Below are 144,179 nucleotides of genomic sequence, written 5' to 3'. Positions count from 1 at the left end.
CATACTACATATATACTACATGCATGCTACATATATACTACATACATACTACATATATACTACATACATGCTACATATATACTACATACATACTACATATATACTACATACATGCTACATACATACTACATACATACTACATATATACTACATGCATGCTACATATATACTACATGCTACATACATACCACATACATACTACATACATGCTACATATATACTACATGCATGCTACATACATACTACATATATACTACATGCATGCTACATACATACTACATGCTACATGCATGCTACATACATACTACATACATACTACATGCTACATACATACCACATATATACTACATACATACAATACATTCATACAATACATACATAGACATACAGTACATATAACATAGAGTAACATACTTACCAATACTTGTCACATTGTTCCCCGAAGCCATTGTCTTTCCGGAATAAATATTAACATAACAAACCACAAAAATACTCACCCACGATCCGAAGCAGTCCACGAGTGTGTCCCACGACGATCTTGGGTAGAGAACTGCAGCATCAGATGATGCTGCCGTTCTCTACGGGCTGCAGGAATCCAATGACGGAAGGTAGGTATCCTTCCGCACTGTATTCCTCCGCCACTTAAAAAAAAAAAAGTCCCTAGTCTCACTTTATGCCATTGCTGTGTGGGAAATTCCCACACAGCAATGGCATAAAGTGAGACTAGGGACTTTTTTTTTTTTTAAGTGGCGGAGGAATACAGTGCGGAAGGATACCTACCTTCCGTCATTGGATTCCTGCAGCCCGTAGAGAACGGCAGCATCAGCTGATGCTGCAGTTCTCTACCCAAGATCGTCGTGGGACACACTCGTGGACTGCTTCGGATCGTGGGTGAGTATTTTTGTGGTTTGTTATGTTAATATTTATTCCGTAGACGACAATGGCTTCGGGGAACAATGTGACAAGTATTGGTAAGTATGTTACTCTATGTTATATGTACTGTATGTCTATGTATGTATTGTATGAATGTATTGTATGTATGTAGTATATATGTGGTATGTATGTAGCATGTAGTATGTATGTAGCATGCATGTAGCATGTAGTATGTATGTAGCATGCATGTAGTATATATGTAGTATGTATGTAGCATGCATGTAGTATATATGTAGCATGCATGTAGTATGTATGTGGTATGTATGTAGTATATATGTAGTATGTATGTAGTATATATGTAGCATGTATGTAGTATGTATGTAGCATGCATGTAGCATGTAGTATGTATGTAGCATGCATGTAGTATATATGTAGTATGTATGTAGCATGCATGTAGTATATATGTAGTATGTATGTAGTATATATGTAGCATGTATGTAGTATATATGTAGCATGCATGTAGCATGTAGTATGTATGTAGCATGCATGTAGTATATATGTAGTATGTATGTAGCATGCATGTAGTATATATGTAGCATGCATGTAGTATATATGTAGTATGTATGTAGTATATATGTAGCATGTATGTAGTATGTATGTAGCATGCATGTAGCATGTAGTATGTATGTAGCATGCATGTAGTATATATGTAGTATGTATGTAGCATGCATGTAGTATATATGTAGTATGTATCATGTAGTATGTATGTAGCATGCATGTAGTATATATGTAGCATGCATGTAGTATATATGTAGTATGTATGTTGCATGTAGTATGAATGTAGCATGTATGTAGTATGTAGTATGAATGTAGCATGTATGTAGTATGTAGTATGAATGTAGCATGTAATTTTTTTTTTTTTTTTTTTTACATTTAACACATTAGCCGGATGATGGGACTACTACTGTCCCATCATTGGCTAATGTGTCAATCACTGTCATGGTAGCAGGCATCGCCAGATGGGACTTGTAGTCCCATCGGACGATGCCTGCACAGACCCCCGGAGCCTGCACAGACCACCGGCAGGCCGGCACAGCCCCCCGGCAGGCCGGCACAGCCCCCCGGCAGGCCGGCACAGCCCCCCGGAGCCTGCACAGACCACCGGCAGGCCGGCACAGACCACCGGAGCCTGCACAGACCCCCTGGCAGGCCGGCACAGCCCCCCGGCAGGCCGGCACAGCCCCCCGGCAGGCCGGCACAGCCCCCCGGAGCCTGCACAGACCACCGGCAGGCCGGCACAGACCACCGGAGCCTGCACAGACCCCCTGGCAGGCCGGCACAGCCCCCCGAAAGGCCCGTACAGACCCCAGAGAGGCTGTACAAGGGCAGGAAAGGGTTTTTCTTATTCCGATACCGGAAGTCCCATAGACTTGAATGGGACTTCCGGTATCGGAATCGGCGATACCGATACTTTTTTTAAAGATCGGCCGATACCATCCGATACGATACTTTGAAGTATCGGATGGTATCGCTCAACTCTAGTTCTGAATAATCACTAAAACTAATAGCATTTTTTTCTTTGTAAATCACCATTAAAAAAAATTGTGAGATCAGATAACAAATGTAGATACCTTTTGCATTCAGTCATCACTATGCAACACATGCCATATTTTGGCCACTTGGCCTTTTGGCGATCAGGACAGTGACACGGGGGTAACAAGCGACGCACGTCGCTTAGTTACCCACTGTGTACTTTACTTACCAGCGCACTGGTGCAGGGAGCTGGTAACCAAGGTACACATCGGGTTTCTCAGTGCCACGGGGCACTTAGAAACCCAATGTGTACCTTGGTTACCAGCTCCCTGCACCAGCGCGCTGGTAACTAAGGTACACATCGGGTTTCTAAGCGCCACGCGGCGCTTAGAAACCCAATGTTTACCTTGGTTACCAGCTCCAGCTCGCTGATCGCTGGTCTCCTGTCTGCCACACGCAGCGATGCGTGCTGGCCAGCGGGAGACCAGCGATCAAAAAATGTTCTGGCCATTCCAGGACGATCAGCGATACCCGGCGGGGGGGCCGGTTGCTGATAAGTGTCACACACAGCGATCTCGCTGGTGAGATCGCTGTTGCATCACAAAACTTGTGACTCAGCAGCGATCTTGCTAGCGAGATCGCTGTGTGTGACAGGGGCTTAACTCTAAAAGCTCTAATTGTGTCAGATCGGTTGCATCCAGTAATCTAAGTGATACATTGCTGGATTCAGCTTCTCTTTGCCTGCATCAGGCTGCTCTCATATGAGGTAGCAAAAACCTGCTGACAGATTCACTTTATGATGCTACAGTACATTAATTGGTTTATTGTTAAATACTAAAAGTTCCTGGTCAGAGACCCTGTCTTTGTTTACCAGGAGGATGAGAGGTTTTTTTGAGTATGGGTAAGTTTCATAAGTTGCACATTTCTATTAATTACAAGTATGTAAGGGTATATACAGTGTTGATGGTGCTAAATACAGTGTTGTTGTTGCTTTTATCTCCTTACAGAAGTATAACCCTGAGAAGACAAAGGGCCCGATACATCACACTGGTCTTGATGAAAAGATAGACTGGATCCAGACGCTCCTGATTTTTGAAGAGGCATACACCTCTTCATGAATCAGGAACATCGGATGAGTGGCATACACCTCTGTGTACGTCTTGCCAAAAATCCTACTTTAGTCTCTAGTGAAGTAGCTTGACATGATTTTCACCAGTGATGGTTGACACACCTCCATCTTGACCCAGGTCTGCCCACATAGTCAAAGCAGGGCAAAAATTATGTGAAAGTGCCAAAAGTCACATACGTTTAGCACATGCACAAATTGCATCAAAATTATACGACATTTCTTGTCTTTTTGCACCAGAATATTGGCATAAAATCTTTAATGAATCAAATCCTGAGTCTTCTAATCAAGTGGAACTGTTGCCGAGACAATTTTAGAATCTCCCAAAGGCCTTCTTTGAAAAATATTTTGCAGGAGAGCATTTGGGAGTCGATGGAAGCCTTGTGCAACCACACCACCGATTCGGATGGCTATATCTCTAACCTTTAAACTTAAGCTTTTAGCTGTAGACCGGTAGACCATCTTAACACTACATCGTCAGTATCGCGCTCTTTATCACCTGAAAAATATACTCAGGCAGATTTGTCAACATAAAAAATACCATGCAATCAATGTTTTCCCATGAATTTCTCATTACAGTATGTGTCTATTTAGAGTTTGGTCATAATAAAAAAACAAAAATGCTTAATTAGTCGTGGGGTATAGCATAGTTTTAACTGTTGAATTTTAGTGTATGATCTATAAAGTAGAATGCAAAAATACACAACTACTCAACAAATTTTTTCAAGGCGGGACAGCTTTGCCAACTTTGCCTCAATTTACACACATTAGAGTTGACTGTTGCCGGTATGTACTTATGTTTCAAATACTATAGATCCAAGAGGTTATGAATGCATACATATTATTGCATTCACTGATTCTACTAAGGTTCTAAATGTATTCATTTTTTTTTTCTTCGAGGTGGAGTTAGAGGAGCAGTACAAAAACAAGGTTTGTGGATTGTGTGGCAATTATGATGGCAATAGCATGAATGATGTCCAGTGGAAAGGTTGGTAAACAATAAATCATTTTTCTATATAATCTGTGGTCTAATATGTGAAAAAATGATTTAACTACTAGTGTTTCTTCAGCGAATATTCCATCTTGGATAATCTGATCGATCTTGTGTCCCGTGATGCAATTATGTCCAGCATTCCTCATAATTCTTCATTTCTACAATTCTTCATGTTACATAGTGGAACTAAGTTTGTGCATCATTTCTTTTCCTCTTAGTTTACGTGATATGACTTTTTTCAAAGGACAGGTGGTCATTAGAACTATCCTGATGATCTATTCTACAAGATTACATCTATAATCTTCAACAATTCTTGCTAGTACACAGGGTGAGCCATTTATATGGCTACACCTATATAAAATGGGAATGGTTGGTGACCCCAGATCGGCATGCTGAATTTGCAGAATGCAAAACAAAATTTGGAACAGGACCCTCAGTTTACACAGAACATTATGTTCAGTGATGAGGAAAACTTTTTTGGGTGGGCCATTTATATGGATACACCTAAAAAAAATGGGAATGGTGACAGTTTTTTTTGTGTTTAGGGTGTCTTGCATTGAAATCTGCTGCAATGACCCGGGTACTGCGTTCACCAGACAACAACACAATTTCTATCCGCTCCTCACGTGTTAACCTCTGCGACATGTTAAAGGCTGTAAACAAGGAGAAACTTGTTAATAACTCTTAAAATAATAAAGTTACGTTAAAACCAAGCACACCATTGTTTTTTTGTGAAATTCTCAATAAGTTTGATGTGTCACATAACCCTCTTCCCAATGAAAAATATAAAGTTGGATCCAAAATGGCTGACTTCAAAATGGCCGCCATGGTCACCACCCATCTTGAAAAGTTTTCCCCTCATATACTAATGTGCCACAAACAGGAAGTTGATATCACCAACCATTCCCATTTTATTTAGGTGTATCCATAAAGTGGCCCACCCTGTATTATTATCCCCCAAAATTTACATCTTTTGTTGTTCATTTCTACAAGACTGACTTTCTTTAGGATCATGTAGAACATGATACAAACTAAGAAATGGAAAAAGCAACTATATGACTTAATTAATTTTAAGAGTCGATAAACTTTTTTCTAATTTTTAAGCTGAAAATGTAACTTGTATAAAACCATAAAAGGGCCAGTCGTCCTATTATGATGGCTTCATGCAGGTAATAGATGCTGGCTGAAGTGTTTTACCACAACACCTTAGATCCTTACACCATATCTTGTGTATGAACCTATCAACTATGAGTAAGGGAGCCTGGGCATGGAGAGAGGTAGCAGCTAGAAGTGGGCAAATTTATTTGAGTGGAATTGAATTCTCCTTGAATTTTACAAAATTATGCATTCTGAAGAATATAGAGTTTTTGTAATTCACTCAGTGTAAATTAAGCAAAATGGCAGCCAGTGACGGACGCCTTCTTGCTGATAAATAAAGGGCTGGCAGGAGGTTAAAAGTAAAATAGAAAAGCATTCACCTAATTGCCTACCTTACCAGCTACCCCACTGGTCCCTACTCACTTTCCAGTCCTCCATGCTTTTGTTGTTGTCATGCTTCTGGATTCAAACCCTTGATTCTGTGTTCTGTGGTCTGCGTTTCTTTCCACTGACACATAATGGATAAACCTCTTCTTTGGGTGTTTTAGTTCTGTTACCTTTGTTTCTGTGGGTTTTGAGCAACAGGTGTTTTTCATTTACTCTGTTTGAATGTCCTATCACTTTTCGGGTGCAGCTTTAAATACCTTCCCCCAGTAGTGTTTCCTACTGGTGATGTATTTTGTTGCATTAATTCACTTTGCTGTTGTTTGTGTTGGTTGCAGTAGTTGTGTGTGATTCCTTTATTCCTTAGGGAACTGTTACTCTAGCGATCCTAAGAGCTGCTAAGGATGTTCAGGGTAAGGCAGTCTGTGGCCCCAGGGGAGGAAATACATTTTTCTTGTTTGATTAAGGTCTTTTGATAGCTTGCAATCGGACCAAGAGAACTCTGAACCACAAACTTAGTAGTGCCCCTATCTTTAAGGTGGGAGAGTTTGTTTAGCTATCGTCAAAAATCTTCACCTTAAAGTTCCATCACAGAAATTTGCTCCTAAATTTGTGGGTCCATCTAAGCTAACTAAGATCATTAATCCAGTGACTGTAATGCAGCAACTATTGTGTGTAGGATTAACAATTCCTTCCATTCCTCTTTCCTTAAAAAGTTTGAGGAGATGCTGAGTCCTCAGGACATGATTGAAGATGACTTAGAAGAAGACAAAGAGAATGAGGTGGAATGTGTTTTGGGTTCCAGACAGATCAGATATCGACTGCAATATCTTGTTAAATGGAATGGTTTCTGTCCAGAGAATAATTCTTGGATTGATGTGGAAGATTTATAAGTAGATCACCTAATGAGGGAGATCTGTCAGTGGCGTTAGTTGTTGGGGATCTCAGTGGATCCGGTTCCCCCTTGTAGAAGGGGGTAATATAATGCATTTGGATTTGAACCCTTGAGCCTGTGCTTTGTGGTTGGATTATCTCTCTGCCACTCCACAGAAGATGCACTTTTTCTCCAGGTGCTTTTTAAGCTTTTTAGGGTAACAATGTTTTAATTTACTCATGCCCTACCATCTTTAGGGTGCAGCTTTATATACTTTTTTCCTGCTGGTATTTCCTGCTGGTGATAGTCTCATTTGGATTTCCATCCATACTGCTGTAGTTTAAGCCAGTCAGTGAAGGACCAGCTTGAGTATATCTCTCTGCTGTTTATATTCTTTACCCTGTACCCATTTTCTATTTTTTTAGGAAGTAGGCATCACATTCTCTAACAGTACATACATAATCTTTTATTTTGTGGTTTGTTTTACTCACTCTGGGATCTCTTTCTTTTCAGCACACTTTCCCTCCTGTAGATAGTTTGCATTCTGCTCTCCCCTCCAGTTCTTTAGGAGGATTGTGAGCACTCGATGACCCTTCAGGCAGCATAGGTCCGAGCTGCCATTGTCTAGTCTATGGTTAGGGATATTTCAGCTCATGCAGGAACCACTAGGGTCAGAATCTCTAGTGTGTAACCTATTTGCCTGAGTGAGTTGATACGCTATCATAACACATACAATCCTTAAGCTTGGCATCCAGATTGATGCTCTCTAAATGAAGTGGTGACAGCGCTATGAAAGTTTAGTTTGGTAGTTGAGCAGACTAGACAACTATAACATTCAGAGGCAAATCGTGAAACCTCTATGTTAGGAAGAGACTTTTATACAGTTGATTTTTTTTTGTACTGATATATTTGTTATGCTGATGTGGTTTTACAATGTCACATAAATCTCACTTGCTTTTATTTAGGACTTAATGTTTCAGAAGTGCTTTATGGCAATCTTAACAAGGCAAATGATCCTTCAGGGGACTGCCCAGATGTTGTTGATTACACTCCAGAGCAAGGCTCTCACGAAATTGAGAATGAATGTTTGAATAAGGTACGTGGCATGAATTAAATAATAGTCAAATCTCTTGGAATTTTAAAAGGGAATTTATCAGCAAGTTAAATACCCCATCCTCTTAACAGTTTATTTGATCTTATACATAATTAAAAAATAATAACATTGACACCTTTCTTTTTCTGATATTCTAGAGAAATCCATGATTAAATAAATATGTAAATAAAACATTAGGTCTTTTGTCCCATCAAGAGAACCTAATGAAAGTTTGTCTCCCCAGGTGATTTACATCCTTAGAGACTGTCTCTCCCTTTTGATTAATAGCTGGCTGTCTCACATCAGTGACAGTGTAGGACATTTTTCACCTGCTTAAATCATCGTGGTCCTCACGCCTGTGCTGTAAGGTGTAATTCTGAAAGCACTAGCATCAGTGTGCTACTACGCATGCGTCTGTAAGGTTTGGCCAGGGTGGTAGTGGTGGCTGAGGACTTTTGCTCCATCACACCCTGGCCTCCCCTCACATAAACATAGTGTCCATTAGTCAGCATACCTGTAACTTCAGGTCCAACATAATCAGGATCTTTTTTGCGCCAATGAAGGCTGTTTGCAAACGGTTTCACATGAATTGAGACACAGTCCATTTCACCTTAAAACTGAACAACTTAAGGCTGTGTGCACACGTTGCGGATTTATTGCGGATCTGCAGCGGATTTTTCGCTGTGGATCCGCTAAATATCCACAAGTGTGTATCAAAACAATGTTAACCATTGGAAAAAAAATTTGCTGCGCACATGCTGCAGAAAAAAAAGCGCGCATTCACAGCGCTTTATTTTCCGCAGCATGTCAATTCTTTTTGCGGATCCGCCTCATTTCTGCACCCATTGACTTCCATTGAGTCAGGCAAATCAACAGCAAACTTCAGATGTAAAAAAGATCTGCGGTTTTGCTGCGAATGAAATGCTGCAGATCGGGAGGAGGGAAGTGTGTGGACGGAGTGTGGGTGGAGTGTGGGCGGTGACTGAGTGCATGCGTATGTGTGTGCCAGTGTCTGTGCGGGGGTCTGTGCCAGTGTCTGTGTGGTAGTAGTCCCATCATCCAGCTAATATGTTGAATGTTAAAAAAAACCAAATACACACTGTAGGGATTCTACGCGCTTAGGTGCGATGGGAGACAGTCAGGAGGCAGGTTCCCTTGAAGTTCATGCAGTTTATTACGTCATAAACCAAACAGCATGTCACCAAAATAAACAGCCTTCAGTTCAGGCGACAAAATAACATCAAAATGTCCTTTCCTTCATGCTCAGTCCACGAGCCTCAGCGCACACAGGAGGTGTATACCCCCTCACATACAGCTGCCTTGTTCATGAGCAGGCAACATTATAAGGGTGTAGCCACACCCACGAACCCTGCAGCTGACTGGTCACATGACTGTGACCTCACCACAGGTCCTTCAAAATAATAATAATACAGCAATATTTGTTATGCCTTACAATATGGAGACAAGCCATTTATGAGACACATATCTCCCATCGATTACACGACCCTTAGCCCTGCCACATACCTCCCCCCTCTGCCTAAAGCCATGGGGCTTGGCACTTTCACCTACCAGGCAAGGGATTCTGGAGAGGGCATTGGCATTTCTATGTAGCTCCTCGGCCCTATGCTCTACATGGAAGCTGAAGTCTTGTAGGGCTAAGAACCATCGGGTGACCCTAGCATTCTTACCCTTCGTTTCCCTCATCCACCTGAGTGAGGCATGGTCGGATATTAATCTAAACTTCCGTCCCACCAGTAGTACAGTAATGTATCCACTGCCCATTTTATGGCCAAACACTCCTTGTTGTGAGTTCATTTTCCCCTTCACCATTGAGGTCTGATGAACTCCCTCTTCTGGTGAAGGAAGGTAGTAAGGCTGATTACAAAGCACCTGCGCTGAATGATGATGACTGGGTGACTGGGATTGCTGACTGGATATAAGGCAGCCGACGCCCTTCTGCCTTGCGGGTGATTACTCTGAGGGATTCTTGGAGACCAGTCTGATTCCTGCGCCTCAAAAGCTACGTTTTCTGCTCTACTTTTTGCATTTCTGGTTTGGTTTTGTTTTGCCTTGTTTTTCTGGATTTCTGCCTTTCCCTGCTGGGTGAGCTGAATTCCTTTTTTCTCTGTCTTCAGATAATACCTGAGTACTGATACAGTCTTTTTGAAGCCTAGCGTCTTCAGGGCTTTTTTCCCTATCAGTCTGTTGGCTCTTGTTTTTGAGAGGGTTTTGGCGGATTGCAGACAGCAGCTTTTCTATTCTGTCTTATTTAGTTAGCTTGGGCCCCATCATTTGCTCAGCCTATCTTTCTATCTGTGTGAGTGTTTTTTCATCTTGCTTCACCGTCATTATATGTTGGGGGCTGCCTATTGCTTTGGGATCTGCTCTGGGGCAGTTTAGATTTCCCTTTCTGTCTTTAGGCTATGTAGTTCTCCGGCTGTGAGCGAGGGGTCTAGGGCACCGTAGGAACCCCCCACGGCTACTGCTAGTTGTTGTTGTTAGGTTCAGGGGTCTGCAATCCGATATCTGCCAACTTCTCTGGTTTTCTGGACTTAGCTAGTATTTCTGTTTTTGCCTCCTACGGTGACTGATTCATAACACTCCTTCTCTACAACTGAGTAATTTCTCTCATAAGAAGTCAACTTCCTACTCGAGTAGAGAACAGGATGCTCCTCCCCACATATCTCTTGGGAAAGGACTGCTCCTACCCCGACATCTGAGGCATCTGTCTGGAGGACAAATTCACGTTTAAAGTCTTTTTAGGCCACCAAAATGGGTTGCTTACAAAGAGCTCGCTTCATTTCTTGGAAGGCTGACTCGGCTTCTTTGGACCAGCTGACCATCACTGACTTTGTCCCCTTAAGCAGATCAGTTAGAGGTGCAGCCACTGTGGCGAAGTAATATCCCACGATCCCCAGGAAGGCTTTAACTTGCTTCTTTGACAGAGGCCTCGGCCATGTTTGAATTGCCTCCACTTTATTAATTTGAGGTTTGATCTCGTCACGCCCCACTACATATCCGAGGTGCTTGGCTTCTTCTTTACCCAAGGAACACTTCTTTGGGTTTATTGTAAACCCCGCCTCTCTTAACGCATCAAACACTGCTTAAACCTTTTCCAGGTGAGTCTCACAGTCCGGGGTAAAGATGACGATATCATCCAGGTACGAGGCAGCGTATAGCTTATGAGGCGCAAGGATTTTATCCATAGCCCTCTGGAATGTTGCCGGAGCTCCCTGGAGGCCAAATGGCATCCGGACATACTGGAAGCACCCGTCTGGTGTGGAAAATGCCGTCTTCTCCTTGGCTTCCTGTGACATAGGGATTTGCCAGTATCCCTTTGTCAGATCCAAGGTGGTTATGTACCTGGCAGGTCCAAGTCTCTCGATGAGCTCATCAACGTGTGGCATGGGATAAGCGTCGAACTTAGAGACCTCATTCAGCTTCCAGTAATCGTTGCAGAACCTCCATTCACCATCAGGTTTTGGGACCAGGACAATCGGGCACGACCAGCCGCTCTTGGATTCCTCAATGACCCCGAGCTTCAACATACGCTGCACCTCCTTGGAGATTACATCTCGCCGGGCCTCAGGAATACGATACGGTTTCACGTTCACCCGCACATGTGGCTTGGTCAGAACTTCGTGCTCCACCACTTTCGTGCACCCCGGCAACTCTGAAAACAGGTCCCTGTTTTTCTGGAGTAACTCCCGGCACTGCTCTTTCTGGGCCTTCGATAGTGTCTCCACTATGGTAACCGCTCCAACCTCCCCTTCTAGGTTGCCTAGCAAGCACGGAGTTACCGCTGGCTCTCTATCTTGCAACGGTTTGATGAGGTTGACATGGTAAACCAGGTATGGCTTCCGTCATCCGGGTTGGTGGATCTTGTAGTTTACGTCTCCCAGCTTCTCCACCACCTCATATGGCCCTTGCCACTTGGCCAAGAACTTACTCTCCACCGTCAGGATTATCACGAGTACTCGGTCTCCCGGATTGAACTGCCTCACTCTGGCTGACCGGTTGTAGACCCTGGCCTGAGCCTCTTGTGCCTGGCGGAGATGTTCTTTAACAATGGGCATCACCTTCGCAACCCTCTGCTGCATCAGTGCCACATGCTCAATGACGCTTCTGTGGGGCGTGACTTTGGCTTCCCAGGTTTCCTTGGCTATATCTAGGAGACCTCGCGGATGTTGGCCATACAGAAGCTCGAATGGCGAAAACCCCGTGGAGGCCTGGGAGACTTCACGGATAGAAAACAGCAAATACGGTAAGAGACAATCCCAGTCTCTACCATCTTTCTCTATGACTTTTCTCAGCATGCTCTTCAGTGTCTTGTTAAACCTCTCAACAAGGCCATCTGACTGTGGATGGTACACTGAAGTCCTCAACTGGGAGATTTGCAAGACTCTGCACAATTCCCTCATCACCTTGCTCATAAAAGGTGTCCCCTGGTCGTCAGGATCTCCTTCGGCAAACCTGTCCAGGAAAACACATGGACCAGCTCGCGGGCTATACTCTTCGCGGAGGAGTTTCTCAGGGGAATGGCCTCAGGATAGCGTGTGGCATAGTCCAGGATGACTAATATATACTGATGGCCCCGAGCTGATTTAATTAAGGGACCGACCAAGTCCATGGCAATTCTCTCAAATGGCACCTCAATAATGGGCAGTGGTACAAGAGGGTTCCAAAAATGAGATGTGGGGGCAGTTAACTGACATGTCGGGCAGGACCTGCAATAGTTTGCTATTTCACGGTGACACCCAGGCCAATAGAATCTCTGTACAATCCGTTCCTGCATTTTTTCCACCCCCAGGTGTCCCCCCAAGATGTGTGAATGGGCCATGTCCAACACTTTCCGTCTATAGGGGCCTGGTACTATTAACTGCTCTACCACCTCCTCTCTTATTTTCGTGACCCGGTACAACAATTCCCCACTCAACATAAAATAGGGAAACCTTGTGTCTGCTCCCACCTCTTGTGCAACCCCATTAATGATGGTGACATTGTTAAAGACTTCCCTCAGCGTGGGGTCCCTATGTTGAGCAGTCCCAAAATTCTCCCCGGCCACCCCTATCTCCAGGATGTCAGAGACAGGGGACCCTTCCTCTTCATCCCCAACAAGGACACATAAAGGAAACTCGTCTGCCTCTGGTGGTGACGATACCTGATTGGGGTGGATTGGTTCCCTGCTCTTGCTAGCACACTCAGAACCCTTCCCCAACAAATCCCAAAACAGACAGAAATCCCGGCCAATAATTATAGGATGCAACAAGTCTCGACCAACGCCAACTTCATGGAACTCGGTGCCATGCGCCATTTCAATATTCACCCTAGCTATAGGGTAATCCTTTGCATCGCCATGTATGCACCGAACGCCAATCTTTTTACCCGGGAGTATGTTGAGAGGAAAACTGGCCCTCACAAGAGTCACCAAGCTCCCGGAGTCTAGAAGTGTCATTGCTGCTTGCCCATTCACCTTCACGGGACACGCTTGTGGCCCCTCATTAGGTGGTGAATTCACACTGCAAGCTGGATATGCGTAGTATGAACTACGGCGTCCCATGCTGCAGTCCATCTGCTCGGTGGTCTGGGAACAACAGGCAGCTATATGTCCTGGCCTGTGACACTTCCAGCAAATAATATCACCCGAGGGGACCTTGGGCACCGCCTCCCCTGCCCCTTTTGACATTGGACGCACCACCCCTTTTTGGGACTCTGCCCCCTGCTGGGTCCCCCAATACAGAATGGGCTGCTTCCCCAAGGAACCTTCCATCCCCTGGTATCTCTCGACCAGCCCAACCAGTTCATCGGCATTTTGGGGATCACCCTGGGCCACCCAAGTCTGTAGGGGTCTCGGCAGAGAATGCACAAACAGATCCATGAACACTCGCTCTACCATCTGTGCCGGGGAAGACAACTCTGCCTGCAGCCATTTCTGGACCAGGTGCAACAGGTCGAACATTTGGGAGCGCGGCGGTTTGTCCCGGTGATAGGCCCAGCGATGAACTCGCTGTGCCCTGGTAGTCATTGTTACCCCCAAGCGTACGAGAATTTCCGCTTTTAATTTGGGATACTCTCTGGCGTCTTGTACAGTCAGGTCAAAGTACGCCTTCTGGGGCTCCCCCATTAGGTATGGGGCCAGTACCTCTGCCCACCGCTCTGGCTGAAGTTTTTCCCTCTCAGCCACAGTCTCAAACACTGTCAGGAAGGCCTCCACATCATCCTCAGGGGTTATTTTTTGCAATGCGCGTCTTACCGCCTTGGTGACGTGGGTGGCATCAGCCAGACCTGGGGTTGGGGCGCTCGTCCTGCCCTCCTGGATGGCGGTTGCCAGAAGCTGCATCAGCTGCCGTTGCTCCTGCTGGCTCTGCTGGAGCTGCTGTAAGAACAGCGTGTTGGCCTCTTGTTGCTGTGTCTGGGCCTGGACCAGGTGTTTCAGCAGGTCCTCCATTATACTGGGTAGAGCTTGCTGCCTCGCTGAAAACTTTACCCAGGACATGCAGCAACGGTCTCACGTCTCTGCTGGGAACTCTGCCCGCACATCTAGCACCAATTTTAGGGATTCTACTAGCTTAGGTGCGACGGGAGACAGTCAGGAGGCAGGTTCCCTTGAAGTTCATGCGGTTTATTACATCATAAACCAAACAGCATGTCACCAAAATGAACAGCCTTCAGTTCAGGCGACAAAATAACATCAAAATGTCCTTTCCTTCATGCTCAGTCCGCAAGCCTCAGCACACACAGGAGATGTATACCCCCCTCACATACAGCTGCCTTGTTCATGAGCAGGCCACATTATAAGGGTGTAGCCACACCCACGAACCCAGCAGCTGACTGGTCACATGACTGTGACCTCACCACAGGTCCTTCAAAATAATAATAATACAGCAATATTTGTTATGCCTTACATTATGGAGACAAGCCATTTATGAGACACATATCTCCCATCGATTACACGACCCTTAGCCCTGCCACAACACACATATTCATACTCACCATCTACACCTAATCCCCGAAGCCCTTGCTCACCTGCAAAAAAAAATTAAAAAAAATAAACACTATACTCCCTGTGCCCGCTGTAATCCAATTAATAATGATTGTCCCACTACAATCTCCCATGAAAAGCTGTCACATCAGCAGATGTGAACGCTCTCCAGGGGCACAGGTGATCTAATGATGGAGATAATCCTCCGCATTGTATCACTCTGCCTCCGACAGGTCACTTGAGTTCATCTGTCACTTTGCGGCACTACAACGTGAGAATTTTCTCACACAGTAGTGCTGTAAAGCGAGAGGCTTAACTCCGATGACACACTGCGGGAGGGTTATCTCTGGTCAGTGTGTCATCAGAGGCCTATAGAGTGGTCACATCTGCTGATGTGACAGCTCTATAGAGGAGATTATCGTGTGAAAATCATTATTAAAGAGGGACTGCGTCGGACAGGGAGTATACTGTTGGTTTGTTTTTTTATTTTTTTTACAGGAGGCGACGGCATCACTTGGATTTAGGAATGTAATAAAAATAATGAAAAAATGTGTCATGTTTTATTTCATTGAAATACTTTTTAATGGCTGTGTCTATTTTTAACCCTTTGATACTATAAGATTAATAATGGATAGGCGTCTTATTGATGCCTTTCCATTATTAACTTGGCTTAATGTCAGCTTACAATAGCAAGGTGATAATAACCCCTTATTACCCCATATGCCACCACTACATAGCAGTGGGATAGGAGAGGCTAAATGCCAGAATCGGTGCATTGTACAGGTGCGCCATTTCTGGGGTGGCTGTGGGCTGGTATTTTTAGCTGGTGGGGGCAATATCCATGGACCCATCCTAGGCTATGAATATCAGCCTGCAGCTGTCTGCGTAGCCTTTCTGGCTATTAATTATAGGGGGTCCCCACGTCATTTTTTTGGGCGGTCCCCCTATTTTAATAGCAAGTAAAGGCTATACAGACAGCTGCGAGCTGCTGTTCATAGCCTGGGAAGGGGTCATGGGTATTATCCCCTTCTCAGGCTACAAATATTGGCACCCGGCCGTCGGCTTTCCCTCTCTGGAACAGAAAATTGCGCGGAAGCCCACGTCATTTTTTTCCCGTTTTTTTTTCAAAATTAAACATTGTTCATTAATAAACATCAGCCTTGCTATTATATACTGTATCTATCTATACCTATCCATAGATATATCAAAAGATAGATATATCTATGGATACCTGTCTGAACACTATGAGGAAATTCACCCTCTCTTAGCTGCAGCTGACCCTTCTTAACTACCGTATATACTCGAATATAAGCCGAGATTTTCAGCCCAATTTTTTGGGCTGAAAGTCTCCCTCTCGGCTTATATTCGAGTCATATACACCGGGGGGTCGGAGGGGGAGGGTGAGCGGGGGTGTCAGGTCATACTTACCCATCCTGACGCTGTCTCTTGAGCCCCCAGCTTCTCCCCGTGCTCTCTCTTCCTGCCTTCAGCGGTCACGTGGTGCCGCTCATTAAACTCATGAATATGCGCATATTCATGAGTTTTAATGAGCGGTATCACGTGACCGCTGAACGCAGGAAGAGAGAGCACGGAGAAGCTGGGGGCTCAAGAGACAGCGGCAGGACGGGTAAGTATGACCTGACACCCCCGCTCACCCTCCCCCTCCGACCCCCCGGTGTATATGACTCGAATATAAGCCGAGAGGGAGACTTTCAGCCCAAAAAATTGGGCTGAAAATCTCGGCTGAGTATCACCTGTCCTGCGTCCATGGCTGCTTGCTGCTGTCTGCCATAAGTCAGTGACTTCAGACAGCAGAGGGCGCGGTAACGTGGTTAGTGTGCGCCGCGCCCCCTGCAGTTTAAACGTCACTGACCGATGACGTGGCAGATAGCGGTGAGCAGCCATGGACGCAGGACAGGTGAGAATCTGACACCCAGCGACGGAGAGGTGAGTATGTCTTTTTTTTATTTTTACATGCAGCAGCGGCAGCACATGGGGGAATCATCTATGGAGCTTCTTATGGGGGCAGCATATGGGGGCATAATCTAAGGAGCTTCTTATGGGGCAGCATATGGGGGAATAATCTAAGGAGCTTCTTATGGGGGCAGCATAAGGGGGAATAATCTATGGAGCGTCTTATGGTGTCAGCATATGGGGAAACAATCTATGGAGCTTCTTATGGGGGCAGCATATGGGGGAATTATCTATGGAGAATTTCCCACCCTAGGCTTATACTCGAGACAATAAGTTTTCCCAGTTTTTTGTGGCAAAATTAGGGGGGTCGGCTTATACTCGGGTCAGCTTATACTCGAGTATATACGGTATTTACTCTGAAGCTTCTATGCTAATTTCCTACCATACTATGTACAATGCTAAACCTGGAATTACAATGTACCCCATCTTGTGGCCATAAACGGGTACTACACTGTCCCTACTTACTAAACACTAAGACTATATGCACATGTATGCAGAAAATTTCTGCATAAAAACCGGACTCCTTCCCAGAAAACGCACGTTTTTTTCTGCGCGTTTTTACCGCAATTTTTTCCGGAGCGTCCCCAGACACATAGAAAATAGCAGGAAATGTGGAATTTAATTTAATGGACATGCTGCGTTTTTTACCACGATGCGTTTTTTTGCGGTAAAAAACGCATCAATATGCACAAAAAGTGCAAAATGCATTAAAATGAATGGGAAGCTTCTTTTAGGCGTTTTTGAGTGGATTTTTTGGTAAATCCGCGGGAAAAACGCGAAAAAAACATAACGTGTGAACACAGCCAATATGTACATAGCAGTAAATACATATAACATGGGACATTTTGAGGCTACGTTCATGCGTAGCGGAACTCTCGTGGAAATTACCGTGAGAATTCCGGATTCCATTCTGCGGGAAAATCACATTTTAAATTCCAGCGATTTTCCCACGGAAAAACTAGCGTTTTGCAAGTGTTTGACGAGTGTGACCAACTTTTTACTACTGATGCTGCCTATGCAGCATCAGTAGTAAAAGATAGGATGTAAAAAATAATAAAAAAGCTAAAAAATATTGTTATTTTTACCTTCCGGCATCCCTCGCAGCCTTCCCGGCGTTCTCCACGCTCCCGGTCCCAGTAATCCTTTGTGAGAATGACCGCGATGGCGTCCGTTCTCGCGGTCATTCGCGATGACGTCGCGCTCCGACGTCATCTCGAATGACCGCGAGATGTTGCAATCCCACGAGAAAGGACGCCATTGCAGTCATTCTCGCAAAGGATTACTGGGACCGGGAGTGTGGAGAACGGCGGGAAGGCTGCGAGGGACGCTGGAAGGTAAGAATAACAATATTTTTTATTTTAAATTCTATTTTTTACAGGGATATGGTGCCCAGAGCCCGGAGGACAGTCTCCTCTCCTCCGGACCGTGGATACCATCCGTAAATGTTCTGCTTACTTTTCGCATGGTGTGCACAGCCACATGTGGAAAGTAAGCAGAACAATGCATTTCTATGGATGCGGGATCGCCGCGATTCCGCTAAATTAATGAGCATGCTGCGTTTTTTACCGCAAAGCGATTCTGCCACGGAAAAAAACGCAGCATTAGCACAGCATTGCGGAATCCCATAGGAATGGATGGAATGCTTATTTTTCACGCTTTCGCGGCAAAATCACGTGTTTAAAACCACCGCGGAAACGCGAAAAAAACGCTACGTGTGAACTCAGCCTGACAGTAGCACAAATCAGCAATAAATCATTATGTCAAACAGATCATATGGTCCCGCATCGAGTAAGAAAGCAAGGACATAATAATACCCCTTACACGTCACCCATTGATGCTGTAGGGCGAGTGCACACGTTGCAGATTGTGCCGCGGATTTTTCCATGAGGATTTTGCAAAATTCGCAGGTCAAAAGAACTGTGTTTTATCTGCGGATTAGTCTGCGGTTTTCCCCTGAGGTTTGACACCTGGTAATGGAGCAGGTGTAAAACTGCTGCGGATTTCGCACAAAGAAGTGACATGCTGCGGATTTGAAACTGCAGCAAATCCGCGCGGAAAAATTCACAGCATGTGCACTGCGTTTTTCATTTTCTATAGAAAATAAAGGTACTGTACCATGCAGCAGAAACTACTGCGGATCCTCAGGGCCAAATCCGCTGCGGATCTGCAGCAAAATCCACAATGTGTGCACACACCTGTACACTTGAAAGACCAGCTTCATGGTAAAGTGCCAATTACACTGTTATCACGTCTCCAGACCTCTGCTTCTGTAACCCCTGTGTTAGGGTTTGTGGATCGCACAAAATATAAATTATGAAAAGGTGCGATCACAACCCGGGGTCCACCGTGCAGAGATGGTATACTCCTGCTATACAACAACGGACAGCGAGTAGTAAAATGCTCGCTTGACCCTGGCGGGTAACCACTGACCCGGTGTGATAGGAAACGGGCTCTGTTACTACACAGAGTCCGCAGGAATCAATGCTGAAGCCTGTTAAACCTCAAAGGCTACGGCTAGAGGAGCGCTAGCGTGAGGTCACAGAACACTGCTTCTGAGACACGAGAAGCGTGTCCCTCTAGAACCACTAACACCTAGAACCTCTACTGAGGAGCCAGGGAAAGTTCCCCCTGGAACGCTTTGCCCTGTTAAATGTCACAGGGTGCAGCAAGCATTAGCCTACTGCTCTGAGCGTGTACTGCGTCTGCACTTGCGGTCACCACTAACCTGCCTGAGCTTAGTGCTGGAAAGCACACTATCTGTACAGACAGATGCTGCAACATATGCGGTACTGTGATGCATGTGCTGACTGGCACAACCTGGCGCTAATGGATGAGTGAGCTGAATGCACTGCGGCGCTAGGCAGTACCAGTACTAAGTGCTGACTCTAACCTATAAACCCTACTAACATGCGTATCAAAGGTAAGGGGTTTCATAATGAGTCATTCACCTGTCTTATACATCCATTATCACACACATCACTATAAACATAAGAACTAATGTCTATCATAGCGCATGGCGGGGCGACCATGCAAGGCTTTTATAGCCACGACCTTCCGCGACCTTCCTGCTGATCCAATCAGAGGAGAAGCAGGACCTGAGCATGTGACCTCCAATTTCCAATGAGAGATCGTCCCACGGGCATGCTCAGTGGACCGAAAAAAGGACTTAGTCCCTGGAGTTGTTTGCTGCTGACCAGCATGCGTTGCTATAGCTGGACCAGAGGTGACAGCAGCAACCAAACCCACAATGCTAGACTGAGCAGAGCGCCGGGATCGACCAGTCTGCTCAGCAGCCTCCTCTGCAGCCGGAGAGGAATGGGAGACTGCCAAAGGCAAGGCTTGGAATTCCTGCTGTGCAGTGACAGGAACCTGATGCCTAACATTACCCCCTCTCCTAAGGACCCCTCCTCCCTTAGCCTCCCTACGCTCAAATGCTGCAATGAGAAGCGAAGCATGGATGTTCTCCTCTGGGTCCAAGCCTCTGGACCATGACCCTTCCAGTCCACCAAATAAAACTTTTTTCCACATACCACCCTGCATCCCAAGATGGCATTAACCTCAAACTCATCCAAGGACAAGTCTGATGCCCCGGCAGATGACTCAGAGAACCGGGACATGTGAACAGGCTTAAGGAGGGACACGTGGAAGGTGTCAGTGATAGCCAAGGGTGACGGAAGGGCCAGACAGTAGACCACAGGGTTGATCTGCTCAAGGACCTTGAAGGACTCGACCCGCAGCCTGATGTTACAGGCGGAAAGCCACACTATGTCGCCAGGAGCAAAGGTCGGAGCGGGGCTCCGGTGGTGTCGGCGGAGACCCTCATTCCTCTCCTTGGAGGCCCGGATGGCATCCTGAGTGCGATCTCAAATGTCACGTGCCTCCACCGCCCTGTCTGCCACCCTGGAATCAGTGGACGACATGGGCACAGGGACAGGGACGCGCGGATGCTGGCCGTAATTAAGGAGGAATGGGGTCTGACCGGTGGAATCGGCCACAGCGTTGTTCAAAGCAAACTCCGCCCACGGTAGCAAGGATACCCAGTCATCCTGCCTGGCCGAGACAAAATGTCGTAGGTTTGTGACCAGGGTCTGGTTGGCTCTCTGTACCAACCTGTTCATCTCGGCATGATAGGCCGTGGAGAGATTTAGCTCAATGCTGAGCAGATTACAAAGCTCTCTCCTGAACCGAGATGCAAACTGGGGACCCGGGTCACTGACTATCTTGTCTGACATGCCATGCAAGCGAAAGACATGCCTAATGAACAACGCTGCCATGCCCCGTGCAGAAGGTAGCCACGAGAGTGTCACCAGGTGCACCATCTTGGAGAAATGGTCGGTGACAACCCAGATAACCGTGCTGCCACTAGACTTGGGCAGGCCCACCACAAAGTCCATGCCGACCATTTCCCAGGGCCTGTCTGCCACCGGCAGGGTGTAAAGAAGCCCAGCAGGCCTTTGCCAAGAAGATCTCTTCTGGGCGCAGGAGACGCCCGCCCGAATGTAGTCTCCAACGTCCTGGGCCATATGCGGCTACCAATATGTTCTCGCCAGGAGTTCAGTTGTTCGCTTCTTACCAAAGGGACCGCCCACCCGTTCGCAGACGGGCGGGGACAAAACTCTTGACCGTGGGCACCGACTCAAGAGTGACAGGAGCCACGGTCCTCAGACTCTCGGATGGGACTATCAGCCAAGGCTCAGTCTCCTCCTCTGACGACGACACCACGGAGCGAGAGAGAGCATCGGCCCGGATGTTCCTCTCACCAGACAGATAATGAAGGGTGAAATGCAATCGGGAGGAATATAGCGACCATCTGGCCTGGCGTGAATTTAGTCGCTGGGCCGTTTGCAGGTATATCAGGTTTTTGTGGTCGGTGAACACCTGGAAGGGAAACCGGGCCCCCTCCAGGAGATGTCTCCACTCCGAGAATGCCAACTTCATTGCCAGCAACTCCCTGTCTCCGATGGAATAGTTCCTCTCCGCCGGTGAAAAGGTGTTAGAGAAGAAAAAACATACGTGATTCCGACCTTGAGTGTCCTTCTGAAAAAGGACCGCTCCGGCACCGACGGAAGAGACATCCACCTCCAGGATAATGGGTTTATCCACATCAGGACGGTGGAGGATGAGAGCATCAGAGAAATGAGTCTTGATGGAGGAGAAGGCCTTGGAGACTTGTTCCGACCACACCCTGGGGTTGGCTCCCTTCTTGGTGAGGGCAACCAAGGGAGCTACCAAGGTGGAGAAGTGGGGAATGAACTGGCAATAGTAGTTAACGAAACCCAAAAAGCGCTGCACCGCTTCAATGGAGTGGGGTTCCTACCACTCCATTACCACCTGCAATTTGGCAGGATCCATAGCCAAACCCTGGGCTGAGGTGATATAGCCCAGGAAAGGCAAGGACTCCTGCTCGAACAGGCACTTCTCTAACTTGGCATAGAGGGAGTTCGCCCGCAAGTGGTCGAAGACCTTGCAAAACTCTCTCCGGTGGGAGTCCAGATAGACCACCACTGAGGTGGAGAGCATATCTCGAAAGACATCATTTACAAAGTCTTGGAAGATGGCTGGGGCATTACGAAGGCCGAAGGGCATGACCAGGTACTCATAGTGGCCATCCCTGGTGTTGAAAGCAGTTTTCCGTTCGTCTCCCTCACGGTGACGTATCAGGTTGTAGGCCCCCCGCAGATCTGGCCTGGAAAAAATCCTCGCTCCACGCAGCCTATCGAACAGTTCTGATATCAGGGGCAGAGGGTATTTGTTCTTAACGGTTATGGCTTTAAGACCCCTGTAATCGATACAAGGACGTAGCTCTCCACTCTTCTTCTGAACGAAGAAGAATCCCGCCACCGCTGGTGACACAGATTTCCTAATGAACCCTCTTGCCAGATATCTCCCTGATATATTGTGACATGGCCTCTGTCTCTGGGAGAGACAGGGGGTAGACTCGACCCCGGGGAGGCTCATCACCAGGCAAGAGGTCAATAGGACAGTCATAGGAGCGATGCGGCGGAAGAGTCTCTGCCGCTTTCTTGGATAACACGTCCGCATACTGCTGATAGTGCTTAGGGAGTGAGGAAAGGTCTGTGGGGACCTCAGTGGAGGCAACCTGTACGCATTCCCTCAGACATCTACCCTCACAGGACTTACTCCATCCAAGAATTCTACCCGAGGACCACTCTATATGAGGAGAGTGGCAATGTAACCAGGGAACCCCTAAGTGAACCTGATCGATACCCTCGGGCATAATAAGGAGAGATAATGTCTCGTGGTGGGACGGAGACAACAAGAGCCTTAGTGGAGCAGTTTGATGGGTGATCTGTGAAGGTAGTGTCGAGCCGTTCACCACTCTGATAGTAACAGCATGAGGTAACAAAACCAAGGGGATTGCGTGATGTTGAGCGAAGGCTGAGGACATAAAATTACCCTCCACTCCGGAGTCCACACAAACCTCTACCACCAGAGTGGAGGGACCGAACTCTAGTGTCCCCTTGAAGGAAAGCTTGGAGGAGAAAGTTCTGGTGTCTAGCAGACCTCCTCTGATTACCACTAGACGCGGGCGTTTCCTGACTGCTGTGGGCACCTGTTAGCCAGGTGACCAGGCTGTCGACATTGGAAACAGACTAGGGGGGTGCACACTGAGCAGGACTTGGAGCCCGTGCGAGACACCTCCATGGCCTCAGAAGGCTCGAACGCCCGATTGGAGGGTTCCAGAGATTTAGAGAAGGATGGGTCCAACCTAAACCTCGGTCTGGACTGTGAGCACTCCAACCCTCGCTCCGTGAAATAGAGGTCAATGCGGGTGGAGATGGTGATAAGCTCCTCCAGAGTAACAGGAAACTCCCTGTTGGCTAGAGAGTCCTTGACATATTCTGCCAAACCTCTTGAGAACACTGGTATATGCGCCTTGTCCGGCCATTCCAGCTCGGAGGCCAGTGACCGGAACCAGACTGCATAATGGCTGACTGTGGAGGGTCCCTGCGCCAATATGAACAACTGGAGAGCGGTATCGTGTGTGACCTGTGGCCCCAGAAAGACCTGTTTCAGGGAGACCAGGAAATGGGAGGCACTCCGAACCACGGGGTCACCACGCTCCCACAGTTGAGTGACCCACTCCAGAGCCCTGCCCGACAGGAGGGAGATAATAAATCCCACCTTAGCCCGCTCTGAGGGGAATCGCGTAGTCAGCAGCTCAAGCTGAATAGAGCACTGGCTCACGAAACTCCTACAGGAGGCGCTATCTCCCGAGAATTTTTCGGGCAGCGGGAGATGGAACAACATCGGGGCAGGGATGGACGTGGAGGCGCGGGAGACTTCCTCTGCAGCTGCCTGAACAGCGACTGCAGTAACATCTGCAGCTGAGGTTACACAGAACACTGCTTCTGAGACGCAAGAAGCGTGCCCCTCTAGACCCACTAGCGCCTGCGGAGCCAGGGAAAGTTCCCCCTGGAACGCTGTGCCCTGTTAAACATCACAGGGTGCAGCAAGCAATAGCCTACCGCTCTTAGCCACTAACCAGCCTGAGCTTAGTGCTGGAAAGCACACTATCTGTGCATGGCGCTGTACAGACAGACGCTGCAACATATGCAGTACTGTGATGCCTATGCTGACTGGCGCCACCTGGCGCTAACGGATTAGTGAGTTGAATGCACTGCGGCGCTAGGCAGTACCAGTACTAAGTGCTGACTCTAACCTCTAAACCCTACTAACACACGTATCAAAGGGAAGGGGTTTCATAATGAGTCATTCACCTGTCTCATACATCTATCATCGCACACATCACTATAAACATAAGAACTAATGTCTATCATAGTGCATGGCGGGGCGGCTATGCAAGGCTTTTATAGCCACAACCTTCTGGGACCTTCCTGATGATCCAATCAGAGCAGAAGCAGGACATGAGCATGTGACCTCTGATCTCCAATGAGAGATCGTCCCAGGGGCATGCTCAGTGGACCGAAATGAGGACTTAGTCCCTGGAGTTGTTCGCTGCTGACCAACATGCGTTGCTATAGCTGGACCAGAGGTGGCTGCAGCAACCAAACCCACAATGCTAGTCTGAGCAGAGCGCTGGGATCGACCAGTCTGCTCAGCAGCCACCTCTGCAGCTGGAGAAGAATGGGAGACTGCCGAATTCCTGCTGTGCAGTGACAGGAACCCGATGCCTAACACCCTGCTTCAAATTCACTTTGTGGGTGGCACTAATGAAAGAGGAGATGTCTGAATCAGAAGTTCTGGATGGTGCAGGTCCTGTCAAGCCACTAAAGTTAGAGTGTTTAGGACCTTAGTGCTGTCCAGTATAGGTGTGCTGTCCAGCTGAAGCTATTATCTCCTTACTCTTGTCAATTGGAGAGCCCCACACACTACTGAAGCTTCTATCTTGCTGATGGAAGCTGCCAGATATAGCTTTTTGCTACCTTGGTTTAGTTCTATGTTTTCAACTTCAGTTTAGTTATGTTTTCCTGTTTTGACCTCGGCTTGTTTCTGACGTTCCACTTGCCTGACTGTTTTGCACCTTTGTGGTCCTCTTGGTTTTGACCAGGCTGCCTGACTATCCTTCTGGCCTGCTTGTCACCAAACAGCAGCTGACTCTGTGGACCTTGCCTAGGGACCCCTGTGTAAGTTCAGAAAGGGGTTAAAGTTTGAAGCTCAGGGCAATCCTAGGACTTTTGGAAACGGAATAGCTTGTGCACAGTCTGTTCATGGTAGCAAAACAAACACTGACAGAGCCGCATTGCAACTTTATACTGTATTAATGTAGTATTAATTAAAAATGCATTAAAAAGTCATCAAAATTTCATATGTACCCCAAAAAGGAATCACTAAAAACTACTGCTCAATGGTCAAAAAGCAAGCCCTCACACAACTATTTTGAGAGAGAAGTAAAAATGTTTTGGCATCAATTCTTCTTAGCAATTTTGCTAGAATTCTGGAGTACATTGGTTTGAAAAGGTGCAAAATTTTGGTATAACTCGGAGGGGAGTCAGACTCTTATGAATCAGGAAGACTGGCAAGAAAATCTCCAGTCTTGATGATCATGTGTCTCAGAAACTGGCAACACAAAGAAAAAATTTTTTTATACAAGAAACTGAAATTTTTGTAACGATGCTCATCTCATTACCAAAACCTAAAAAGCAAGTCAGAGGTGAATTTTTTTTTTACCATTTCATCTCACTTGTAATTTTTTTCTCAATACATTACTTGGTAAAAAACAGAAATACTACTTACTCTACATAAAACAAGCCCCCCTGACGATATGTTGATGGAAAAATACAAAAAAATTATGCATCTTGAATGAAGGGGAGAAAAAAAATGATAAGGGCTGAAGAGGTTGTCCTAACTCAACAAGTTATCACCTACCCATTCATTAGATAACAACTTGCTAACAGCTCTAGGTCTAATGTCTGGTCCCGCACCCATCCCAAATACAAAACGCTGTAAGGGTCCCGTTTCACATAGCGACGCACCAGTGATCCCGACAACGATAAAACCTGGTAAGGATCGCTGGTGCATCGCTACATGGTCGCTAGTAAGCTGCCAAACAGGCAGATCTACTCGGTCGTTGGGACCTTGTCACACAGCATCTATTGTGACAACTCAGACCTCGATAGACGTGCTTCAGCGCTATCTTTTCCACGCCCCTCTGCTCCGATTGGTGGCCACTGCTGCGCTTTCATTCTTTGATTGGGCAAGCTCATTATAAAAGACAAAGTAGAATGCAGCAGTGTGAGGCATATGTGATAACAGGTGGACAGATTATAACTTGCCAACTTAGGGCAAGGCCTTTAATTCTGCCGTGGCATGATTGTAAAGATTAAGACTATATTCAACACTATAAATGCATATTCTAGATACAATATCAATATAAATATTTGAGTGGTCAAGGACATTGTGAAATTAAAACTTAAAATAAACATTACCAGTCAAATATTTCTGTACACAAGCAAGAAGCTATCTGTTAACTACATGATAGCTATAACATCTTTGAATGTCCAGCTTAATAGTGTGTGGGACTTTGAATTAAATGGAATATAATGGATCATGCCATTCATCTCTTACATAATGAGAATAAAAATAAAACAATAACAAAGGATATTGATGCCAACCATAACTGTAATATTGGCCTAAAATTATCCAGAATGGAAAAGATTCAAAAGGAGATGCCAGAATTGGATCTTGATTATTTGCCCGAGTACATTCAGCACAGCAGAATGTTCCTCAGACAACCATTAATAACATGATTGATAGCAGCCAGGACAAGTAAGTGCGGGGCTTTCTACACGTGACCCTCATACTTGATACTAAATAAATTGAGATGTTATGAAAATTGTATTTCTATTTTTCATCATTTGCATAACATTAACACATTTATCTTGTGATTTCCATATCTCCATGACTTTTCCTTCTTAACGTTGTAAATTCAATGATTAGGAGTGTAGTTCTACTAAATGTTTCACTTTTTTTTACTCCCTAAGCATGTAATAAAGTCCCCTGTCCTGCAATAATGTCCCTCACCCTGTAATAATGTCCCTTACCCTGTAATAATGTCCCTCACACTATAGTAATATCCTGTAATAATGCCCCTCACCCTATCTGTCACTCTGTAAAGAATGTCCCCAATCCTATAATAATGTCCCCAATCCTGTAATAATATCCCCTGTTCTGTTGTAATCTCCCTGATCCTGTAATAATGTCCTTCACCCTGTAATAAAGTCTCCAATCTTGGAACAATGTCCTTCAGCCTGTAATAATGACCACTGTCCTGTAATAATGTCCCAAATCCTGTAATAATGTTTCCTATTCTGTATTAATCACACTAAGCCTGTAATAATTTCCCCTGTCCTGTAATAATGTCCCTCACCCTGTAATAATGTCCCTTTTCCTGTAATAATGTCCCTTACCCTGTTATAATGTCCCTCGCACTGTAATAATGCCCTGTAATAATGTCTCTCACCCTACCTGTGACCCTGTAAATATGTCCCCTGTCCTGTAATATTGTGCCTTGTTCTGTAATAATCTACCTTAGTATATAATGCTGTACTCAGTCCTGTGAAAGTGCCCCCTGTTCTATAATAATGTCCCTCACCCTGTACTAAAATCTCCAATTCTGGAATAATGTCCAACATCCTGTAATACTGGTCACCGTCCTGTAATAATGTCCCTCAATCTGTAATAATGGTCCTCTATCCTGTAATAATGTCCCTCTTCCTGTAATAGTGTCCACTGTCCTTTAATAATATCCCAAACCTTTAATAGTGTTCCTGTCCTGTAATAATGTCCCCTGTACTGTAGTAATTTCCCCATCCTGGCCCCATCTTATAGTAATGTTCCCATCCTGGTTTCTTCTTATAGTAATTTCTATAATAATATCCCCATCCTAGTCTCATCTTTTAGAAATGTTCCCAATCTTATCTCCTTCAAGTGACAATGTCCACCATTCTGCGTTCTTCACATAGCCCAAAAAAATAATTCTCAGCTGACTTCGCTCCCTTGGTGAACAGAGGCTCAACAGCAGGGGCAATGACATCATGTGTCACTTGAAAAGGAGCGATGACGTCGGCGGGCCCTTGGCTAGCTTGATGAAAATGTCTCAGGGGCCCGAAGGCCGCACAACAGAGCCCCAGGAAATGCATGTGGCCCACGGGTATCGTTATTGAGACCCCGGGTGTAAAGTATAGTATTAGTGAACAGTATGGTAATGTGATGCTTCTATAATAATTAGTATTTGCATATCACTGATCTGTGCCAAGTAACATCTGATATAACTTTTGATACAGAGAGATGAATGTGAGAGCATCATGTCACACTTGGGAGACTGCAAATATAAAATGAAAAGCTATAGCATCTATCTGGAAACATGCACAGACGACTTGTGTAAATGCTCTGAAAAAAATGAAACATCGTGCTTGTGTAGTAACCTGAACCAATTCTCTAAAGCATGTGTGGAGGCAAAAGGACACCCTGGAATCTGGAGACGCCCCGATTTCTGCTGTAAGAATTTTATCATTTTCTTGTTTAAATCTACAAAAATAACTAAAATCTATATAAGCTAAACACTAGGCAAATACAAGTTATATCCTATAGTTATGGAACTGGAAAAGACACCTTGTCACAAAGTAAACTTTTTTTTCATAGAACAGAGATCAATAAATCAATCCCCAATAATTTACAACCCCTTCATGACAATCCTATTCTTTGCTTTTAAGTGTTGATGCTTTTATAGGCTGAACTGGATGGACAAATGTCTTTTTTCTGCCTTGCTAACTATGTTACTGTGTTACTGTGCATTCAAAAAGTGTTATACTTTTTATAGACATATGAGCAGTGTGATCTTGATGATTGAAAGTGAGACAACCCCTTAGATGAATGGTTTACAAGTGCTTCTCACAAAATTAGAATATCATCAAAAAGTTCATTTATTTCAGTTATTCAATACAAAAATGAAATCTATTTCACATGTTTATTTCTGATAATGTTGATGATTATGGCTTACAGCCAATGATAACCCAAAAGTCATTATCTCAGTAAATTAGAATAAATAACAAAAAACACCCGCAAAGGCTTCCTAAGCATTTAAAAAGGTCCCTTAGTCTGTTTCAGTAGCTCCGCAATCATGGGGAAGACTGCTGACTTGGCAGATGTCCAGAAGGCAGTCATTGACACACTCCACAAGGAGGGTAAGCCACAAAAGGTCATTGCTAAAGAAGCCGGCTGATCACAGAGTGCTGTATCCAAGAATATTAATGGAAAGTTGAGTGAAAGGAAAAAGTGTGGTAGAAAAAGGTGCACAAGCAACCGGGATAACCGCAGTCTTGAAAGGATTGTTAAGAAAAGGCCATTCAAAAATTTAGGGGAGATTCACAAGGAGTGGAATAATAATGGAGTCATTGCTTCAAGAGCCACCACACACAGACGAATCCAGGACGTGGGCTACAAGTGTCGCATTCCTTGTGTCAAGCCACTCATGACCAATAGACAAAGCCAGAAGCATCTTACCTGGGCCATGGAGAAAAAGAACTGGACTGTTGTCAGTGGTCCAAGGTGTTGTTTTCATATGAAACTAAATGTTGCATTTCATTTGGAAATCAAGGTCCAGAGTCTGGAGGAAGAGTGGAGAGGCCACAATCCATGCTGCTTGAGGTCTAGTGTGAAGTATGCATAATCAGTGATGGTTTGGGAAGCTATGTCGCCTGCTGGTGTAGGTCCACTGTGTTGTATTAAGACCAAAGTCAGCACAGCCATCTACCAGGAAATTTTAGAGTAGTTCATGCTTCCCTCTGCCGACAAGCTTTTTGGAGATGGAAATTTCATTCTCCAGCAGAACTTGGCACCTGTCCACACTGCCAAAAGTACCAATACCTGGTTTACAGACAGTATCACTGTGCTTGATTGGCCAGCAAACTCGCCTGACCTTAACCCCATAGAGAATCTATGTAGTATTGTCAAGAGGAAGATGAGAGGCACCAGACCCAACAATGCAGACGAGCTGAAGGCTGCTATCAAAGCAACCTGGGCTTCCATAACACCTCAGCAGTGCCACAGGCTGATTGCCTCCATGCCACATTGCATTGATGCAGTCATTGCTGCAAAAGGAGTCCGACCAAGTGTTGAGTGCATTTACTGAACATACATCTCAGTAGGCCAAGATTTCGGATATTAAAATCATTTTTCAAGCTGGTGTTATAAAGTATTCTAATTTACTGAGATAATGACTTTTGGGTTTTCATTGGCTGTAAGCCATAATCATCAACATTAATAGAAATAAACACTTGAAATAGATCACTCTGTGTAATGACTCTATATAATATGAGTTTCACTTTTTGTATTGAAGAACTGAAAAAAATTAACGTTTTGATGATATTCTAATTTTGTGAGAAGCACTTGTATCAAGCTACTTCTCTTTCTCCTACATCTGGTCTTTCCTGTTTTTGGTTGAACCTTTTCCCACGCCCTGTTTTTATCATATTCTCTTACAAACCTTTTATATTATTATTTTAAAACTGTATTCGGAGATGGAACAGTTTTTTCTACATACACATTTATATTTAGAATGTCTGAAAATGTTGATGCATTTTTGCTAATTATTTTATATAAGGAATTAAAAAAATAAGTTTTCCTTTGTTAGTTAGATATAAAGATACTAGATGGAGGCCCAATGCTATCGCATCAGGATGGTGGTAGTGTCAGGATGGGGGCAGGCTTTGCAGCCTTGAGAATCCCCCCATGTGCTCACCCACCTATCCACTCTCTCTTTTCCCATGTGCTGACTTCTCCCATCTGTGCTCTCTTCTTTGACCTGTCTACCCCTTGTGCTATCCCCCTTGTCTGCTGTCTCTCTCCTTCCGTGCTGTGTTCTCCCCTCATGTGCTGTCTCACTTGAGCTGTCTCCCCCCTGTGCTCTGTCTATCTCACCACTGTGTCTGACCGTGTATAGAACATACCACAGCTCCTGGGTAGGGGAGGCAGCAAAAGATAATACTGACATTACAGCAGGAGATCGCAGAGGATATATTTTGTGAGGTAAAATATTGTTTAAAAACAGTCAGTGAAATATTTTACCTCACAAAATGAATCCTCTGTGATCTCCTGCTGTAATGTCAATATTGTCTTTTGCTTCCTCCCCTGCCCAGGAGATGTGGTATGCTCCGTACACGGTCAGATACAGACAATTTTTAAAATGAACTTTCGTTCGTGGGAAAACCCCTTTAATGTGACCGGCTTCCTCTGCCTGTAGACACATTGTGCATCTGCTGCTGGGATCAGCCGAATGATTCACTGCACCTGCGCAGAATTCACGCAGGCGCAGTCCGACGGTGTTCCACTGGTGGTACCATGCAAGAGGCTGCGTGAGTGTTTGAGTGAGTGTGAATGTGAGTGTGTTTGTGAATGTGAGTGTGTGTGAGTGTGACTGTGAGTGTGACTGTGTGAGTGAGACTGAGTGTGAGCGTGTGTGAGAGTGTGAGCATGTGCGTGAGCGTGTGTGTGAGAGTGTTTGTGTGAGTGTGTGAGAGTGTGTGTGTGAGTGAATATGTGAGAGTGTGTGAGAGTGTGTGAGAGTGTGTGTGTGATGCGTACAGCGTATAGAGTGTGTGTGGTGTGATGGTGTTCCGCTGGTGGTACCGCGCAATAGGTTGGTACCAGCAGCAGTTTCCATATTGAGACACCCATCACTTGGGTGTCCCAATATGGCGGTTGGTGAACTTCCTCCTCTTGGAATTCTGGGATATGGTGACATCTGGACAGACCAGGAAATGAAAACATTACAAGGCAATTATGTAAATAGATGCAGATACTACTTTATATTCTTCTCAACATTTAAAAGGCGTAGACTGCATCTATTAGGTCATATAGATTTAATAAAGATCCTAAGCGTGGGTCTCCCTATATGTACCCAACTGGCTGGAAGGCCATGTGTCTATCCATGTCTTAGATGGCTAGTTGTGAGAATGCCTGATGTTACATTTCCCATACAGCTGACCAACAAAGGTAAGAACTTTTTTGAAAGGGTTGTCTTTGAGTCAAACCCTTTAAGAAGTCTTTATATTATTATGAATAAACATAATAAAAGGATAAAGCTGTAACTATTATGCTCTTTTACCATTTTTGTCTAGATAAAAGCTGCCCTGAAAGCATGGCTTTTTTTGAGTGTGCTTCACCATGTCCTAACACGTGTTCCAATCCCATGGCTAGTATACTATGTACTGAGCAATGCAGAGAGGGATGTTCTTGTCCCCCAGGTAAAATGCGCCTGTCATTTCTAATACACAAATCTAGTCAGAGAAGAGGGAGACACAAAAGCGCAAATAGGGTCTTATCAAACGTTACACAGAGTTGCCCACCAAGAGAACTACTCACCTGGTGAGAGAAGGAAAGACATATATTAATGGCGGCTGCTGCAGATCCACAGGTCAGTGCAGGAACTGGTTGAAGTATACACTTAGGTAGAAAGGAAGGATCATCCCCGCGCTGCCGCAAGAAGAATTCCAAAAATTGTAGAAGTTTCAATGTGGTTTAATCTACGCGTTTCAGGGTTCAGGTGACCTCTTCATCAGGACATACCACAAATATTGTACAATATTGTATAATACACAAATCTGTTATTTCAGATTTCCATCTCAAGAGTAATGTAGTGCATGTTCGCAGGTGATTTCACCATTACATATACAGTAGGTGCTTGAGTTGTCAACTGGTTTAAAGTATTGATCATCCAGTTGACGGTGAACAGAAAGGTACTAAGAAGTGATCCTCATTTTGGAGGACCCAGCACATTGTTTCATTACATGGACAACCTGATCATTTCACTGGAAACTGTCTAGTGCTTTATTTCCCATGCAGGCACACTGTTAGGGATTTCATTACTTGGTGATGCGTTTTCCCCAATGATTTCTTTGTCCAGCTTCTCTTCTATAGACCTGCCACAGGGTATGCAGTGTGAGTCAGCTGCCTAATCAAAGTTATGCTTCATTATTAAAAAGTAACTAAACTTTTTTTGTAATTCAAATATTGGTCAGCCTTTATAAAATTATGCATCTTTGCAATAAACTTCATTATCATATTTTGTTTCCTTCTATCAATAGCACAATGCTGAAAGTGCTGGCTTGCCTACCTAGTTCATTATGTCTTTGTAGCTGATTTGAACTGCAGGTTTAGGTAAAATCCATTGTCACGCTGTGACTTTTCGAAATTACGGAAAGGAGCCCTGAACCGTCACTAGGACTGGGGCCCTAACTGTCCCTGCTCCCAAAGGTACCTCTAAAGGTGAGGAGGTTTGGGCCACCAGCCTTACTGTTCTCCTGTTATTCCCTAAGCTGTACCCTCCCCAGCAGGTCTGGGACAGAAATGCTAGTGTATAAATACGTAAGACAGACAGGGATAACAGAAAGCAACAAACATGCAAACACTCATCAAAAGTAGAGAGGTATATAGGGAAGGATAGTTCCACAAAGAAGCTGAAAGTCCTCACTCAGCAGGCTGTAACGTGAATCACTGGTTTATTGTTACATGTAGTTCATGTTGGCAGGGGGAGCGACATACAGAGTGGAAATTGAGCTGAGAACGTCCGTTTCGCGCTGTCACAGCGCTTCAACGGGTTATCCGGGATTGTACTATTGTATTGTGCCCCAAATTATGGCTCAGAAAAGAGTGATGAATATGGATAATCTGTGACTGAATAAAACAAAGATCTAAGGGATAACGTTTCTAATTCTGAAGAGTGACAAGCCAGTCCTGGCATGTTGGAGTGAGGAGACTTATACGCCATGCATGCTCCTCTGAGAATTTAATATGCAAATTGCCTTTTCAGAGAGGCAATTTGGTTCTCTGAAGAGACAATTTGCATATTGAATATAGCAAGACATATAGGGTTAATATGTGCAGTTGCTGATAATCTCATTTGTATATTGATGATTTTCTTTGGGCAAATAAATACAATTTTCGTACGGGGTCAAGACGTATTCCACACTGTCTTCATAATAGAAGTTTTACTATATCCCATTTCTGTCTTTAACTTACAGGAACTTTTTTGGATGATGTGAATAATCAGAAGAAATGTCTGAAACAAAATCACTGCCCTTGTGCTCATAATGGTAAAATATACAAGCCTGGAGAGTCTTACTCAGCTGCTTGTCACCAATGGTATAAATTCATCTTAATGAATATTCTTCATACATTTATTTATAATGGTGACATAAATCATAGACCTCAGGAACATGACAGAATTGAGTGGTTCCATTCAATATAATTCTGTTCACATCAGCCAATTGCCGGGTGCCAGAAGACAGGCCATCATTTTTGAGGCCTCAGAAATCCCATTTAAAGAAGCACTCTCAACATTTTTATCCATTTATTATATTGCAATCATCATATTACAGTCATGGCCTAAAGTGTTGGCACCCTCGAAATTGCTCCACAAAATTAAGTATTTCTCCCTGATAATGATTGCAATTGCACATATTTTGTTTTCCACAGTTTATATCCTTTGTGTGCATTGGAGCAACACAAAAAAACATAAGGAAAAAATACAAATAGAATATAATATAATTTCACACAAAACCCCCAAAAAGGGTCAGACAAAATTGTTGATAATAGGAATCGACTGATTGCACTTATTTATTCCATAGGGTGTGCAAATATTAAGTTGAGGATACTTACTATTTTGTCAGGCCCATTTTTATGGTTTTGTATGAAATTATGTTCAATGTGCCTTTCTTTATTTTTTCATCTTTTTTGTGTTGTTCCAATACACACAAAGGACATAAACATGTGTATAACAATGTGTAACTTCAATTATTTTTTTTTTTGAGAAATACTTCATTTTGTGGATGAATTTCAAGGGTGCCAACACTTTTGACAATGACTGTATATAGCACTGTGTACTTACAATTGCTCATTTTGCCTTTCTACCCAGTTAATTTATCTCTTTTCCATTAGGTCTGTGACATCACGTGATTAAAGACTGACTAGCTGAATCATAAGCTCTATGTAGAAACAGGAGGTCAATTTTCCATGCGTGAGTCATTACTGCAAAGTCCCTGGCAGAGGGGAGGAGCAGAGCAACTGGGTCAAGAGTTGAAGAGGGGAATGATCAATGCAGGGACAAGAGACTTGCTGTTTCTACATTGAGAAGAGAAAAGAGAAGAATTAGCTGGGTAGAAAGGCAAAATGAGCAATTTATAATGATGTCTGCAATATATTAAGAGGATTAAAACTTTGATGGAAGTGTGTCACAGTCCAATTCTTGGATCTGTGTCAGATTCGGGATTCCCTCATTTAAACCTTTTTTTTTTCCTTTTTGGCCTGGGAGCTTAATATGGGTTTTAGCCCCCAGTGGCCATAGGTGTTATTGCATGTCTGTTGGTTTCCCTGCTGATGTGACCACTCCCTAGGCTATATAAGGTCATATGGTGTATCAGCAGGTGTTGGTTATAGCAGGTCCTTTTTAGATTCCAACCATGGTGAAGTGAGCAGCTGGCTCTGAGGTGTTGAGCCACTGCTGAAACCTGGTGAAGTTAGCAGTGGGCCTTGAGGTGTCGAGCCACTTCTGAAACTGGTGCTGAACTCTGCTGCCTGGTGTTCGCAGCAGAGAAAGATGGTGAAGGTGGCAGCTGGCTCTGAGGTGTCGAGCCACTGATGAAAGCTGATCTGGTGCTGCACTCTGCTGCCTGGTGACTGCAGCAGAGAAAGATAAGTGTTTTGGTGTTTTCCCCCTTTTCCTTCGTGTGTATTAGTGCAGCCGTGGGACCAGTGTCCGCACTATCCAGTTCCCTAGCAAGGGATAGGTGCAGGGATTGTGAGGGATTCAGGTATCCTGCTCAGCGACAGGTGAAGAGCCTGTATAGGGAACGCTAGGAGTGTTCAGGGACACTGCCTCAGGGGAGTGCAGGAGGTCTCAATGTCCCCGTTCCCTATTACAGGGCCCACCATTGTAACTGTTTCGCTGGTGTTCCCCTTTTGTCTTGTTGATTCAGTTACCAACCTGCGGGTCATGTCTCACAGGACAGGTATACGTGACATTGTCTTGTTTCGGTTACCGACCTGCGGGTCGTGTCACACAGGACAGGTACACGTGACAGAGTGCTTCTATACACTTACATGTTATCTAAATCTGTTGTACTAAATATATTTTATAGCCTATTATATTTTTTAATTGGATCTTATTTTATAATACAGGAATTTTTCCAAGGACACAAAATTGATGACCTATCAGCAGAATAGGCAGTCTATATTAGATTTTGGGAGTCCTAGCGAGAAGCTTATTTATTGGTTTCTCAGTGCTACAGCAAATTAAGTGTCCCCATCATAGTTTTCAAGGCACAGCTCTGTATTTTTGATGATGGCTGCGCCTAGTAATACGTCTTGCCTCCATTTCCATGCATATATCTGTTACCGTGATTTGCACAGACACTGTGAAAAATATGAAGCTACACCTAGTACACAATGAAGGGAGTCAAAGCTTTTAATCAATTGATCAGTTGAATTGGAAATTTTTATTTCTTGAAAAAAAAAAACAACTGATTCACTTTTTAGTTAATATTATCCACTAGAAACCATACAGGCAGGATAAGATAAGCATAAGTTACTCATTTTGCAGCCTTGGGAAATCCCCTTAAAGCTTCCATTTCATCCACATTTGTGTATGTGTTATAGATTGCACCAAATATACTTGACCGCATATGGCGACTTCAGTTTTACCTTCTCCTCGTTACCTCACCGCCTCCTATCATCCCCCTCTTTCCTTTCTCCTGAGAATAAGACACGGTACAATTTAAATTCTTTTGGATAATTTTGGCCACAGCGGCCAATTTTATTAACAAACATTAACAATAAACATTAAATAATTCCAAAATTATGAGGGGAGGGTTCTTGGAGCTAGAAAGATCTGGCTATAAACTTATTTCCACCATGTTACCCCCAGCCGTCCAGCCCAGCTCGAGGGCACCGTAACTCCCCTTCTGGGAGACCAACCACCATAGCTCCCGAGGTAAAACCCCGTCCAGAGCCCATACCCAAAAGCCAGATCCCCCATACCATTTTAAACTGTCGGGAATGTTACTTCCGAATCCTTCCCCGACCAATCACCGTCAACTCCAAGAACCCCACCCCCCGCCCCACAGCCACTGTGACAACAGCAACAACGACGCCTCGTATAGACCCTGACAAGAATCTATATACCAATCACCTTTTTTTTTTTTTTTTTAAAACGAACATCCCCTAGCAGCCCCCCAACATGCTACCCAAAACAGGGAGGGTGGGTGGGACTTCTCTCCTCTGCTCCTGGCTGGTGAGTGCGGTTTTTCCCGCACTTTTTCCCTAATACAGGCTGCCCCCACCTTAAACCCCTCCCCCGGCCCCCTTCCCGGCCAACCATTTCAAACTGGCACAACACTAGTTCAAACTTCCCGCCCATAGCAGTCATGGGGGGCTTCCCCTAGGCTGTGCCCTTCCCCAGCCCCCTTCTTGACCGCATATGGCGACTTCAGTTTTACCTTCTCCTCGTTACCTCACCGCCTCCTATCATCCCCCTCTTTCCTTTCTCCTGAGAATAAGACACGGTACAATTTAAATTCTTTTGGATAATTTTGGCCACAGCGGCCAATTTTATTAACAAACATTAACAATAAACATTAAATAATTCCAAAATTATGAGGGGAGGGTTCTTGGAGCTAGAAAGATCTGGCTATAAACTTATTTCCACCATGTTACCCCCAGCCGTCCAGCCCAGCTCGAGGGCACCGTAACTCCCCTTCTGGGAGACCAACCACCATAGCTCCCGAGGTAAAACCCCGTCCAGAGCCCATACCCAAAAGCCAGATCCCCCATACCATTTTAAACTGTCGGGAATGTTACTTCCGAATCCTTCCCCGACCAATCACCGTCAACTCCAAGAACCCCACCCCCCGCCAACCACGAACAGCCCTGACCACCTCAGGCTCGTGAGTGCCCCAAAACCACCAAGGCCCTCTCGATCCCCTCCTGTATTGACAGTGCCCATAAATCAATACCAATAGAATTTAAATGAACCCCATCTGCCAACCAAAAATTACCGGCACCTGTCTCCAATTCAAAGTGACGAACACTAATGTCCCCATTCCTGGACACAAACGCCGACACCGCGCGATTCAATTTCACCCTTGCCCTGTTAATCCCTTTCAACGATCTCGCTTGCCTCCACCTCTGTCTGGGTACCACATCTGACCATACCGTCACCACGTTCGGGAACGATGTCCACAACCTCAAAAAATCGGAACGTATGTCCCTAATTAATTCTCTCACCGGCCTGACCCCTAAATCATTGCCCCCCACATGGAAAACAATAATGTCGGGGGTTCTATCCAAGCGAGCGGACTTGGTTAACTCCAGGAGCACCCTGCTCCATACCATTCCTCGGAAACCCAACCAACGGACCAGCACCTGCTCCCTCCCAAAGCCCAATTGCCTACCATCTGGCCTCGCGTCGGCTCGTAGCGCACCCCAATAAACGTAAGAGTGTCCGAATATCCATGCAAGAAAGGGGCCGCCACCTGGAAAAAACACAACAGAATATAGGAAAACACATCGAGGACATGCAAACCACGCAGCTAACGCCGAACATACAGTAAATACCGATCCGACTGCCACCTGCCAATTCTCCTAATCGCATCAGCCCCCAACCCAAGGCTGTCCGCTTCGGTCGCAGCACCAATTCTAAATGAATGAGACCCATACATGTCCTGGGGAAGGCCCAACTCTACCAATCCCTTCTTCAAAACCGCAATGAACTGGAACAGAGACAAATAGGTGCCGTCCGCATGGCACAAGAGAGGACCCGTCCTACCCGCCCATACGCCCCAATATGCTTCCAAACAGCCACTAGGGCACATTAATGCCCCATCAACTCGCCCCAAAACTACCCGTCTGCCCCTACCCTGTTGATCAGTTTTTGAACGCCGAATCCAAAAAACAATGCCCCCCGCCCAAAATTCCACATCTTCTGCCAACACCCCTCCCGCCGAAACCCTGCTGCCTGACACCACCTCGCCAATGCGCATTGCCCCAAAAAAGGCCAAAGAAAAAGCCAGCCGAAACAGGGCCAACTCAAAAACTGACGTGCAAATACCCCCAAGGACTCTGCCTAAGCCTTCCAACGTACTAAACGAAATAGGCCTTCGTTTGTCCCCGGCTTTTTTACCCCTCCGAAACCCTTTTAACGCCTGACTCACTAAGAAGCTCTTCGTAACGTCCCCCACCCCTTGCAACTTGAAACCGAAAGCTAAACCCGCTACAAACTTGTTTACCTTAGCAGCAGACCAACCGCTGTCAGCTGCCTTCCCAATTAAAAACAATACCGCCAACATCCTATCCTCATCACTTTCGACCCCACCCCACTCTGCCAACCAACTCTGCCATACTCGCCACGAAGAATCGTAGGCCGACCATGTCTGCTGCGATAAGGATTCCCGAATCAGTCTTCCTGCTCTTCCGTAATCACCTTCCACAGAAAGGAAGGGCATTCCACGCCCGTGGCATCCGCTCCTGGCGCCAAGTCTCGAAAACGGCCCCACTGAAAACGAGACAAAGAGTCTGCTATTGAATTCGTAACCCCGGGCACATGCACTGCAGAAATCCCTGCGTTCAAATCCAGACAGCGAAGAACCAAAACCCTAACCAATCTAACTACGGGGGGAGAGGAGGCCGACAAACTGTTAATGACTGCTACAACACTCGCGTTGTCGCAATGAAAGCGCACTCTCCTATTTTCGAACATGGGACCCCACACCAAAACAGCTACCACGATAGGAAACAGCTCCAATAGTGCCAAGTTTTTGGTAAGGCCCAACAACTTCCACGCCTGAGGCCACCGCCCCACACTCCACCTACCCTTACAGTAGGCGCCGTAACCAAAGCCGCCTGCTGCATCCGTAAATATTTCAAAATCAAAATTGCTCAATGTCTCCTCCTGCATCAGCGACCGCCCATTGTAATTCCGCAAAAACCGCTGCCAAACCATCAAATCGTCCCTATGCTCCTTCGTCAAGCGAACGTAATGGTGCGGAGCCTTCACTCCCGCCGTCGCGCTAGCCAAACGACGAGAAAAAATTCGACCCATAGGCATGATCCTGCAGGCAAAGTTCAATCTCCCCAATAGGGATTGTAATTCCTTGAGGGTCACTTTGCGCAACTTCGAAATCCTGTCTACCTCCTGTTTCAACAATGCCAACTTGTCCTCTGGTAACCGACACTCCATCCTCTCCGAATCGACAACTATGCACAAAAAACTTATAACAGCCTTAGGGCCTTCCGTCTTCTCAGATGCCAGCGGCACCCCAAAATGCTCCGCCTCCCAAACCATGCCTGCCAACGCGTTCCTACACAACGGCGAATCCGGGGGGCCAATAAAAAGAAAATCATCCAGATAATGAATGATCGACTGCATTCCTGTAACATCCCTTACCACCCACTCCAGAAAAGTGCTAAACGTCTCAAACAAGGAACAAGAAATTGCGCAACCCATCGGCAAACACCTATCGAGGTAGAAATTCCCCCTCCAAAAACATCCCAGCAGCGGGATACTATCTGCATGAACCGGTAGTAACCGAAAAGCGGACTCAATGTCTGTCTTTGCCAACAAAGCCCCTGACCCATAACGTCGCACCCACTTAACCGCCGTATCAAAAGAGGTATACTCCACAGAACACAACTCCCTATCGATACCGTCATTAACTGACAAGCCTTTTGGATAAGACAAATGCTGAATCAAACGAAACTTATTCGGCTCCCTCTTAGGCACAACCCCCAACGGGGAAACAATCACGCCCGCAACAGGAGCCGTGGGGAACGGACCGGCCATCCTGCCCAAATCCACTTCCTTTTTTAACTTCTCATCTACTACCTCCGCATGCATTATTGCCGACCGCAAATTTTTAACAGAAAAAGGAACCACATGGCCAGGAGGTGGAATCCTGAAACCGTCAACAAAACCATTCAAAAGCACGCTGGCCTCTGCCCGAGCCGGGTACCTACTTAGAAAGGGGGCCATCTCTTGAACCCTCACCGGGCTCTCCCCCTTGACCGGCACCCACATTTGGCTTTCCTTTCCCTTTCTTAAAACATTTGGAAGCGCCGTGTGAGCTACCGTTGCAGTGGGAGCACACGTGCTTGAACTTGCAGCTCGCCCCGTACTTGCACTGCCCGTCATTAAATTGCCAGCACGCTCCCGACTTCTCTCTTCCTCCCTGGGTTGCCTGAGCACTGCTACCCTGACCAGCTTGCTGACTGCTGCTGCCCCCGCTCCCGTGAAAGGACTGCCCATACCTCACTGGGGCCATCACCTTCAGCCACAGCCCGATATCCTTTTGATCCCACTTTATCTCCGGCCGTACCGCCTTCCTCTGCCTAAACTGCTCGTCGTATCGCAGCCACGCCTGGCCCCCATAAATACGATGCGCCTCCCCGATAGCATCTAAATAACAAAAAAGGCCAGAACAATTATCCGGAGACTTCTCCCCTATGACACTAGCCAAAATAGCGAATGCCTGCATCCAATTCACAAAAGTCTGCGGGATTAGACGCCACCTCCTCTTTTCTTCCTCCTCTTTTTTACTATCGTCCTTCTTCCCCTTATCCAGGTTAAACTTTTCCAACGGCAGCAATGAAAATATCTCCACATACTCGTCCCGCCAAATCTTCTCCTTCACTTCTTTCTTTAAATGGGCCCCCAGCGGCCCCTCAAAGCACACATAAACCTCTCCCTTAGCCCTATCGTCCAGTTTTATCCTATCCCCCTTATCCGTTTCCGTCTGCACTGAAACAGATACTCCTGCCGCAGCTCCTTCATCGCATTCTACCGCGCGTAACACGTCACCACCCGACTCTGTGCCCGAACCGCGACTCAATATCCATGCCCCCGCTGGGGACGGAGCTGCCTCCCCAATTACCCCCCCTCCAGTCTCCTCAATATTTGCGACATGTTCGCCAAAATGTCCCTTAGCCCCAGCACCTCAGCCCCGCTAGGCCCACTACGCCCCATCCGCTCCCTACCATCTCCCTGCCTGCCCCCATCATCCTGCAATACAGCCCCTGCGGGCGACAAACACGACATGGAGCCATACTCACATAGCTGCGCGGGTGCTGTGTCCCTGCCAGCTGGAAATCCGGAATCCTGACGTCCTCGAAGATCCTGATGCAGGCACCGCTGCTCCAGGCCCGCGCCCCTGGCCTCCTCGTCACCAGGGGGGACCCGAGCATGCGATACCCGCCGCTCCCGAGAACTCCCCCTTGAGCGGGACCCGTGACAGTCCCTGGACCCATGCCCGACTGGCTGGTCCGCAGCACCCTCCGGGCGACTCCCGGATAAATGCCCCCAGGTGCCTGATGCCTCGTCTGCTGGATAGGGGCCAGGCAGGGCGACCACGCTAAGTCGCCTCCCGCCCGTCGACCGGTCCGGGCTCCACGTGCTGCTGGGACCAGGCAGGGCGTCCCCGCTGAGCCCCCTCCTGTCCGCCGATCGGTCGGGGCTCCACATGCTGCTGGGGCCGGGCAGGGCGTCCTCGTGCTGCCCCCTACCGACCGCCGCTCTCACGCTATGTACTGCAATGGGGGAAGGCAGGGCGGCAGCATCCGGCACCCTCCCGCCCGCCTCACCTCCGGTCCTTCTGCTGACGGTGGGGCCAGGCAGGGCGCTGCCGCAACGCCCCCTCCTGCCCGCCGCGCCACGTCTGGCGCCCTGGCTGGCAGACGCCCCTGAGCGGTCCTCATCCCCGGGGGCGCCCTCGATCCTGCCTCCCGCCGCCGTGTTGCCCGGCGCCGGCCTCGCCGCTGTGAGGGCCTGCCGCGGCCTTCACTCTCCTCCCTGCTGCGCGACTCTACGGCTCCTGCCCGCGACGTCACTTCCGGTCCGGCCTGCTGTTCCTGTCCTGCTCCCCCACGCTTGCCGCCCGCTCTGACCGGCCGGCTGGGCGGATTCCTGCCGCGACGGGCGCAGGGAGGGGATGCAGCCCCGTCAGTTGCGCCGCCCGCAGGGTCCCTGGAGGGGCTCCGCAGCCGCCGCCTGCTGCGGGCTGACACCTCCGGTGACAGCCTTTCGGGGGGACGGGTCCTCCTTCCACGCCGGCTGGTTCCCTGCTCCGCAGCGCTGAGGAGGGAGGAAAGCTGGGTCTGTAGCCATCCTCCCCTCCTGGACCTGGCCACATCCTGCAGCCTGGCGAAAAGTTGCTGCTCTTCGTCCATCGATTCAGGTAGGACTTCTCTCCTCTGCTCCTGGCTGGTGAGTGCGGTTTTTCCCGCACTTTTTCCCTAATACAGGCTGCCCCCACCTTAAACCCCTCCCCCGGCCCCCTTCCCGGCCAACCATTTCAAACTGGCACAACACTAGTTCAAACTTCCCGCCCATAGCAGTCATGGGGGGCTTCCCCTAGGCTGTGCCCTTCCCCAGCCCCCTTCTTTATATTCTCTGACTTTTTTTTAAATTAGATACATAGAAAACCTTCGGCACTAGAAAAATGATTTGCCAGGATGAGTTGAATCCAAATGTAATTTATTGACAAGCTTAAGCCAACCAGTGATGAACAGATAATAAATCCAATCCAACGTAGCCTCCCACATATGCGTTCTCACGTCATTATAGGTTCAGGTTGTATCCCACTGTAGAGCGCCATTATGAGTAACCTCTGAATGCCAACAGATATTTATCAGAAAAAGGCTGTATAGCTGAAATGTTGGATTGGATGCATTATCTGTTCATCGCTGGTTGGCTTAAGCATGTAATTGGTCCTGTAAAGGTGCGGTGTGTAGCACGAAACGGCTGTGGTCCAGTTCTCCACACTCTCGCACACCCCCTACCTACCGCTTCTTTTGATGTCATTGTTGAAATAAAGGACTATTTTAATCAGAGCTTATGGTGAGTGCCACTATTCTTTTCCTTTTCACAAAATTCTAGTATGATTTCCAAGGTGGACCAATGAATATAGCTTCAGGTGGCAACTGTTTCCGTAAAAGGGGTTGCCGCTACTAATGTAATAGAGGACTGCTGCCTACTAGCTTTACTTTCACAGTTATTAAGCTTGTACATAAATTACATTTGGATTCCCCCATCCTACCAAATCATTTTTCTAGTGCCAAAGGTTTTCTATGACCTTTTTTGTCCTTCAGGGCAACAGTATTTGACTTAAGCCCCCATCACACATAGCGACGCACCAGCAATCCCGACAACGATATGACCTGGTCAGGATCGCTGGTGAGCTGTCAAACAGGCAGATCTCACCAGCGATCAGGACCAGCGACTACGCGGGTAACAAGCGCTCGCGTCTCTTAGTTACCCGCTGGGTACCTTGGATACCAGCGTGCTCCCAGTGGGAGCTGGTATCCAAGGTAAACAGCAGGTAACTAAGCGACGCGTGCGCTTAGCTATCCGCTGCTTTCCTTGGATACCAGCTCCCAGCATCTGCTTACAGCGCTGGGAGCTCGCTGATCGATGGTCTCCCACTGCCACACGCAGCGATGCATGCTGGCCAGCAGGAGACCAACGATCAAAAAAATGTCCAGGACATTAGAGGACGATCAGCGATACTCGGTGGGGGCGGTCGCTGATACGTGTCACACACAGCGATATCGCTGGCGAGATCGCTGTTGCATCACAAAACTTGTGACTCAGCAGTGATCTCGCTAGTGATCTCGCTGTGATTGATGGGGGCTTAAGTTGTGAAAGCATTTACACCTATACCTACACCTAGTATGTTTACTTAACCATGATGCAATTTGAATCTCTTTAAAACATTGTATTGTAGCACTTGCATTTTTGGTCAGTGGACGTGCAATCAAGTTGAATGTTCTGGAAATTGTACCCTGAAAGGAGGATCCCATGTACAGACCTTTGATGAAAAGGAATATAATTTTCATGGCAAATGTCAGTACTTAATGTCCAAGGTATGAGCCATCTTGGCGAGCACATTAATGTTACATTACGCCTCCTGTAATATTCAGTCCTTGTCAATAACACATCTGCATCAAGTTTTTTTTTCTTCAAGAAGAGTTTATACTGTAAAAAAAACCACTCCCATTAAAGTTTTTAATCATACTATGTAGCACATTGTACTTACAATTGCTCATTTTGCCCTTCTGCCTAGCTAATTCTTCTCTTTTCCATTAGGTCTTTGACATCACTGAAAACTGACTAAATGAATCCTTCTAACCTCTATGTAGAAACAGGAAGTCTTTTTTCACTGTGTGAGTCATCAACAGAACTACAATTCAACATCACTGCAAAGTCCCTGGCGGGTGGCTGTAGCATAGCAGCTGGGTTAGTAGTTGAAGAGAGGGATGACTCCTGCAAGGAAAAGTGATTTCTAGTTTCTACATAGCGCATAGTAGGATTTATCTAGCTTGTTTTTAATCACATGATGTGATAGACCTAATGGAATGGAGAAGAATTAGCTGGGTAGAAAGGCAAAAAGAGTAGTGATGAGCAAGTATACTCGTTACTCGAGATTTCCCGAGCATGCTTAGGTGTCATCCGAGTATTTTGGCGTGCTCGGAGATTTAGTTTTTGTCAACGCAGCTGCATGATTTGCGGCTGCTAGACAGCCTGAATACATGTGGGAATTCCCGAACAAATAGGCATTCCTCACATGTATTCAGGCTGTCCAACAGCCGCAAATCATGCAGCTACGGAGACAGAAACTAAATCTCCGAGCACGCCAAAATACTCGGAGGACACCCGAGCAACGAGTATACACACTCATCACTAAAAATGAGCAATTGTAAGTACACTGTGCTGTATAATATGATGATTGCAATATATTAAGAGGATACAAACTTTGATGGGAGTGCTTGTTTAACAGCGCTCCAGAATTAGACAGATCAATAGAAGAGAGATGTAAATTATATACAAAGTATAAGTAATTCATTCTTACATAGAAGAAGAAAAAAGCACGTTATAAATTAGGACTCTTGTCTGAATTAGGGAAGTTGTCTCATGTATCAATCCCTATGTCTGTTGAGGGAATGTAGGCATGGTGACAGATCCTTAATTAGCGACTTTCCTATCTCTAAATCAACAAGTTGAGTCATCTTAGACTAAATGAATGGCCATTCATCCAATTATAATGCTCTATTTTGTCAGGTGCAATGCCTGCCTGAAGGCAGCTTTCCCAGTAAAATCTGTTCTCAGGGGTTTTCAGTAGTCTGAAGCTTAAACTAAGGACCTTCACCCAATGCATTGAGTTGTTTCTGCCATTTTTATGAGTTCCTTGCTTATATAGTAAATTATTATTTTTAGTTGCATTATTATGATTTGTAAACACTGTACTTTGCATTACCTACTTTAGGATATAGATAATACATTTTCAATAATAGCCAGAATTCAACAATGTGGAATGACTGAGACTGTGACATGTCTAAAAGCTGTTCACATTCATTTAGGAAAGAAGGTAAGTGTTACGTTATTACTATTCTATATTATGTATCTAAAATATTTAGTACATTCTAACTAGAAAAATATCAGTATCACATTAGGTATTAGAATTGTGATAAATAGTATCCATGGTTACGGCCCTCGTATAGTGACAGCAAGTTAGTTGTTGTAAATATGGGTACCTAAGCTATGGCAATGCCCTTCACATGGGGTAAGCGCCATAGAAAATATTGAAAGCTTTACTACATTTCTGATTGTAGCTATTGTCTAATGTTATTATTAATATTACACCTACTACATAATGGGATAGGATCTTGGAGATGGCAATACCCCTTTAAGAGCTCATATACATAGCTATATTACAACTCCATTTAGAAAAACCACCAGAGTATGCCATGCTTCATTTGATGATTTATGAACATAGCTTTTTTTCCCCTAAATGGGTACAAAGGTGAATACAGTCTGCTTAGCTGTGCAGCTCCATGTTAAAAGGAGTTTGTCACCCCCTGGGACATTTTTAACCTATTAATATGGGCATACAGGTGATACAATGGTAAAAACAGTCATACCTGAGTGCCTCATATCAGCAGTATTCTTGTTGAGAAATCCTCTCATAATGTGTTAGGGTGATGAGTTCTTCCAGGCTCTGGGGCGTGCAGTGCCTGGAAGAAAACTCAGCCACCAGTCTTCATTATCATACCAGCCCTCTCCCATCAGAAGTCATACTGCCCTGTGACATGTAGTGGTGGCACCAGAATCTCACACCTGAACCCTGCAATAGTGTAATTACGCATCACTTTTCTGCCCTTGTATGGGCTTTGGCCTCCTCTGCGCAGGCGCTGGTGAGTCACAATGAGTGGGAGTGGTGAAAGCACCTTATTACCGCGCAAGTCGTTGGTCACTGGAACGGAAGTAATTAGAGTAAAGCATGAATGAGCAAAAAGGTGTTCAAAAAGTATTGTAGCATCGAAGAAAGAAAGCTTATTAAAATCTATAATGTTTATTAGATAATATTAAAAGTATATGACACAAGACAAAGCATAATGTATATATACCTCAACAAGCCCTAGGTAGCACTGTCAGCTGTATCTGCCTAACAGCAGAGGTTGACAATGAGACAATTGGTGCCCCCACTCTTTTAGGTGAGCCTATTGCTCCCTGTCTTCTATTATATAGGAACAAATGTTAGCAATCTGGCTTGTCCTGGGTAATTTCATAAGATTCCTTGTATATTGCACCTCAACTATGCGACTTCATTGTGCATGAATTAATGTTCCCTTAATAACTAGAGTCTATAACAAATATACAGCTAGCCCAGGTATTATCATTCAGTTCGGTTCTGGATATATAACTATGACAGACAAACAGATAAATATAAAGTGTCTGTATTTTATCTAACAGATGTTAAATGTTGTATACATTCATAATTTGACATATAACCAACCATGGGTAGCAAAAAAAAACTGTTAGAAAAATAGAAAACAAAGTGCTAGTGCTGTGTATATATGCTCTATAAGATAGAGAAAGGTTACTTATCCAAACTGATGTCCTAGATAAGCCCTCCCTGCCTCAACATGTTATACCAAGGATGGTTCATCACGAGGCCTGATAGCACGATATCCTACTTCAGATGTTCAAGGAATACTCACTGGAGCGGAAGTAGCAGTGACTCGCCGGTGCCTGCACAAAAGAACAAAAGACGCCAATGCTCATAGAAAGGCCGAAAAAGTGATGTGTAATCGCGCTATACAGGACTCAGGCGTGGGATTCCAGGGCCATCAAACATGTCACAGGTTACTGTGACGCTCATGGGAGGTGGTTGGTATGATAAAGAAGACTATTTTTACCATTGTAGTACCTGCATGCCCATATTAAGAGGTTAAAACGTCCTAGGGGGTGACAGATTCCATTTAAAGGAACAATGAAGCCTTCTCATATGTACTCTGCCATATGTAGGACCAATAAAGTAAGACATCTTACCACTGATGGAAAATTTCATGAATAAGCATGGTGTCAAGTTTTAATTTGCCAGAATTTAATTTATGGTTTTATTCACAGATAATAAAAATATGTTTTTGTGGAAACGTATTTATCAACAATGTATTGACTGTGCTGCCAAAAATTAACGGTAGGTATGTTTCTCAAAGAAGGGTTACCAAGAAAACTTGTTATGAGCATATTATACTATATATTTATATATATATATCAACATTTTTCTCTCCAGATGATGTCGCTATATATAAACGCTCGGCTTTCTATATCTATGTTGTGACAGAGTTTGGTCTTAGTGTGAAAGTCCAGTTGAAGCCGCAATTTCAGCTTTTCATCTCGTTGAAATCCACATTTCAGAATCAAACAATCGGTAACTTCGGTCTCACAGAATTTTTATATCACATATTAAAGGTTGTGCTCAAGGTACAGAAATTGTTTGCCAAAAAAGCTTTTTGGAACAGTAAGAGTATGTGCACACAACATCTCTAAGACACAGACGAACCTGTCAAACTTTTCAAGCAGAAGATGCATCATTAAAAAAAACGGTGTTTTTTCTTGAAGAATCTTTTGTATCTTTTTTTTTTGGTTGTATACAAGAGTTTTTTTCAATGCTTTTGGTTGCCGGCTTTTTTTTTAGAAGGTTTTTCAACGGTTTTTGTCCTATCTTTTTTACTGTTGTTGCTTTTTTCACTCTTTTGAATAATGAAGAAACCACAAGCATTTTTTTTAAATTAAAAACTATGGCAAAATGCTCCAAAATGAATCAGGTGTCCTCCTGGTGTCTTTCAGTGTTCCCATTGGCTTGTTTTGTAAAGTACTGATTGTCTTCTGAGCAGAAAATGTAAGAAGAATGGATGTGTCACCTCTGTTAACCATGGCGTGTTTGGAATCTTAAAAATATTATTATTTTTTTTTAAAAGCCTGAACATACGCACAGCAAGTTTCTATGGAAATGCATATGTTAAATGTTTTAGACATTTTATGATAGGTTTTTCAGGCGGTTTCTGCATTGGAATCATCATTAAAAAGGAGTTGTGTGCACATAGCATAAAGCACATTGCAATGATAGATGTGATGCCCCACTTTGGTAGATAGATATTTTCCGAGAGTATACCCTTCTAGTCACAATTGATTGGCTCTAGATGAAGCTGCAAGACATTTACGGTAGGTTGTTACTCTGTTTCCAGGTCTGTGTGGGAACTTTAATTGGATTGAAGGTGATGACCTGATGACCATCAGTGGGGTGGTGGAAGATGCAGTATCATCCTTCTGCAATTCCCATAAAATTCAAGCTAGCTGTGATGATGTGGTTGACTACTATGATAACCCATGTTCCAGAAGCATCATTAAAGGTAATCTTATACAACCCCTTTACAGCTCATTAATATTATGTCTCACAAATAGACCAGAATTTGCATAATATTTTTTTCTCCATTTTAGAGGAATATGCAAATCACTGGTGCGCTCGTGTGTTGAACCCCTATGATGTCTTTGGTCCTTGCCATAGAGAACTTGATCCTAAACCATACTACAAGGTAAAAAAAACCTTCATGTAGCACCATTGAATGAGGTAATAGACAAAAACTGAAGATTAAATACTGTATATCTGTATAAAAACTTCTTTATTAAAGCTACGCGTTTCGGAGCAAGTCCAGCACCTTCCCCAGGCTTATACAAAACAGGTAATGAAAGCTAACCTTTATATCATCCACAGTGACGTCAGAAATCGAGTTAATTGGTTAACATAATAAAGCAAACATTTCAAAAATGGAGAGAAATACAAAATATAAAATTATAACACATACTGTTTTCTGATTTTGGTAAATATAAGTAAACAGGATGTGTTTTAATTTTTGATATTGTATTTCACTCCATTTTTAATTCATTATGGCATGTTTGTTTTTTGTGTATGTTAATTAATCATCTCAATTTCTGACATCACTGTGAACGGTATAAAGGTTAACTTTCATTACCTGTTTTGCATAAGCCCGAGGAAGGGGCTGGACCAGCTCCGAAACGCGTAGCTTTAATAAAGAAGTTTTTATACAGATGGATTTCATCTCTGTTTTTTAGCAGCACTGTGTTGCAGCTCAAAGAAAATATTTTTTTCTTTTTTATTCATCTGTCACGCTGATGGAATTCTATCAGCTGTCTTGTCCTCGTTAACACTTACTTCTGAGCTAAAGAGAAAACTAAAAATTATATAATCGGATCATTTTGTGGAAGGGCTGAAGTTTTTGTGATTACCGTAAGTTAATTGTTATGGAAAGGAAAGGCAGTGCAATATTTTGCAATTTATTGGCTCACGCTTCATAACAATCTAGAGTTACTAAAAATTGTCACTAGAACAACTTAAGCAGCAAACTATGCAAAAAATCAAAATTTGTGTTAGTCTCAAAACTTAGTTTTACAGTAACTGCACATTATAAATAACTCAGCTGCCCCTTCTTTTTATTTCTTATAGCACTGTGTTTATGATGTATGTAACTTAGAGAACAGTGAGGAAGCTATGTGTGCCTGGCTTCAAGAGTATGTAAATGAATGTAGAAATTGCAACGTGATTCTAGAACACTGGAGAGACAATACTTGCGGTAAGCATAATTTTAAAGACGCAAACTTAAATCTTAATCTATTTGACAGTATCTTTCTTACTTAAGAGAGAAAAAAATATCACATTGCCAAAATTGTGGATTTTTTGGTCACCACACGTTTGTAATGAAATCTAATAAAAAGCTAACAAATTGATGGATGTACGCTAAAATGTTATCAATAAAATCATCAGCTAGCCACACAAAAAACAAGCCCTCACACAACAAAATTTTTATTGCAGAAATCTTATATTAGGGAAAGTTCATGACAAATGTATGTACCGCATACAAATATATATTTCCAAATTAATTTCTTTCCTTTGTCCAATAGATCCTGGCTGTCCTGAAACCATGGTGTTTACAACTAGACCTAGGCAATGCAACTTTACCTGCAGCTCCTTAGCGGAACTAGACATTCTCTGTAATTTCAGAGCTGATCCAAGAGAAGGTTGCACATGTCCAGAAGGGACTTATATGACACCAAATGAAAAGTGTGTGCCACCGGAGGATTGTCCTTGCAACTACAAAGGGCTAGCTGTTCTGCCCCATGAAACATTTAAAATAGATGAGATCTTGTGGTAAGGATTTTTAAAATCATTCATGTCAACTCTACACTGATGCATTTCTTTTTAAATATTGTAAATCGATAAATTTGTTCTTCCCATAGTGTGTTCACAATGGTGTTATATTACTTTCTGAGAAAATCCCCTGAAAATCAATTCAGGATGATCTTCTTGAGTTGGCCACCAGATTCACTTTGGTCCATATCAAAGCTTTAGCGCTTAGTTATAACTTCTTTTTTCAGGTCTTTTAAACATTTGATAAAATGCTAGATGAAGAAATTGAGGGTAAACTGATTAAATTTGCTGATGACACAAAGCTGGGAGGGATAGCTAATACTAGAGAAGAGAGAGAGAGGATTCAAAAAGATATAAATAAACTGGAGCAGTGGGCAGCAACTAACAGAATGGTTTTTAACAGGGAAAAATGCAATGTACTACATCTGGGCAATAAAAATGAAAAAAGCATATGCAGAATGGGAGGAATAGGGCTAAGCAACAGCACATGTGAAAAAGACTTGGGTATACTAAAAGATCACAGACTGAATATGAGTCAACAGTGTGATGCAGCAGCAAAAAAGGCAAATGCAATTCTAGGATGTATTAACAGAAGCATACAGTCTAGATCACTTGAAGTCATTTTTTCCCTCTACTCCTCTTTGGTCAGACCTCATCTAGAATATTGTGTCCAGTTTTGGGCCCCACATTTTAAAAAAGACATCAACAAACTGGAGCAAGTTCAGAAAAGAGCGACCAGAATGGTGACCGGTAGGCAAACCCTGTCTTATGAGGAAAGGTTGCAGGATTTGGGAATGTTTAGCTTGCAAAAGAGAAGACTGAGAGGAGACTTAATAGCTGTTTACAAATATCTCAAGGGCTGTCACATTGTAGAAGGATCATCTTTATTCTCATTTGCACAAGGCAAGACTAAAAGCAATGGGATGAAACTGAATGGGAGGAGACACAGATTAGATATTAGAAAAAAGTTTTTGACAGTTAGAGTGATCAATGAGTGGAACAGGCTGCCACGAGAGATGGTGAGTTCTCCTTCAATAGAAGTCTTCAAACAGAGGCTGGACAGACATCTGTCTGGGATGATTTAGAGAATCCTGCTTTGAGCAGGGGGTTGGACCAGATGATCCAGGAAGTCCCTTCCAATGCTATGATTCTATGGAAAATGGTTAAAGTGGAATCCCACCCCGATTGCTGTGAAAACAAATTTATGCTCTAAGGTCTCTCCAGATTCCAAATAGTGACAGAGGGGATAAAAAATAATAAAGTATAATATATTCACCTTTCATATCTGACCTATTTTTTTGCTTTCTCTACAGGTCCTCTGTCCTCCACACTAGTCTTTAGTGCTTCTGCTGCTGAAGCAGTGACGGACCGCTCGTCACTGGCACTGGCCTCAGTGCCTTAAGTACTAAAGACCATCGTGGAGAAGAGGGGACCTCTGATATCATAGTAAAGCAGAGGAGATCCAAGGAAAGGGGAGCATATTATATCTTTATTACCGTACTTTCTAATACCTGCAAAACAATTCAGCTCAATTGTAATCGACTGGCTGCTGTTTTGCAAGATCCATCAAAATTGAAACCCTCAAAATTTCGCATTTGTCAGAATACAAAAATTTGGAGAGACTTGAGAAATATGTAACAAATTCTATTTGATTCACTCATCTCTAATTATAGCTCTTTTTTGTGCAGAGCCATTATAGGGCTTCAATAGAAGTTCAGGAAGTCTATAGAGTATGTCTGTGTGCCTTCAATTTCGAATGTAGGGCTAGAGAAGGATTTTTTTTGTGGGATGCTGTGTGAATTCAATATTAAAAAAAAAGACATTCCAAAGAGATTGTGCACAGTCTTAGGGGCTACATGACTATGTACTCATGGACCTGTACATATAGACTCAGTTACAGAGTGCATGTGTCCTGAGCCTGTAAGTGGACCCAATCAACAAATATGGTTTTTCTACTGTGCTTGTGTTTATGAGAGAAGGGACAAAGAATGCTTTCATTAGATTCAGTCTAGGGTTGCCTGGCGTCGTGTGGTGCAACTTTGAAATCGGAGTGCCCCATCCCAATATTGCATTCAATGATTTCCTATGGTGTGGCGACACGCATCATACCGTGATGGCAAATCACAAATGTTTCAAATATGTTGAATTTTTTATCACTTGTCACAAGTTGCACGAGATTCACTTGCCATAGACTTCAAGTTGTCAGCAAGTTGGCTACTTTTTTTAGAGCAAAATTACAGCTGAGAAAGAGTTGTGTTGCAGCACGCTGCAGACAAGTTACACAGATGTTTTTGGTTGCATGACTTGTTTTGGGATAACTGTCAAGCAACACATGTCACCATGAAGCTGCAGTCTTATATGACTTTGCACTGTATGTGATATCCCCTTTTCACATCCAAATACCTAATGGAGGTGGGAGTAGACGTGTGACATTTACTCTTTCTTTTTTGCAGTAAATGTATACGTGGAATTCTGGAATGTCCAAAGGCCGAAGCGATCAGTAACGGTATGCTAAAAGCTCACTCACACCACTGTAATTTCCATCCGAGTGCGAGCTGACAAAACATGGGATCGTACTCGGACAAATGTTAGTCTATGGGGTGGAGCACATGTCTGAAAAATTGCTGCATTCTCAAGTTTGATCTGATATTCAGACGGCACTCGGCCATGCAAGTCAATGAGTGCATGGAAATCATCGGACTGCACTCGGATGACATGTCTGATTTTGTGCCCTCACAAAATATGCAAGATGAAAGAACATTTTTTTCTCTGCCTTCTCCTCACAGTGTGCTCCAATTCTCTCATCCAAGAGAATAAGGTCACACTATGCCGACACTCTGATCAGAGTAAGGCCGGGGTCACACTGGCGAGGAATACGGCCGAGTGAGAGGCGCTAAAAGCACGCATTAGACACGGACCAATGATTCTCTATGGGGTACCTTGCACCAGCCGTATATTTCTCATCCGTATTCTACGCTCCATGCCAATCGCAGCATGCTGCGATAGTAAGCGTGCTGCGCCCGTAGTACGCCAATGCAAGACTATGGGTGCGCAAAAAATACGGATTACACACGGACCACACATGTGACCTGTGAGAAATACGCACCCGGTGTCTTTTAGCAAAGCCGGCAATTCAGTGCGCTATACAGTAAACTCACACTGACAGGTTTAATAAAGAAATGAAAGAATAGATATATACACATAGAATACATATATATATATGTATTCTATGTGTCTATATCTATTCTTTGGTTTGTGTTATAAACCCTGTCATAGGGCTCCATTATATGTCCATTTTGCAAGCCTGCGAGAAAATCTCGCCATACGGATGCCATACGGATTACATACGGATGCTGACATGCGTAAAATACGCGACCGCACCTTGATTACGGATGACATACGGAGCACTATTTAGGGGTCTGTCATCAGTATTACGCATGTAAAATACTGACCGTATTTTGCGTCGGTTAGTGTGACCCCGGCCTTAATCTCAGTGTCCTTCGCATAATTGGCCCTACGCTTAGATGAGAGAATATACTGTCATGTGATTTCAGCCTTGTAAGACTACGGCCACACTATCAGTATTTGGTCAGTATTTTACCTCAGAATTTGTAAGCCAAAGTCAAGAGAGGAACAATCAGAGGAAAAGTATAAGGCCATATGCATACGCTCAGTATTTGGTCAGTATTTTACCTCAGTATTTGAAAGCCAAAACCAGGAGAGGATCAATCAGAGGAAAAGTGTAATAGAAACCCGTCACCACTTCTGTATTTATCACCCACTCCTGGTTTTGGCTTACAAATACTGAGGTAAAATACTGACCAAATACTGAATGTGTGACTGTGGTATAATAGAAACACGTCACCACTTCTGGATTTATCACCCACTCCTGGTTTTGGCTCACAAATACTGAGGTAAAATACTGACCAAATACTGAATGTGTGACTGTGGTATAATAGAAACCCGTCACCGCTTTTGTATTTTTGACCCACTACTGGTTTTGGCTTACAAATACTGAGGTAAAATACTGACCAAATACTGAATGTGTGACTGTGGTATAATAGAAACACGTCACCACTTCTGTATTTATCACCCACTCCTGGTTTTGGCTTACAAATTCAGAGAGAAAATACTGACCAAATACTGAACATGTGACTGTAGCCTTAGGCTGGAGTCACACTAACCTGCGCAAAATACGGTCCGTAGTTTACATGCGTAATACAGATGAATGACCCCTAAATAGTGCTCCGTAGGCAATCCATAAGCAAGGTGAGGTTGCGTATTTTGCGCATGTCAGCATCCGTATGTAATCCGTGTGGCATCCGTATGCAATCCGTATGGCGAGATTTTCTCGCAGCCTTGCAAAATGGACATTTAATGGTTTTGAGGCCTGCAAACAATTTAAATCATTAGCCTGCACCCTATTTAGACACTCAGAAACAGGTGGCTGCCTCCATTCTGTCCATTTGTCACCTTGATTTCACGAGGTGTGTTGGTGTTCTTTGTGCAGCATGGCAGAGGGTCTGCGATTCAATACAACTGAGCAGGTTCTCTTTACCTGGCTTTTGTCATGGTGCTTTGGGCAACCATATCCTGTGATAGTGGATCCGCGAAGGAGGAGACGCATGTGGGTACATCCACTTTTGAGGCAACGACTCACAAGAGGTCATTTTCACCGCCTCTATTCTTCTCTGCGGGAGCATCCGGAGAAATTTTACCAGTACTGTCGTATGAGCATTTCCACATTTGATCGACTCTTGGAGACAGTGCGCCCTGGGATAACCTTTCAGGACACAAGGATGCGCAAAGCCATATCTGCAGAGGAGCGACTTCTACTCACAATACGGTATGTACTCCACAACCACACTCTCTATGTTCATAATGTGTGTGTTAAACTATGTTTTTTGGCCTTCTTGGACAAAGTTTAATGCCCTCATCTTACTCCAAATATGTTTCACCGGACACAGCAGAATGTTAGATCTAATATGTCCTGCATATCACTTAGTCATTGTGCCACCAAATATGTGTGTGTTATTCTCTCTCAATTCCTACCAAGTTTGGTCGGCATGTAACTGATTTTTTTTTACTTTAGCCATTCTAAACTGTACTATTTCTGTTGTTCTACAGCTTCCTGTCCACTGGCCTGTCTTATGCCGCCCTCCACCATGAGTTTCTCATTTGAAAGTCAACCATTTCAGGCATAGTGAGGTCTACATATACAGAAATCTGGACAAGACTCCATCAAGTGGTCATGCCCGAGCCCAGGATGGAAGACTGGTTAAAGATATCAAGGGACTTTGAGGAGGACTGCCAGTTTCCAAATTGTATTGGGGCCCTGGATGGCAAACATATCAGGGTGCGTAAGCCGCCGAACTCTGGCTCCCAATTCTTCAATTATAAACAATACTTTTCTGTTGTATTGTTGGCTCTGGTAGACCCTCAATACAAGTTTATAATTGTTGACATTGGGGCCTATGGAAGGACGGGAGACTCTAGAGTCTTCAATACTTCCATAATGGCTCGGGGGCTACGCACCAACCAGTTGGATCTACCACCACCACGCCAGCTACCAGGCTCCCCCGAACAATCAGTCCCTTATGTCCTTGTGGCAGATGAGGCCTTTCAGTTATCGCGCAATGTCATGAGGCCATATCCCCGGCGCAACCTTGACTACAGGCACAGAATTTTTAACTTGCGCCTATCACGTGCTAGGCGACTGGTGGAGTGTTCCTTTGGGATTCTTTGTGCCAAATGGCGGGTACTCCAGTCTGCCATTCAGTTGAGTGAGCAAAATGTGAATGAAGTTGTGAAAGCCTGTTGTTCTGCATAACTTCATCAGGATACATGATTGTTCCTCCTCTGATGGTGTTGTGCGTAGGCCGGACAATGTGCGCAGGGTGAGACCACCTATGAACCCTCAACGTAGACCGCTCTCTGGCCTAAAAGTGCGTGATATTTTCACTAATTACTTTATCTCACCTGAGAGGGCAACTTCTTGGCAAGAGCATGCTGTGTCTATGTTATAATTTGTTTCTTTAATTGTGTCTAAATATATGTTACTCAAGCCCTTATAATTCTATGAGTGTTTCATTGCATTGGTTTGTGTCTGTTAGTATGTTGTGGGGGATTGTGAAAAATCACACAGAGACGTTAACTAGAGTAGACAAATTTTTAGTTTTGCCTTTTTTTTTTTTTTTGCTTAAAGGCAAACATAATATTGCCATATGAAAATTTGGCAATGGTCAAAATGACCCTTTGTGCCTTCTTTAACTTTTTGTCAAATTAGCATAACATAACAAAACACCAACAAAGATTAGGTAATAACAACATTGCTGCATGACTAGATTAAACTAGATTTGCCAACAAAAGGTGAGCTCCATCACCAAAATAAAGGCTACAAGATAACACTCACATTTCCTCATAATGCTATCCAATCATAGAAAGATTCCACCATGACAGGCAAGGCTACTTCACAGCTTTCACACAGATATTACCTGTCTGTAGAACAGACAATATTTAACCATGCTATACTGGAAAGGATGAAAATACAAAACTCACTTGTTAAGACATAGAGAGAGCGTGATATTCGGAATGCTGGTCGCCTGGAATTTTTTTTACTAGAGATTGCTAGCAAAAAAGGTGACTACTTCACTAAGGCTAGCCCGCCTTTCCTAGGCGTTAGCAAGTGAGTAGTGTATTTTCATCCTTTCATTTTACAGTATAGCGCGTTTAAATATTCTCTTTTGTACACACATGTAATATCTGTCTGAAAGGCGTGAGGTAGCGTTGCCTGTCATGATGGATTGTTTCATATGTTTGGAAAACATTGTTTAAAAATGTGAATGTTAAATTATGTTCTAAATGTTGGTGGTGGAGAACACCTGTTTTTTCCTTTCTATTAGGAGCACCAGTTAAAACTCACTGGACATCTCCCCCCATCAGAATCATAAATCCTCATAGGTTGGGGAAGGGGAACGTGGAAGAACAGCTGGACACTGTGGCCAACATCGCCCTGTGTGGGGCCATACTGTTGCCCATGATGCTGGAATTGTCCTGCCTCCTGGGACTGTTGGGGATACTGGCCAGAGTAATGATGATGGTGAGGGGCTTCTTGTTGGCTCTGGTAGGCACGTGGCTCATACCCACCAAGATAGCCAGATCGTCCCCAACCAGGTTGGGACTAGCCTCCAACGCTGGGTGGGTACAAGTGGCCATATTGGTGGGGTTGGCTTGAGGATGACATTTGGGGCTGCGGAATAGAAGGTTAGGTAGGGGGAGGAAGGGGTTGAGGTGTTGGCCCACGTATTAGGGGCTGTTCGGACCCTGCTTGAGCAAGCATCTGTGTGGATGGTCTCATGCGCATTAAATTTCGTGGTGAGAGCTGCCACCTCTCCAGAAATTCAAAAACCTCATATGAGGTATTGGGGGGGGGTTCTTGCATCAAGCAGGATCTGAATACATCCCCTAATACGGAGCCGGACCTCAAGGGTAAGGGCACGGAGGTAAAGGGTGAGACTACGTGCATAGGCCTCCTCCCCATCATCTGTAGTTACTCTAGACAAATAATTGAGCACCCCTGTGTTCACATTGGTCCTGCTCTCTTGAATAGTGACCTGGCGCCTTCTTCTTGTTCGCCGTGATGTTAGAGCAGCCTGTGGGGAGGACCTGATCTGGGCAGTTGGGCTGCTGCTCAAGTTGCCCGGCTCTTCCAGGATGGGTGATGTGGCAGCAGCAGACCGTCCTGGTGGTGTTGTGTGTAGGCCAGCCATTGTGTTGTCTTGTGATGCCTCATCTTCAGCCATCCTTCTTGTAGGGGGAGAAGATGGGCCAGCCACCTCATCCCCTACAGGATCTATAATGGGCTCTGCCTCTGAGGCCGTTCCTTTATCCGTAAGGTTGGATTGAGTTCTGTTATGAAATAGAACAGAGGCAAAAATACATCAATATTTTTGTCCCTGTAAAGTATTTGTGTAATGTATTTGTGTAATGTGGTGTGAGGTATGTACTTACGGTCTCAGATCCAGAATTCGGGCGAGGATGTTCAGCCGGTCATAGTATATGTACTTTCTTTTGACATATCCAGCATCCCCACTCCTGGACCGCTGCTGGCGTTCCCGGTGGAACTGGTCCCAGATGCTTCGCCAGCGTTTCATCACATCTTCCACTGCAATGTGACAGGAAATATTGTAAGATTCACATATTTGAGAGGTCACATTTTCTAACAGTAGTCTAGGCATGGGGCCTTCTGGGGTGTGCGTTCTACCCATGGTGGCATATGTAATTGGGCAGATACACAGGGTCTCATTAGCTACACTTAAACTAATTTTTTTGGCTAGGAGAATGAGGAGCTTGTGGCCTAACCCCAAATTATGGCTGTGTGAAGCCACGTGTCACATTCAAATGTAACGGCCTCATGAGGCTAATAAAAGTACATGCACAGGAAGGGGGGGTGCTGATTCTAGATTCATTTTTTTGCGTGCTAAGGTTAATGATGTTTTTATGGTTGCACTTACGAATTTTATGCTGCTCATCACGTGGTCTGTCACCAAAGTCATGGTACATCTGGCGACAGATGCGCCTCCATGACGCCTCCTTTCTTGTCCGGTTAGCATAATTTGCATTGCGTGGGTCCCATATTTCGGGACGCTCCTGCACCAGGACAATGAGCATCTCAACATTAATGTACGTGGACGCCATGCTGCTGCTGTACTCCGTGGAGGCGTACTTCCTGGATGTCTGGAGCGCTTTTTGAGCTCATTTGCATGTCTAGGCTTCCTGATGATGGATTGGCCCATTTCCTGTCACCAGCCAAAAGACTTGCGTATTGCTCGCAGGTCACACTTGTGTTCCGTGTGTAATCCGTATTTTTTGCGCACCCATAGACTTGCATTGGCGTACTACGGGCGTAGTACGCTGACAATCGCAGCATGCTGCGATTGGCACGGAGCGTAGGATACGGATGAGAAATATACACCTGGTGCGAGTGACCCCATAGAGAATCATTTGTCCGTGTCTAATGCGTGCTTTTAGCGCCTCTCACTCGCCCGTATTCCTCGCCAGTGTGACTCCGGCCTAAGGTGGATACTGACCACTTAAAGGATGCTCTATTAGTTCACTTAAGGTATGTACACATGTCTTTTTCTGCTCTGTAAATGACTGAAAAAGGGCTTAATAAATGCTAAAAAGAAAAAACATTTATGATCATTTAGGGCAGATTTATCAAACCGTCAAAAAGAAAAATCTGTATTTGTTTCCCATAGCAAACCAATCACAGTGCAGTTTTCAGTTATCAGAGCAGTTTAAAGAATGGAACCTGAGCTCTGATTGGTTGCTATGGGCAACATACAATTTTTCTTTTAGACAGTTTTAACAAATCGGCTCCTATACTCCAATGTAAAAATGACTTGCTGTGCATATGTCTAGTCTTTTGAGCTTTGTTTAACCGCTTAAGATGCGAGATGAACCAAGCCTAAGGCTACTTTCACACTAGTGTATCTTCACGCAGTGCATGGCGCCGCTATGCCCCACCCCCTGCCGCACCCCTTCCGGTTATCTCCTCCCTACTATTGCACAGCGCTGCATGCGATCTGCGCACCCTATCATTAGCATAGGGTGCGCAGACCAGGAGCTGACCGTGCACTAGTAGGATTTTTGCGTGCGTTACGCACTTTTGAAGGTGTGCCGAACGCACCGTGTTGCATTTTGGTGCACTCGGCGCACCTTCAAGAGTGCGCAGCGCACACAAAAATCCTACTAACGCACGGTCAGCGCACCCTATGCTAAAGATAGGGTGCGCAGATCGCATGCAACGCTGTGCAATAGTAGGGAGGAGATGACCGGAAGGGGCTCAGCAGGGGGCGCGGCTTAGCGGCGCCGTGCGCTGCGTGAAGATACGTTAGTGTGAAACTAGCCTAAGGCCACGTTCACATATTCAATATTTGGTCAGTATTTTCCATCAGTATGTGTAAGCCAAAATCAAGTTTGGGTGATATATACAGAAGTGGTGATGGGTTTCTATTATACGTTTCCTCTGATTGTCCCTCTCCTGGCTTTCGCTTACAAATACTGATGTAAAATACTGACCAAATACTGAATGTGTGAACATGGCCTTAAATGGACAGAAAGTCATTCAAGCTATTTTTAAGCTGGATTTTGGAACGCATCTGCTCCAAAAAAAGCTCCTAAAAAGAACACGAATTGCTTATTGGAATTTATAGAAATGTACTAAAATAAAATAAAAAATTCATAATAATCAAAATAACATATAACAAAACTCGATTATTTAGGAAGTATTTTGTTGCCTCTACAAAATATAAAGAACAATCTAAAAAAAGTATATAGTAAAAACTGTGTTTTTTGTAAAAGAATTTGGTTTCAGGCGAAAAGGTCATCTATGGCCATTTTTCATTATATACTACAGTATTGTTTTCACATAATTTCTAGTTTTGATCATATGCTGTCTTACCTTTAGTCTGTGAACCACCCATGTATTATTATGACTGCAGTTCTTCTGATCCGGATATAGTCGGCTCTCAGTGTCAGAAAAGTTGCACAACCCAAGACATGGAATGCGTAAGAAAAAATCTTTGCTACCTACATCATCATTAGTTAAGTTTGTGGAATGTATTTAAAAATGTTATTTTTATACTAACTGTTTGCGTCTAGGGCCCTCTAAGCAGATGACGTTTGAAATCCCCTTTTACTTTTTTGTATGTTTATACAGAGATCTCTCACTGTTCAAAGCTGGTGCAAGAATTGATTGACAGTGTTCAAATTTATTTTGTGTTAGCCACAGCAAAAAAAAATCAGACCCGAGCTTTAAATTTCCGAAAAAATTCCAAAATTAAGCTGCAATCTGATTAGATCATATTAACAATTTAGACACTTTTGTGTTAAATAACAATGTGAACTGGCCTGTAAGGCTACTCTCCCATAATGAGAATTTGGTGAGTTTTTGATGTTGCAGATTTTTTCACTAAATTGTGTTACTTTTTTCCATTAGCTTTTTTAGATGCATTTTTCACGCTTTCTTATGTCTTGCTTTAAACTAAATTTTTTTTATATACGTCCTGGTATTTGGTTTTGACAAAACTTTATTATTATAGTGTTGTATGGATTTGCATTTTTGTGCATTTCTGCTGGACAGATGTGTTTATATCTGCTGATTTTCCACATCTAAACAAGTCTATGGGGAAAATCTGCGCATTAGGGCTCATACTCACTTGCGAGAGACTCGCTCGATTCTCTTGCCAGTCTCTCGCATGAAAACCCGGCACTGCCGCCAGCACTGGGACCGGAGCGTGCAGCTGCATAGAAATACATGTAACCGCATGCTCCGGTCCAAGTGCCAGCGGCAGTACCAGGTTTTCATGCGAGTCTCTCGCAAGTGAGTGTGAATTCTTAAATTCAGTATTGCCGCAAGAGAAATTGACATGTTGCGGATTTCACGCACTGCAGGTCAGTTTATGCAGCATAAAAAAAAGCACAGCGGGCAGGAGATTTCTATAAATCCCATCCACTGTACTGAAATATTGACAAGCTGTTTCTTTGTACGTGAAATACGCACATCTCTAAACTCCCCAAAAAACTTATCATGGAAACATAACCTAAAAGGTGAGGTATCTGATATTTTGATTTGAAATGAGGTCTATTTTGAGAGTTTAACTTGGTATAGCCATCTGGAACTCAATTTTTGGCATGTATCATTTAGCCTATGCTCCAATAATGAGTTTTCGGTGAGTTTTTTTATGGGGTGTATTTTTGAAAAAGCTGAAAGTAACCTATTTTACTTAAAGGGAACCTATCACCCCCCCCGCAGACGTTTTTAAGTAAAAGAGCCAATTTTAAAAATGATTATTTTGGCGGTGGAAGGGATGCTAAATAAAAGAGCCACCTTGACAGAATGCAGCATTAGTGCTGCACAAGGTGGCTCTTTTACTTAAAAATGCCTGCGGGGGGGGGGGGGTGACAAGTTCCCTTTAATTTGGGCAGAAATGATGCAAAAAATATGCAACATCAAAAACTCACCAAAAGCTCATCTTTGGAACATAGCCTAAACTTACAGAGGCAAAAAAAAATTGGCAACAACTACATCAACATATTCAGCCCATTTTTTTATTTATCGTCATTAATTCCACAGCGCTCTACTGACATTATCAGCACTGTCCCTGTTGGGGCTCACAATCTAAATCCCTATCTTTGGAATGTGGGAGGAAACTGGAGAACCCAGAGGAAACCCACACAAACTCCTTGCAGATGTTGTTCTTAGTAGGATTTGAACCTAGGACCCCAGTGCTGCAAGGTGGCAGTGCTAACCACTGAGTCATCATGCCGACATTTGAATCTAGCAGTATATTCTAGGCATAAATAAAAGATCCAAACATGTAACAACTACTCAAACAACAATGCCTTTTTCTTTTTCTCTAATGGTATGATATCCTTCTGCAGTATAGCAACGAATGTATGCCAGGATGTGTCTGCCCTAAAGGTCTAGTATATGACGATAATGGTGGCTGCATTCTTCCAAGCGAGTGTCCGTGTGTATATGGAGGAAAGTTTTATGCCACAGGACTGAACATTAAAATATCCTGCAATACCTGGTATTATGCTTCTTACTATATTGTGCTTTATTTGTGCAAAGTTAGCAGAGCAATAACTGACGCTCTATCATTGCACTTTGATATTCCGGGGAATTAGCCAATCTATTAGTACTAAACCATTCACAAAGTTCCACAATCAAGGCCTAGAAATCCAAAAGCTATATCTTATTTGAACACACATGGCTGCAGATTCATTAAGGTTTTAAGTCGGAAAACTGATGTAAAAGTTTTGAAAAGCCAACATTTTTTGTGAAACGTGGAGCTGCTCTAAAGTTTTGCAACTTTTGCCATTTTTACACCAGTTTGGAGCAGCTTTGCTGACGTGGATAGATTTGAGGAGAAACTGGGGCAGGATATGGTGTGTCCATATCCTGGCATAAAATTTGCTAGAAATGTTACTCCAGTCTCTAACTGTTGTTAAATTTCTGACAAAGCGCACGGAAGCACATGAAATAAAGAGGCGATGCGCCAAATTCAGAAACTGGCATGCTCTTCGTAATGTATTTGGCACATTGTTCTCCAGCGAGCCCTTCATTAAGACTGGTGTGTGTTAATGAATGGTGCTTTTAAAAAACATTTTTGAGGTATGTGCACTCAACGTCTTTTATCCAACGGCAGAGCCGATGGAGTTTTCTTCCAAAAAGTCACTTCAGGAAAAAGTGATCTCATAACTCGACACCTAACAGTTCGAGACGAGTAATTTAATTTGAGTGGACTTGAGTTCTCCTTCAACATATATAATTCTCCAGAATACGTAACTTATGTCATTCACTCTGTGCAAATTCAGCAAAATGGAGGCCAGCTGCGTCTGTCATTTTTCGAAGTTGTACCTGGTCAGGCAAACAGCTAAAGGGAACCTGACAGCTGATACATGCTTAATATGTGTGTATAGAATTGCTAAATTTTAACATTTTGGAGAGTCCATTTTTGGGGGGTAATTCAAGGCATATTCAATTCATCCCCAACAAATGCAATCACCTGTAATCTATAATGTATAATGGGTCCATATATATGCATGTCTAAAAATGTTAATTACCATTTATAAGTATGATTGTACCAATTAGGTAAACATCTCTGCTTTTTCTGCCGCAGCTATCTTTCATTAAACGTGTTTTTCTGGTACATAAAACAGACCAATGTATTGGACGTTGTGAATTTTTTCCAAACAGACCATAAGTCCCTGGATAAATTTGGACATGTACATCAGTATACTGATTATAATGGGTCAGTGTCCTCTCTCTGTGTCGTTCATGGAACACATGGACGATATCCGTACGAACAAGACCAAAAACATAGTTAGAACATGTACATGAAAATTGGAAGTCTGAATGAGGCCTAAGGGCTTCAGTCCGTGTGCTCCATGGACAGTGCATGCACAGCACATATACCCATTATTATAGCCAGTGCGATTTTCCAAGAAGACCAATGGCCTGCATGAAGAAAAAAAAGCAAGAACTACTTTGGTCCATTTTGTGAACCAGAAAAAATCATTCAAAGAAAGGCAGCTCCTGTTACGCCACCATTCACAATGTGGACAAGCACACAAATTGATGTACCGAGCCAGTTATGTCCGGATTTTGCAGTCACGAATGACCTGGTTCAATATGGCCATCTGGACCCGGTCTATAACTGAGGACATGAAGGAAATATGCTTCCAGAATTTATTAATTTGGAAAATAATAGAGCTCAAAGTATAATACAGAAAACATTTGGTTTAATAATTGCTTTCCAGTCTACTAAGGTGACTATTAACACTACTACCTACTGAGTTTTTTTTTATTTTAGTTGAGAAAAGTTTACTTCCCCTATGATCACTAATGACACTCCAATTACAATGACTTAGATTTTAGTAATCTAAATTTTGTTAAATTTGATTTTGGTCTCTTTTCTTACCAGTACTTGTAAGAACAGGACATGGGAATGTACAAAGAAACACTGTCCCAAGACCTGCACATTATATGGAAATGCACATCTCATCACCTTCGATCAGTACCGCAGTGATCTCAGTGGTGGCTGTGACTACATACTGGCTCAGGTGATCACTTGTTTATAAATGTAGTTGTTCTCATTTTCTGACTTGTACTATTAGGCTGGGGTCACACTTACGAGAAACTCGCACGAGTCTCGCGTCTCAATACCCGGCACTGCTGCTGGCACTCGGGACCGGAGTGTGTGGCTGCATGCATTTCTATGCAGCTGAGCGCTCCAGTCCCGAGTGTCGGCGCGGCAGTGCCGGGTATTGAGACACGAGACTCGTGTGATTTTCTCACAAGTGTGACCCCGGCCTTAACAGCATACACACAGTGACATGTAAAAGTTTGGGCTTCCCTAGTCAAAATTACGGTTATTGTGAACACTTTGGCAAGCTGAAGATGACATGATCTCTAAAAGACCTAAAGTTAAAGATGACACGTTTCTTTTGTATTTTAGGCACAAAAAAATCTATATGTATTTCATATTTTACATTTTAAAAATTATAAAAAGGAAACTGGGCCGATGAAAAAAATCGCAGCTCGGTCCTAGGCGGCAGCATTTCAGAGTAAAACATACATCTAGCACCTGACATTTGCTGCCCAGGGACTGGACAGCATGTATCAGGTGTCAGCAGTAGTCTACGATAAAGTTGCAAAATGCATCAGGAAAAGCTCCCAACATATACTGTTGGCTAAGTGCACAGACAGTGTGCACCCAGGCTTATACATAGGTTTCTATGAGTATCCAATAATTCAGAATATTTGCTCATTTCGCACCTTAAGTATACACATGTAGTAGGGGCCCAGATTGGGGGGTGGTCCACTGCTTACCACGACCAAACGATGCAAAGACGAGACGGTACCGTCGGGGCCTCGTCTGTCCTGCGGTCCGTTGTGTCAGGCCACCCCCCTGACTGTCTCTTCCTGTCAGTCCCCTGGTCGAGCTCTTCCACCATTCTTAGTCTTCTGTCCTGAGTCTTCTCCTCCTTAGCGCCTCCTGGGACTAGCCTAGCCTGGAACCCCAACCTGTCCTATTTATCCCCTCTCTCACTGGGAATTTCCCTTCTGGGTTCCTATCTCCCCGCCCCCCATGACTAAGCAGTTTCTATAGCCGTAAGCTGAAGTCAAGTCCTGAACTACTAAAGATCAGTACAGAAATAATAGGTCTAATAAAGCTACTGTATTTTTACTGGTAAGATAATTTGGATGTTATGGGCTCCGAAATGAAATCTCATTTTGGGGTAGAACTGTTAAGACTTAACAACAGATCTGTAACCTATTGCATTTACCATTGTTTTTCTTTCTGCTAAGGATTTTTGCCCAAACAATAATAAAGAGGGAACCTTTCGAATCTCCATACAGAATATTCTCTGTGGACCAACAAATTCAGTGTGTTCTCTCAAAATCAGAATTACTCATCTGGTAAGAACTTGTGTTTGCATTTTCTCATTTACAGTATGTTGCTGCATAGCAGAAAATGCTAAAACATGTGCAGAAAATCAATGCTAAAATATTTGTATGCAAACACATATAGAGTTTCTTGACTGTCATTAACATTGTCCAACAATATATATTATATTCCACTTCATGCAGATGCCAAAAGCTCTGTTAGTTCCAGTATGTAAGTCTTGATTTTGTTTTAATATTCATTTATTTTACTTATGTATATGGCACCATCATATTCCACAGCGCTTTACAGACATTATCATCACTGTCCCCATTGGGGTTTACAATATAGATTCCCTATCAGTATGTCTTTGGCGTGTGGGAGTACATCCACACAAACATGGGGACAACATACAAACTCCTTGCAGATGTCCTTGGTGGGATTTGAACCCAGGACCCCAGCGCTGCAGTGCTAACCACTGAGCCACTGGTGTGTAGGGCAGACGCAACATATTCAAATTTACACTTATCAGCCATAACATTTAAAACTACTTAATATTGTTTAGGTCCTTTTGTGCCACTAAAACAGCCTTGATTCAAGGCATGGACTCCATAAGACCTCTGAAGATTTCATTTGCAATCTTGCACTAAGATGTTAGCTGCAGATTCTTTAAGTCTTGTAAGGTGTGAAGCAATGCTGTAATGAATTGGATTTATTTTTCTAGCGCATCCCACAGATTTTTGATCAAACTGAAATAAAATTCTTGGGAATTTAGAATGCAAGTCAACACCTTTATCTATCTGACTCATTGCTGCAGCTATTCCTAAACTATTTTTTGCAGTAGCAGGGTTTTTTCTTGCTATAATAGGTTACTCCCAATAGGAAATGTTGCAACCATGACGGGGAGGACATTGTCTGCAACAGTATTTTGGTAGGTTGTACTCAGAGGCGTACTGTCCATAGCGGCAAACCATGTGGCTGCTATGGGAACTGCGGTTTGAGAAAGCCAGCCGCAACTTGGCACCTTCAAACCCCTTAGCAGTTGTCCCAATTTCAGCAGTATCTGCATCCACAGGATGTCACAGGATATTGTTGCATAGAACGTTCGATCACGGAGTTAAGTGTGTTTTCATGAAGGACAAAACAGGAAGTCAGATGGTTTCTGGATAAACATTGGCCATCTTAGTTAATGGCATGTTCAGGTGCAAAATAGCAGCCTCTAGTGCAGGGATATCAAACTCAAATAAACAGAGGGCTCAAATGAAAAACATGGACAAAATTTTGGGCCAACCTTGAAATTTAATAAAAAAAAGTCTATAATTAAGATAATTTTTCCTTCTCAATGTAAGTTTTGCTTAAATATTGATTCTAGAACAAGCAAAGCCTAGTACTATAATTACACGTGAAATCAAATGTCAAATAAAAGACATACCTGTGAGAGTATGTGCAGACATTCAGTAACGGGTAATGATTTGGGTGCAGCACATGTCCACTGTGTCCAAAGAGCTGCCAGCTATTGAACACAGGTGAATCCGCACATGTTCATTGAACTGTGCGGAATCACTGAGTCCAATACATTGTTCGGGAGAAAGAAGTCGTTGCGCGTAGGGCAACGTAGGAAACATCCACATCTTGGTAATGAATACTATTACTTCTAGCCTTACCTCTCTCTTCTGCAGATGCACTCTACTGCATCTGCCTCTGTTGGTGGACCAGGAGGGCTGGAGTTTGGAAAACACTGGCCTAGTTCATGTTCTTTTACAAGATGCTTTGAACTGCTGTTCTAGAAAGAATCCAGGCTGAAACACTATTTACAAATACTCCATGAGCTTTTATGCTCCCTTCCCCATTGCTCAGGCAGGAAATGTTTGTAAATAGTGTTTGAGTATGAATTCTTGCTAAAGAAGCAGTTCAAGGCAGCTTGTAAAAGAGAATGAACTAAGCAGTTAAACCAGAACTTTTGATTTTGAGATCAAGGGAAGCAAAATAACATAATGAAATATATTACAAAGATTACTAACTTTGTGAGGGCTGATCAATAATTAAATTTAAAAAGTTTAATTACTCTTTAAATTATACAAATCACATTCTCTGTATGACATCATTATAATGGTTTTCTAATATTTTACAGGACACAACTATAGATATTTACGATGGACGAATAGAGAAAATGAAAAAACATAGCAGCGAGAAAGAAAATAATTCTTATAGAATTGATTTAAAGGCACAACACATTGTCTTCGAGACAGAGGATGTAATTCTCATGTATGATCAGAAAACGACGATTATTGTTCAACTTTCAAATTCCACTGAGGTATGAACAGTTTATTTGTAATATTACTCATGGACACAAAACATGGCTGAAAATGTTTAAGAATCAGTGGAAGGGAAAGTTTTTATCTTCTCATAGCTCTACAGAGCATGGCTGAACCTACAGTAATTAAAATGTAATTGCCGAAAATCCAATTGCACAAGTTTTGAAAACATGAGCTACAACTTAAAAGGGACCTTTCCCCTGTATGAGCATGTTAAACTGACCACATCATAGAATAGTGGCTGCAGAGCTGAATAAAATGTAGTTTTTAATTTTTAACCACCCCTCTACATTGTGGAGATATTAGTTTGTAAAGTTTAGGTTATAGTTTAACTGATTAACTGAGCATTACCAGAGGTTTGTCTCTGGGGTGTGTACTTCTCCTGCATGAGGTTGACCAATCACAAATATGCAGTATTACGAAGGGGAAAAGAAACACTCCCATCTCTCCTCACTGACCTCTGCAGCTACTGTGCAATAATACATAATTCATATGTTCTATATCTCTACAAATACTTCCCTATCTCCTCTCAAGGCAGTTAATGTGAAGGCAGGGTCAGAGCTGACAACTCTGAGATGAGATCTGGAAGTCTTTGTAATGATACATAATAACATAATATATCTCAGTAGTATCTGTACACAGTGGTAGTAGAGTGATGCAGTACTGACTTTCCAGCCTCACTGACTGCCATGAGATGGGATCTGGAAGTGTTTGTAATGACACATAAACTTTACAAGTAGTCATGAGCAAGCACTAAAATGCTCGAATGCTCATTGCTCGAGTCTAGAAAATCATAATACTTGTGTGTTCGACCTGAGTAGCAAGTATAATGGAAGTCAATGGGAAACTCAAGCATTTTTACCGTCACCCCCCCCCACTCCGACGTCTGAAGGGTCATAAAATCTGCTGAAGTCAATGGAAACAGGGCTGAAATGATATGGGAACAGCATAGGAAAGACCCCTGGAAGCATCTCTAAATCCCAGGTCGCTGCTGGGAACAATGTAGTCAGAGTATTATGCCATTTTTACAGGCTAACAATAAAACATGCAAAACCAAAGATAAAATGGATTTGACTGGAAAAAATGTTAAGAAACATTCTTTCCAGGATAGTGACTTGTATATAAGACAAAATAAATACGAGAAAAAATGCTCCTCCACACCTTGGGCTATGTTCACACGCAGTGTTTTGCTGCATTTTTACACATTTTCAATGCTATCAATGGTGAAAAAAACATTCACTAGGTAATTTTAACATTTTAATACCTTATCTGGCTGTTTGGTGTGTAAGACATGATCAGACACATCCTATTTAATTTATGAAGGAGGGACTCTGAAAGTCACAAAGTTTTTTGTTTCTTTTCTGAGTCATTAGGCGCCTCACTACTATTTGTAGAGGGCCACCTCATTACTATTGTTAGAAGGCCAGCAGGTGGCTCTCACTATTGTCAGAAGGCCATCAGGTGACCCTCATTCTGATTTTAGAGGGCCAGCAGCCAGGCCTCACTAATCATTTTTGGAGGGCCAGCAGAGGCTATGCTTTGCATAGCCATATATTGCTACAGCAAAATAATTTATCCATCTGAGGTGAGCACACCTCACCCTAGATGAACTGCAGATAAGAGTGGTAATATTGTGGAATACAGAAGGGAATTTGAACCGTCGCTGAAAATATATTTTCTTGAATGTGGCAGAAACAAACTGAAGAAACGCAAGTAACACTGCCAGCTTTAATGAATTTCTGAGTACAGATCACCGTAAAAGACATGAATCTGTCAATGAGTGTATGACAAAAATTAGCAGCAAGGATTATAATTTATAAGGCAATAGTCCCTGAATAGAAGACTGTAATACGCCAGTTCTTCTGTGACTGCTCACCCTACATGATCTGCAGATAAGAGTGGTAGTATTACAGAATAGAATCTATTTGAATTAGCCCTAATAAAAGGTATTTGTTTAACGTAGCAGCATTAAGGACTGTGATTTCTTCAATCCTGCTGGGGAATATAGTGTAGTATTTCGCATCTACTCAGCCTGATATATAGGAGACCATGATCTTCTGTACTTAAGGCCCCGTTACATTTAGCGATGCACCAGCGATCTCGACCACGATATGACCCGGTCAGGATCACTGGTGCATCGCTAAATGGTCACAAGTGAGCTGCCAGACAGGCAGATCTCACTAGTGATGAAGCAGCGATCGTCGTTCGTACTCACCTGTCAGACGCGGCGAGGGTGACCGTCTTCCGCCTGCTCCATGGCTCACACGTCGGCACCAACAGTAAGCCGACGATGAGAAATGGACCAGGCCGATCTCGTGCGATCAGCGATAGCCAGCGGGGGAGCCGGTCGGAGGTAAGTATCACATGTAGCGATATCGCTAGTGATATCGCTGCTGCGTCACAAAATCAGTGACGCTTTAGTGATATCGCTAGCGATATCGCTATGTGTAAAGGGCCCTCTACTGTACAAACTCTCCTGTCCTGGCTGTGAAATCTTATATGCAGTGTGAGAACTCCCTATGTGACGACCACCTGACAGCCAAGGGAGAAGAGAGCAATGCAAAAAATGGTGTGCACACCTGATGGAATACAAAAATACAACTTTATTGAATACCAAGGACATACAAAGAAAAAACATTAAGAACATCTAAAAACATATGTGTTGCACAATAACCATCCAGCACCCCTGAATGATGTATAAACAGGGCAAAAGTAAACATGTGAAAATACAATTAAACGGCTAGGAGCATAGCAGAATGGAAATATGAAAAAAATATGAAACATCCAAATCACATGCATATGGCCCTAATAAAGGTGACCAAGGCACCAAATGACGATAGTGCCAATCATATAGCCCTACTGACAAAATAGTCATATCTCACACTGGCCGTTAAGAAATGGTGGCGATTGATAGGACAGAAGGATGCATGGTATACTGTAAAGGTCACAGATGGAAAGCAATAAACAAGCAGAGAGGAGAGATAAGTGTCACATGAAAAGGATGTGTAAATGTAAAAAAGGTAGACAGCCCTGTAAAGATAACAATAAATAGATACTACTCCTGATGAAGATGCAGCAAACAGTGATACGCGTGGGATTCTTCCCCACACCCCTGATCTTTGGGGCTTTATGGCTGTTATGGCTTCATGTGGTGGCTCAGAGTAACTTTTGCTCTGAAACCCTGATGGAAGCAGGGCCCGCAATCCTGGGTGTCGATGGCACATGTTCTGTCCTAGGGTCCAACTTGGTCCGGGCTTCCACAATGTTCACCCATATGCTGTCAGTGAAATATAGCATCCCTAGCTACAAGCACTTGTCCACATGTCTGTGGTTAAGTGGACCTTTCCAGTAACAACATTGGTCACAGCAGGGTGAGGATTATGTGGCCCAGAAACACGGCTAATGAGACTGGACCGTGTGATAGACAGGGTTGTTCTGCCAAAGTGACTGAAAACATTATCTGCTATCCATCCAACAACCTTTTCTTGCTGGTCTGGCTTCAAGAGTGGTGTTCTGCACCCCCCTACAAAGTAGGAAAGGAAGCTAGGTCAACATGATATAAGTGTTTGTTGTGCTCCCACAGCAGCACAGTTTTACCTTGCCCATGGCCTCAGTCTCTGTGCTCACCATCAGCATCACGTCCACTTCCCTGTCCTTTACCATGTGCCTTGGCCATTTTAAATTATGTATGATATATCCCTGTTGAGAAAACAATGCATTATAGGAGGAAAAGTTGCCCAGCTAAGATAGATGGATATAGCAATTCCATTGCTAACCAGGCAAGTCTGGCTTTTTGTTTTAATGCACAACTGGAGCGTATAAATGCCATATAATATTTCACTGCTGAAAAAATTTTGCAGTATAGCTATCGCAGGAAAATTTCCACACCTCAGATGGACTTCTTACAGTGCAGTATCAATATAGCAATGCTATTGCTAACCATCCAAGTCTGGTTGTATGTTTTTGATGCATAAATGGGGCAGTATAAATGCCTTATAATATTTCCGTGCTGAAAAAACTTTGCAATATTATTAGCGCAAGATAATTTGACCACCTCAGATGGATTTCTTACACTGCAGTATCAAAATAGCGATGTTATCTCTAACCAACCAAGTCTGCCTTTTTCGTTTTGATGTACAAATGGAACAGTATAAATGCTGTATAATATTTCACTACTAAAAAAACATTGCAGTATTACTATCACAGGAACATTTGCCCACCTCAGATGAATTTCTTACACTGCAGTATCAATATAGCTTTCATAGTATAGGAAAGAAGTTATGCGGCATTCACCATTGCAAATAATTGTAAAAATCCTTTATTTCCTCTTATGGTATCTGGACAAAGTCAGTGGCATGCAGGTAACAGAGGCATATGAGGAGAGAGAGAGAGTGTACAATGGCCGTTTCGCGTAACAACGCTTCAACAGGTTGTAAATTTGCAGTTGTGCCCAAACTCCATATTGATGAGCTCACTAAGCCACTTTTCAATAAATACAAATGGCCATAACCTCAGGATTGTGCTAAGTTTGACCCAATTAACATTTAAGCAATTCGTTACAGTTCCTACTGTATAGTGAAAGAAAACAATACCATATCTAATCGGGCATGATAATTACAATAATTATTTTTAGCTCTATTTTGTGCTGAAATATTCCACAGCACTTTATAATTTTAGAGGGACTTGCAGAGACAATAAAACACTACAGAATAACACATAACACAACAGATACCAAAAGGAGTGAGGTCCATCCTCGCAAGCTTAAAATCTATGAGGAAATAGGGGAGACACGAAAGGTAAATTGTAAAAAGTGCCAGTACTGAATGTTCTTGCATTCAATATAATAAATAGGATTGCTATAATAATACAAGTAAATCTTTCCAATACAAGTAAATCTAACCATATTCAACCCAACATGAAAAGCATGAATGTACTGTGTGTTATAAACAGGTTGTGTACTCATTTGTGTTGTTTGATCATTTAGGGAAAAGTTTGTGGAATTTGTGGGGATAATGATGGACGAGGACTGAATGACTTTACGTCTCCCTGGTCACAAGGATGTATTCATGAAGGATCAAGGTCCATGCCCACACCATGTGCCAACAATCTGGAAAAACTAGCCTGGGCACAAAAGCACTGCAATCTTATTAAGAGTGATGTTTTTGCCTCTTGCCACTCATCGGTATGCAGCAAAGGCCATTATTTGTAACCAATTAAAAAATAATTTTGATTAATTGTGTTAAAAAACCTACATGATTAAGGAGATGTTTAACAAAAATGTATTCATGATCTTTTCAGGTGGACTTTTTCCATGTATTGCCTAAATTAACATGTTTTGAAATACCAATACTAACTTTATATTGAAATAACCTGACCAAACAAAGTGGCTTGTTAGCACCCTACCAGAGACCTAACAAGTTCCTCTGGCAAGATTTACCCCTAGTAATAAATTACTTGATATGTACAAAATTTCGACATCGAAACAGCTATCCCACTGCTTCAAATCCTCCTGGATGTGGAGACCAAGTGGCCAATAAAGCCTATTTAAAGAATCTGATCTGGGTCCTTTAGTAGGGTATGGTGTAGGGGGAAATATTACTGGCTCACGGAACATTAATACAAGAATTGATTTCTCCATTTTTATTTCAATATTGAACAACATAGTGTTTGGCATCGGGTTCCTGCCTCTGCACAGGAGGAATCCCGACTCTTGCCTTCTGCGGTCTTCCATTCCTCTCCAGCCACAGAGGAGCCTGCTCAGCAGACATCATGCCCGGCGTCTTGCTCAGTCTAATACTGTTGGCTTGGTTACTACTGCCAATCAGGGTTCAGCTATACTAACCTGCAATAGCCAGCAGTGAGCAGCTCTTGAGAATAAGTCCTTCTTTCGGCCCACTGAGCATGCCCGTGGGAAGTCCTCTCATTGGAGGTCTGAGGTCACATGCTCAGGTCCTATTGCTGCTCCCATTGGACCACTAGGAAGGTCCTGGAAGGATGCTGCTATAAAAGAGTCGCATGGCCGCACGGCCATGCGCTAGTATAGACTGTAATTGGTAGTGATGTGTGTAATGATAGATGCTTGAGAACCACTGAATGACTCAAAATCCCTTCCCTTTGATATGCATGTTGGTAGGGTTTAGAGTCCTGAGTCAGCGCCGAGTTGTAGCACTGCCTAGCGCCGCAGTGCTCCCAGCTCTTCACACATGCTAGCACCAGAGTGCGCCACTCTACCTATGGCACAACGCTATTGTAGGTACTGCAGCATCTGTTAGAGCGGCGCCGTGTAATGTCCTATGCGCTTTCCAGTCCTGAGCTTAGGCTGGTTAGTGGTGTCCGCCAGAGCTGCGCTGTACACACATCGTGCGATAAGCAATGTGCAGCTGCACCTTGTGACTGCTAACAGGGCACAACATTCTATAGGTGTCTGTCCACGCATCGCTGTTGTGGTGCTGAGCGCTAGTGGGTCTAGAGGGGCTCTAACCCTGTGTCCTTGGGGCAGAGTCCTGTGTCTTAGCTCTAGCGCTCTGTGAGGATAAACAGGCTCTTGCACTTGTTCCAGCGACTCAGTGAGGTAACTGAGTTTGCACCTGTACACACTGGGTCTGCGGTTAACCTGCTGGTGTCTAGTTAGTACTCCGCCATTACCAAGCAGCAGTTAACATTTCTGCACGGTGGACCCCGGGCTGCGAACGCACCTCTATACCATCTTACATTGTTTGGTGTGTTCTGCAAGCCCGTAACATTATACTAGCGCCAGGGTCTGGCTAGTAATGGCGGACGAGCAGCGACTCCACAGGTGCTTCCAGCAGCTGGAGGGCAGGTTGGCGGCTCTCAAGCGCTCAACCTCAGCTCTGGATCTTACCACGGTCGCTGTTCAGGCAGCCATGGAGGCTGTCTCCCATGTGTCCACTGCCATCCCTGCCCCGACTTTGTCCCGCCTCCCGCTGCCCGAGAAGTTCTCAGGCAATAGTGCTTCTTATAGGGGATTCGTGAGCCATTATACAGCTGGAGCTACTGGCTGCATGATTCCTCTCCAAGTGGGCTAAGGTGGGGTTTATTATTTCCCTCCTGTCGGGCAGGGCTTTGGAGTGAGCCAAACCGCTGTGGGAGCGTGGTGATCATGTAGTGCAGAGTGCCTCACAGTTCTTGGGCACTCTGAAGCAGGTCTTCCTGGGACCGTGAGTCACCCATGACACCGCGCTCCGACTGCTGGCGTTGTCACCATCCAGTTCCGGATGCTGGCCTCTGAGTTGGAGTGGCCCGATAAGGTCCTCATTCTGGCATTCTGGAGAGGTCTAGCTGACCATGTGAAGGATGCCCTAGCCACCAGGGAGATTCCCACCACACTAGAGGAACTTATCACCGTCTCCAACTATATAGACCTTCGGTTTGCCGAGCGAAGGTTGGAGCGGTCCCAATGTAGGCAGAGGTTGAGGTTGGCACCCAGTTTTGCTAAACCTCTGGAATCTCCCAATCGGGTGGCCGGAGGCTTCCCGTGTGGGATCCCGGCCCTGGTCTGCTCGAGCTCCTGTGATCTGTCATGTTTGCCGGTAGTCTGGTCGGGTAGAGATGAACGACTTTGTAAGTCAATGGGGAAGAAAAGTCGGCAGGGAGTGGATTACAGGAAACACACCTACAGTGCCAATTTTAATGCCAAAAACATCAATTCTTATTCCTTGAGCTTGTCAACCTTAATTTACTTTATAATAATAGTTAGGTATTGAAAACTGGGGGTTATTTGGCTAAAGTTGTGGGGGGGGTAGTGCTGGCTCCAGATTTTTGTGGGCCCAGGGCCAAAGAGTGTCACTGGCCTCCTTTAACACATGACACAATTCATGATCCTTTGATATTGCAGAGAAATAGCGGTACAGTACAATGAAAAATACTTCAATTCTTACATCACAAGACTGATATCCATTTTAAATTCTCCAATAGCTCCAAAAACAGACAGTATATTCCTCCATACAGTATTATGGCCACAGCATAGTGCGCCATACAGAGTAATGAGGACCATACTGTATATTTCTCCATACAGAATCATTGGTCCCATATAATGTTCCATACAGTATATGATGAGCTCCACATAATGCTACAGTATATGTTGTTCACCATGGATGAAGCTCCAGTGTCTTATGGGCCCAAATAATGCTCCATATATAATGGACCCCATTTCTAATGCTCCAGTGCATAATGGGCCCTGTTATGAGTGAGTCACCGAAGGAGGAAAAAACAAAAATACAAGCCAAGTCCAGAAAACCGGAGAGGTTGGCAGCCATCGGATTGCAGACCCCTGATCCTATTCACACAACTAACAGTAGCCGTGGGGGGTTCCTACGGTGCCCTAGACCCCTCGTTCACAGCCGGAGAACTAAATAAGCCTAAAGAAAGAAAGGGGAAATCTAAACTGCCCCAGAGCAGACCCCAAAGCAATAGACAGCCCCCAACATGTATTGTCGGTGAAAAGCAGATGAAAACACAAACACAGACAGAAAGACAGGTTGAGCAAACGATGGGGCCCAACTAACTAAATAGGAAAGAACAGAATAGATGCTGGCTGCAATCCGCAAAAATTCTGCCAAAATAATGTCCAACACGTCTGATAGAAAAAAGGCCCTGAAGTCACTAGACTTCAAAATCACTATATCAGCACTCAGGTATATTCTGAAGACTGAGCAAAAGATCAACTTGACCAGAGACAAAAATGGAGCTCAGCCTGTACCAACAAGGGCAGGCAGAACACAAACACTAAGTAAACAGACACAATCTCATGGAAAAATAAGAGAGCAAAAACTTAGCTTTCAGAAGACAGGTACTGAACTGGTTTGCAAGAGCTCAGAGCAGAAAGGATCACCAGCAACCCTGCAGGGCATCAGCTGCCTTATATCCACTCAGTGATTCCGGGTGTCCAATCACACTCCGCCTGATCAGATGACAGGTTTTTCCCTTCCCAATCAATTTCACTACCTCTCTTCACCAGCAGAGGGAGTTCATCAGACATCAACGGTGAAGGGGAAAATGAACTCACAACAGGGCCCTGTAAATGCTGTTCCAGTGACTGATGTCCACCTTTGGAATGCTCCAGTGTATGGTGGGCCCCAGATATCATTCTCCAGAGTATGGTGCTCCCCAAAAATTGCTCCCAACCTTTAAAACAATTAAATAAGTCTCCTCGCAAGGCAATCCCTGTACTCTGGACTCCTCGTCATCCCCATCTTCCATCTCTCTGCACTTGGACTCTTTAGGCAGAGGGCGTACAGACGTGATGTCATCGCGCTCTTTGTCCAGACTGTCACTATCAGGAAAAGTGTTTGGTTTCCGGGGGCAGTATGGTTGCAAAGCTGAACCTTAAAGGAATGTCCAGAAGGGCACCACCAGGAGTGGAGCCTGAGGCTTAATTGGACTCAACACGGGCAACCTCAACCATGCCATCCACAAAAAAGCTGCACAGATTGCAAGCTTAATTCCGTTAACGAACGAGACTCAGGCATGCCCCCGCGGTCCGCGTCCAGTTTACTAGAGGGACACGCGAGGCTCTGGCACGCGAGATCGGCCAATAACAGGTCTGTCATGCCATTACATGTCCGGGGCTGCACGCTTGCTACAATGAAAGGACCAGCTTACAGGTGCAGATAACACGCTGAACCCCGTTAGTGATGGGGATCTGGGATTACAATTCTTCCCCGCGAACAAACATTTCCCCGGAAGTGCAGGTCAACCGTAATTCCGGAATTAGGCCTAAACGTCATTCCAGAAAGAATGTGAAAAAATTAAGTGTCCAAACCACTGGTGCTGTAGCTTGCTTAACAGCTGGGCTCCTCTGCTGAGTAGCACGCAGTTCTTACATAAACAGGTGGCATAGCTTGGTTCACGGGTGGCCAACTCTGCTGAGTAGCATACACAGTTACTAGGCCCAAAGTATTAAGTAGTGAAAATGCAGTCAAAAACTGGTTCTTTCATAAAAAGGCATCATAGCTTGGTTCACGGGTGGGCTCCTCTTCTGAGTAGCAGACACAGTTACTAGACCCAAAAGGATTTTCAGGACAATATGCGGTAAAAAATTATTAGAAAAACACGGTGTAGCTCCTTCACAGGTGTACTACACCGCTGGCTACCAGACACCGATAGTATGCCCTAAAACTGTCTGTTATCATTGAAAACCATTATTAATGTGAAAAAACATACGCTTTTGTTTAACGAAACGTTCTCGAACGGAAACTCGAACAGCCGAATTTTAATCAAAGTGTTGTAGTTCGACGAACGGATCTAACACCGCCCAAAACACCTAGAATTTGAACTTGGCCAACAGTTCCACTCAAACACCACTCATCTGTAATCAGGAGGCAGACTCAGACGGTCTCAGGCACAGTATGGATTCGACAAGAGTGCAGAAAGTTGAGAAAGGGTACAGTATCACCGGATAACAGGTATTTTTAGCATAGTTTAAACATTTAAAATCTCCGTGTTTATTTCCGGAGTCTGACAAAGACACTCACAGCCTCAGTATGGATTAGACAACAATCTAAAAAGTAGAAAAAAGGAAATGTTTTTGAAGCGTACACCAGTATACACTGTTGGGGTATTTTTAAATCTTCATATACATTTCTATCTCAGTAAGACAGTCCAGACTCTCCGCAAGAGGAAACGAGATGGATAAAAGTACAGACATAAAGTCGAGTGATTGCAGAAATTTAGGAATTACTAATCAGGGGAAAAACTCCCTGGAGAATTCTCAGAGGCGAAGCTGACCCTCAATTACTTTGTGTGTGGAGACAGCGAAAACAGTTCTTTGTGAAGAAAGGGCTGCTGTATCGCAGTACCGTTGATCCCATCACCGTTACTCACCTCCATCAAATTTTGATCACAGGGAGAGATGTAGACATGGTCCTCACTGCCTATCATGATCTGTCAGGTAACTTTGGAGTGCAAAAGACAGAAGCCACGGGCTGTAGGCGATTCTATTGGATTGGCATGAGAGGGCACATTTAAAAATGTGGGCAGGAATGTCACACGTCTGTGAGTAGGAAAACTGTGAAAGCTGATGATAAACCACCACTGCATCTCATTGTGAGTCGACGTCCATAAGAAATGGAAGCCATTGATCATCTGAAGCTAGAGCTCAGCCAGCAGGACAGGGCATAGCTACGTCTTAACCATCATCTATCAGTTCACCAAATTTGTAGTGGCAGTCCCAAGGAAATATTTGACAGCCTAGACTACACAGCGGAGGAGCAAGGAGAGGTAAATATTGCAAATGCTGGGGCCCTGCCCAAGCAAGGGGGGCCCATTCATGGGCGTTGGGACTGGCACTGGGCCCCTCATAGTACGCCGGTGTGTCTGACGGCGGGTGTGCACCCCCACCATCAGAGACACTTGATGGCACTATGATGGACCCTGTGCCAGCGCCCAAGAGTCGGCCCACCCACCAGTCCAGGGCAATGGCACTCGCACGGTTGCGTGCGCTAGGTGATGACCCCGGCCATGGGGGGAGGTAGCTCAGTTAGGGAGGTTTAAAAAATGGCATATGTTGATGTTGGACATTCAGCAGCTGCAAATGGAGGAATTGGAGAAGTCCGAGGAAGAGGAGGACAAAAGCGAGCCATTTTTCGGCAACCTATGTGTAATCAGGGGAAGGTGGGACAAAATCTTTTGAAACCCATGCATGGTTCATTTTAATGAAGGTTAGATCATCAACATTTGGGTCGACAGACTGGTCCTTTTTTCTGTCAGGATTGAGCCAGCAGCACTGAAGACTATTTCCGATAGCACACTAGCAGCAGGGCAAGCGAGCCCCTGTAAGGCATATTGTGCCAATTCAGGCCAGGCATCCAGTTTAGAGGCCCAATAGTCAAAGGGGAATGACCTGTGAGGGAGAACATCGATATGGGAGGAGAAGTAGTTGGTAATCACAGTTGACAACTGCTGTCTCCTGTCACTTTCAATCGATGCAGTATTACCAGTCGTGTGAGCGGGACTTGAAAAAACTGTCCACAACATGGTCATGAAACCCCTGTCTCCAATGCCACTTCTGATGTGTGCACCACAAACACCTCTTCCATGTTTCCCCCGGCCCCTACGGCTCGTGTGAGAACCATCACCGCTGCTGTGTGCTTGGAATGCCTCAAACAAACGGTTTACCAGAGTTGCTTGTTTGTTAGCCAATATTAGGTCAAGGCTCTCCTGTGGCATGAGGTTTTGGAATTTGCCTTTATAGCGTGGATCCAGGATGCTGGCCAACCAGTAGTTCATCATTTTGGCAATGCGGGGGTCCCTTTTTAGGATCTGCAAGGCATAATCTGACATGTGGGCCAATGTTCCAGGTGTCAATGATGCACTGCGAGTGCTGGGTAGAGAAGCACTTTCTGGCAAACCAACATCCCTCCAGTCACGCACAAACCCTGTACCTGACCTTGCCACGCCAACATTTTCTCTTGCCCCACGAGAAGCATCCTCCTCCCCTAAATAATCATCCCCATCATCATCCTCCTCCTCCTCCTCTTCCTCCACCTCGACTGTCATCAAGGCTTCCCTCCTCCTGTTCCTCATCCTCCTCGGTTGCAGACGCCTGCTCCTTAATGTGCGTCAAAGTTTGCATGAGCAGACGCATAAGTCGGATGCTCATGCTTATGATGGCGTCGTCTGCGCTTACAAGTCGTGCGCATTCCTCAAAACACTGAAGGACTTTACAGAGGTCTTTCAGCTTCGACCACTGAACACCCGACAACTCCATGTCTGCCCTCAAAGTGCCTGGCTGTGTATCCTCCCACAAATGCATTACAGCCTGCCTCTGTTTGCACAGCCTCTCAACCATGTGCAGGGTGGAGTTCCACCTTGTTGCAATGTCGATAATTAGGCGGTGCTTGGGAAGTTGGAGCAATCGCTGCAGCTTCTGCATACGACTGGAGTGTACGGGCGACCGGCGGATGTGAGAGCATAGTCTTCGGAGAAGGCCTGTTAACTCCGGATAATTATTGAGGAAGCACTGCATTACCAGGTTCAAGGTGTGAGCCAGGCAAGGTATGTGTCAGAGTTTTGAAAGTGCTATGGTTGCCACAAAATTCCGTCCGTTATCACAAACTACCTTGCCTGCCTCAAGATGTAGACTGCCCAGCCATGACTCAGGTTGTCGCTGCAAGTAGTCAGCCAGTACCTCTGCGGTGTGTCTGTTGTCACCCAAACACATCATCTTCAACACAGCCTGCTGACGCTTACCACTAGCTGTTCGATAGTGGGACAGCGAGTGTGCAACACTGGCAGCTGTGGATGGAGTGCTTGTGCGACTGCGCTCTGTGGACGAGCTTTCGCTTCTGGAGGAGGAGGAGGAGGCTGGTCGAATGCCTACACCCAACTGTTTCCTATACCGTGGGCTAGGCAGCAATGTCCCACCGCCGCTGTCCCCTGTGGACCCTGCATCCACCACATTAACCCAGTGCGCAGTGATGGACACATAACGGCCCTGGCCATGCCTACTGGACCATGCATCTGTTGTGAGATGCATCTTTCCACTCACTGATTGCTTGAGTGCATGGACAATGCAGTCTTTCATATGAAGGTGGATGGCTGGGATGACTTTGCGAGAAAAGAAGTGCCGACTGGGTAGGTCATAGCGTGGTACTGCGTAGACCATAAGTTCGCGGAAAGCTTCACTTTCAACCAACCGGTAGGGCATCATCTCTAACGAGATTAGTTTGGCAATGTAGGCTTTCAAACCCAGTGTACGCAGATGAGAGGATGAGTACTTTCTTGTCCTACTCATAGTCTCTGGTAGAGTGAGCTGGACTTGAGAGCTGCATATGGTGGAACTAGCGGTGGACATGGCAGACTGGGAGAGAATTGATGATGGTGATGGAGTTGATGTTCTTTCTGATGGCCTAGATTCAGTCTTTCGTAGCAATAACATTGTGATTCCCTGACTGCTTTGGCCTTGAAACGACACCTCAACATTTGCTGCTGGTGGTGTGCTAACCGGTGGGCTTACAGTGGGGCAAACGATGTAGCGTTGCTGACTACCTTCATTGGGAGCAGTTGCACATGTGGTACGTGAGGTTTGGTAGTCCGTCCACGCTTGCATGTGTGGAGCGCCCCACCCAGGGCCTAGAGGGGTGCTCGGTACCAGGCCCGTTGATCTCAATGGGAGTTGTCACGGAAGCTGTGACCCGGTCCTTGGCCCTGGGGCTCCATGGCAAAAAGGGGGATGAATGAACAATGAAATAAAGTTTATGAATAGTTCGTGACGCCACCTGTAGTGTTCGGCAAGTGAGGTGTTAGGCCGACTCTGCATGCAGATCCTCTGGGACTGGTGGTGGGTTGCAGTCAAGATGGTGAAGCTCACCACAGGTGGAGCTGTAGTCCCAGGGCAGTGTAGATGTAGCAATGGAGGAGAGACACAGGCGGTGTAGAGGCTGGTGCCCAGATGTAGTAGTGCGGGGTGTAGTGATGCAGGAATAAGTGGAGGACACCAGGGCATGTAGTTCCAAAGCTTTACTCACAGTCTGCAGCTCACACAGATGCCTGCCTCCGTGCTGTGTCCTCCGGGTCCTGGGCTCAGTCAACCTCCAGGCAAGATAGGATGCTCCCTTCCAACACTCCGCCAACATGTACCTTTCTGAACGTCTCCTCTATAGCGCCTTTAAGTGAAATACTCCTAGTACTGAGTTACACTGGAGTGCCTCCTGACAGATGTTCCCAAGAACTCTACTTGTACGGCAGACAGCTGTAGCCTGCTTTGGGGACTCCTTACTCCTGAGTCCCGGCTTACTATCCAAATTGCTGTTGTGCCCCCAAGTCTTAGATGGGAGTAGTACATTTACAGCCCACTACTCCACCGGTGTCTGCTGCAGGACCATTAGTGTCCATACAACCTCGGGGACCGGGCCTCGGCCTTGCGCTTAGAACTTCTAGGCAGGGTTCTTCCTCCAACTCACGTCCTCTCTGTTCCCTTTTACTCCTTCATTCCGTACTAATCCCTCTCTCTCATAGAAGGTCAGGTTTCAGTCCAATGTCTTTCTCCTTCTTTCCTTTCCTGTGCCAGCTGGCTCAGATCACTGAGGCAGCTGCAGCACTCCTTCCTCCATCCCTCTTCCAGGGATCCTCACTCCTCTCTGAGTGACTCTCTCACTCACTGACTGACTGACCACCTAAACCTTCCTGCTCTTTATGTATTCTAAACTCCACCCGCCTCCCAGCACGTTTCGTGTTCCAAGCAGGGAACCACCAAAGGTGCTCTGCTACTCTCTAAGCAAGAAGCCGCAATGTGGCTTTGCTGAACTACCATGTTGTGTGGGATGCGAGTGTTGGAGCATGGTTAGGAGTTCCCACCTTACCTGGATGGTGGGGCACCACACCTCCGGAGGAGGTGCAGTACCTCTATGGCGACTGAAGCCTCAGGGGTGCCACATTCCCCCATTAAACAGAGCACATCCACGGGCTGCAAAGCAAACACAGTTGACAATATGGAACATACAAAATTTTGGTAATGCTGAATAAACATTTCTTATACTAAACTTCCTAATATAGGAGGCACCGTTTCTTGAACGTTACAAACAGTTTAACTCGCTATCTAAATTTTAAATTATGTAACAGTTTAACTCGCTATCTAAATTTTAAATTATGCTACCTAATTTAAAGCTAATTGAGCAAACTCAATATCAATTCACAATTTCTAGCAACACATCTCTTTCCATTATCTTTCACATTTTCTACTTCTCACGGTCTCTTCCAGACTTAGGATGACAACCGTAGATACCTGGTTCGTCACCTGAAATTTTCAATTCTGCATTCACATTCTCAACATCTTTATTCAAAAACTCTGTAAAATATTCACTATGTTTCTTTCTCAATATACTTCTATAAAATCTGTCATTAATATTTTCATTATACACTATTACGTTCTAGCTTCTTATTCAAAGAATAACATTAAGCATTATTATCAAGTGCAAAGATAGACACTGGTCCAGCGATCGCGTCTGGAAATGTCCCTATGTCGAGGTAGATCTTCTTTCAAAAAGAGAGTCCTACGTAAAACCAAGAGAGAGCACCGAAAGAGGTGCAAACTATATACAATAACAGTTCTGGACCATTCAACATTCATGATCTCCACAGTTCAGGTGTGAAGGCTGCCAACAAAACAGGGCAACTCTGGGAAAATAAACTAGGACATGATAACCAAAAATAGAAAACTGGTGCAAAAATAGAAAACAATGGCACAACTGTGCAAATACCCTTCTGGGTAACGAGATTTATTTTAAAGTAGCATTTTGACTAATTGTGGTCCCCTCCTGGGGTTTCTGGACTGGAACTGCTACCAGGGAAGAAACTTAGGGTGTCTTCATCTTGTTGCTGGTTGCTTTCCAAAGGGCATGGTGGTGGCAACTGGTGCGATTGCCGCCTTGGGCCTTGAAGCTGTGGTAAAGGGAACCCATGATGCATATCGATACCCATCAACTGTTCCTCATGGGTAGGTGGCTCTGTTGCTCTGGTGCGTGGCCTAGCAACGAGGGATGCTGCAGCTTGTTGGCGCTGATGGGCACCTACATGGGGACTCGGCAGCCAAGGGATCCCGAGGTCACTATCCCAAAGCGACCTAGACTCCTCCACTCCCCGAAAATGCCGAATCATGCGCGCCTGTTCCAGCCGTACCCTTCTCAGTAAGGACCTCTTCCACCTCCCCATTTCGGACAGTCCAGTGCCCCCAGCTGACTCTTCCAACTGCCCCATTTCAAGTTCCCTCAAGCCAGCCTCTGACAACGTGAATTTGGGAGGCAACCCATTAGGAGAGCCGGGGTATATACCTGGTGCCTCCTGGCAGTGCGGTCTCTGCTCCAGTGCAGGCATAGTGGCGGTGGACACTGTCCGGTGGGACACCGGGGACGGCGGTGGAGCTAATGGCGGCTCCGGGTCCGCTGGGGTCTCTGGTAGGACCTGCGCGGCCGCGTCAGGTCCGGGCAGGAGCTCCTCTTCTTCCACTTCGGCTCCCGGGGCCTCATACAATTCCTCCGGTGGTGGCGGCAGAGAAGGGACTCCGGATGCTGTCGGTGGTGTGGCAGTGGCTGCAGGCTCCATGGCGTCTGCCTGGGGAAGCTCCGGTATTTCAGCGACGGGTACCGGTGATGGCGGTACTGCTGGCGTAGGCCCCTCCTGGGTGTGCTGCCAGTTCAGCCTCCACAAGGCCTCCTGCCTCAGATGCAAACATTGGGTCAGCCAGGCAACCTCTTCCTCTAGCTGCCAGTGATTCAGCCTAGAAGCAGGGTCCGAGCCTTCAGCCATGGCGCCGGGGAGATCCAGCTCAGTCTCCCCGCGCTCCGCAGACCTCCTTCCCTCTTCTTCCATCATGGCGTTCTGGCGTTCTTCCTGTCTCGGCTTCCTTCCTGCCACTGGCTTCTGCCCCTCCTTCTTGGGGCGGCGTCTTCTTCCAGCACCTCCATACCAAGCCAGTATACGAACCCCTCGGGGGGGTGGGCCATGTTGCCGTTGCATAGAAGCTTAGACAGGGGAGGCCCAGGACAATCCACGCTCTTTTCTTAGGACCGCCCATATTATCACGCCCTTCTTCTCCAGGCTGTTGGCCATTTTTAGTATTCATTTCACAGTCTATTAAATTGGGTCTTCGGCACATTCTCACAAGTTTTAAGTCCAACAAATCTTAGGCACACAGAACCCGCTGGCATCGGGTCTCGTCATCCTGCTTGTGACGCCAGAATGGAGCGCCCCACCCAGGGCCTAGCGGGGTACTCGGTACCGAGCCCGTTGATCTCAATGGGAGTTGTCATGGAAGCTGTGACCCGGTCTGTGGCCCTGGGGCTCCATGGCAAAAAGGAGGATGAATGAACAATGAAATAAAGTTTATGAATAGTTCGTGACGCCACCTGTGGTGTTCGGCAAATGAAGTGTTAGACCGACGCTGCATGCAGGTCCTCTGAGACTGGTGGTGGGTTGCAGCCAAGATGGTGAAGCTCCCCACAGATGGAGCTGTAGTCCCAGGGCAGTGCAGATGTAGAAACGGAGGAGAGGCACAGGCGGTGTAGAGGCTGGTGCCCAGATGTAGTAGTGCGGGGTGTAGTGATGCGGGAATAAGTGGAGGACACCAGGGCATATAGTTCCAAAGCTTTACTCACAGTCTGCAGCTCGCACAGATGCCTGCCTCCGTGCTGTGTCCTCCGGGTCCTGGGCTCAGTCAACCTCCAGGCAAGATAGGTTGCTCCCTTCCAACACTCCGCCAACATGTACCTTTCTGAACGTCTCCTCTATAGCGCCTTTAAGTGAAGTACTCCTAGTAGTGAGTTACACTGGAGTGCCTCCTGACAGATGTTCCCAAGAACTCTACTTGTACGGCAGACAGCTGTAGCCTGCTTCGGGGACTCCTTACTCCTGAGTCCCGGCTCACTATCCAAGTTACTGTTGTCCCCAAGTCTTAGATGGGAGTAGTGCATTTACAGCCCACTACTCCACCGGTGTCTGCTGCAGGACCATTAGTGTCCATACAACCTCAGGGACCGGGCCCTGGCCTTGCGCTTAGAACTTCTAGGCAGGGTTCTTCCTCCAACTCACGTCCTCTCTGTTCCCTTTTACTCCTTCATTCCGTACTAATCCCTCTCTCTCATAGAAGGTCAGGTTTCAGTCCAATGTCTTTCTCCTTCTTTCCTTTCCTGTGCCAGCTGGCTCACATCACTGAGGCAGCTGCAGCACTCCTTCCTCCATCCCTCTTCCAGGGATCCTCACTCCTCTCTGAGAGACTCTCTCACTCACTGACTGACTGACCACCTAAACCTTCCCGATCTTTATGTATTCTAAACTCCACCCGCCTCCCAGCACGTTTCGTGTTCCAAGCAGGGAACCACCAAAGGTGCTCTGCTACTCTCTAAGCAAGGAGCTGCAATGTGGCTTTGCTGAACTACCATGTTGTGTGGGATGCGAGTGTTGGAGCGTGGTTAGGAGTTCCCACCTTACCTGGATTGTGGGGCACCACACCTCAGGAGGAGGTGCAGTACCTCTGTGGCGACTGAAGCCTCAGGGGCGCCACAAGTGCATGGTGGTTAAATGCCTAAGCATGCTACTGGTATTCAAATTTCTCTGATTTTTCCCTCGGCTAAAGGTCTTTGCACATTTCTTACAGATAATCTTTGCCTGATCATTAGGATTTTGTTCAAAAAAGTGCCACACTGCACTCTTCCTACTATGGAAGACATTTTGAGGCCTTGCACGCTGTGCTAATTTGACCGTCTGGCCTAGCTGTCCTGCAACTCTTTAGGTTGTTGTAACCCGTGTTTGGACTGCTCCGGGCCTGCCAGATAACAGCTGTTGCGATGTCGATGCCTGCTGCGGATGCTCCCCCTCCTCTCTGAGCTATTGGCAGCGGCACCCTCTATCCCCAATGCCAATCTGGGTCAACAACTGGGTCATCCATCACCTCCTCTTCAATGTCATGTGCACCTTCCTCTGTGTCACCATGTAAGGTGGTATAGTATGCGGGAAGGGGCACCTGAGTTTCATCAGTGTCAGATTCTGGCTGAGTACACTGCGAGGACAATGTAGTGCTCTGAGTGAATGTACCAGCAGATAAATCTAGCAGTGGCTGTGCATCAGTGCACTCCATGTCAGATTCTTCTTGGACTGGGTAATTCACAATTTGACTTGATAACCCAGGCATGGTATGTGAAAAGAGCTTCATGGAGTAATCTGTAGTGTGGCCTGCCGCATCCTTTCCTTTTGGTAGGGGTGAAGGACACAATGAAAGGTTTGGTTCCTGACCAGGAGCCTCCAATGACGACTCAGTGCTTTTATTTTTTGAAAGTTCAGAAGAGGAGGCGATAGAGCTGGAGGCTGTGTCAGCAATGTAAGCCAAAACTTGTTCCTGAAGCTCCGGCTTTAAAAGCGGTTTACCTACTCCCAGAAAAGGGAGCCTTCGAGGCCTTGTGGAGCCAGACGATGATGCAGACTCAACACCTCCTGCATTAGGTGCTATTGTGCTTTTGCCACTACCAGCCGATCCACCACCACCACCAACACCATCATTACCAGCTGGCAACCCACGCCCACTTCCACGGCCTCTTCCAACACACTTCCTCATTTTTGGGAAAATGTACACAAAATACCACCAGCAATATGGTACTGTAAAACAAGGTACAAGGTGTATATAGTATTGGGGAGCCATCTTACTTCTGCTGATCTCAGAATAGGGAGAGCTGCTGATGATGATGATTCTGTAGGGAGAGCGTTAGGCAGGAAAGAAGATACGAAAAACTGCTTCTGCTGCTAGCGATTTTGCCTGTACAACACACCAGTTAGTGTGCAGTGCAAGGGGAGGCTATATTTTGGTGCATTAGCTCTGTTGGTTATTAGGCTGCCTTATAAGGCTCCCTGATAGCTGCATTTCTGTTTCACACTGCTGTGCAAACTGCTTTTTTAAAAGCAAAAATACTTTTCATCCTCTTTTTTGCCAAGTTACCAAGCGTTCATTTTTCCACACTTTTGTGTGCAGCAGTCCTGCTTATTAGGCTGCCTGCTGCCATACTTGGGACTGAGAGCATCATTGTCAGCTTGCTAAAATCTCTAGGGAGATTCAAATTCTCCCCAGTCCTATATAGACATTTTATACACCATCCAATTTCAGCCTGTTATATTGAGGTGTAATCTACACTGGGCCTGAGATATTAGTTCAGTGTCCTCAAGTCTGTAGGGAGATTCAAATTCTCCCCAGTCCTATATAGACATTTTATACACCATCCAATTTCAGCCTGTTATATTGAGGTGTAATCTACACTGGGCCTGAGATATTAGTTCAGTGTCCTCAAGCCTGTATTGAGATTCAAATTCTCCCCAGTCCTATATAGACATTTTATACACCATCCAATTTCAGCCTGTTATATTGAGGTGTAATCTACACTGGGCCTGAGATAATAGTTCAGCGTCCTCAAGTCTGTAGGGAGATTCTAATTCTCCCCAGTCCTATATAGACATTCTATACACCATCCAATTTCAGCCTGTTATATTGAGGTGTAATCTACACTGGTCCTGAGATAATAGCAGCAGCTCTCCCTATTCTGAGATCAGCAGAAATAACATGGCGGTCGGCGTGCACGCCCTTTTATAGCCCCTGTGACGCCACACAAAGCAAGCCAATCACTTGCATGCCCTTCTCAAACATGGTGGTGACCGATGCCTATGTCATTGCGTTGCCCACAGTGTACGTCCCCCATCACTGGCTGAAAAAGGGCGCTGAAGCATCATTTAAAATGCGACTTTGGCGCCATGGTCGCCGACCTCAAGCTATGGTAGGGTTTCGTTTCATGAAACCCGACTTTTACGAAAGTCGGCGACTTTTGAAATTGACCGACCCGTTTCGCTTAGCTCTACAACCGGGAAAACACTCACGTCTAGTGGCTTTAGGAGGTGGCTCACTAGAATCAGCTGCATTTTCCTCCAAGCTGTCCTTTAAGGGGACACTTGAGTTTGGTTCTTCCACTCTGGTGGGGGAGGTTTGCGTGGATTCCGGAGTGGAGGGCAATTTTATGTCATCTGCCTTCGCTCAACGACACGCGATACCCCTCGTTATGGTTTCTAAACCAGTCAATGTCAGAATGGTGAATGGCACGACTCTGCCCTCACAATTACCCACCAGACTGCCCCATTGATACTCTCGGTGTCTCCATCTCATTAGGAGATGATAACCCTCCTTGTCTTGCCCGAGGGTATCGACCAGGTCCTTCTAGGGGTCCCCTGGTTGCGGTATCATTCTTCCCATATAGAGTGGTCCTCGGGGAGAATTCTTGGTTGGAGTAAATCATGTGAGGGTAGATGTTTGACGGAGTGCATCCAGGTTGCCTCCACCGAGGTCCCCACAGATCTTCCCTCGCTCCCCAAACACTATCGACAGTATGCAGATGTGTTCTCCAAAAAGGCAGCGGAAACCCTTCCACTGCATCGCCCCTATGACTGTCCTATTGACTTCTTACCGGGTGCCGAGCCTTCCCGGGGTCGAGTCTACCCCTTATATCTCCCAGAGACAGAGGCCATGTCTCAGTACATCAGGGAGAATCTGGCAAGAGGATTCATTAGGAAGTCAGTGTCACCATCAGGGGCGGGATTCTTCTTTGTCCAGAAGAAGAATGGAGAACTGCGTCCCTGCATCGATTATAGGGGTCTTAATGCTATCACCATTAAGAACAAGTATCCTCTGCCCCTGATATCGGAACTGTTCAATAGATTACAGGGAGCGAGAGTTTTCACCAAATTAGATCTGCGGGGGGGCCTATAACCTGATATGCATCTGTGAGGGGGATGAATAGAAGACGGCATTTAACACCAGGGATGGCCATTATGAGTATCTGGTCATGCCCTTTGGTCTTTGTAATACGCCGGCCATCTTCCAGGACTTTGTCAATGATATCTTTCGGGATATGCTTTCCACTTTAGTGGCTGTCTATCTGGATGACATCCTCATCTTCTCTCGAGATATGGACTCCCATATGCAAAGTCTTCGACCGCTTGCGAGCTAACTCACTCTACGCCAAGTTGGAGAAGTGCCTGTTTGAGCAGGAGTGCTTGCCTTTCCTGGGCTATATTATCTCTGCCCAGGGTTTAGCTATGGATCCTGTTAAACTGCAGGCGGTAATGGACTGGCAGGAACCCCACTCCCTTAAAGCGGTGCAGCACTTTCTGGGGTTCGTGAACTACTACCACCAGTTCATTCCCCACTTCTCCACCTTGGTAGCTCCCTTAGTTGCCCTCACCAAGAAGGGAGCAAACCCCAAGTTATGGTCAGAACAGGTATCCAAGGCCTTTTCCTCTATCAAGTCCCACTTTGCTAGCGCTCCCATTCTACATCGTTCCGATGTAGATAAGCCATTCATCTTGGAGGTGGATGCCTCTTCCGTCGGTGCTGGAGCGGTCCTCTTCCGGAAGGATGCTCAGGGTTGGAAGCACCCTTGCTTCTTCTATTAAAAGACCTTTTCACCGACAGAGAGGAACTATTCCATTGAGGATAGGGAGTTGCTAGCCATGAAATTGGCCTTCTCGGAGTGAAGACACCTCCTGGAAGTGGCTCGGTTCCCTTTCCAGTTGCTCAACGATCATAAGAACTTGGTATACCTACAGACAGCCCAGCGGCTGAATTCTCGCCAGGCCAGATGGTCCCTTTTCTTCTCCCGGTTCCACTTCACCCTTCATTTCCTTTCCAGTGAGAAGAACGTCCGGGCCGATGCTCTCGCTCTGTAGTGTCAACAAAGGAGGAGGATGAGCAGCCTCGGCTAATTGTCCCTTCTGAGAGCCGGAGGACCGTCGCTCTGGTCGCCCTCGAGTGAGTACCTCCAGGCAAGACTTTTGTTCCTGCCCTTCTGCAACCGGAGGTTCTCTCTTGGGCTCACACGTCCAGGGTGGGTGGACACTTTGGGACAACGCGGTATCTGAGCTCCTGGCGAGGACGTACTGGTGGCCGCATATGGCCCATGACGTCGGAGACTATATTCTGGTGTGCATCTCCTGCGCCAAGAATAGGTCTCCTCGGCAACGGCCTACTGGGCTGCTTTACCCCTTACTGGTGGCAGACAGGCCCTGAGAGATGGTCGGTATGGACTTTGTGGTGGGCCTACCCAAGTCCAGCGGCAGCACGGTTATCTAGGTCGTCACTGACCATTTCTTCAAAATGGTGCACCCGGTGCCTCTCTCTCAGCTACCTTCTGCATGGGGCCTGGAAGCGCTGTTCATCAAACACGTCTTCTGCCTACACAGCATGCCGGACAAGATCGTCAGTAACCGGGGTCCCCAGTTTGCATCTTGGTTTTGGGGAGAACTCTGTCGCTTGCTCAGCATTGAGCTGAATCTCTCCTCAGCCTATCATCCTAAGACGAACGGGTTGGCAGAGGGGGCCAATCAGACCCTGGTCACATACCTACGACATTTTGTCTCAGCCAGACAGAATAACTGGGCTTCCTTGCTGCCGTGGGCGGAGTTTGCCTTGAACAACGCTGTGGCCGATTCCACCGGTCAGACCCCATTCCACCTTAATTTCTGCCAGCATCCGCGTGTCCCTGTGCCCATGCCCGTGTCCTCCACCGACTCTAGGGTGGCAGACTGGGCGGTGGAGGCACGTGATATTTGGAACCGCACCCAGTATGCCATCCGGGCCTCCAAGAAGAGAATGAGGGCCTCCGTGGACGCACCCCGGCGCCCTGCTCCGACCTTGGCCCTGGCGACTTAGTGTGGCTCTCCGCCCGTAATATCAGGCTGCGAGTCGAGTCCACTAAGTTCGCTCCTCGCTATATATTGGTCCTTTCAAAGTCCTCGAACAGGTTAACCCTGTGGTCTACTGTCTGACTCTTCCTCCACACCTGGGTATCACTGACACCTTCCAAGTGTCCCTCCTTAAGCCTGGTCACATGTCCCGGTTTTTGGAGTCACCTACCGGGACTTCAAGCTTGTCCTCGGACGAGTACGAGGTGAACGCCATCGTGGGGTACAAGGTGGTACAGGGCAAAAGATATTATCTAGTGGACTGGAAGTGTCATGGCCCTGAGGATAGGACCTGGGAACCTGTGGAGAATATTCGTGCTCCCTTGCTCATTGCGGCCTTTGAGCATAGCAAGTCACAGGGGGGAGGGGGCCCTAGGAGGGGGGTAATGTTAGGCGTCGGGTTCCTGCCTCTGCACAGGAGGAATCGCGACCCTTGCCTTCTGCGGTCTCCCATTCCTCTCCAGCTGCAGAGAAGCCTGCTCAGCAAAGAAGTCGTTGCTGGCGTCTTGCTCAGTCTAATACTGTTGGCTTGTTTACTGCTGCCAATCAGGGTTCAGCTATAGTAACCTGCAATAGCCAGCAGCGAGCAGCTCTTGAGACTAAGTCCTTCTTTCGGCCCACTGAGCATGCCCGTGGGAAGTCCTCTCATTGGAGGTCTGAGGTCACATGCTCAGATCCTATTGCTGCTCCAATTGGAATACTAGGAAGGTCCCGGAAGGATGCCGCTATAAAAGAGTCGCATGACCGCACGGCCATGCGCTAGTATAGGCAGTAATTGGTAGTGATGTGTGTGATGATGGATGCTTGTGAACAGCTGAATTACTCATTATGATACCCCTTCCTTTTGATACGCATGTTGGTAAGGTATAGAGTCCTGAGTCAGCGCCGAGTTGTGACACTGCCTGGCGCCGCAGTGCTCCCAGCTCCTCACACATGCTAGCACCAGAGTGCACCACTCTACCTACGGCACTACGCTACTGCATGTACTGCCGTGCGTGTCCTATGCGCTTTCCAGTCCTGATCTTAGGCTGGTTAGTGGTGTCCGTCAGAGCTGCTCTGTACACACATAGTGCGGTAAGCAATATGCAGCTGCACCCTGTGACTGTTAACAGGGCACAGCATTCTATAGGTGTCTGTCCACGCATCACTGTTGCGGTGCTGAGCACTAGTGGGACTAGAGGGGCTCTAACCCTGTGTCCTTTGGGCAGAGTCCTGTGTCTTAGCTCTAGCACTCTGCTACCGAGTCCTGTGAGGATAAACAGGCTCTCACACTTGTTCCAGCGGCTCAGTGAGGTAACTGAGTTCGACCCTGTACACACCGGGTCTGCAGTTAACTCGCCGGCATCTAATTAGCACTCCGCCATTACCAAGCAGCAGTTAACATCTCTGCATTGTGCACCCCGGGCTGCGAACGCACCTCTACGCCATCTTATTTGTTGCGTTCCGCAAGCCCATAACACATAGGTTACAAATAGAGTTGAGCGAAACGGGTCGGTCAATTTCAAAGTCGCCGACTTTCGCAAAAGTCGGGTTTCATGAAACGAAACCCAACCATAGCGTGTGGTCGGCCATGAAGTTGCCTAATGATCAGGCAAAGGTTATCTGTAAGAAGTGCGCAAACACCTTTAGCCGAGGGAAAAATATGAGAAATTTGAATACCAGTTGCATGCTTAGACATTTAACCACCATGCACTTGCAAGCGTGGACGGACTACCAAACCTCACGTACCACATGTGCAACTGCTCCCAATGAAGGTATTCAGCAACGCTACATTGTTTCCCCCACAGTAAGCCCATCGGTTAGCACACCACCAGCAGCAAATGTTGAGGTGTCGTCGCAAGGTCAAAGCAGTCAGGGAATCACAATGTTATTGCTACGAAAGACTGAATCTAGGCCATCAGAAAGAACACCAACTCCATCAACATCATCAACCCTCTCTCCGTCCGCCATGTCCACCGCTAGTTCCACCATATGCAGCTCTCAAGTCCAGCTCACCCTACCAGAGACTATGAGTAGGACAAGAAAGTACTCATCCTCTCATCTGCATACACTGGGTTTGAACGCCGACATTGCCAAACTAATCTCGTTAGAGATGATGCCCTACCGGTTGGTTGAAAGCGAAGCTTTCCGCGAACTCATGGCCTACGCAGTACCACGCTATGACCTACCCAGTCGGCACTTCTTTTCTCGCAAAGCCATCCCAGCCTTCCACCTTCATGTGAAAGACCGCATTGTCCATGCACTCAAGCAATCAGTGAGTGGAAAGGTGCACTTCACAACAGATGCATGGTCCAGTAGGCATGGCCAGAGCCGTTACGTGTCCATCACTGCGCACTGGGTTAATGTGGTGGATGCAGGGTCCACAGGAGACAGCGGCGGTGGGACAGTGCTGCCTAGCCCACGATATAGGAAACAATTGGCTGTAGGCGTTCGACCCTCCTCCTCCTCCTCCTCCAGAAGCAAAAGCTCGCCCACAGAGCGCAGTTGCACGAGCACTCCATCCGCAGCTGCCAGTGTTGCACACTCGGTGTCCCACTATCGAACAGCTAGTGGTAAGCGTCAGCAGGCTGTGCTGAAGATGATGTGTTTGGGCGACAGACACACCGCGGAGGTACTGGCCGACTACTTGAAGTGATAAACTGAGTCATGGCTGGGCAGTCTACATCTTGAGGCAGGCAAGGTATTGATAACGGACGGAATTTTGTGGCAGCCATAGCCCTTTCAAAACTCAGACACATACCTTGCCTGGCTCACACCTTGAACCTGGTGGTGCAGTGCTTCCTCAATAATTATCCGGAGTTAACAGGCCTGCTTCAGAAGGTCCAAAGACTGTTCTCGCCCATCCGCCGGTCGCCCGTACACTCCAGTCGTGTGCAGAAGCTGCAGCGATTGCTCCAACTTCCCAAGCACCGCCTAATTATCGACGTTGCAACAAGGTGGAACTCCACCCTGCACATGGTTGAGAGTCTGAGCGAACAGAGGCAGGCTGTAATGCATTTGTGGGAGGATGCACGGCCAGGCACTTTGAGGGCAGACATGGAGTTGTCGGGTGTGCAGTGGTCGAAGCTGAAAAACCTCTGTAAAGTCCTTCAGTGTTTTGAGGAATGCACACGACTGGTAAGCGCAGACGACGCCATCATAAGCATGAGCATCCCACTTATGCATCTGCTCATGCAAACTTTGCCGCACATTATGGAGCAGGCGTCTGCAGCCGAGGAGGATGAGGAAGAGGAGGAGGGAAGCCTTGATGACAGTCAGCCATTGTCTGCTCTGGGACCTCTCCTGGACGAGGTGGAGGAAGAAGAGGAAGAGGAGGAGGAGGATGATGATGGGGATCATTATTTAGGGGAGGAGGATGCTTCTCGTGGGGCAAGAGAAAATGTTGGCGTGGCAAGGTCAGGTACAGGGTTTGTGCATGACTGGAGGCATGTGGATTTGCCAGAAAGTGCTCCTCTACCCAGCACTCGCAGTGCATCATTGACACCTGGAACATTGGCCAACATATCAGATTATGCCTTGCAGATCCTAAAAAGGGACTCCCGCATTGCCAAAATGATGAACGATGACGACTACTGGTTGGCCAGCATCCTGGATCCACGCTATAAAGGCAAATTCAAAAACATCATGCCACAGGAGAACCTTGACCTAACAAACAAGCAACCCTGGTAAACCGTTTGTTTGAGGCATTCCCAGCACACAGCAGCGGTGATGGTTCTCCAACGAGCCGTAGGGGGAAACATGGAAGAGGTGTTCGTGGTGCACACATCAGAAGTGGCGTTGGAGACAGGGGTTTCATGACCATGTTGTGGACTGATTTTTCAAGTCCCACTCACATGACTGGTAATACTGCATCGATTGAAAGTGACAGGAGACAGCAGTTGTCAACTATGGTTGCAAACTACTTCTCGTCCCACATCGAAGTTCTCCCTCACAGGTCATTCCCCTTTGACTATTGGGCCTCTAAACTGGACGCCTGGCCTGAATTAGCACAATATGCCTTACAGGAGCTCGCTTGCCCTGCTGCTAGTGTGCTATCGGAAAGAGTCTTCAGTGCTGCTGGCTCAATCCTGACAGAAAAAAGGACCCATCTGTCGACCCAAAATGTTGATGATCTAACCTTCATTAAGATGAACCATGCATGGGTTTCAATGGATTTTGTCCCACCTTCCCCTGATGACACATAGGTTGCCAGAAAAATGGCTCGCTTTTGTCCTCCTCTTCCTCGGACTTCTCCAATTCCTCCATTTGCAGCTGCTGAATGTCCAACATCAACATATGCCATTTTTTAAACCTCCCTAACTGGGCTGCCTCCCCCCCATGGCCGGGGTCACCACCTTGAGCACGCAACCGTGCTAGTGCCATTGCCCTGGACAGGTGGGTGAGCCGACTCTTGGACGCCGGCACTGGCACAGGGTCCCTCATAGTGCAATCAAGTGTCTCTGACGATGGGGGTGCACACCCGCTGTCAGACACACCGGCGTACTATGAAGGGCCCAGTGCCAGTACCGACGCCCATGAGTGGGCCCCCCTTGCTTGGGCAGGGCCCCAGCATTTGCAATATTTACCTCTCCTTGCTCCTCCGCTGTGTAGTCTGGGCTGTCAAATCCTTCCCTGGGACTGTCACTACAAATTTGGTGAACTGATAGATGATGGTTAAGATGTAGCTATGCCCTGTCCTGCTGGCCGGGCTCTAGCTTCAGATGATCAATGGCTTCCATTTCTTATTGGCTTCGACTCACAATGAGATGCAGTGGTGGTTTATCATCAGCTTTCACAGTTTTCCTACTCACAGATGTGTGACATTCCTGCCCACGTTTTTAAATGTGCCCTCTCATGCCAATCCAATGGAATCGCCTACAGCCTGTGGCTTCTGTTTTTGCACTCCAAAGTTACCTGACCGATCATGATAGGCAGTGAGGACCATGTCTACATCTCTCCCTGTGATCAAAATTTGATGGAGATGAGTAACGGTGATGGGATCAACGGTACTGCGATACAGCAACCCTTTCTTCACAAAGAACTGTTTTCGCTGTCTCCACACACAAAGTAATTGAGGGTCAGCATCGCCTCTGAGAACTCTCCAGGGAGTTTTTCCCCTGATTAGTAATTCCTAAATTTCTGCAATCACTCGACTTTATGTCTGTACTTTTATCCATCTCGCTTCCTCTTGCGGAGAGTCTGGACTGTCTTACTGAGACAGAAATATATATGAAGATTTAAAAACACCCCAACAGTGTATACGGGTGTACGCTTCAAAACATTTCCTTTTTTCTACTTTTTAGATTGTTGTCTAATCCATATTGAGGCTGTGAGTGTCTTTGTCAGACTCCGGAAATAAACACGGAGATTTTAAATGTTTTATCTATGCTATATATACCTGTTATCCGGTGATACTGTACCCTTTCTCAACTTTCTGCAATCTTGTCGAATCCATAATGGGTCTGAGACCGTCTGAGTCTGCCTCCTGATTACAGATGAATGGTGTTTGAGTGGAACTGTTGGCCAAGGTCAAATTCTAGCTGTTTTGGGCGGTGTTAGATCCATTCGTCGAACTACAACACTTTGATTAAAATGCGGCTGTTCGAGTTTCCGTTCGAGAACGTTTCGTTAAACAAAAGCGTGTCTTATTTTCACATTAATAATGGTTTTCAATGATAATAGACAGTTTTAGGGCATAGTTGCGGTGTCTGGTAGCCAGCGGTGTAGTACACCTGTGAAGGAGCTACACCGTGTGTGTTTCTAATAATTTTTTACCGCATATTGTCATGAAAATCCTTTTGGGCCTAGTAACTGTGTCTGCTACTCAGAAGAGGAGCCCACCCGTGAACCGAGCTCTGCCGCCTTTTTATGAAAGAACCAGTTTTTGACTGCATTTACACCACTTAATACTTTGGGCCTAGTAACTGTGTATGCTACTCAGCAGAGGAGCCCACCCGTGAACCAAGCTATGCCACCTGTTTATGTAAGAACTGCGTGCTACTCAGCAGAGGAGCCCAGCTGTTAAGCAAGCTACAGCACCTGTGGTTTGGACACTTAATTTTTTCACATTCTTTCTGGAATGCCGTTTAGGCCTAATTCCAGAATTACGGTTAACTTGCACTTACTGGGAAATGCTTGTTCGCGGGGAAGAATTGTAATCCCAGATCCCCATCACTAACGGGGTTCAGTGTGTTATCCGCACCTGTAAGTGATACACGCTGTCCTTTCATTGTAGCACGCATGCAGCCCCGGACATGTAAGGGCATGACAGACCTGTTATTGGCCGATCTCGCGTGCCAGAGCCTCGCGTGTCCCTCTAGTAAGCTGGACACGGACCGCGGGGGCATGCCTGTGTCTCGTTCGTTAACGGAATTAAGCTCGCAATCTGTGCAGCTTTTTTGTGGATGGCATGGTTGAGGTTACCCGTGTTGAGTCCAATTAAGCCACAGGCTCCACTCCTGGTGGTGCCCTTCTGGAGATTCCTTTAAGGAATAGATTGTAAGCTTGCGAGCAGGGCCCTCATTCCTCTTGGTATCTGTTATGATCTATGTGATTATTGTTATGCTGTAATGTATATTGTCTGTACAAGTCCTCTCTGAAATGTAAAGTGCTGCAGAATATGTCAGCGCTATAGAAATAAAAATTATTATTATTATTATTATTATTAAGGTTCAGCTTTGCAACCATACTGCCCCTGGAAGCCAAACACTTTTCCTGACAGTGACATTCTGGTCAAAGAGCGTGATGACAACACGCCTGTACTCCCTCTGCCTAAACAGTCCAAGTGCAGAGAGATGGAAGATGGGGACGACGAGGAGCCCAGACTAGTACAGGGATTCCCTAGTGAGGAGACTTATTTAATTGTTTTAAAGGTTGGGAGCTATTTTTGGGGAGCACGATACTCTGGAGAATGATATCTGGGGCCCACCATGCACTGGAGAATTCCAAAGGTGGACATCAGTCACTGGAGCAGCATTAACAGGGCCCATTATACACTAGAGCATTAGAAATGGGGCACATTATATATGGAGCATTATTTGGACCCATAAGACATTGGAGCTTCATCCATGGTGAACAACATATACTGTAGCATTATGTGGAGCTCATCATATACTGTATCGAACATTATATGGGACCAATGATTCTGTATGGAGAAATATATGGGCCTCATTACTCTATATGGCGCACTATGCGGTGGCCATAATACTGTATGGAGGAATATACTGTCTGTTTTTGGAGCTATTGGAGAATTTAAAATGGATGTCAGTCATGTGATGTAAGAATTGAAGTATTTTTCATTGTACTGTACCGCTATTTCTCTGCCGTATCAGAGGATCATGAATTGTGGCATGTGTTAAAGGAGCCCAGTGACACTCTTTGGCCCTGGGCCCACGAAAATCTGGAGCCAGCACTACCCCCCCCCACAACTTTAGCCAAATAACCCCCAGTTTTCAATGCCTAACTATTATTAAAAAGTAAATTAAGGTTGACAAGCTTAAGGAATAAGAATTGATGTTTTTGGCATTAAAATGGGCACTCTAGGTCTGTTTCCTGTCCTCCACTCACTGCCGACTTTTCTTCCCCATTGACTTTTGCGAAAGTCGGGTATCGTGAAACCCGACTCGACCCGAAAAAATGCAAAGTTGCTCATCTCTAGTTACAAAGATTAATACAATAATTTTATTATGTGATTATTTTAAAACATACACTATTTTTTGCACATTTTAAAGGGGCTGTCCCCATGATTCTGAAGTCACTCTAAATTACTGCAAACTTGTGAATCATACACGCTATGAGGATTCTCTGGTGCAGGCGCAGGGAGAGGAGGGGGTGTAATAATAATAATAATAATAATCTTTATTTTTATATAGCGCTAACATATTCCGCAGCGCTTTACTGTTTGCACACATTATCATCGCTGTCCCCGATGAGGCTCACAATCTAAATTCCCTATCAGTATGTCTTTGGGTGTAACCGCAAGTATGCGATGTGCAGACTCCCCGACACATTTCGACGACTTGAAATGCTCTTGCATTGAGAGAAATCGCTCCCATCTATTTGACACGTGATTGCATATATGCAAATCACATCCTTAAGATCACGCGCCTGCTGCTCCCGGGCTTGTAGCCTTAGGGTACCATTACACTAAGCGACGCTCCAGTGATCCCGACAACGATACAACCTGGGAAGGATCGCTGGTGCATCGCTACAAGATTGCTAGTAAGCTGTCAAATAGGCAGATCTACTCAACGACGCAGCAATGATGCGGCAATCTATATAACGACCTCGGCGGTTGTTGGGACCTTGTCACACAGCAGCTATTCTGACGACTCACGCCTGTGTCCATGAGTTCTGCATCGCCAACGAGGTCGCTCGCCAGCGTCAACCACAGCGATGCATGCTGGCCAGCGGGACGCCAACGATCAAAAAATGGCCTAGGACATTCGAGCACGATCAGCGATATCCAGCAGGGGGGCCAGTCGCCACTATGTGTCACATGTAGCGAGATCGCTGGCGAGATTGCCATTGCATCACAAAATCGGTTACTTTCCAGCGATCTCGCTAACGATCTCGTTATATGAGACGGGGGCTTTAGGACCAACAGCCTAATTGTCAGTTGTTCCCTTGTTTGCCATTACAGGTGGACCCCATTCCATTCTATGAGACATGCGTGGCTGATACCTGCAAATGTAACAATATTGGGGACTGTGAATGTCTGTGCACCTCCATAGCAGCTTACGCCACAGAATGCAGAAGACATTACAGCTGTATAAAATGGAGAACACCAGACCTCTGTCGTAAGTTTTCCATTCCAGTCAATGTTCAGAAGAAAAAAAAAGAAAATTCTACTTTTTCTTCCAGATTTAGAGTTTACACAATAAAACTTCACTTACTTTCTGCACCAGCTCTTGCCAGCTGTTTCCTTATCATGACATCATTGAATGGTATTACCTGTATATCAATAAATATAATTGTCAATTTGAATATTATTTACATGTGGATATTTTGCATCAAATTCATTATCTAAACCTTTTTCTTAGCTTTTTTCTGTGACTACTACAACAAGGATGGCCATTGTGACTGGCACTATAATCCTTGTGGTTATCCCTGCATGAAGACTTGCCGTTATCCTGAAGGAGAATGTGAATCTGAACTACAGTTGCTTGAAGGTGCTTAGATAATAGATACAGTATATTAAATTGTCAATACATGGGTGTATGAATATAAGATTTATTGCCAATTCTTTTTACTGTTGTCCAATGGCATCACCACATTTGATAATAGAAGTCTTAGGAGTGCAGCTGACTGTCGAGTGCTACTGGGAAAGGAACAAGTGAACTATGGAGAAAAAAGGGATATTTTATTGCTAAAAAATAACATATCAAAACCTGAGTAAATGCAAATTCTGCACAGAAATGTGTTGCTTTAATATTTTTTTTTTAGCAATAAAATGCCCCTTTTTATATTTCATTCACTTGCTTCATTCCCAGCAGCGTTTGGCATTCATCTGAACACCTGATTCCAGAGGAACACTGCCACACAGAACAGCATCCGACAACCACTAAGAGGTGTACACTATTCTAACCACTAGTTATTGGGGAAACCCTGGATGTTTGGGTCCGATGGGTTCGGCCAAACAATTAAAAAAAAGTTTGGTTCAGGTACCAGAACAGTACCCGAGCCCGGACTCCATTCAGATGAATAGGGGGGCCTGAACATCTATTGTTTTCCATGCTGTTATCTGCATGACAGCATGGTAAACACTGCCTCTGATAAGCGGTAAGAATATTTCTGCCGGTCAGAGAGCTGCAGTTCCCACGCTGTCAGATGACAGCATGAGCCAGCAGCTGTGATTGGAGTAAAAAGTTTACCTCTGGTCATAGGCATCGCTGATGGGAGAACTATTTCCATCAGCCTATGCCTGCTGTCGATCATAACAGCGAGAGCAGGTGGTGCCGGCTGATGGGAGTATTCATCAGCCGGCACCTGAACTATAAATAAATACATTTTAAAAATGGTAAGGGTTCCCTTGTATTTATTATAACCAGCATGTAAAAATTGACAGCTGCGGGCTGCAACCATCAGCTGTCAGCTTTAATGTGGCTGGTTATCAAGAATTAAGGGGCCCCCACACTGTTTTTTTAATTATTTAAATAAATAATTAAAACAAACGAATCAGGTCCCCCCATTTTTGACAACTAGCCATGCTAAAGCAGAAAGCTGGGGGTTGGTATTCTCAGGTTGGTAAGGGGCAGTGCTGAGCTCAGTGAGTTCACCGCAATTCAGCATAAGAATTTTTTTACAGCGAACTGCACTGAACTCACAGTTATCAGACCAGAGAGCACCCCTCTCCTTCCTTTTGTTTTTTTATATTATCACAGTATTTGCATTACTATTATAGGGCCTTTTGCATGGAGAACATACATAGCCAATTAGAAAAAGAAGATGCATAGCACAATTAGTATCTGACCTTATCTAGATACCACTTCAAAGGCTGAGAATCTCCTCAAGTTAAGGAGGGAATTACTAGAGAGTTGTCTGGACACTTATAGGTATTATTACTTCCCCGTTTGTTAAAAGCTATGGAGCACATGCTCGTCGGCGCCAGCAGGAAGCAGCCGATGAGAAACGTCCCAGGACGTTATCGCGCGATCAGCGATAACCAGCGGGGGAACCGGTCAGAATCCGATCTCGCTTAGTGTGACGGGGCCTTAAGAAATGCCTAATGTTCTAAGAGTCTCTCTTTTTTGAGCTGCTGGAAAGCAAGGAGGCCTATCTGTGTTCGCCCCAGGATTGTTATATAGTACCTATGAGTGTAGCAGGTATAGCAGCAGCTATGGGGATTAATAACTACACGGAAAATAAGGTGGTAAAAAATGTCCTCTCAAACAATGATCTTATATCATATATTGGATAGGACTTCAGAATATACAGAATATATAATATACCCAGATGCCTAAGTCAATGTGCATATGTATAACCTAAGGTAAAGAAATGAACACTAAAAATCCTATGCTTATTAAAGTTTATTGAATATAAAAAAAATGCAAAGTTGAAAGCACAAAAGCCTCACAACAGCAGGATGCATAAAATAGACCTGCTCGCACAATATATGACAAATATAGAATAGTATATCCATGTATTACACACTTCCAAAGGAAAAAAGAGGACAGCACCACCAATACCGCTAACAAATTGTCATATCGGTGTAATCAAATACTGCAGGCTTTACCTCAATACTTCGGGTGCTCACCCAGAAAAACAACAACATGAATCCAGCTTAAAAACAGATGAAAATGGGTAGCACTCACCAATCTTTAAAAGTTCCATTCTTTATTGATAGTGTTTTTAAAACATCATGGCCGGGAGAGTAAGGAAAGGAGTGTGCAGGTGCTGACGACGGTCGTTTTGTGCTTGCGGTACTTCTACGGGTCAATGTAACTTTTAAAGCTGTATCCATGTATTAGAGACTAATAGTCCTGTAAATAGTGATAATACTTTGGAATGGAAAGGTGCTTAAGTCTTAGTTCCAGCCAGGTCAAGTGTCCTTCCATCCCGATGTGTTTCATCCTGCTTCTTCAGGGGGCTAAAGAAACAGGACACACTCCCTGAAGAAGTAGGACGAAACACTGGTTGTGTTGGGGAGACACTGGACCTGGCTAGCATCTGTGACCTAGGCACCTTTCCATTACATTATTTACAGGACTATTAATATCTAATACATGGATATACTATGCATAATTATCATATATTATGTGAGCGGGACTATGTTATGTGTCCCTCTTTTCAGAGGCATCTATGCTTTTAACTTTGCATATATTTATATACATTTTGTATTCAATAAACTTTATTAACTATAGGATTCTGAGCGTTCACTTCTTTTGCCCTAGGTAGATTGACTTACGCATCTGGGATATTAGGAAAAGTAAGGTGCAGTTATCTTGAGGCCCCCATGGTATGTTTTGCTATACATTACAGCTGTGTGCATTACTGCCCTTCTTCTGAATCACTGTCGGAGGCTTTACCACAATGGTGTGCCTTCCATTATATATAAAGGCCACAATACTCCTGTGAACAGAGACTAAATTGTTATTCTTGAAAATTAGTTTTACATTCTTCATTTTTTTAAGGCTGTTTCCCAAAGTGCGGTGCAGAACGGCCCTACTTTGATGAGGAGAACCAAATGTGTATCCATGTACTAAACTGCTCAGTCTGGTATGTCACTTTCCTTCACTTCCAAGGGTTTTTGGATCTTTACTTAAAATATTTCTTCAGTTGCAGTAAATTACATAAACCTTTTTTCTTTTCTTTAAAAAACAAATTGATAAATTATGCTAATGTAATTCATATAACGCTGCACAACTTTTTTTTATCCTATTCTGAAAATGAAACCTGAGGGCTGATAGGAGACAGGAACATGTGCCTGCAAGGAACAAAGATTTTCAGCAAAATGAATATATTTGTTATTAAAAAATAATTAGTATTTCTATGGCGGATGAATTCTAGCTTTTCTGTTGCTTAAAGCAAAAATTAAAATGTGCACCCTTCCTTATCCAAAAGTAGCACCCCGTAAACCGTACACATAAATACATATCATCAGGGACGAAAGCGTACATATAAGGATATATCAGCATCCAGCAATGAATGAAGCGTATATAGCAATATGTATAGGCAATCAGTAGTGAATAATCCCCATGTGTAATCACAATACACATTCATTAGCTATGCGTCATCACCAGATTATAATTAATGTAATTAATACAATAATCAATCACCCATACCCATCACCCCGGTTTATTAGCAAAGTAACAATAATTTGCAGTTATAATCCATCATAAGCCATTCACCATCCCCAGTGCCTCCCAATGTACATTGTCACGGACAGTAACCATGAAGACGTGCAATAATCATTCATCACATGCTCTTTACAGTGGATTCACACCATATAGTTATCATTTCCCGATAATCGTACAGTCTAAACATGCTGCCTATCACCTGAGCAATGAGCAAAGATTTCGTTCAGTGGATGAAATGATTTTCAGGCTGGCTTAAAAATTATTGTTCTCGGCAACACAGCATGTGCTATCAAGGACAATTGCAGTCTGTGTCAATAGAATTATCTATTATCGATCATTCCGCGCAAATTTTGAATGCAGTCAGTCTGTCTAAACAGTCTGTATTCAGCAACCTCCAATCTACGAATATGTAGCCGATCGGTGGTCATTTAATGCCACAAGTTGGCTAGTGTAGTTTTATAGGGTCCCCTATTCTAGCCCCAACCCAGTAATAATGTCTCTGAATGGCATCAGTATTTATACATTAACAGTTTCAAATGTACATGATCAATAGTGGCAATGTGTCCATAAAAATTGGATGCTATATAGTTGATTCGTTTGAGATTCATTTTTTTTTTCATTGCACATCCATAGTCTTGAATAGAGTTGAGCGACTTTAGTCGGATCGGGTTTCATGAAACAAAATTTGTTTCAGATGAAACTGGTCCGACTAGGGCAAAAAAAGTCGGAGTTTCGTCCGAAACCCGACCCCAATGCAAGTCAATGGGAAATAAAAGTCGGCATTGAGTGGATGAATGTCAAATTTTGTTTCATGAAACCCGATCCGACTAAAGTCGCTCAACTCTAGTCTTGAATAGGTGCGTGTCTTCCAAAATACGGAAGAGAATACTGCATGTTGCAATTTTTCACACAGTCACTCGGTCCGTTTGAAAAGTCTGTCGTCTGAACAGCCCTATTGAATAACATTGGCCGCTGTCAGTGTGGTATGCAGTTTTTATTCGTACAGCGCGGGTCCATATAATGCTTTTCTCTGAACAAGCCCTTAATTTATTACATGATAATAATGTATCATTTATTTGCTTATTAACTTTTACGTTTGTTTTCTTTGTTTTAAAAGTTCAGACATGCTTTGTGATGAGAAGACAGGAGGTATGTCATTTTCAAATGATCATTTTTTTCTTAGATAGAACTTTATTTTTCTTTTAGATTTCATGTTTAACCAAGAAATATAAAGGGAATTTATTCCTGCATTTGCTCTACTCTTATAGAGTCACATGATAAAGGGCCACATTGTATTTGCAAGATAAGCTGCATTTTTTTCCACTTCTCACCACGTGGCAAAAAAATGGTCGAAATCAGTGGCCAACGAAGCTCTGAAAATTGTATTAAGTTTAAAGTCAGAAATTGGAGCAAGCAGGGGCACCAATCTATGTGGCTTTACATGCAGGCCAATATGCCACATTTTTAAGAGGCAGGTGCTTAAAAAGTTAGCTACATTTCACGTTGGTCTTCTTTAATCTTGCTTTCACGTTTTAGTTATAAAACAAGTTATAATTGCCTATCAGAGATGTGTCAGGTAAGCTATAAACTATAGTCTGTAGGCTTAATGGACATGAAAGATTTATGTGTGCAGAGACTGTAAAGATGCACAACAAATTTTCCTAGGCATACTGCTTCAGGTTGTAAGAGTGTTGCTATATAGTGCCTCTTTATGCAGTGGTGTAACTAGAGTCTGATGGACCCCAGTGTAAGATTTAGGGTTGGGGCCCCTCATCCTGAATAATTAGATATATAAATACTCCCTCCATCCTTTTATATATGTCCCTCATTTTAGCATATGTGTCCCTCATCCTGGTATATATATCCCCCATCCTGGTATATGTTCCCTGTTCTGCCACTGTTCTTTAATGTATAGAAAAAATAAACCATTAAACTCACCAGGGGTGTACATAAAGTCATGGGGCCCCATAGCACAAGTATAATCCATTCCCCATAGTCGAGGACCCACATCCAGTTGAAGTTTCTGCTGGCATTGACGTGACTCTGACCTGCCTGGCCTGGTCTCAGTGGCGACCGCTGTATCCACGGTTGTTGCGCCACTGCCTTTATGCTCTTTAAGACATTAAGTTTGGTAGTTGCAAATAATGTTTGATGGCTCAATGTAATTAATTTTTATTTTTTTCCCACATTTGCTCACACTGGCTTCTATGAGACTATTCTAGAAAGGCTTAAAAAGAGGAAGATACAATGCTGGTGGTAGACTAAGGCCATGTTTATAAGTTCAGTATTTGGTCAATATTTTACATTGGTATTTGTAAGTCAAATTCAGGAGTGGAACAATCAGAGGAAAAGTATAAAAGAAACATGTCACCACTTCTGCTTCTTTCACATACTTCTGGTTATGGCTTACTAATATTGATTGTTATATATGTAATTGTAAAATCTATAAAGTTATCTCATAGTTCATGTCATAGTGAACATTGACGTAAGGGCCCCGTCACACATAACGATCTCTGTTTAACAGCTCACCAGCGATCACATAGCGATTCACCAGCGATACTGACACATTGATATTGTTGTCGGGATCGCTGGTGAGTCGCTATGTGTGATGGTACCTTAAAGGGCCTGTCACACTAAGCGATATCGCTAGCAATATCGCTGTAACGTCACTGGTTTTTGTGACGTTATAGCAATATCGCTGGCGATATCGCTATGTCTGATACTTACCTCCGACCGCTCCCCCACTGGTTATCGCTGATCGCGCGAGAACGTCCTGGACTGTTTCTTGTCGTCAGTTTCCTGCTGGGGCTTCCTGCTGTGACGATGAGCGACGCGTGGACACGGGCGGGAGGACATCTTCATCGCCTCGTCTGACACGTAAGTAGCGACCCCCGACCCCTGCGATGTCGCTGGTGAGATCTGCCTGTGTGGCAGCTCACTAGCGACCACTTAGCGATGTACCAGCGATCCTGACCGCGTCATATCACTGGTCGGGATCGCTGGTACATCGCTAAGTGTGACAGTACCTTAAGGCTAGCACACTATTAACCTAGCCATTATCTTTATTCTGCTGAGACCCCCACCTGCTGAAAACAGGTAATTAAATGTGGATATCTGATTGATCATGTACACAAATTCCAGGCACAGCTTGCAAAAGAATGTGGAAGGCAACAGATTCATGTCCCAAGCCTCCCTATAAAGAGAACTGCAAACAGACTGCTTTGTTCGCATTCCAGTAATAAATATTGTTTTTTTTATGAACAATGTAAACCCTATAGTTATGGCAGGTGTCGTGACAAAGTGGCGAACATAACACATTGACTCACATCACGGGGTGGTCCGCGCATTAGTTCCAACTTAAATCTGACAGACGAATGACAACACATATGTCATGTTTCCTATCCATGAAATGCTAAAATCATAATAGGAAATATGACATATGTATCTCCGGCCTGGGACCTCTAGTGGCACAGATATCCAGAAAGTTTTAAAGCTCTTAATTTTTGGTACCCTTGCCACATGATGTGACCAGCCCCGATATGAGCTTACTGAGAAGAGGTATGTGGGTGTGATTTTTATCCAATAAAAGCAGATTTTGAGTTTCTGATGTTGTCAGTCCTGGAAGACACAATTCTCTGTGGTTCTGTGCTGTCTCCCTAAAAAAGAAGTGTTTCCCTCCACTACGATCCATGCCATTTCCTTGGCACAGGTTTAGTACATTTCTTTTGTTTATCCTTTCTATTTCATGTGATTGTATATACTGCATGATTTTTTCCCATTTTGTAACATCTTTGCATATTTTTATAAACACTTCCTACTTTTCTGATTAAATATATAAAATTTAACAGCTTTGTTTCTCTTGCTCTATAAACTGCATCCCTGAAGCCATACACTATAACGGGTGTCCAATCAGCCTGTATAAATGATTGGTGGTGGCAGGAGTACCTTTTGTTATTGTGGAGTTTGTCAGTGAGTATTCTAGGATATATATATACATATATATCTTACATGTGATGGAATTGAATGCAAATGTAACATGGACTCATGGGGTGGTAGTCATGGGTATGTTCCTTAAGCAACAGTCAGTGAGCACCCCGGCATGTGAAAAGACAAGTGAAGTCCCAGTCCTGTGGTACAGTCAATTACCTTCATCACACGTACACTTTGGCTGCATGGGACCAGACCTCAGGAAACACCACAAGCCACAGTTCTGTCCCAACAGTAAAACTTTACTGGGCACAGTGAAAACAAGACAATGTTTCCTGTACCTTCCCTACAGCCTCGCATGTTGCATGCCACTGGCTCTAATCCTGGTCCTGAACCCCATATTTCTCCTCGGGTCGATCCCGCAGAGCCAGTTTCCATCCACGCTGCCTGTCAGCCTAGGGCTGACCTTATCCCCATAACTGGGGAATCCTCTGTCCTTGCTATGGTTCATGTCCTGCCCTGGGCATGCCTGCCCAGGCTCTGCTCTAAGAGCAGGAAGTCCTTTCTCTAAGTCCCTGAGGCTTTGCACTGTCCCCCTTTTAACTCCTCCCGACTAATTAACCTTTAATACCCCATTCTGTCCCTGAGCTAAAGAATACATTCTTTTACATTACAATAGTAAACAGCACATTACGCAATATAAGAGCATTAATAAAAGGTTAGGAAGCCGCACATTGCACAGGTGGACAGTGTTCAGGAGAGAGAAGGCAATTGAGGGTCCCCGCTACCTCCTGACATGTATATACTATATGTTCGCTGTGAGTTCCCCAATAACTTGCCTAGTAGTGAAAACAGCCTTGGCCTCATCCATCACTCGTCAGTTGATTGTGTTGTTGTTCTGACGATTGGAGGCGGTGAACTTTTGCTCCTTGACAAGTTGGTATCAGCTGGGAGATCTGCATGATTCCTCGGCTTTGTTCTCCTGACACTGATGTAAAATTCTGACCAAATACTGAACATTCTTTTATGGCAATATTTTATATCTTGCTTCGGTTACCATTTAGAACAAATTTATATGTCTATGCCAAACTATAATATGTCTGTGTTCTTCTTGCTTAAGTTTCTGCTGTCAGGGAGCTAATTGATTTGGACAAAGGTTGTCCTATTCAGATTTCCTGGCAGATCAAATGCAAATGTGGCCTAAGGTGGAAATACAATGATGATTCAGGTCTGTGTGACCAAAATATAACTTACGGTGGTTTTCATATGGTTTAAGGTTTTCCTTCAGAATTTCATATGAATTAAAGAAGTGATAACCTCACAAACTGTAGGATGTGCAAAGGCCTTCAGTTACTCTAGATAACCTAGTATGGTCCCTGACCCAGGTGAAGAACCGCTTGGAACTGGGTGTGCTCTTAAAGGGTGTGTCAGCCCTGGTGTATTTTTCAGCAAGAATACACACTGTTAGGATTTAGCTCCATTTGCATGGTCCCCGTACAAGTTTTCACGTATACTTGAGATCTTGTGACAAATAGATTCTTAGCTGCTTTCCCCAAAAAATACATTGAAACATTGAAAGTGCATGAGAATCTAGTTGGCACAAAACTACATTAATAGGAAAGCGTTTTTCTACTGTATACTGTGATACTGAAAATTGCAGTATAAAGTATAAGCAGTAAAACAATCTAAAGGTAACTAAAAATAAAGTAAAAAGTAATAAGTAATGTTTTTAAAAAAGTATGTCAGTATTTGACTGCGCTTGGAATTTTTTCCCATTTTTCAGTACATTATATGGTAAAATGAGTGGTGTGATTCAAAACTACAACTCATTTCACAATATACAAAACCCTTGTATGGATGTATGGATGCATAAATCAAAAAGATAGGGAAGTAGGTGAGGAAAATGGACAAGTGCAAAAATGAAAACTGACCCATTCATGAAGGGGTACACAGTGCATTGCAACCTAAGCTCTAATGCAGTGGTCCCCAACCTGTAGATCGGGAGCCACATGTGGCTCGCGGTCCCATGAATTGTGGCTCGTGACTGTCTGCTAGCTTGGTGCATTAGGTCCAGGTCTAGCAAACAGGTATGAAGAGAACATCTCAAAATGGTGAATTTTGTGAGTAGCCCTGCAGAGAAGAGCAGATCTGGATGCATATTTACTGGTCTTAGGGGTTTAGAGATGTTTTAGGTATGGTACTCAGGAGGATGTACTACGTGTTAGAGGAGATGCTCAAAGCTGGATGTGACGGTGTGTTGGGAGTCCTTGATGGGAGAATACTGAATAGAAGTATTGTGAGAACCCCTGGATCTCAGTGTACTGCTTTGGAATGATTTCTGTGGAAAAGCTTTGGTTATCATTATATCTGTAATGGGAGCTTTGGTTGACACTACTTTTGAAGGAGATGGGAGCTGGATGTGGCTCGCGCCCCTCTCTCAATGCTGAATGTGGCTCGAGAACCTTTCTCTAAACTGAATGTGGCTCTCAAGGTCAAAAAGGTTGGGGACCACTTCTCTAGTGGTTGTTCACAATCCTGGTCTATAGCTTATTGGTATGTATAGTGATTGCCAATAATTATTTTCCAGTTAATACATACTGTAAATGCAAGGCAATTATATTAGACCACATGTAGAAAAAAAATGCTATAGTTTTGTTTAAAAAATAAAGTTATAAAATAAGCTATATTATAAAATATATATTTGGGAAACAGTGCCATTCTTGTTCATAGGCCATGACTGGTATTGCAGCTCACTAGAGTGTGCAGCTGAACTGCAATACCAGACATGACCCATGATCAAAAGCATCACTGTTTCTAATCACACACAACCCTTTTCTGGTAACATATACAAGACAGCAACTATTTATATGTTAGATGTAAATTAAAGATGGGTGTTAACACTCCCCCTTTCTCTATCGTCTGACAGAATGCTTGTGTTGCCTCAATGGAAAGACTTACCGTGATGGAGAATTACTCACAGAAGTGGTTAATGGCCAGTCATGTGTTAGTGGATTCTGCATCAAGGGACAAATTGCAATGTATGAAACAATTTGTGGAATAACTTACAAAACTACAGGTACTGTAAATTAGTATCATGTATGGGGCAAGGCAACGTCAAAGCAGATTTTTCAGTTCAATATGCTACCTTATCCAAGAGAGGCGCATCACAGCTAAAAGTCTGTAAAGTTAGTAACCAAAACAGGACAAAGAAATATTGTGCCAGGAGTGCTGAAAACCAAAGTGGACTCATCGTTATGAGTCCGCTGTATTCATGAACAGAAAACTCGCTCTGCCTCTATGGCTGGTGATTGATAGGCTGCTGAGACTGGAGTAGATCAGACAAAGGCCGCCCTCATGGGTACAGCAGAGTTTTCTAGTTTCTATCAGCCCTCCTCTTAGCCAAATTGCATATTAGTCTGAAAAATCCATGTTTACTGTTATAAAGTCAGTAAAAGTGCTTACTGCTTTTGAATTTGTGACAAGACCCGCATTGTGTATTACCCAGTGCACACAGTTAGCCTGTTAATGGCTACATGAATTCAAGAAAGTCGAAATCCAGTACTTAGGTTAAAAAGTTGTATTACTTTATTTGCATCCTCTTAAAGGTAGGTTCATACGAGCGTATAAAAAATCATTTAGATTTTCATCCAGAAAAGCAGAACAACTTTTTTCTCACTCGCCATCCGTGTCCAATTCATTTTTTGCAGCAGTCAAATCAATTTCAGGACCATTTAGAGTTTTCTATGTTACAGAATTGAAATGTGTCCGTAAATATCGGATACTAGACTTTGGCTCCGTACGACATCTGATTTTTTTTTTTATGTACTCATAAGGTACTGTCACACTTAGCAATACACCAGCGATCCCGACAACGATATGACCCGGTCAGGATCGCTGGTGCATCGCTAAGTGGGCCCTATAGACTTGAATGGGTGAGTCTTATCTGATTTCCGGAAGAAAAGAGCGCATGCTGTGATTTTCTTGACGCGCAGATTTGGCTTGTGAAAAAAATGTGTTCATCTGCGCCGCCTCATCTAATAACATTGGGCCGAGTGCTGTCTGTTTTTTTTTCAAGGACAGCATTTGGATAAAAAATGCAGCACTAAAAGACACACATTAGCAGCGAACTCCAAAGCACATGCTGGAAAAACTCCAAGGCGTTTCGAGCTAAACACTGGTCTGGTTCTCAGCTGTAAACAATAGATGTAAATGGGATTATTTGTGCAGTGCAAGTGGATTGTCACTGCTTGTCTCATGAATGGAACTAGAAATAAGTGAATAAATTCAAATGGAATTGATTCAACAAAATGGCGCCCACTAAATGCCATTTTTCTGAGCTGTAAGGGGCCTTCAAAAGGTTAAAAAATTCTTATACTCACCACTCACCTCTCAGGCTCCCCGATTCTCACTGTCACCCATCTGGTCTTCATTGCATCTTCTTATTCCCTGTCACTCGTGCTAAAATTTCCAGATTCTCACACTGAGCTGGGAATTCCAGTTCTGATGATGCCTGGTTCTGCAAATGCGCGTGCAAGGTAATGGACCATGTTATGATATCATGACGTTGTAAGCTTCAGAAGATATGACGATGACTGCGCGGGTGATAGTGAGTATCGAAGGGGCAGGAGAGGTGAGCAATAAGGTGAGTATAATGATTTTTATCTTTTTACATATTACATTTATTAAGCTCTGGGGTATAGAAAGAACCAAGAGCATAATAAGGGACATTAAATTTCCTGGTAAAAATCGTGCGATCTGGAAAATTTAAATTTTACCTGATCGACTCATCTTTAAATGGGACGTTTTCTTTCATTTCTGTAACAATTTTGTTATATGTGAATTTACCCTTAAGAAGAAATGCAGACTGTGTCTTATAATACTTGTAAGGATTCGGACTCGCTTAGGTGCGGCGGGAGTCAAACATGAGGCACGTTCCTTTAAAATTTCACATGGTTTATTACTCCATAAACCAGAGACAGCACATAAACAGTCCTTAGCTGGGCTGTGTTCCCTCAGGTCCTGTGCACACAGGTCAGGGCAATGTCCAGAGCAGCGCTCTATCTGCAGCCGCAGACACAGGAAGGCTTCTCCTTCCTTGGAACACAGACCACTCTCTGTAGTGTCGCACCTGGACACATGGAAGTCTGTCCACACTCTGCCAGACTTCCTCACAGTCTCTCTCACATGTGCCAAACACCTTAATTACATAGCCCTGTAACCACACCCATAGGTGAGGTATGGATCACATGAGCTGGTCACATGGTCAGGACTTCACCACATGTCCTGAACATACACATATCTTCAGGCAAAACAGAGTACATTCCGCACCCAGTGCACTAAATGACATCTTTAGTGCTCATGTACACTATAGGCAAAATACTCCGGGTTGCATCGCAGGGAGCATCCCTCCATGTGACATATCTCCCATTAACCACGCGTTCACCTGTCACACCACATATCCCCCTCCTCTGCCTAAAGCCGTGGGGCTTGGCACTTTCTATTACTCGACCAGAGATCCTTCTCGGTCGTCTCTGCCAGTCAAATCGTCTATCAAAGTCAGGCCCTGCTAGTGAACTCTTCAGTAGGCATCCCTTATCCGACTCTGTCTTGTTCTTTGATAAAGATGGGCCCACGTCAGACCACCCGCATCCCCGGCGGTCAGTATGGTGTTGCGACTCCCTTGCCCCCATACCTCTTGTCTGGACTGACTCTTTGTCACCACGTCTTCTACAGGGTCTCCTGCCTAGGTCACTCAGCTCTGAGCTAACTGAGGCATCACTACTTCCTCTTCCATCAGGCCACCTACTGTCCTCTCTCTGCTGGCCATTTCTCCTAAGGTCTATAAGGTCCCGAGAGCAGCCCTTCCATTTATCTCTATGTACTCTCTTATCTCCATCTTTAGGACTTCCAGTCTTAAGTGAACCTCTTTGCCTTTCTATACCGCGAGTTGAAGGAGGCGGCCATCTTCTTTCCATTTCCTCCAGCTCTCTACTGATCTGCTTCCTCTCAAGTCTTAGCTGCTCTACTTCTTTCAGGTATGACACGCGATACTCCAGGAGCATCCGGATATTCCCAAGGCTTTCCATGGACCCGACAACGAGGAATGGAACCATCCCATCTTCACCCTTGTCCTGGGTTTCGTCATTAGCCGGAATCCTCACTCTCATCACGCCAGACCTGTTCACCATGTCCTGCATCACTTTCCCAAACCTTCCGATGACTTTCCTCACCAGACCTCCGGGCACTTGAATGATGTCTTCTGCAATGCCCTGCTGACTTTGAACTTTCCTCGCACACTCTAGACATCGAGCGGCTTCTTTTTTTCCCAACAGGATCATCTGCCTTGTGCGGAGGCATTGTAGATGCATATCCCTCAGGATAGTAACCCGCTTCCTTGTGACTTCCTTAGATGACAGTATGACCAGCTGCTTCGTCTCTGGTGCCCAGATCACACTACATGCTTCTATAGCCTTCCTAAAGGCCTCATGCACACCTTCCTCAGCACAGGCTTCCTGCATGTCTTCTGGTACATCAATTACAACCTTGAAGGTCGTGGACTTGCTCTCACCCTGAACAGATGGCTCTGGGTTCCCTACGGACACTTCCCTCAAGATATCTGTCACGATTGGATGACTGTCTTGTGCAGCCCTTGGCTCACCATCTTCCTGAGATTTACAGTCTTCAGGACCCTTTTCCAAGATGGGCTTTGGCAGTTCTGCCTTGCTATCAGGCGGGCACGGCTGCTGTACGTCTTCGCCCATCCACTTCTCCCGTAGAAGACCTTTTCCTACTCCACTGAGTTCTTGCAGAACTTTATCTCGCTCCTCTGCCAGGTAGCGACGCTCATCCTCTCTCCTGAGAATCTCTTGTTGATACTTCTCTTGGGCCTCTCTGAGCACCTCCATATCTTCCAACAGGGTCTTGTTCATGGTTTTACACGCTGACAGGTGACCTCTGAGCTCAGAGACTTCCTTCTCCAGCTCATCCACTCTGTGCTCAGTCACTTGTCTCAGTGCTTTGCCTGCCAAGAGCTCGGACTCTAGGTGGTGCAACCGCTCCACCTGCGCGGAGTTGGCGACTTCCAGACTCGCCACCTTCAGACACTCCCTCGCCAGCTGCTGACACATCTCTTCGCGCCCTTGCTCCAAGTCTCGTAGGTGCGCTTCTACCTGGTGCAAACTGTCATTACACTGGATTCGTGCTTCTGTCTGACAAACACTGTCTTCAGCCCTAGTGGTTGCTACTGGCAATAACATATTACAGTCACGCCTGGTACCTGTGTCACACCCCACCGCATGGGAAATGTTCATGTTGCTCTCTGTTCGGGTGTCAGGTCCACTCTTTTTAATTACCACACCACTATCAGTCTCTCTCTGGTACCCGTCAGGTGACATCATGTCTGTAAGTGGGGCCGACGCACTGTTCTCTCTGGTCATGTTTAACTTAGGCCTGTCAACTTTAGGAGGCGGACTTTTCACACCATTACCTCCCATACACATTATATCAACAGACACTTCTCCTTTTGTCCACCAGTCCCACAGTCCCACAGGGCTTCTAAGTCCCGCCCTATTACCATAGTATACTGTAAGTCTGGGTCTACTGTCACTACATGGTACGTGGAACTCTCAGTCGTGTCAATGTAGAGGTATGCTGTCAAAAGTTCTTTATCGTCCCCACCAAAGCCATTCACTCTCGTCACCGTCCCAGGCGACACAGAACGTCCAGGAGTGGTTTTTAGCACAGATACCGGACTCCCAGGGTCTAACAATCCCATCACCCGTTCTCCATCCAGCCAGAAGGGGCACTGTAGTGTTGGTTCACTGACCGAGCTACTCACAGTCGTCTCATCTCCCAGCCCACCATCCGTCATGTCACGAGACGTCAGGTCCGTAAGTTGGGCAGATGTCCTTCTCCTTCCGTTCAGTTCTACCTCTGACCTGTCTACGTCAGGAGCCGTCACTATCTTAGTGTCCGCTGGCCCCACAGTCGAAGCATCTCCATCGTCCGACCAAACGTCATCAAACAAAACAAAGTCCCGGCCCCTCTCCCAGGCATAGACTAAGTCCCGTGGTATCCCTCCCCCTTGGCACTCACCACCTTTGGTCCCCTCAAACACTACTCTGTCTACTGCATAGTTCACCGTGACCCCGTGTTTACAGCGAACCCTGACGTTTTTCTCGGACAGAGAGAAAGTGAGAGGAGTTCCTGTCAGAGTCACCTGATTCTCTGATTCCAGCCGACCAAAGGCTCCTTCCCGGTGCAGCATCACTGTACACATCTGTGGCCCGTCATTACTACCTGGAAAGGATATTCCACATTCTGGAAAAGACCTGCACATACACTGCGGTACTCCAGACGTACCTACTGAGTCACCCAGTGCTGTCACTTCTTCAAACTTGGCCCCTTTCTGGACCACCACCCCGCTTTGGGTTGCCGCCCCCTCCCGGGACTCCACCCCATTTTGGGTTACCACCCCAATTTGGGCCACCGCCCCCTTTGGGGACTCCACCCCTTTACGGGCTACCACCCCGATTTGGGCCACCGCCCCCTTTTGGGACTCCACCCCTTTACGGGCTACCTCCCCGATTTGGGCCAACGCCCCCTTTTGGGACTCCACCCCTTTACGGGATCTCCCCATGTCTGTCCTGCAGAACCTCTTAGGCCACAGTTCACACAGTACAGTTTATGCCTTTTTCTGGTACTGGCCCTTTAAGCACGACACCACACCAATTCCTTCTGGCACTGCCCCAGCTCCTGCCATCGCTCACAAGCAGCTGCTGGTGTTTCTGCAGCTCCTGCTGCGTCATCTTCGAGGACCCGCCGATCCACCGGAAGCCACTTGTCACCCTCAAAGATAAAAAAACCACAAAAGCGCGCCCATAGGGCCTTACCAGTGCAGGTATAATGGGTATAAGGACATAATACAGGGTACTCACCCTTAATAGTTGTGTAAAGCCACAACTACTGTATCCGCTTAGTCATATGCCATAAAGCTGCAGCAGGATGGTGTAGACAGACAGCGTCTGCTACCAATGCTCAAATAGGAGATCCCAAAAAGAAAAAACATCAGGTCCCCGCGCTGCGAGACCTTCGTGAGCGTACTGAGCCACAGCAAGCACTTTCAGGATTTTTTTTTTTTTTTGCAGAGAAGCGAGGAAAAGGGAAAAAAAAAACACAAGCACAGTCTCTCACTGACTCTGGTCAGTGCAACACGGATTCCTGTCCGTTACCTGCTGGTGTCAGCCACACAGGTTCTCGGGTACCTCTTCTCCTCATAGGCATCCCACAAATCTCCATACAGTCATTTCCTCTGACCTCGGTCAGTATTACTCACGATTTTCCATACCGTCTGTGCTCCTGGGAATCGCTGCCCGCAGTCTGTCACCAATTGTAAGGATTCGGACTCGCTTAGGTGCGGCGGGAGTCAAACATGAGGCACGTTCCTTTAAAATTTCACATGGTTTATTACTCCATAAACCAGAGACAGCACATAAACAGTCCTTAGCTGGGCTGTGTTCCCTCAGGTCCTGTGCACACAGGTCAGGGCAATGTCCAGAGCAGTGCTCTATCTGCAGCCGCAGACACAGGAAGGCTTCTCCTTCCTTGGAACACAGACCACTCTCTGTAGTGTCGCACCTGGACACATGGAAGTCTGTCCACACTCTGCCAGACCTCCTCACAGTCTCTCTCACATGTGCCAAACACCTTAATTACATAGCCCTGTAACCACACCCATAGGTGAGGTATGGATCACATGAGCTGGTCACATGGTCAGGACTTCACCACATGTCCTGAAGATACACATATCTTCAGGCAAAACGGAGTACAGTCCGCACCCAGTGCACTAAATGACATCTTTAGTGCTCATGTACACTATAGGCAAAATACTCCGGGTTGCATCGCAGGGAGCATCCCTCCATGTGACATATCTCCCATTAACCACGCGTTCACCTGTCACACCACATACTATATTATATCTTTAATGCAAGCAACCAGCAAAATGAGAAGGACCCTCCATTTATAATTAGGAATATTTCATATTATGTTTCTTTGTTAAGTAGAAGGTATAAACATGACACTTACTTATTCTATCAGGAGACTTTGGTATCCCCTGGTCTCTAAAACAGTGGGGTCCCAGCAGATAAAAACCTAGCGAATATTTATCACCTATCTTGTAGGTAAAAAGTTGTTTATGGGATACCCCTTTAATGAACATCTAACACACTTCAGGCACTCTCAAATAAATGTGAATACTATGCTTAATAATATGGTAAAGGGGCTGTCTCCTTTCTGAAAACATCTGGGATAATCTCTGTTGCAGTTGCATGAAAAAGTGCTTGCTCCTTTCCTGATTTCCTATTCTTTTGCATGTTTGTCACACTTAAATGTTTCAGATCACCAAACAAATTTAAATATTAGACAAAGATGACACAATTAAACACAAAATGTAGTTTATAAATAAAGGTCTTCATTATTAAGGGAAAAAGAAATCCAAACCTATAGGGTCCTGTGTGAAAAAGTGATTTCCCCCTAAACCTAATAACTGATTGGGCCACACTTAGCAGCAACAACTGCAATCAGGCATTTGCGATAACTGACAACGAGTCTTTTACAATGCTCTGGAGGAGTTTTGGCCCACTCATCTTTGCAGAATTGTAATTCAGCCACATTGGAGGGTTTTCAAGCATGAATCGCCTTTTTTCTTAATTTTGTTTTCTTAAGCCATTCAGAGGTGGACTTGCTGTTGTGCTTTGAATCATTGTCCTGCTGCATAACCCATGTCCACGTCAGCTTGAGGTCATGAAGAGATGGCCGGACATTCTCCTGTAGGATTAGGATTTTTTGGTAGACAGCAGAATTCATGGTTCCATTTACCACGCCAAGTCTTCCAGGACCTGAAGCAGCAAAACAGCCCCAGGCCATTACACTACCACCACCATGTTTTACTGTTGGTATGATGTTCATCTTTTGTCTTGTCAGTCCACAGAGTATTCTCCAAATAGTCTTAGGTATCATCAAGATGTTTTCTGGCATAACTGAGATGAGCTTTTATCTTCTTATTGCTCTGCAGTGGTTTTCATCGTGGAACTCTGCCATGCGGGCCATTTTTGCCCAGCTTCTTTCTTATGGTTGAGTCAGGAACACTGACTTTAACTGAAGCAAGTGAGGCCTGCAGATCTTTTGGATGTTGTTGTGGGGTCTTTTGTGACCTCTTGGATGAGTCGTAGCTGCTCTCTTGGGATAATTTTGGTCAGCTGGCCACTCCTACGAAGGCTTACCACTGTTCCATGTTTTGCTGTTTGTGGATAATGGCTTTCACTTTGGTTCGCTGGAGTCATAAAGCTTTAGAAACAGCTTTATAACTTTTCCAGACTAATAGATCTCAGTTACTTTGTTTCTCATTTGTTTCAGAATTTCTTTAGATCGCAGCATGACGTCTAGCTTTTGAGGATCTTTTGGTCTACTTCACTTTGTTAGGCAGGTCCCATTTAAGTTACTTATTGATTGAGAACAAGTGTGGTAGTAATCATGCCTGGGCCTGGCTAGGGAATTTGAACTCATCTTTCCAAAAATGTGATAAATAGAGATGAGAAAACCATTCAAGGTTCAGTACGGATCAGATCTAGGAATATCCCGATGTTCACTGAACTTGTTCGCAGAATGGTTAGACGAATATACCCAAACCTCATTGACTTCAATGAGTGGCCAAACCAAACGCATAGACAGCACCTTCATTGGGGCCAAAAATTGCGCTATGAATAATTGATTAAAATAATATTCATGTGGGTTCCCCTTTATCTTTGATAATGAGCAAGGCAAAACTGACAGCTGTGAGCTGCAACTCTCCACTGTCAGCATTAGCAAGGCTGGTTATCAAGAATAGAGGGGTTACCCACATTGTTTTTTTTAACTATTTAAATGCATCATTTAAAAAAATTACATAGAATTCTCCCCACTTTTGACAACCAGCCAAGCTAAAGCTGACAGCTGAGGGCTGGTATTCTCAGGCTGGTAAAGGGCCATGGATATTGTCCCCCAGCCTGAAAATAGCAGCCCACAGCCTCCCAGAAAAGGCTCATCTATTAGATGTGCCAATTCTGACACTTTGCCCTGCTCTTCCAACTTGCCTGTGGTGGTGGCAAGTGGGGTTCAGAATTGGCGCATGTAATAAATATGCCTTTCCTGGAGCAGCTGTGGCCTGCTATTTTTAGGCTAGGAGGAAATTTCCATGTCCCCTTACCAGTCCAAATATGGCAGCCTCAGCTGTCTACTTTAGCTTGGCTGATTGTCAAAAATGGGGGGACCTCACACCGTTTTTTTAAATTATTTATTTAAATGATTTAAAAATACAGCTTAGGGACTCCTCTATTTTTGCTAACCAGCCTTGCTGAAGCTGACAACTGAGAGTTGTAGCTTGCAGCTGTCAGTTTTGCCTGTCTGGTTATCAATAATACATGGGAACCTCACGTCATTTTTTAAAATTATTTATTTATAGTGCAGGTCGACCACTGATGAAAACTCCCATCATCCGCCGCCTACTTTTGCTGTTAACAGTTGAATACAACTTTCAACATTGTCTCCTGTTAACGCTGATCATAGGACGTGCAGGGGCCAGTGATGTCAGCTGTCTTCACTTCAGTACCCAGCACCTGGGAACATCGTCAACAGTACCGCTGATTCCCAGGCACTGATACGTGTCACACTGATGTCATCCTTGTTTCATCAGTGTGCACCTGTCCGGGACATTTTGCATGCCGTGCTGCTACCGGAAACACTGATGTCTGAAAGAGCCCTAAGTGAACTTACCGATGTTCGGCCAACTTTTGCAAATTTTTAGGAAAAAAGCTTGTGAATCTGAACATGGATCCGAATGTGCAACGTTAGTGCTGAATTTGAGATTGGCGAACATTTTCTGATCAAATTCGCTCATCTCTAGCGATAAACCACAGTTAATTTATGTTTTAAAGGGGGGGCAACCACTTTTTCACACAGAGCGCGTTAGGTTTGGACTTCTTTTTCCCTTAATAATAAAGACCTTCATTTATAAACTGCATTTTGCGTTTACTTGTGTTATCTTTCGCTAATATTTAAATTTGTTTGGTGATCTGAAACAATTATGTGTGACAAACTTGTTAAAGAATAGTAAATCAAAAAGGGGGCAAACACTTTTTCACACCCCTGTAGTTAAAGAAAAAACAGAATAGGTATCAAAAACCCTTCCCTGGTCCAGTGCTGAGTCTATGATACTGGCTTGATCTTTGTTATTTGTTTGAAACTCGGACATCATGACAACAGGGTTGCAGATTTTCACTGAGCTCAGCAGCTCTGCTTATGTACTGCACAAAACGCTGAGCTCATTGATTGGCTACAGCATTGTTGATGTGACGACAGCACTGTTAATGTGATATCAGATATCCAAGAAGTATCATTTCTCCTTGCGGAGAATGACATGCTAAGCATGTCGAGGTGAGGAGACTTAAAGCCGCAATGCTCCTCTGGGAAATATGCTAATTATGCAAATTGTCTCTTCAGAGAGGAAGAGGACTAGAACTCTAGTGCCACCTATTGGAGGTAACAATCCTAAAAGTCAATGTTGACCCTTTAACGAGCCTAGTTACATGACTTAGTATAAAACTAGAGTTCTAGTCCTCTTCCTCTCTGAAGAGACAATTTGCATAATTGTGATATCAGAGTTGCACAAAAATAAATGGAAACTGGGACAGTGGCAGAGAATTGTAGCTGGACTCAGGGAGGTAGGTAATAGTCTCTTTTGCTTTTTTTAATAACTATTGAAGCTTGTACCCAAAAAATTTTTCAAAGGGGAAAACACAAATCCTCTACAGAGGTTTACACTTAAAACATAATATGTTGTCCTACTGCAGACACTTCTAGAGAGACTTGAGAATTTAACAATAGACTGATATACCATACATCAAATTCTGTCATAACACAGTTTGCACAATGCTCTTATGCTTCTTCTGCTTGTATCTGCAGGTAGCTGCGATATTAGGATTTTGATATTTGTTGATATAGGGAATTTGTATGAGTTTGACCAAATTAAAACTCTGAACGCTAAAGAGATAAACTAAGACCTAAAAAGGGCTCGACAGTCATAACATTCTAAATTAATTATAGTTTATTATGTATATTGCAATGTTCTTAAATTTAAAAGACATTTACCATTTTGTATATTTTTTCTTTCATAGAATTGCCTGTTACCCCAAAACTTACTACATTCACTTCTAAAATGACAGAGACATATCTATCCAAATATACACATAGGACTTTACCTTATACTAACGCCTCAACAGCAACATCAAGTCTGTCTGTTACTAATAAACAAAGTACTTTTCTATCCAAAACTTCGATTCAGTTAAAATCAACTTCTCAAATCTCATCGCCATATTTTAAAGAATCCACAACTTTGAAAACTGAAGTGACAAGTACCACTCCCCTCCTATACTCCGATTTGTTTTCAACATCAAGGACAACCACAGTACAAACAGTCTTCTCTAAAACAAAACCTCAAATTACTTTGCAATTTGATACTTCTAAATCTACAATCTCTCCACCATATACTAAGGAGTCTACAACTTTTAGAACTAAAGTAACTAGTACAACTCCCCGCCTAAACTCCGATTTGTTTTTAACATCAAACATAACCAAGTTAAATACTTCCACTTCTACGACAAAATCCACACCACAAACACTTCTCTCTACATCAACTGGACAAATGTCAACTCTGCAAAAATCAGAAGAAACTCATCCAATAACTTCCAGTGAGTAAATGTTAAGTCTTCATTTCTACTATATTAGTATTTGCCTCATGAAGACCACCCTTTTCCAAATGTTGATTTTTTGTTTCTGTATTTTTGCTCCCTACTTCCCTCTTTTAGAGCTCATTCGATGTCCATTTCTCCTGTTGGCGTTCTATCCATTTTTTTCATGCCTAGACCGCATACCAATTATAGTCTATGGAGCTGTTCACGTGTATGTTTTTTGTGGGGCATGTGCCTACAAAAACTCACAGGGACAAGTCAGTTTTTGATATGAGTCACAACTCATTTTCACCCTTATAAATTCATAGGTTTGTAAAACTCAAAGACAGAACATGGATGTCATCCATCTGCAATTTGTGTGCTGCATAAGAAATGCCCACTCTGATTCTTTCTCAGCTCCTAGCATTTTGGTGGAGCTTCCCAAAATTGGCGTAAAAATTGCAAAAAGTTGTAAAGTTTTTACGTATCGCTGTTTTGTGCAAAAAATATTTATTTGTTTCAGTGTTTTGTGCAGATTTTTTGGCACAAATGTTTTGACTAATCGGCCCCTAAATCTTTTAGAAACTCATTTTTTAAGTTTGATAGTTGATTGTAGCAATTATTTGATTGCAATTATGACATGGTTTGAATTATTTTTGAATAGTCAAGTAAGTTTGGTATACTGAATATGCTATAATATCTCTACCAATTATAATTTTTCTATTAATAGATAGAAAAAGTTGAGGGAATGGCAAAAAATATCAACATATGAATTTGCAAAACAAAAAAAAATTGTATTTCAATCATAAAAAATGCCTGATATTTTGTAATTTTATTTCTAGATGATTTTGTGACAAAAGAAGGTGAGTATTTTTTAAGTTGATATAAATTACATTGTTAAGTATTGCACTTTTAAAGAGGACCTGTTGCTTGTCGTTTCCCACATATGTGTATCTCTTTGTCTGGTGCAAACACCTCTAGCATTATTTTTCTTGTTTCTTCTTATTCCCAAGACTTTGACCCTGATTTCTTATATGTAAAAAAAATCTAAACAACACTAGTCTCAGTAAAACAGGGTAATTTACACCAGGTAAATAATTACATATTTATCACAAAGGACATTCCTCATTAAACACAGTATGGAAAATTTATCAAATCTGATAAATGCATAATTTGATCAGATGTTAAAAATACAGAGGGATTTATCAAAATGGCACATACGTGTGATAAAGGTGCAAACAAGTGCCGTTTTCTTACACTACCTTGTCTTTTGTATTTATGCATTGTGCAATACAATAATGTTAAACATCAATAATGCAATTGGTGAATTTTAAAACTCCTCTTATCCATGCTCCTTTTTATAGATGTTTGTCAAAACTGAAAAGCATATTCAGAATAGTTTTGCATCAATGACGTGTGTTGTGTGCAGCATGATTGCATGATTGTCACACATCACTAAAGGAATTGTTCACTACTCGGACAACCCCGTCTCAGTCAGGGCGTTTTCTCCTATTAAAATAAAAAGACATACTTACCTCGGGTGCTGACGCTGTTCCAGTAGTGTTGGCATCCACACACCCAGAGCGCCCATTAGGTTGTTTTGAAAAGCGAGCCCTGCACCCAAACATTAACAGATAGTGAGAGAAGCCACAGCCCTTACTTTGTGTTGATATTCGATTCGTCTGAAGTCGGGGAACCTGAAGCTGGCACTGATTGGACACTAAGCTCGCGTGATATGACAAACTCACATGAGCCCTGGGAGAGTATAGATTTTTTGATTCACTATGTCTCTTTACTCATGTGCAGACATGACATTGCAGGACCTTAAGTGTCCCTGGTTATGACCACTAGCAACTAGCTAACTAACTGTCACTTCATCAGTGGACGTAAGCATGGATACTTAAGGTCCTGGAGACATCGCGAATAAAAAAACTAAACTACATTTCTAATTGGAGTTATTTGCTATTATTTTTATTACACTTACTACATATTGGTATAGGACCTTGGAGATGGGAATATCCCTTTAAGTTACATAATGTAATGCGTCTAGGTTTGCACCCTTGAGCCTGTTCTTTGTGGTCAGCTTCTTCATCCATCAAGCCACAGTAGACACACCTTTTCTCCTGGTGTTTAGTTTCTGCAATCCTTGCTTAGTCTTTTTAGAGTAACAGGTGTTTACATTTACCCATTTGTCTGCACTATCACCTTTTGGGTGGGGCTTTGTATACATTCCCCTTGCTGATATTTCCTGCTGGTGGTAGTCTCATTTGTTTTTTAAAAACTTTTATTGGTTTTTCAATACATTGGGAAAATAAGGGGGAGGAAAGAAGGGGGGAAGGGGGGGAAGGTGAGAGGTAAAGGGAAGGAAGGAAAAAAGAAAGGACAACAAAGTGGTAGTCTCATTTGTATCGTACCTTATACTGGTTTAGTTTATGCAAGCCAGTGAAAGGTCAGCTTGAGTTTATCTTTCTGCTGTTTATGTTCTTTACCCTGCACCTATCTTCTTTTTCCTTTAGGAATTAGGTAGCATATTCACTGTCAGTATGTACTTAATCCTTTATTTGGTATTTTGTGGTTTGCTTTACTCACTCTGAATCTTTTTCTATTCCAGCACACTTTCCCTTACTGTAGGTAATTTTCACTCTACTCTGCTTTATGGTTCTTTAGGAGGAATGTAACAGGTAGCATAGGTCCAAGTTGCCATCTGTCCTTGTTTGTGTTTGTGGTTAGGGCTTTCTCTGCTCATGCAGTTATCACTATTGACTGTGGGTACAGGATCTCTAGTCTGTACAGGAACCGGCAGGGTCAGTTGCAGTTTGAGTGTGTTACCTATTTTCCCGAGTGAGTTGATAAACTATCATAACACATAAAACCAGAAAATCTTATTTAAATAATAATGTATTTTGAATTGATATTTTGTTTCCATTTGCCTAGAGAACTGTCTCATGATGTCATATCTTATCAATATAACAAGAGGTTATTGCAGTACACTGCAGGCTGTATCTCTGCATTATTGTGCCGGCCGCTGTGATACATCTTCATTGTAAGTAATCAGGCAATGTGTAAGCCCCCTTCTCATTACTTTATCCTTAGTATATTATAGTAATTATAGATAACTTTGTATAACAATTCCAAAATACAGTAAAGCTTTATGAAGGTATCAAACATATATAAAGAGATTTACTGTAAGAGATATCATAAAACTTCCCTTAAATCAAGTAAGTTGGAATGGGGTAACCTCAGAGGTGTATCTAGGTTTTTTTGCACTCGGGGCAAGAATTTAGTTTGTCGCCTCCCCCTCCCCAAGCACATATGTGATTTGCTCACTCAGTCATGTGCCCACGAGCTGCTCTTCGGAAAGATCTCAATGTTCATTGAATAACTGAGAGAAGCAGGAAGAGAAGCTCATTGTCACAGGACCGTAAATATAAAAATTGCATATGAGTGAAGCGGCCACGTGATGACTGATGGAACCTGCAGAGCTGAATCCTGACAGTGAACTGAATCCTGACATTCGTTGTGACAATTCTCACAACGAGTGCCCTGCACACTTTTAGGAATCTCCCTTGCCGGTGGCAAGAGTGGACAGTCATGTCAGCACATACATGTGATTTGTAACTTCTGACCACATTCCGACTAGACATGCCCGGACTCGCTCATTTCATTTTTTATTGAGTGAGGCCATACGTGTCTAGTCAGCATGTGGCGACATGTATGCAAATCGCCACCACCAGAGAATCCTAACAGCATGCAGGCAACACTGAAAAATCAGAAATCTGCAGTCATATAGAATGACTGCAGACTCGTCACAAACCTGGACAACCTGTTTAATGCTCCTAACATAAATTAAAATATGAGAATTAGTCAGTATCACAAATAATATTTACATCCAGGTCATTCTCTTTCTTTTCTTTATCTTGTCCAGACTGCACGAGTTTTCTCATACAGAGCTTGTTTCTGCAGACTTCCATCTTCTCCGGTCTTCTGCAGCACATCTCAACAAGATGCCCTTAAAGATAGCAGTGTAATTATAATACTCCTGAATAAAAAATATATGCCCTACACTGAGCCCTTGAATAAATAATTGCCCCTCACTATATTCCCTACAGAAAATATGACCCCCAAACTGTCCCTCTTATGGTACATATTCTCCCATTGTCCTCTCCTTTCCATACTGGCCCCTCCCTCCTCTTCACACTGTCCTATCACACAGTGTCCCTCCCCCATAGGGCTCAGTCTCTATACTGTGCCCCCTCTTCACACTCCCCCTCCTTGGTATACTGTCCCCTCCTGACTGTGTCCTTACATTGTCCCCCCATGCTATGATCCCATTACTCATTCTATATTCTGTGCCAACTCACTTTTCTACCCCCATTCTGTTCCCCTCCCTCCTCATACTGTCTCCTCTCACATCCCCTGTTCACAGCCAGCACAGAGAACAGCTGACTTCCAGTCCAGGGGGTGGCAGAATGCAGCCACCGGGGGAGACACTGTGGAATGCCACATTAGGTGGCCCGACTGTGCCCCCCTGCCAGCTGAGCCCAGGGCACATGCCCCTGCTGTTAACCCCTAGATATGCTTCTGGTTAACCTATATTAGCTTATGAATATTTCAAGTATGCTAGATACGGTTGCCCACAGAATTTACTGCTACCCAATTTAAAGCAGGGCACAAAATATTGACATCTGTAAAGGTCATTAGTGTTTGATCACTGGGATCCTCACCTCTGCCCAAGACAGCCAAGCACAACATGATACTGCCCATGCGGCATGACCCCTTTATTATCTAAGCAGCATTGAAGCTGTACAAATGATTTTTCTTTTGTGATAAGTTGTTTTATCAGTAGGCACATTTTAGACCACATATAGCATATGTTATTTTTTTTAACTGCATTGTCCCTATCTCGAGCCATGACGACTTGATGGATGAATGCTCTGTAGAAAGATCATTCTTGTGCAGGTCTAGATAGGTCCATCAGGGTCTTCTCTGCCATTATCGTCATTTTATCAAGTCATTGTGTTGCTGATCTCCGTCTTTACCTTGTTCCTTCTATTCTTCTGACCATAATGTCCTTCTCCAAAGATTTCTCAGTCATCATGTGTAATATATGGATTAATTCACTGTGTTATAAGAAATATTCTATTTTACATTAGCCGTTGATACATTTACAAGGGTACCAACTATGTAGAGTTTTGATATAATTAATTGAACAAAGCAATTTTCATTGACTTGTTTGATTTTTTCATCAATAACTTTTTCAAATGTTTTGACTAATATATTTTAACTTATGAATTTAACATATAGGGCATTGGAATACTTATGCATTCCTATCACATATTAGCTAAAATATGTTGAAAGCACAATCTTAGGCACAAGCAAATTGATTCACAAGACCCTTGTCCAGCAGCCATATCAGTATCCCATGGCTCCAAGAGAGGGGCCTTACGAACACTCTGTTATGTGTCAGAATCCCTTGTGCTTGTTCTCAATTTTGGGCTCTGTGCAACATTAACTTTGCAAAGTGATGCATATGTGACATAACGCAGGGTCCATTATTCTGATGAGGCCTACAGGTTGCCAACATGTAGGGACTCCTCTCTGATTGCTACAGAATACTATTGTAGCCGCTGGACCAGGATACTGCAAAACAAATCACTTATCGCTATTACAAAACACAAAATTTTAATTCATCCTTATAAAAACAAGTAAAACTAACTACAGTATGGCCCAAAAGTAGGTATACAGTTCAATCAATAAAATTTATAACAACAGATTTTATAGGTAAGCCGACACACTGAGACACAGCAAAGAAGTTTATTTGCAGTTTATTACATTTTTTATTCCATTTACATTTTATTTAACACTGCATATTCTCATAAGTGTTTGAAATGTCTTTTTTCATTCTCGGAATATTCCTCATACTTTCCTCATACTTGACAATTAGAACTACAACTAACCAGGGCAGTTTCTAGGGAATTTTGCCAACAGGGTGAACATTGAAAAAGCGCCCCCCCCGAACATTAACATGCTGAATACCAGGACAAATATCGTCACACCTTGACCAGACCACATATTACCACCACATAGTCACCAATTAAGACCACATACAAGAAACAAATAGCGCCACACCATGACCAGACCACATATTACCACCAGATAGTGACTGAATACTACAATACTGATCATTAATTAAAAACACAATACTAAGTGCAATTGTATACAGGAACTCCATACTTACTGTCAGTGTGCAGGTAACACACTGACTCACCAGTGACGTCTCTAGCTGAAGTCCTTCATCTTTGCTTTTCTTTTTCATCCAGCACAGACCGCCATCACTTCTTCCAGCCAAGACTCGTCTCTGCATGAAATAACACAGTTACCTAGAGCACGGCTTCCAGAGCACATTCCCCACTTTTTCCCTTCTACACATCTGAATACAGATGTGCACCCACCATTAATACATAATTGGTTATTATGCAACCAACCATTACAAATATAAATTATAATCCACCACTGTGCACCCACTAACTATAAATGTCACTTTCCCCATTTAATATATAAATTAGCACCTGTACTCTTTCCCCCAATTCATTACCAGGCACTTCAACCTCAACACCTCCCCACTATGTACCTCCCGCTCTAACCCTAACACCGATTCATTATATTTACATGCCCCTCCTGCCTCAATTCATTGTCATGTCTTTCTCTCCCACCCTCTATTCATTATCAACTGCTCTACCCCACATTCAATACATCACTTACTCCCCCACACTCAAAATTCTTTATTTGTTCTCCAGATAGATCATTTGCTCTCCTCTCCCCCACCTTCAATTTATCATTCACTCTCCTCATCCCCACCTTCAATTAAATTGCTGTTCCCCATCACTCACACTGAATTCATCATTTGCAGTCCCCCGTCCTCTCCCCCACATCATCATTTGCAGTCCCCCACTTTAATTTGAAGTCCCCTTCATCCGTTGCAGTCCCCTATCACCCCTCACTTAATCTGCAGTGCCCCTTCATCATTTGCAGCCCCCTATCCCCCTTCCATTTCATCATGTGCAATCTCCCTTACCCCAACTTCATCATGTGCAGTCACTCTTACCCCCACATCATGTGCAGTCCCCTTTACCCAATTCATGTGCAGTCCCCCTTACCCCCAATTCATCCTGTGCAGTCCCCCTTACCCCCAATTCATCCTGTGCAGTTCCCCTTCATCATGTGCAATCCCCCTTATCCCCCATCATCAAGTGCAGTCGCACTCCATCATGTACAGCCCCCGCACCCCCCTCCATCATGTACAGGCTCAGCCCCCTGTACCCCTCTCCATCATATGCAGCCATATGCACCCCCCTCCATCATGTACAGGCTCAGCCCCATTCACCCCCCCTCCATCATGTGCAGCATATTCACCCCCCTCCATCATGTACAGGCTCAGCCCCATTCACCCCCCCTCCATCATGTGCAGCATATTCACCCCCCTCCATCATGTACAGGTTCAGCCCCATTCACCCCCCTTCATCATGTGCAGCATATTCACCCCCCTCCATCATGTACAGGTTCAGCCCCCGCACCCCCCTCCATCATGTGCAGCAATATTCACCCCCCTCCATCATGTACAGGCTCAGCCCCATTCACCCCCCTCCATGTACAGCCCCCTCATCCACTGAATTCATTAAAAAAAAAAAAGTTTCCCATTCTTACCTCACAGCCGCTCCCCAGCAGCGCCTCTCTGCAGCCAGCGTCCAGGTACATGTCGGCGTCTTCGTGATGACGTCATCGCGCAGGCCTGACACCTGACCCGGAAGTAGGGAGGGAGCTGCACAGCTGTCAAGGTGACGGCCGTTCACAGCTCCCTGCACGATACACTGTGACGCGGGCGGCTGTATGCTGATGGCCGCGTCACAGAACAGAGCGCACGGCCGCACAGTACCGGATCGTGCCTCTGAATCTCCCCGGTTCGGGGAACCGGCTGCAATTTTAACAACCGGTTCCACCAAAACGGGGAGAACCTGCTGAATCCCACCACACACAGACAGCTAGGCACTAGGCAGGCGCCCCCTGGCTGGGTTGCGCCCCGGGCGATCGCACCCCCTGTCCCCCCCTAAAAACGGCCCTGCAACTAACCACCAAATATTATGTAGTAAATTGCAAAAGTCATTATACCAAAATCATATTAACGTACATCTTCAATAACATACAGGAAAAACACAACTACAAAAGACAAAAACCCTAAAAAAATCCCCATAAAATCAGAAAAAATGGGCAGAGTGTTCAGATATAAAGACAGCATGATTTTCCATAATTAATAGTCATTAAGACAAAAATAAATAATCAGGGTATAGAAATATAACTATCACAGAAAACAGGAAAATGGAATGTGTATAACATTACTGTAAGTGATCATATAACCAGTTCTAACAATAATAGTTCTAACAAATTTGCCTATCTCACACATAGACATTTTTATGTGGACTGACTGTGAACGTGCAGCAGAATCGATGCAGATTTATCCATAGTATTTGTACTGCATCTTCAAGGCAAATCTGAAATAAAATCCACATATAAGACATATGGATTTTGCAATAAATAAGTCAGAGATGACCAATGTGAATCCACCCTACAGAACATATATTATATCACAATAAATATTGCAAATGATAACAGTTCTAATAGTGTTTAGCATTTAAAATACCAAACTATATTTTTCTATAATTATGTTTATTCCAGGTATTCCCATGATTCAAACAGTATGAGCCGAAAGTGTGTTTGCTGTATCGATACAGAGAGAAGCTCAAGAACAGTTGATCTCACTTGCCCTGATGGAAGTATGAAGCCTTACACTTACCAAGAAATCAAAAAATGTTCTTGTGTGACCATAACCTGTCATAAGGAAAACTGATGACTCCAAATATTTGACCAAGTTTTCTTTAGTTTCCAGATAGCATTCATAAAAAATATTTGCTGTATTACATGTATCCAACAATGTTGCTCTAATATAATACAGGGCTATATGTCTAGCTAATATAATAAGGCAAATAAACTCTTGCAGATTGTCAGAGGATATTTTGATTATGGTAATTTCTTCAATATGAAACATGAAGGGTCCAAAAAATTGTACGTGACTGTATAAAGGACTATTTCCATGTCAGCTAATTATGGCATATGCACAGTATAATAGGAGTTAAGTTTGCCTATAACCAGCCAAGAGATAGGTGGTTGCTAGATATGGGCAAACTTGAACAGTAAAGTTCGGCATCCGTACCGAACACCTACTGCTTGAGCACGGACACCGAACACGGTCTTGTTACTGTTCGAGTTCGGCTGCCTGAACACCGGGTTTTTGTCAGACTGTCATGTGCATGGCAGCACGGCAAACACCGCTTCTGATCGGCGGTAAAATTATCCCAACTAGTCAGAGAGCCGCGGTTCCCACGCTGTCAAAAGAGAGCGCGAGCGCTCAGCTGTGATCAGAGATATAAACGTTACCTCCGGTTACTGGTGGCAGCAGATGGGACTACTGATCCCATCTTCTGACACTTGCTGCCGCTAATAACAGTGAGAGCAGAGCGGCGGATGGGAGCATTCATCCGCCGCTGTTGCACTGTAAATAAATAATGAATACAAAAAACGGAGTGGGTTCCCCTGTATTTTTGCTATCCAGCCAGACAAAAGTCACAGCTGGGGACTACAACCCACAGTTGTCAGCTTCAGTAAGGCGAGTAATCAAGAACAGAGGGGTCCCAACACTGTTTTTTTAATTATTTAAATAAATAATTTAAAAAGACGGTGTGGGGTTACCCCCATTTTTGACAACCAGCCTTGCTAAAGCAGACAGCTGGGAGTTGGAATTCTTAGGCTGGTAAGGGGCCATTTATATTGGCCCCCCAGCCTAAAAATAGCAGCCCACAGCTGCCCAGAAAAGACACATTTATTAGATACACCAATTCTGGTGCTTTGCCCAGCTCTTCCCACTTGCCCTGTAGCGATGGCAAGTGGGGTTCATATTTGAGGGGATGATATCACCTTTGTATTGTCAGGTGACCTCAAGCCCACGGCTTAGTAGTGGAAAAGAATCTATAAGACACCTATCCAATGCTAATCCTATAGTGGTATGGTAAATAAAGACACAGCAAGAATAAAGTCCATTTGAAATAAGACTAAACACAGTTGTCCATTGTTATTTACACACCTAATTCCAGCCAAGCTCTCATTCTCCTTTAGTAAAAGTAAAATAAAAAACAACAATATGCCATGCCTGTCCATCATTCTGTCCCATGTCATAATCCATGTCTGGGGGATAAACAGTTTTCAACCTGGACGGTGCCAAGATGAGTTTTTCTCACCGTGCTAGTGGGGGTGTCACCGAGGTCACGGCAGTCCAGCCCAGTTGGGAACAGAGCCTCAGTGACCTGACGTAACCTCAATGACTTCATCATTGGTCTCTGATACTGTGCTTGCAGTTCAGTCACCAGTGACTTTCAGCCTGGACGGACGCATCATGGCTGATGATTTCCCCACCGATCAGAAGCGGTGTTTGCTGCACTGTCATGCACATAACAGCGCAGCAAACACTGGATGTTCGGGCCCCCCATTAAAATGAATGGGGTTCGGGTTTGGGTACTGTTCCGGTACCCGAACCCGAACTTTTTGTAACTGTTTGGTACTCGGAACCGAACATCCAGGTGTCCACCCATCTCTAGTGGTTTCCCTTGTATACAGCTCTACTTTGAAGTACATGAGAGGTAAGGTGCTTTCATATTGCCTTCTTTGTCATATTCAATGGTCCCGTCGAAAGTTACATCCAAACCCCTCGAAAAATGGTCGATGGGGTCATGGACAATTATGGTGCAGACGGAGTCACCATGTGCTCAGTTGTGCATCATTTTCAGGTGTATATGCCTATTGGAGGCAGATACCCAGAAACAGTCTACTACATCTCTGTATCGGCCTTCAGTATGCATATATGCCAAAATATTATGCACAACCGAGCACACCATGACTCCGTCTGCGCCATTGTAGTGAATGGTCTCATCGGCGCATACTCGCAAATCCCGTTATGCAGGTGGTTCGGTTATAGCTCCAAGAGGACCATTGATCATGGGGAAGAATGCTGTCAGAAAGAGGCCTTATGGACCGAGATAAGCACAGCAAGCTGCAGCCTTCCCCATATAGTGTAAAGGAGAGAGCCACAAGTATGGCCACCTTTACAGTGACCATCAGTTTAAACTCCAGTTAATAAAGTAAAGCCATAGGTTGCCAACTCGCTTTAACTCTTCTCCACTCTTTCAGTAACATGAATGAGTGCAAATTTTCTGCATTGTATGAGATGATTGCTTTGGCACTTGCATAGTTGAACACTAGATGTCGTCACAGCTCAGCAGTTCAGCACAGTACAAAGACTATCATAATTTCATCATCACTTTCCTCATTGGGTCTTATACTATTCAGTGCTACTTTTCTTCTCAAATCAATGAACATGTTGGTAGAAACTAATGGAGAGTAGTGTCTGTTATAACTGGACTCCATAGTGCAAATATTAAGAGCCTTCTACTTCTATACCCCTTTTTATGTTTAAGACACAGCACATATATTGAAGCAAAAGCTTTGGGTCATTTTCTTGCACAAAAATCCTGTTTGACGTAGCGATTGGAGACTTTCATGTGAACTACTCCATATATATAATATACAAATTGCAATCCAAGGGTTTGACTTAATTTTGTATTTATGTATATATATATATATATATATATATATATATATATATTACACTTGAACATGTTTATTCAAAATACTGCAATATTAGAGTATTGCTACAGTCTGGGTTTCATAGGAGGACCATTAGAATCTCGCTATCGGAGGGCAGCTCCTAAACCCACTCAATTTACCCGTCATGTGCTTGAGCATGTATGGAAGATTTCTGGAAGGGGTTAAAGAGATAATGTTCCAGCAATCAAAAGTTCCTTTTCATATGGGGAATATATAACCATTTTATTTTTGTTGAAGCATGTCTACAAATCAAATAACCAGATTAGTAGTACAATAAGACAAGGTATTATTTTCATGAAAGCTGAACATTAGTGATGAGTGAACGTCCTCAGATAAGGTGTTATATGAACATGTTTGTGTGCTAACCGAGTGACTTTGGCGTGCGCAAATACTATGTTCGAGTCCACTTTCTTGCATGCTTTGCGGTTGTTCAACCGTCGCAACACATGCAGCGAGCAGCAGCTGTGGGGTCTCAAACATATTTTTTGAGCACGCCCATGTCACTCGGTTAGCACCCGAGCATACTTGGATAACACCTTATCCGAACACGTTCGCTCATCGCTACTAAACATCCATATAGTCTTGAGTGGGACTCCTGAGGATGCTGGGGATATCTCTGGAGCCATGCATGGGATTAAAAAAGAAAAGTGCATCACAGAAAAAATTGCTAACGCTAAAAGTCATAGGGGTGCCAAAGAGTCCAGCATTCAAGATGACGCCTCTATAGCTCCAAACTCCTTCAATCTCTTCAGATTCCTTATTGCTCCTAGACATTAATTAATTGTTGGAATAGAGTGTGTTTCCCAGTATATTGGTGTCACGCTGCGCCCCACTGTAAGCAAGAGCATTGTTCGATTGTTCTTTGGAGAAGGTAAAAAATCTAGAATGATTGAGAAAAATTATACCTTTACGCCATTCATTAGCTCTATGTCTAAATGACTATTTATTATGACTACAGTTAGGTGCAAGAATAGTAGGAATAATGGACATGCACACCAGACATGTAAATAAGTTCTCAGACATCTACCACACTACCAGTGATATGTTGGGGCATTCTCGTTTTTGTTTAACCTTTAGTTACAAAGTATTATTTGGAAGAATTTTATAATTTAGTTCTTGAGGGCAGGATATGTAAAATATAACAAGCTCAGATATACTCACTTATGGGCACAGACCTGGATCCAGCACAAGTTGCTCCATGGCCTCAGGAGACATGAAGAGGTGAGGTCCCCATTCCACCAGCCACTTTTTGTGTCCTTGAAAAAGTTCTGTCAGTCCTCCCAAAGTTTCTGCTGCATGATAAATGTGCCAATCCTCCTCTCACTTCTGTTTTGAAAGGTATTTTTTAACTATCCTAAGCACATCTAGATGAATTCTGTTATATCCTTTTCTAAGATGTCAAAAATGTTGCATTCAGGTTAAATGGAAGAATTTGAAATAAATAAAGCATCTCATAGAGGACTAGCATTCTAGGCTGTGTTCACACGACGTCTGGAAAAACTCCAATGGAAGATGTTTCAGGGCACATCAGCGTTTTTTGTCCTGACACATCTTTTTTATGTCTTTTTGGCTGTTTTTTGAGCAATTGCTGTGCAATTTTTGACCACCAATGCTTTTTCTTCAAGTATTTTTCCATTGTTTATGGGTTGTCTTTTTTACTAGCATTTCCCTGTAGCGCCCGCATCTCTACCTGCAGTCCGTCTCTCAATGCAGAGACACCAGCGTACTCACCGCCATGGCTCCTGTGCTGCTCCTTCAGGTCTGCTGCTGCCTGGAGTGCATGCACTCCTAGCAGGTCTCCAGGCACTGTGCTTAGGGCTTGTGTGCGCACACACTTCCTCTTTCTTTCTCCAATAGCTGGAGGTCACTTACTAATTAAGGTGCCTCCTCCAACATGGAGGTTCTTGTGTAATTTTGTGAGTTTATTCCTAACACTCTTGTCAATTCTCAGGTCCTAGTGTTTGCATTTAGTCTGCTGTACCCGCCAGTGCTCACCTAAATAGCAGCCATGCAAGTTGCACCCACCAGGACCACCTCCTTGATTCTCCTCGGCTATCAGTGTCATTAGCTGCTGTGTATCCGTGGTCAGATTGGGTGAGGCACCTAGTCACACCCCTCCATGTCTTTCTTGGGCTTTGGCACAGTGGTTCCACCACCCAGCCCATTACAGTTTGCACAGGCCATGGAAACCGCTGGCTTCCAGGCGTCCTCCATCTCGGACCTACGCCAGGAGGTCTCCTGCCAGAAGGATCAGTATAACAAGATTCTATCCCATCTACAGACTGTGAATACCCATCTTGATATGCTGGCAGTATCAGGCTCTTCCACACCCTCTCAGGTGGCAGTTACCACCACAGTGACCCACCAGCAGCCAGTTATGCACCAGGCTCCGGACCTCGTCTGTCGGCTCCTCCACGCTTTGGCGGAGGTCCCACTCTGTGTTGGGGGTTCATTAACTAGTGCACGCTGCACTTCAAACTCCTGGCTCATCAGTTCACATCGGACAGAGCCAAAGTGGCCTTCATCATGTCACATTTATCTGGTGAGGCCCTAGCATGGCTCAATCCTCTGTGGGAGAGAGGAGATCCGTTTGTGTTGAACCTACACTCAGTGTCGGATTGGGGTGCCTAGGGCCCACCAGGGGAATTAACTTTAGAGACCCACCCTATGGCTACCATAACCGGTTTTATAAAGTGTTCATTTTTTGGCCTCTCCCACTAAAACGTGTGCCTTTTAGCAAACTATACTGTGTGCAAAAGAGAACGTTCTCAGTCTCCTATATATTGTACAGACCACACTCTCAGCCACCTATATATCGTACAAACCGCACTCTCAGCCTCCTATATATCGTACAGACCGCACTCTCCGCCTCCTATATATAATACAGACCGCACTCTCAGCCTCCTATATATCGTAAAGACCGCACTCTCAGCCTCCTATATATTGTACAGACCACACTCTCAGCCTCCTATATATTGTACAGACTGTACTCTTGACATCCTATATCACATACAGACCGCACTCTCGGTCTCCTACAATAGATACTATATATAAGAGGCTGAGAGTGTGGTATTTACAGTATATAGGATGCCAATATTGTGGTATGTACGGCATATTGGCTTCGTATATGACATACAGGCTGTCGGCCTCCTATTAAGCCTCCTATGAGACATACAGACTGTCGACCTCCTATTAGGCATCCTATAAGACATGCAGACTGTCAGTCTCCTATTAGGCCTCCTATGAGACATGCAGACTGTCAGCCTCCTATTAGGCCTCCTATGAGACATACAGACTGTCAGCCTCCTATTAGGCCCCCTATAAGACATACAGAGAGTTGGCCTCCTATTAGGCCCCCTAGAAGGCTGCGTTCACACGTTGCTGTTTTTTCACGTTTCGTGGCGGTTTTTAACGCACGATTTTGCCGCGAAAACGCAAAAAAAGCATCCCATGCAATCCTATGGGATTCCACAATGCTGTGCTAATGCTGCTGATTTTCCCGCGGAGGAATCGCATCGCGGAAAAATATGCAGCATGCTCATTATTTTGTGGAATCGCGGCGATTGTGTGGATGGTATCCACGGTCCGGAGGAGAGGAGATTGTCCTCTGGGCTGTGGGTACCATATCCCGGTAAAAAATAGAATTAAAATTAAAAAATCGGTTATATTCACCTTCCGATGTCCCTCGCCGCGTCCCCAGGCTGGGGACGCGGCGAGGGACATCGGAAGGTGAATCGGAAGGCGACACATGTGGTAGGTCCCGTTCCCAGTGATGCATTGCGATAATGACCTTTGCTGACGTCGTGGTCTCGCGATACTGTAGCGGTCTCGCGAGACCGCGCCGTCATCAAAGGTCATTGCCACAATGCATCACTGGGAACGGGACCTGCCGGCAGCATTGCTATGATCAGGGACGCTGCGCGGGACGTCGGAAGGTGAGAAAAACACGATTTTTTATTTTTTAAAAATTTTTTAACATTAGATCTTTTTACTACTGATGCTGCATAGGCAGCCTCAATAGTAAAAAGTTGGTCACACTCCTTAAACACTGTGGTTTGACGAGTGTGACCAACCTGTTGGTCAGTTTTCCAAGCGATGCTACAGATCGCTTGGAAAACGCTAGCATTCTGCAAGCTAATTATGCTTGCAAATCGCTAGTTTTTCCGCAGGAAAATAGCGGGAATTTAAAATGTGTTTTTCCCATGGAATGGAATTCCGGAATTCCCGCGGTAACTTCTGTGGGAGTTCCGCAACGTGTGAACGTAGCCTAAGACATACAGAGTGTCAGCCTCCTATTAGGCCCCCTATAAGACTTACAGACTGTCGCCCTCTTAGATACTGTACAGACCGCACTCTCTGCCTATGTACAGCATACAGGAGGATGATAGTGCGGTCTGTACGGTCGATATACAGGCCTCATATGACATAGGCCATATAAGAGTGTGGTGTATCTTGTATAGGAGGCACTGGCAGAGATTGTGATCTGTGATGCTGCATCATGTCATGTGTATGAGCAGGGCCAATTTTAGGCAAAGTGGGGCCCTAGGCAAAATTAAAAATGGGGCCCCAAATGCTAACATATTGCACATCACAGAAGCATTTCGATTGTATTTACATGCGCTGAGTTCAGGACGCTAAATGAGTGTGATTGACAATATTGAAGTGTCAGGATCCATGCTGGATCATGACAGATAAATGCACAAAGTAACCTTTTTTTTCCTTGAGCTGTGTGCTCGGAGTTGGTTTTGCCCCCGGTGGCCATTAGGATTATTACACGGTGGTGTCTTTTGTTCTGTTTGCCCCGGTGGTGGTGAGCGTCATTGCACTCTGGTTTCTTTAGTTTAGTGCATGTGATGTAAAGCAGGCGTGATTGCTGGCTCTTCCTATATAAGAGATTCGGGTGTTGCAATCACTGTTGGTGATAGTGTTCATTTCAACCATCCTTGGTGGAGGAAGGAGCTGGAGAGCAGCTCTGACAGAGCCTGGTGTGAAATGAGTCATAGGGGATTTCCTTATCTCTGACAGAGCTTGGTGGCAGCGATTCAGGAGGAGAGCTGCATGCTGGTGGTGGACTCTGTTGCCAGGAGCAAGTGCAACAGAGTAAAGCTAAGTTGTGTTTCCCCGTTTGTGTTTTCTCCTTAGTGTGTATTAGTGCAGTGGTGGGGCCAGTGCCTGCGCCACCCAGCTCCCTAGCAAGGGATAGGTGTAGGGTGTGCTAGGGCGACAGGTTCGTGATCGGTGCCCGGTGCGGAACGGGCATAGGGAACGTTAGGAGCGGTAGGGACACTGATTCAGGGGAGTGCAGGAGGTCTCCACGTCCCCTTTCCCTATCGCAGGGCCCACCATTGTAACTGTTTTCCCTACCCCTTGTCTTGTTGTTTTAGTTACCGGCCTGCGAGCCGTGTCACACAGGACAGTATCACGTGACATTTATCACCAACCACAATTTTTTTTTCTGCTGAGCCATGGACCCAGTTCAGACCTTTGCCCAAATGCTGCAGACCCTTACTGATGAGATTAGGGGGCTGCACGATAAGTTGGTGCAGCAACTGCAGCTGTTGGTGGGCTTTGGGGGCTTGGTTCAAAGACAGGCTCAGCCAGAACCCAAGATATCCCTCCCTGACAGGTTTTCTGGAGGGAGAGATCAATTCTTGGTATTTCAGTAAGCCTGCAAATTATATTTCAGGCTGCGCCCTCGTTCATCAGGGAGTGAAGAGCAAAGGGTGGAAATCATTATGTCCCTTCTTAAGGGGGATCTCCAATCCTGGGCTTTCTCCCTGCCAGACGATTCACCATCATTAGAGTCCATGGACGAGTTCTTTTCGGCTTTGGCGCTTGTGTATGGGGATCCTGATGGCGTCGCCCTGGCGGAATCTCGAATCCGTAGTTGCAAACAGGGAGCCCGGATCGCTGAGGGGTACTGCTCAGAGTTTAGGAGATGGGCCACTAATACTCAGTGGAATGACCCTGCACTTAGGAGTCAATTTGTGCAGGGTTTGTCTCCAAAGTTGCAGGATACTTTGGTGCAGTACGCCGCTCCCAGGTCGCTGGAGGCCGCCATGTCCCTTGCCATCCGGTTAGATAGACGCCTTAGGGAGAGACATACACAAAATGTGCCCCCTGTAGTCCTCGCTAGGGAGGAGGACCCACCAGTGCGGCTGGAGTAACCCAAGCAGCCCGGTGTTGTTGGTACAAAAAAGGGGGTGTCTGCGGTTCGCCATGGTGGTGGGTATGCTTTTCCTGTGGGAAGCCGGGCCATTTCATGAGAGCCTGCCCAGTGCGTGCCAAGTTTCCTGACGAACCTATGCAAGTAGGAGGAGCTAGTTTGTGTACGGAGCTGCCTACGGTTCGGGGAGTGGTCTCGGCATGTTTTTACTATGGGCAGACTGGTCATGTCCTTAAGGCTTGCCCAATGCGCGCCAAGTCATCTGTGTTATCTCAGAAGCCGCATTCCCCTGGTCGCTTGGAGGGAGGCGACCAGGGATTGT

General features: G+C 44.6%; 1 protein-coding gene across 1 annotated transcript; it reads left to right on the top strand.

Moving 5' to 3' along the window:
- Positions 1-44,822: 44,822 nt before the first annotated feature.
- On the top strand, positions 44,823-134,972 carry LOC141058203 (mucin-5B-like). The gene is made up of 24 exons (XM_073554350.1): positions 44,823-45,320; positions 46,721-46,822; positions 48,865-48,934; positions 49,031-49,168; positions 49,986-50,150; positions 50,239-50,333; positions 51,263-51,389; positions 51,718-51,964; positions 54,418-54,470; positions 62,436-62,536; positions 64,412-64,563; positions 66,460-66,598; positions 67,848-67,958; positions 70,055-70,237; positions 75,223-75,420; positions 103,081-103,237; positions 103,481-103,609; positions 106,571-106,655; positions 108,354-108,385; positions 114,090-114,239; positions 125,371-125,943; positions 126,765-126,785; positions 128,857-128,965; positions 134,653-134,972. The coding sequence occupies exons 1-24, from the start codon at positions 45,312-45,314 to the stop codon at positions 134,822-134,824; spliced, it is 3,318 nt and encodes a 1,105-aa protein (XP_073410451.1). The 5' UTR covers positions 44,823-45,311; the 3' UTR covers positions 134,825-134,972.
- Positions 134,973-144,179: the final 9,207 nt, after the last annotated feature.

This window comes from Dendrobates tinctorius, unplaced genomic scaffold (assembly GCF_039654945.1).
Source record: "Dendrobates tinctorius isolate UK_male_01 unplaced genomic scaffold, ASM3965494v1 ptg000211l, whole genome shotgun sequence".
NCBI classification, from domain to species: domain Eukaryota; kingdom Metazoa; phylum Chordata; class Amphibia; order Anura; family Dendrobatidae; genus Dendrobates; species Dendrobates tinctorius.
Note: the sequence above shows the minus strand (reverse complement) of the source record. Positions and strands in the feature narration are given on the sequence as shown.

Coding starts and splice junctions, on each gene's coding strand:
- LOC141058203 (XM_073554350.1), top strand. Junction 50,334..51,262: donor ATCCTAAACCATACTACAAG/GTAAAAAAAACC, acceptor TATTTCTTATAG/CACTGTGTTTATGATGTATG. Junction 51,390..51,717: donor CTGGAGAGACAATACTTGCG/GTAAGCATAATT, acceptor TTTGTCCAATAG/ATCCTGGCTGTCCTGAAACC.